The sequence below is a fragment of the Nyctereutes procyonoides genome, unplaced genomic scaffold, assembly GCF_905146905.1.
Source record: "Nyctereutes procyonoides isolate TBG_1078 unplaced genomic scaffold, NYPRO_anot_genome, whole genome shotgun sequence".
In the NCBI taxonomy this organism is placed as follows: domain Eukaryota; kingdom Metazoa; phylum Chordata; class Mammalia; order Carnivora; family Canidae; genus Nyctereutes; species Nyctereutes procyonoides.
This window is the reverse complement of record NW_026575044.1, coordinates 32,518,150-32,662,328: the sequence shown is the minus strand read 5'-3', so window position 1 is coordinate 32,662,328 and position 144,179 is coordinate 32,518,150. Positions and strand designations below refer to the sequence as shown.

General features: G+C 33.3%; 2 pseudogenes; one reads left to right on the top strand and one right to left on the bottom strand.

Moving 5' to 3' along the window:
• Nucleotides 1-37,537: 37,537 nt before the first annotated feature.
• LOC129508652 (DLA class I histocompatibility antigen, A9/A9 alpha chain-like) lies at nt 37,538-138,111 on the bottom strand (annotated as a pseudogene).
• LOC129509209 (U6atac minor spliceosomal RNA) lies at nt 112,468-112,585 on the top strand (annotated as a pseudogene).
• Nucleotides 138,112-144,179: the final 6,068 nt, after the last annotated feature.

The following is a 144,179-nucleotide window of genomic DNA, read 5'->3' as shown; positions in this document are numbered from 1 at the left end:
GGAGCCCTGCATCAGGCTCCTTGCTGAGAGGGGAGCCTGTTTCTCCCTCTCCTACCTGCTTGTGCTGTCTCTTGCTATCTCTCTCCCTCAAATAAATAAATAAAATCATATATATTTTTTAAAAAGTGCTGATCTACATGTTTAATTTGGGAGACATTAATTCAAGCTCATTTATTTGTGGGGAGTATCACTGTGTGATAAAGTCATCTCTTTCATTTTTGACTTTCTTCATTCATGTTTAGAGAAGAAGGTCCAGCATTTTGGATAAAATAGATTACCTTCTTATTTGCTGTCTTCACTCTTTTCTCATACAGAGTTGTTATGTCTCAGTTAAGAACTAGATGTCATTCTTCTTTGCTCTTTAGTCTTTCCTTTTACACTGATATAGATCGAATTCAACATGGGCCAACCTAAAATTGAGATTTTTTTTTTGCCCTTTCTTATTATTTGATTTTACCATTTACAACAATAAATGTTTGCTATGCATCATATTACATATCTACAATATGAGAACATTCTAGTTGCTTAGGAAGTGCTACCACCATTCCAGTGACACTGGGTCCTAAATTATGTGGAATGGTAGGATACATTACATTGTCATGAATCTACTTTTGGAAGGTTTGGAAAGCAAGTCTCATGAGAGATTAAAACTGACTTTATTTAATTGTTAAAATATGAAGGTGACCATAAATGCAGATGACAGATTAAGCAACATCTAACAATGAGAGACCCAGATCATTAAGATAATATGATTGAGATCCTCTCTGGAGATAAAAATATATGCATATTAATTTTTTAGAGCTATAAATTTTCCACGATTGAAAACTTTTGTTGTGTGTTTTTTTTTAACTGAGAATTCTTTGCACAAATTAATAATAGAAAGACATTCATATTAACATACAGGGATTTTTTTCATTGCATTAAACTATCATCCATACAAATTTTATAAAATTCTATAATGATGCATAAACTGTGGAATAGAATGTGATTTAATAAGAAGAATTAAATCAGACCTTTGGGCTTGAGACAAATTAATGTTCTGTTCACAGGACTCTTAGCCATCAGCTAAAGTGTCATGTACCATGGTTCCAAGTGTCTGAAAAGAAACAGTGGCATGTTCAAAATAAGCAGCCATATAATTACAACAATTTTCCCTTGATAGTTAATCAGTACTTTTTCCTAGAATGGTAAACTCTATCCATGATTGACCATAGGTTTAACTGTTAAGTATTGTAAGAAGAAAATTAAAATTGATAGAACAGGACTTATGGTGATCTCTCTCTTTTCAAGAAGAAAATATCAGTAAGGTCATATGGCAAACACTGAGCCATAATTATCAATGGTTGGATCATTCTATGCAAATGGTAGTGCTTTTGTGCATAATCTTTTCTAATTCTAAAGCAGACAGGAAACTGATTTAAGGCTGACTTTCTGGGGAAGATTATGACTTCCACCAAATTGATATTAAATGAACAGATTGGTAGGAGGTTCTACTTAGTCACTCAGCATAGATCATGTACTTTTTCTTTAGTTTTGTTGAGCATTGCTTTGGTGCTGGGAGAATTTAGCAGAGTTAAGCTAAACAGAGTGTGTTGTTTTTTATTGTCCCAAAATTTCTCTGTGTACATTTGTATATCTCTCTTGGATAGATAATGTGAAGAAATAGCCTACCAGTACCAAACAATCAAAATATCATCTATGTTCCTAAAAATAATACTTCTATTGCTTTTCAACTGAAATCTTTCTAAATTTATATTCATTTAACACTAAAATCAGCAAAATTAATTTTGGTATTGTGTTTTCGGTCTCATTAGCCAGAATGTGTAACAGATTTTTAGAATGAAATAATCATGCTGGAATTTGAAATCAATGAATACATGACAATTTTGTGAAAACTTATAAATATGAGATTATTCCTGGAGTAATGAAGAACTTAATAAAACTTATTTTTTAACCAGCAATTCTTTTGTATTTTTTTATGCCATATGTTATGTAATTAATGATGCTAACATTAGAATTAATATTTCCATCTGGCGCCAAATATGTTTAGAAAATTGGCTTCAACTCGGTGTCAGATAGGTATTGTGTTTACTGGCGTAAAATGGAAAAATCCAAAATAATAGTGGCTTGAACAAGATATCATTTATAAAACATGTAAATTTTATTAAATGTTTCCTATGCGTCATGCCAAATTATTCCATTAATAGTCATACTTTCCACTCTCTGTAGATTTCTTAGTGAACCATTCCTTTTCAATGTTTTGAAACAGTTCTGCACATCCCGTGATCCCCTAAACCTGGTCACTGCTGATTGTACCAGCAGTCATTTCCTGATCTCAGCTGGGCAATTTAGATTACTTCTCACAAGAATACTGAATCAAGACACGGAGACTGAGTCAATTTTATGATGCTGTGTATGACTGATTAGGACTGCTGAGTTTTGAGCCAGAATTACATGTAAGCCAAAGTCAGGAGCAGCAGTAAAAAGATCAAAACCGGTGAAGAGAATTAGTGATTCTGGAATAAGGTTGTGTCCTTGTGGGAAATAATAAACTTGTGGGTACTGAGGGGCAAGTTGCATGTATTGAGAGTATTTTCTGTATGTCTTTAGTTCCTTCCTGTTTATCTGTTCTATTTTCTACCACTTTCTACCAGTTCCTTGAGTCTACTCATACATTCTTCTACAAATGACTTAATTTGTTGGGATTTTCTTCCTTGCAATGAACAGGTACCCAAATAAAACCAGTGGTAACACACAAAAATTCTGAAAGAAGCATTTTCTTCATCTACATATAAGAAAATATATTACTCCATAACTTCCTAAGACTGTATCAGTAATACAACTTTCCTGATTTTTTTTTTACTTTCCTGATTACTAGCAAAATGAACAAACCCATTTTTTGTTTAATTGCTAACTTTAAGAATTACTTTCTAGAGTTTCCTTTAAAGGGGATGTATGACTCAACCCTTTCACAAATTATATTTTGCAAGATTTAAAGAAAAAAATTCATAAATTGAAAAATGCTCTGATAAAATGCCAAATCTAATCATTCCATCTGGATTTTTTATACTAAAGCCCTTAAAATGGAAATTTATGAAGAATTTAAAAAGAATGTCAGGTTAGACTGAAGACCAAATTGTTTTTAGTATAATGTTTGTGTTTATCACAGGAAGACATGTAAATAGTTTTAAAAGAAAAATGGTACTACAAAGCACAATGATAGAAGCAATAAAAATAGAAGTCCTCTGTTGAGCTTTTCCCATAAAATTCTTCTCTCCAGACAACACAGCTCATAACTTATTTTATCTGCTTTTTTGTATTTGAAAAATATCTAATTTAGATGCTTAAAATATTTATTAAAATTTTAACATAGATATATTATATAACTTTGTATTATAGATTAAGATTCAACGTTCTAATTCCAACTACCCAACAAGCATGTGCCCTGAAAAGTATTTCTGCTTATATACCTACCTTTTACCTCTGTATTCAAAACTACCTAGTGTTTATAATGACCAAAATGTATATCTACAAATGGTCTTGCTTTTAGTTAGTTTCTCTTTCTATGGGACTAGATTTAGATTTTTCTCTATGCTGTGAATTATCTCTGACTTGTCCATCTGCTAATATCTAATTTGTTTAATGTTCTCTCATCTTCTTTTCTATTTGTCTCACATACCCTCAATAGAATTAATTTGGACTTCAAAAATAAATGGAACTAAAACAAAAACAAATAAAGAAGTGTAATTTTCTTGAGAAAAAATGCTAAATATCAAGAAAATAGATTAAAGATTATATGATTTGAATTATACTTCTTTTTATCTTTCTTTGAGCATAGTTGACACACATTACATTAGTTTGAGATGTACAACATAGTGACTTAACATCTCTATATGTTATGCTATGCTCATGACAAGTGTAGCTACCATCTGTCATCATACACTATTATAATATCATTGACTATATTCTCTATGCTATGCCTTTTATTCCAGTGACTTATTCATTCCATAACTGGAAGCTTATATTTTCCACTCCTCTTCACCCATTTTGTCTATGCCTTTACCCTATCCCTTCCCTCTGGAAACTATCAGTATTTTCCTCTGTTTTTATAGGTCTGATTCTGCTTTTGGTTGTTTGTTTATTCATTAGTTTTATTTGGTTTGTTTTTTTAGATTCCACATATGAATGAAATAATGAATATATATCATATATATAATATACAGTAGGAAGCATTATAATTGATAAAGAATATTTCATAATGATAAAATTGTTGATCCATCAGGAATATATCACAATTATAAATTTATATCCACCACTGACAGTTGGAGACGTAGCGAATCTCTCTCAATAGTTGACTGAGTGAAGCAAGCACAAAAAAAAAAAAAAAAAAAAAATCAAGAAGTCCACAGCAGATTTCAGCAATGCATTACCAACTTGGCTTAAATGAATGTGTGTGTGTGTGTGTGTGTGTGTGTGTGTGTGTGCGTGCACATGTGTGCTATAAACTGCATTAAAAATGACAGAAGTGATGTTTTTAAAAGTATACTGAACATTTATGAAGATAAATTGCATGCTGGACCATGATGACAGTCTTGACAAATTTCAAATATTTGAAACTATGTAGAATATATTCTCTGACCATAAAAAAAAAAAAGTGGAATTAAATCAGAAAGGAAAATGGTGGTTCCATGGCCTACAGGAAAGAGAAATGGGGAGTTGTTCAATGAGTATTGTGTTTTAGTCATGCAAGATAAAAATTTTCTAGAAATCTACTTATAACCTTGTGCTCATAATTAATATAATTAATAATATAGTACTATACACTAGCACTTTGTTAAGAAGGTAGATCTTATGTTATTTTTTTATGACAATTTAGGAAGACAAAAACGAGAATAGCATTTGCTTGGAATTTAAACCAATGATTTTAGCTTCTAACTCAAGTAAACAAAGAAACAAATACATAAGCAAATAAACAAACAAAAGCAAAACAAAACACTGAGTCAACCTTAAAGAGAAATAATAAAGAGAATAGCAGAATAACGCGAAATAGAACAATAGAAATAATCAACAAGCTAAAAAGTTGCTTTTTTTTAAACTATTAGTGAAGTTGAAAATTCATGAGGAATTTAATCAAGAAAATAAGAGAGAAAAAAAGAAAATAAGAGAGAGACACAAATAACTGCTGTACAGAATGAAAAAAGACATCATTGTGAGTTTAGCAAAAAACGTAAATGCCATAAGTGAATTTACAGTTATAAATTCTATAGCCTGGGATCCCTGAGTAGCGCAGCGGTTTGGCGCCTGCCTTTGGCCCTGGGCGCGATCCTGGAGACTAGGGATCAAATCCCACGTCGGGCTCTCTGCATGGAGCCTGCTTCTCCCTCTGTCTGTGTCTCTGCCTCTCTGTCTCTCTCTCTGTGACTATCATGAATAAATAAATAAAATTTAAAAAAATTAAAAAAAAATAAATAAATTCTATAGCCTGGATGAAATTCAAAAAATAGTCTAAAAATACAATTCACTAAAGCCAAAATAAGAGGATAGATAGAAAATAGATATAATCCTATATGTATAAAATATGGAATCCATAATTTAAAACCTTTTCAATTAGAAAATTCCCAGGTAGTTTCACCAATGAATTCTTATAAATTCCTGAAATTCACTATAAATCTCTGGTGTGTGTGCAGGTCTACGTGAATTTTATACTTCAATAATAGTGATAAGGATAATAATAAATCCTTACTGTACCATCTATTCTTGTACCATTTTAAATCTAGTTTCTTCATCTGTTACATGAATGCAATAAAAATAGTACCTCTATTCTAACTTTGTGTGAGAATGGAGTGAGTTAATAATTTAAAAATTTAACATAATTAGGTATTATCAATTTTATAATTAAGATATTACTTTCTAAGACAATAATTTTCTATGCAGTAAGAGATTTAAAAAATAGATGAAAGAGGTTTAGGATAAGGTCAGAGTGAACAAAGTTCCATGTATTTAAGGAGACTTTATATCCTCCATAGTGGTCACTATGCAATGATATTAGCTCCAGGAAGAAGAGTTTTAACCAATATTGAATATGTTTATGCTGTGCTTATTATGACTAATGGAAGCAGAAGCATAAGAGTGCATAATTAAATATTCTTATGTATAAGATATACATAAACCTAATGCTCAGTATGGGAATACTTGCCTAGCCAAGTCCAATTTCGTGATTTAAAATCTCATTGAAGCAAAAATATATATCTCCTCTATCTCTCTATATACAGAGGATTTAATTTATTAAGACCTAGTTTCATAGTGAGGATTCAATTTATACTGAAGTGATAATATCTTATATGAAACTATGCATATCCAGAAATTACTTATAATATTTTGCTACCCCAAATTCAAATCACTAATGTTTTTATTATTTAGCTTATTCTCTGGGTTATACTTTCTCTTTTTATATTATATTTTATTACTAATTTTACAAATGTGCATAGTATAAACTAGAAAATTGATTATGCTTCATCTTCTGCATGTAATTATGTCATCATTATTTCATGTTTATATACTATTTGATACTTTAAAGTTTCACTATAATCATTAATTAGTTATATAGTAAAATTATTTTAAATGGGTTTTCAGAAGATCTAATATTAAAATATTCTCTGGAAATCTATATATGAAAATGAAAAAATACATTTAATTCTCAAAATTGGCATTTAAAAACTTTCATTTGATTAACAAAAACATTGTTATCAACTTTGAATAAGAATTTATTTGTACAATAGTAACATACAAAATAATTACGTTACTAGAGTGTATCTGGCACTATAATAATTGTTTGGTTGTCTTCACGTTTTTAAATTCTTTTTTTTTTTAACTATTTCTTTCCCTTTTAATTTTACTCCTTAATCTAGTTTTATTATCCTGTCATTTAGGACTTCCCATTTTCTTCAGTTCTCCCAAGATCAAACTTGTCCAATATCTCTGAATCTTTACAAAAATGTGAAGGCAATAGTCATACCTGGTCTCACTGATAAAATGAGTTTTTGCTCTACTTAGAAGGCTGAACACATACTTCTTTGAAATCTCTTTAACTTACATATACTGGAAGAGACAGTGGCCTTCTTTGGTTAAACTAAACTGTAAATTGCATCTAAAGAAAGTGCTTTACCCCACAGAAATAGTATTTTTTCTCACTCATCAAATAATTTTTGCACATAAATATTTATTTCTTTCCTCATGAGTTTTAATCTCTGTTTGTATTTTATTCATTAGGTGGAAGCGTTCTTCAAGTTTCAAAAAGGGATTATGAAATGGATACTTTACTGTGAAGGAATATGGTGTTATAAGGAAGGTCAGGATTCAACCAACTGTGAAAAATAAAGAAATAATAAAATCATATTTTGCAAAGCAGTGAGCAGTTGGACAAGTTCAATTCTAGTTTAAATAGATATATATTCTGAATAGTTGGCCTTTAACCTCATCTTATAACTAAAATTGGGTGGCATGCTTATAAAGATACAAACAAGAAAATATTCATTGAAACTGATCTTTGCACACTGTATGGTGGTTCGATCCTCTGAAAGAAAGATGATAGATCTCAGGTATCATTATAAATATTTGCATGTTTCTCTTATTTATGGATACTGGAAGAAAGTAGAGAGAGAGAAAAACAAAAATGTTCCCCAAATGACCTGCCTTAAATACAGTGAAACTCATTCAAGTGACTTCAACTTCACCATTGTTCTTTGAAGTGGGAAGTAAATGATCCTATTTAAGAAGAAAAGTCACAGAATGCAAGAGAAGGGATGAGCTGCAAGCTAAATATGTTTTTAGCTCAGTACTAATTGTAAATCACATCTATTATTTATACTTAAACTAGTGACATACATTCAATTGAATAAAAGTTACTGTCAAGTAATATTTGGTAACAAAGCAGATACACCTTAAGTTCCATATAAGGAAAATATATAAGTCAAAATATCTTATTTTGATACCTATATCTAGGTATCAGAGCATAAACTTGTACTGAGAATCCAGCTGGATGATCAACGTAGTAAATGAGAACTCATATTACTTAATTGCAAATGTGTTGCCTTAGTTCAACTCCAGAGAAGCTTAGGTTCTCCAGATTGGCGCATCATTTTATTTTATTACAATCAGAGTGCTATTAAATACCAGTACAGCAAGAACTGTGGAAATGGTTGGTAAGAATATGTCATTATGCTGGAATCCCCATGAAGGACCTATCCTCAGAATGAGATCATCCTACAAATTATTGGTTTGCTCTGTAAATTAGATAACTGCACAATTTTCTTCTTTTGTCTGTTCTCAAAATTATAAAATCATAATAATCAAGTTCCTGCCGTGATCTTCTGGAGTGTTCAATCTAAAAGAAGTATATATTATTTTTTGTTATTCTTTAATGTTAAACTACACGGTCAAAATGCAAATCATATGGAGTGGAAAATGTTTATGTGCATCTCAATAAGAGCAATTTTACCTATTTGTATGGCATTGTATGCATTCTCCTAATGATGAGATATAGTTTATATAAGGCAAGGTAAGATTTGAAATAAAGCGCCTAAAACATGAATTATGCGAAGAATGTATTGTGTTTTCTAGTAAGTACTTGACAGTGTCATCATAGAACTTATCATTTCTGTTAGAAAAATATATTATGTTCTGTCCATTAACCATGTACAGTGCCTATATTTTTCCATTTCATTATCAATTTCAATTTAAGTAGAATTTATCAGATTATTTTTAAGGAATTGCTTTTTTTTTCTACTAATAATATAAATGGAGAAAGTGGTATGTGAAAAAAAACTACTCTTAGTGTCTTTGGAAATGGATGATATACATGTAAATGTTTCACTTGATCTGATAATTGCTCATGACTAAACATCCATGCATGAATATGCTAATGCTTAATTATCTTTAGATAGAAAAATCAACAACCATAGAAGCTCCATCTCTAAGTACAGGTGAATTGAATTTTCTAATAATGCATCCAGTTGGCTGATAACACATTTTGATAATGTATTATTGGCAGGTCAGTATTTCTAGACCCTTAAAAAATACTTTTTGTTAAAGAAGCTGAACACTCATCTCTAAATTAAGCAAAGGAAAACCACTAAAATATGGTGAACAAACAAGAATTCCTTCTTGGCTGCACTGGAAATAGTTTAGAAACATTATTGGTTTGCAGAATGCAAAATGGAAACTGAAAATGTGAAGAAACAAAAAAAAAAGAAAGAAAGAAAAAGACTGGATCTCATTGGAGTTCAGTACAATGGCAGGAAATAACCACCTTGCTAAGTAAAAGAGGTGAGAGCTAGGGATATCAGACTATGAGAAGGCATTTCTTTCATATTATTTTCTTCTATTGAATACCATTCTTAGTTCTATTAATTACTTCTAAATCCATACACAAAAGACATTACAGTTCTATTGCAACCATTTCTTTAAAAAATCAGTTCTAATGTTTAAGCTATAGGTTTGCATTATAATACAAATTTTAATTTTGGCCTATGATAAAACACAAGAGAGAGTACCTTATTAAAATAAAAAGAAGGTGTTATTTCATTGGAGGATAGCGCAGCAAACAGATTTTTTCTCTTCATACTGATATCCAATGAAGATAGAGTAATTTCTTTTTTTTTTTTTTTTGGAGGTTTTATTTATTTATTCATGAGAAACAGAGAGAGAGGCAGAGACACAGGCAGAGGGAGAAGCAGACTCCATGCAGGGAGCCTGATGTGGAACTCAATCCTGGGACTCCATAATCATGCCCTGAGCCGAAGGCAGATGCTCAACCACTGAGCAACCCAGGTGTCCCAAGATAGACTAATTTCTAAACGGAGATATTTTCAACAATTATGCCAGATAGTCATATTTTGCTCATAAGTACTATTTTAAATTTACCATAAGGTTTATTTTACAGAAGATACTAGTTTGTCAGGGTTGAGGAAGTGAAACAGTAAAATGAGAATCTGGTGTTTCCAGCTTGCAGTACCTCTCTGATTTAAAGAATGTGGTGACAAATACTACTCGGAGACTCATCAACTGCTTTTGTCACTGTTGTATTTCCCATGATAGAACATTCATGTCCTTAAGTGCAAGGCCTAGTGAAAAGCTTGCTGCAAATACCCAGATAGCATAATGCTCAGTGTGATACATTCTGTTTCCTCATCACTAATCGTGTTGACTTTAGATGTGGCTTGATATCCACATTTATTGATCTTCTTGCTTTATTTAAATTTTCTCAACTCTCCCCCATACAAATCTATACATATTCACTGTGATTGCAGTCTGAATAAGAAGAAAAGAGCTAGTACTGTAGATGCTGCAAGTTTTCCAACTTTCTGGAATTAAAATCCCATCCAGTTACTCCAATCATTCCAATCTGCCAAGCTACTGACTATTGTTCTACCACCAGAACTATGGCCGAACACTCTGCTCCACCAGTGGTGTCTTCCTGCGTTGTCAGTTAAATCCTCACTCTGTAAAACCTCTCATCACCTTCCTTTCTCTTGTGCCAGGGCCTTACATATGTGTCTTAAGCTTTTGTGATACCATAAGCTGCCTGTGTGGTCCTATATCCATGCCCCCTTTTCTGCCGCACATGTCCACATTATTGGGCACTAACCCAGTAACAACCAGAAGGGATCATAGAAGCAGGTTTGGATGGCAGGAGGTCCCAAAAGGAAGAGACAGATTGGTCTTATACCTTCTGTTTTTCCACCAATACCTAAAAAATAAACATATTGTAACTAAGGAAGACTGAACTTTAAAAAGAACATTTTTAAGGGTAGAGGCCCATGGAATTTCCTTGATGAGCAGAGTCACCTGGTGAGGGATCAACAAACCAGGAATAATTCAGCTTTGACAGCTAACGCTCCCTAAATGCAGAAGCACAGATATAACCCAGGAGCAAAAGTTTCTGCACCTTCACTTAAAGGCAAATTGAGCCAAAGTAGCCTGTAGTCCTTAAAAAAGATGTCAAAAATAAGTAGACATATGAGGAACAAAGGCATTATAGGAAATAAAACATTAAAACACAGGAAGAATAAATAGACCCAAAAGAATGCATCTTAAAGTTGCATATTAAAAGCTTCAAAATGAAAGAAAAACATCATTAAAACTTAAAGCAAGAACAAGTGAACAGATTAGGTGTATATGATGTGTATTAAAAATATGTAAGCTTAGCTTTATTTTGTATATAAAAGATAAATCTTGGGGTGCCTGAGTGGCTCAGTGATTGAGGGTCTGCCTTTGGCTCAGGTCATGATCACAGAGTCCTGGGATGGAGTACTGTATAGGGCTCCCCACAGGGAGCCTACTTCTCCTCTGCCTATGTCTCTGTCTCTATCTCTTGTGTCTCTCATGAATAAATAAGTAAAATCTAAAAAAAAAAAAAAAAAAAGAAAAGTCTTAAAAAATCACACAAAAAGCATAAAAATAAAATTATAGACAAAATGTTATCAGAAAATTGCAAATGATAAGAAAGCTAGGGTTATGACACAATCATACAAGATAGAATCAAGCTCAAAAAGCAGTAGATAGAAAAAATATATTTATTTATTTATTTAATTAATTTATTTTATTTTTTGAAAAAATATATTTAAACGTTCAATACGGTGACACACAATTAAGTTAAATTGTGAATACCTATGCACCAAATAACAAAGTAGAAATAGAGACAAAACAAGAAGACAGATGAAACCTAATGATGACAAGAAATATCAAAATATTACCCTCTGTCCAAAACAGGTCAAGTTTTAGAAAAAAATGAATATGTGTTTGATGATGTAAACAATATCATCAAGAAAATTAGACAAAATAGATATATCAAACTGCTACCTAAATATGTAAAACATACCTTCTTTCGAACTCATGAGGAATATAAGTGCATATTGTTATTATTATACTATACTACTATTCATTTAGTAACAGAAAATTTAATAAACTTGATAAATGAGAAATAATGAAAACCCCATTTATTTTATCATGATATAATAAAAAATTAAAAAGCCCCCAAAACTCTCTTTCTCCCAAACATTTAAAAATGCATTACTGGGACGTCTGGGTGGCTCAGCAGTTGGCCATCTACCTTTGGCTCAGGGCGTGATCCTGGGGTCCAGGAATCGAGTCCCACATCAAGCTCCCTGCGAGGAGTCTGCTTCTCCCTCTGCCTATCTCTGCCTCTCTCTCTCTGTGAGAGAGAATAATGAATAAGAACAGATTACTAAATAGTTCTTTAATCAAAGTAGGATTGAAAATACAAAAAATAGGTAATGTAAAAATAATAAAAATAAAAGCATTATGTTTTGCAACTGAGACATACTTTTAAAGGAGTAACCAGAGCAACTTCACAGACTTTATTGCTTATAGTAAAAATCATTAAAGATTGAAAATCAATTTATTAGGCATCCAACTCAATGCCAGGGGAAAGAGTCACCAAATCACCTCAGAGAAAGCAAATGAAAATTATACTAAAGTTTAAACAATAAAGATGAAAAGCATATGTTTGGATTTAGGCATATAAGCAGGGAGCAACTTGAACAATTCTCATCTTCATGTGTAAAACTATGATAGAATTTCTGATATAGCTCTATCACCAGCCCCTACCAGAGGTACTATGATCCTATTTTCTCAACCAGTATGGTTCAGAAATACAAATATTTTGCCACTTTTGTATGAGAACAACAGTCTGGAAATAAGCTGGTCAATAATACAGGCATAGAAACCGAAGTCAACCTTTAAATCCACAAACCTCTGCTGTCATCCTTCCTGTTTTTTTCTCAATCACATGTTTCAATGCATTGCCCACATCTACTATTTGCAGCTTCCTACATGTCTCTTGGCCCCATCATTTACTGTGCTGTCGTTTATGTAGGCTGTCCTCATTAACATGCCAACCACCTTTACATCTCCAAAATCAGCTGAAGCTTTAGTATTTATCTGCACTAGCTCTCTTCTGTGTTGCACTCTGGAATTTTATGTCATTTAGACATCCCTAATAGATTTATGACAATTGTCAATTGATTTCTTCCTTCTACCCTGGATCATAGTCTGCTTTGCAGATGCTTTTAAAATGTTCTCTTTCTCGTCAGTTTTTCTTTCTACCATTACTCTGTGCTTAATTATCAGCTCTTCCTATCCTCCTTACCTTAGGTGGCCTCATCTAAATTGAAAACTTCCACATTTCTAGATCAGAAGTTTCTGCTGTGTGCACAAGCAGGGGGAGGGCCAGAGGGAGAAGCAGACTCCCCACTGAACAGAGAGTCTGACGCAGGGCTCTATCCCAGGACCCCAGGATTATGACCTGATCCAAAGGAGCCACTTAACTGACTGAGCCACCCAGGCAACGCTAAAACTATTTCTTATTGATGGACATTTGTTTTCTTTTCAAGTCTATTTTTTAAAATAATTTTTAATGAAAAAAACCCTGTGTATTAATATCCCCTTTAAAAAAGCAATAATAAAACATTGTGTATGTGTCAAAGGAAAATTTCAAAATCCTTAGGCTTCATACAAACAAGACCCTCAGTTGCTGACTTTATTTCTTTCAAATATTCCACATTTAGTAATTGATCTAACAAAACTTTTTTTGCAAGCAATTCTGTGAGTTAAGGACCTATATATATATTTTATATAAGTAAAATATGTCCTGACCCCCATTTTCTATCTCAGAATAAAACAGTTGACACATGTTAAATTTGGAATGGCTCTGACTTGAAGAGAGTTCAATCATGCTTGATAGAACAGGACATTGACTAAATTTTATAATATGTAACTCACATGAGAGGATGCATGCTTAAGAAAATTAAAGTAAGAAACTTTATTATTGTTGTTACTGTTACTATAATTTAGCTGGGGGAAAGAGTTTCATTTTTATTAACTATTTTGAAAAATTCTTCACCATTGGCTTATTTTCTAAAAGTTTGTATTATTTCACTGTAGTTGACAAATAATTTCCCTTTTACTTTTTAGTATTCAAAATGAATAAAATTACCCTTTCAAATATTTAAGCAACTGTTCTCAAATATTTTTGTCTTAAGATCCTTTTTAACTCTTACCAATTTTTAAGAATCCCAAGGGTTTTAGATTATGTGAATAGTATCTATCAATATTTATCATATTAGAAATTCAAACAGTTTTGAAAAAATTTTGTTTATAATTTGGTTAAATTAATAATAATAATTCAATTACATAGTAATATAAATTACAAATATTATTTAAGGGGTAACATCTTTTTTTTTCCAAAACAAATTAAAAAAATGTGTAGCAAAAATCTTTTATTGACTATTAGATGGATTTTCCTCTGCCTCAATAGTTGACAGATACAATTTTAAATTTAACTTCTGCATTCAGTATGTTGTGATATGCTGTCTTGATTGAAGTATGTGAGGAATTTTAGCCTCCGACAGTTCACTTGAAAAAGGAAAAGCATTTTACTAACCTTTTCAGATAATTGTGGATATTCATTGAAACACCAAAATTTGACAAGTAGTACTTTTTAAAAGGTTAGTTGCATTGTGGGATCTGAAATAATTTCAGAGAACTTTCATGTGCTCTCTCATCAGTTCATCCTGCATTTTGAACACATACTTTACCCAGGCATAGTATTGAATAATGGGGTCAAGTTTCTTAATATTGAAGAAAGAGTTAGCATAACCATTACAGTCTGACTGGGATTGTCATAGTATGAGGACTGAAAGTCCTGTGTCCTAGGGTGACCCTCAGTACCAAGCAAACAAGAACAGTTGGTCACCTTATGAATTACAAATCTCTGGGGAAGCCAGGGAGAACTGTGTGACACTGGATTACAGTTGGAAACACCAGTAGGAACTCATAATTAGCTAGACAGAGATCCAGATGCATAGATACTGGCAGGGGCTAGCCAGTACTCGCAAGGCCCATAGCAACGAGCATACCAGGAGCCCCCATACTCATTTCTAAAGGCACTTTCCAACAAAGGAAATCAGAGCCTTTTGAAGAAATATCTGATCCTACAGCTGGAGCAGGGAAAATGTAAAATGACAGTAGGTATCTAGTAGTATCAGAAAGCAACAGAGTACTAAAAAGCAAAAGGATTAAGGTATATCAAAGAGACACAGGAGCCAACCTGAAAGAGCTCTCAAAGGCCAAAGTTGGAATAATTAGAATGAGACAGCAAATAAAGTATCTTTTTGGAAAATAAGTCAGTATAAAATAAATATACATAAGCCTACACTGACATAATAAATTATTATGTAAATAAATAAATGGAGAAACGTTAAATAATTCTTCACTCCTCTCTCTATGAAATGAAGCAGCACTAAGTTTTCCAAATGATAATGTGGAAAGGAAGACAAAGGTATCTTAGGGTGGAGCTATCTTAACCAAATAATTAATTTAAACATCATCGGTGATAAATCATATTGATTGCACGTATCCTCTTTGAAATAAAATAAAATGATTAAGAAGGATACTTCACCTCTGTTATATCCTCCCAAATCCATCACCTCAGTCTATTCATAAAAAAAAAAAGATAACAGAAAAACAAAATTGAGGACATTAAAAAAATATCTTACCTGTAAGTTTCACAAGGTAAGGTCATCCAAAATAAGGAGACAAAATGCAACGTGGTAATTTAGATTGGACCCTGGCACAACTGGAATTATTCTAAAAAGTTTTAAGTTTATCAAAAACAAAGTATCTCATATACTCAAAATTATTTATTAGAAGCAACTTGAAGTATTTTGCATGCACATGAAACATTATAGATTAACATATGGTTGAATTTGAAGAATCACTGATAAAATGAAATCAATAATGACTAGTCATACAAATTCTGTGTCTGCTTTTATGTCAAAGTGGGTAAACATTATCAGTACTGGCCTTTGTTTTTTCATTTGTAAGAATTTGGCAATATAAGGACTAGTTATTTTCTAAAGCCCTTCCTAGCTTATTCATTTTATGAAACACAATAGTAATAGGGGTATTTTTATAATATGCACTAAATAATTATTAAAATTAATCATATAGATGTAGTTTGATATTCTCATAATGTACTTATTTCCAATTATTTAGAAAATAAAACACTTTGTTGTCTTGTAGCACATAAACAATTTGCAGCCATGGAAAAATACATTAATTAATTATGAGATAGGATGGTGGTTTATGTGTGTTAGAAAATTAAAATGAGTATCTGAGTTTATATCCCTAATTTCCTGTTTCTTAGAAAAAAAATATTGAGAACATGTTAATTATTTTCTAGAGAACCACTAAATAAACAAACAACTTGAAAGCTACATGACAGGAAAGCTCTCAAAAGTGTGAGGAATATTTTAAAAGTCAGGCTAATAAATTATTGACTATTTTGTTCCCTTGATATAGTTAATTTCTTCTTGATTGAATATGCATAGTATGTGAGTATGAGTGTACTGAACTGTGAGAGAGAAGAAGAGTGACTGAAACTAGAAGATTTGGAGTACCTTGGTGGCTCAGTTAATTGCCTGCCTTCAGCTCAGGTCATGATCCCGGGGTCCTGGGATCGAATCCCAAGTCAGGCTCCCTGCTCTGCAGGGATCCTGCTCCTCCCTCTCCCTCTGCTGCTCTCCCTGCTTGAACTCTCACTCTCTGTCAAATAAATAAATAAAATCTTAAAAAAATAAAACTAGAAGATCTAATACTATTGAAACAATTTATTTGAACATTTATTCCATGTAGACAACATGCTGTCTGATCCTATATGATTTTCACATATGGGGATACAAATCCACTTATATTTTATCAATGCAGTGCATACATTTGGAGAAAGACTTTGTGCCTCTTTAGGGTGTGAAAGGAAATTTGAGAAATGCATTTTTGGTACCTACATATTGGAATTCCTGTGAAATGCTGATAGTTTGTAGGGACAATGCATTTGGAATCAGCTTTCCTACCATTACTAAGAATTAATAAGCTTTCTTTGCAGAATTAATAGGTTATCCCTCACTGCCTGCAGAAATAACAGTTCAGTTAAAGGTCCTTTTTTTGGATACATAAAATCACACAGGGTGCCTGGGTGACTCAGTTGGGTAAGCATCTGCCTTTAGCTCAGGTCATAATCCCAGGGCCCTGGGTTAGAGCCCCATGTTGGGCTCTGTGCTCAGCAGAGATCCTGCTTCTTCCTCTCCCCACTGCTGGTTCACTCCCTCTCTCTCAAATAAATTAATAAAATCTTTAAAAAAATAATAAAATAAAAATTAAATTACCCATTTTCAGGTAGAAAAAAATGTCAAAAATGTCAAACTGCATCTTGTGTGTGTGTGTGCATGTGTGAACCCTACACAAAATCAATAATATGTTAGTAATGAAGAAAGCATTTATATTGAGATGGTATTTATTTAAAAATCAAACAAAATAGGGATCCCTGGGTGGCGCAGCGGTTTAGCGCCTGCCTTTGGCCCGGGACGCGATCCTGGAGACCCGGGATCGAATCCCACGTCGGGCTCCCGGTGCATGGAGCCTGCTTCTCCCTCTGCCCGTGTCTCTGCCTCTCTCTCTCTCTATCATAAATAAAAAAATAAAAAAAATCAAACAAAATATTTAACTTCAAAATCTGAGACGTTACCTTCTGAAGAAACAAATTCAGAATTTTGACCATGCCCACTACACTCTAGTACCTCCCTAGTCCTCAGGGATTTTGTTTGTTTGTTTGTTTGGTTGGTTGGTTGGTTGGTTTCTCCTCAAATTCCTGGTTTTGTAACATTGCAGTGTCTGATGGTTCAGCCATCCAATATAAGTTTTCATCTATTTTCCTTCCCTGGATGATTTCATCTGAATACACTAAAAATTTTACTCTAAAGATTTACGGTTACAAATATATATTTCCAGTTGAGCCATTTCCCATAGATTCCACATACATTTATCCCATCAGACTACTTGAAGACTCCATTTGGATATTTAACAGACATGTCGAATTTGACTTGTCCAAAACCAAACTCCTTATCTTCCCTCCCAAATGTATGTCACCTACAGTTTTCTATCATGGTGGATGCCAGCAATGCTTTCAAATTTCCCAGACCAGAAAACTTACCGTCATTTTGACCCACCCCTTTCTCCCATTCCTCACACCCCATATTGCTGACAATTCTTTTGGCTCTGCTTTCAAAATATACCTAGACTCTGATCATTATTCCTTATCTTCAGTTTTTCCTCCTCACTGAAGCCATTGTCATTTCTTGCTTGGGTTATTGCAATAGCACTTAATAAAGCAGCTGAGTTAGATAATTTCTCTCCTTTCTCAAACCCTAGGAATAATGTGAAGGTCTGTGAAAAGGGTTCTAAGACCCTAAGATACCCAGTTCTTTTTAACTCCTCTTGATTTCATTTTCCGCTCCCCCTGCTGGCCAGTTGACACCAGTCACATTGACCTATTGCTCAAACATGAAACTTCTTCCCAAACTTCCTGGCTCCTAAATTAATTCCGCAGACCCAATCAATAATTCTGCTTTCATCTAGCTTATTTTATTTCCCCTTTGTTAGGTATTTCCTAAAATTAAAATAGAATGTAAAAATACAGCATAAAAATCAGTTCCTCAAACACAAACAGCATTCTCCCACTTCCTGGCACCTGGCTGTTCTCCTGCCTAGAATGGTTTCCCCAAATAACCTCAAACCTTGCTCATGCTCCTCTTTCCTGTCCTTTGTGAAACACCACTTTCTCCAGGAGCTTTTTCTTGACTAGTTTACATAAAATTGCAATATCTTCCATACTCCCCAGTTATGATTTTTCCCCTTTAGCACTTATCAGAAAGCAAAATAGCAGATATTTTATTAATTTATTTTGTTAACTTGTGTTATCTCCATAGGATATTTTTTTCCTGCAGGAAAAGATTAATGTTTATGTTTATTCACTGTTTTATCATCAATATCTAACATAGTTTCTTCCACACATTAAAAATGCGCCAATTCATGATGAACAAATATGTTGACTGAGTCCAAACAAGATATTTTTGGAGTGATTAAGGGATTCAAATATGGGATGAGAGTATTCTATGAACTAGAACAGTGAAAATGTTGCCCAGTTGAATAGAGAGTTCAGTCTCTGTCAGTTGTATAGAGATCAGTAAAACACAAGGTTGGACAACTGGGTGGACTCAAGCCCTTTAATTTCTATTTCTAAGCCCTAAACACTGAGAGAGGCATTATTGGGGAATTTCTTAGTTCAACTTAATAAAAATTAAATGATTATCTTTGAGAAACCTAGAAATCTTGTTTCATGCTAGTTGTCTAATTTAGTATTCAGTTTGGAGTCACAAGGTTTCCTGAAAAATGGGTGAAAAAGGATAAATTAGTTTCATTAATAACAAGAATTCTTAGATAAATAGTGGTTTTGCTTTAGGCTTGTAATTAAATCTCCTAGATGTGATATTATGCTGCCTCTTTCTCCAGCCTTGTTCCTTTGCTAATTGCCCTTAATCTATTATTGATCACTGACAATTCCTCCCTAACCTTCCTATCTCCAAAATCAATTTCTCAAATTCAATCAATAATTCTGTTTTCAGCTAGCTTCCTTCATTTCTGCACTGCCAAAAATTTTCCCCAATTTAAAATGAAATTTCAAATTACCTTATAAAAATTCTTTAAATTAATATATTTCGTTGTATGTATCATTTCAGAGACAAAACATAAATTGGACAGATTATCTTCCTTTGGTTAACTTTCAAGGACATTATAATTAATTTATTCTTGTTTTAAACACTCTTCATTTTAACATCTTTATAATGTATTTTCATGTTGAATCTAGCAGGACAAGTAAGTAGTATGTTCCAACATTAGGGTTTGATGAAAAATTTATGTGAAAGAAGAGCAGTCAAGAGCACCCTGAAATATTTACAATGTATTCTTGTCCAATGATTCCAATCTTTTGATTGACATACATAGATATGAGTTATTTTTAGAAATATTTAGAAACCCATGTGCAAATATGCATTTCTCTACTGTTCAAGGAAATCACCATATCATGAATGAAACACAGTTAATGGTTAGTAAACCCTACATGAAAAACTGTTGTGATTCAATCATATGCCACAGTTATAAATACTATTTATACTATCACTGATGTCATATTATTTCATTCTTTCTTTTCTATTATTTTTTTCCACTTTGATCTTTAGCCATAGAAATATAAATTGAAAGCTGTTTAGTGGCATTCTAGTATAATGCTTGCACTTAAAGTTGGAACAAGGAAATTAAGGACAGTGACATTAACTTCTCTAGATGACAATTTTACCAACAGATACGTTTAGAACATGTGTTTTCTTTTCGTATCCAGTATCATCCGTACACTACACAAAGCCTCGTACTTTTCTTAAACACACAAATGCAGAATCCAGATTCATTCCTGTTTCTCCTTAATCAAGATATATATTCTGCTGCATGTAAAATATTTTGCTGATAGTTTATCACTGTATTATCTGTTGTATGTCTACAACATCGTATTTATCTAGCATATATGTTTAGTGTCAAGTGTAAGTATTATTTCTACTAAAGAAGTATTAAAATGTTATACAGAAAAATTTTAAATTTGCACAGTGCTTCATATTTTATTTCTTTACAAGGAACAGTGCTTCATATTTAAAATAATAAGTTAGAAGAAGAATCCTAATAGTACCACTTAAATATTAATAGAGATTGTATGCATATCCTAAAACTCACTTTGAGAAATTTAACACTTGATTTTAAAAGTAAGAAGAATCAAATTAAAACATAATTGTGATAAAACAAAGTACTTTAGTTAACAATTTAAAATGTTATTATTTAAGCAAGATGAGAACTATTTTAAATTGCCACACTTGTTCTACAAAATAAGAAATAGATCTTAGACCTAAGTAAAAAAAAAAAAAAATCTATATGTCATTCTAAATAAAATTTTTAGAGATTGGCAAATGGAATACTATGCAAATAAATATATTTAAACATAAACATTTGCTGAAACAAATATATCAGTTTTTAAAGGAAAGATGACTAGATCTTTAATTCTATATAAACATTGCTTTTAACTGTAATCTTTACATTGATTTCATGAGATAATTGCAATATAAGTATCATATAAATGAAAGCATTTTTACCCCTCAGGCATATTTACTGACATAACTAAATATCTTCCAAACTCAAATTTTAAGATGTCCCTAATTTATGACTACTCCATTTCTTTTTGTTGTTGTTTTTAAAGATTTTATTTATTCATTCATGAGAAACACAGAGAGGCAGAGACAGGCAGAGGGAGAAGCAGGCTCCATGCAGGGAGCCCGACGTGGGACTCGATCCTGGGTCCCCAGGATCAGACCCTGGGCTGAAGGTGTCGCTAAGCCGTGAGCCACCCGGGCTGCCCTGGTACTCCATTTCTGAGAAGAAAATACTCATAGATGATTATTCATTCTTTGAATTTTCCTCCTCAAAAAATAATTCACCCCTTATATTTTAAAGGAGAAGAACAACTTGTACTTCAAAATCACGGAAAAAGGGCAGCCCCGGTGGTTCAGCGGTTTAGTGCCGCCTGCAGCTCAGGGTGTGATCCTGGAGACCCTGGATCGAGTCCCACGTCGGGCTCCCTGCATGGAGCCTGCTTCTCCCTCTGCCTGTGTCTCTGCCTCTCTCTCTCTCCTCTCTGTGTATTCTCATGAGTAAACAAATAAAATCTTAAAAAAAAATCATGGAAAAAGAAATACGTGAAAAGACCTACCTTGTCAAGTGTTAGCATACAATATTTTTCACTATTATGGGCATCTGTATACAATAATATGTTCCAGTGCTTTATGAAGGATGGTTTATATGTTTCTCTGTTATCACTGTCTGCCAAGTGTTCACTTAGTACTAGAGTATTCCTACGCACAAATAACTGATTAACATAATTATTTACCTGGCAGCTTCGTATACTATATTATATGAGATAGTGATGAATAGGTAATGGATTTATGTATTTCATTTTTTAGGTAATGCATTTAAAAAATAAAATTCAAAACATATAAACAATATCACTAAAAATATCACTTTTTCCATTCTCTATCTGCCCTGTTCTTTCAGCAATATCACATTTCCCAGGTCATCCACTGTTACACCTTTCTTCCAAAATTTTTCCTGGTGAACACAAGGGCACGAGAGTACTCTTCTTTCCCCCTTAGTAGTATATTATATAGACTCTTCTCTTCCTTTGTGTTTCACTAACCAGTAATATTTCTTAGAGCCCATTATCATTTTTAATAGCTGCATAGAATTTCAGATTATAGATGTCCCATAATTATTCAGCTAGTTCCCAATGATGCAATTTTGCATTTTAATTCTCCCTTTCATTCTTGGCCAGCCTTTGTACTTCTGTCAAGACAGAATGCAGTGGGAGTGACTGTATGTGACTTCTGAGGTGAAGACTAGAAGAAGAAATACAGTTTCTTTCTTTTTTCTCTTTTCTCTTCCCTCTCCATCTCTCTTCTTGCTTTTGCTCCTCCATTTACCTCTGGATTCCCAGAATCATATTTAGAAAGAAAATTTACTAGAACACATTGAAGAAATAAATATTTCCAATATATAGAGGAAGAAGAATTGATTCCTGAGTGATTTGCTCCAAAATTTTCAGGGTGCTACTCTTGTCCTATTCTCTATATGTGAAATTTATCTTTTATGCAAAGTTTTATTGGACTATGCTAAATGGCTAACTATAGAATTACTGCCAAAATCATTCAGGAAAAAATATTTTGGGGAGCATGAGAAGATAAGTATTATTTCTGATTTATTTGCAAAGGCCCTGAGGTGAAGATTAAACAAATACTGGAAAAAAAAGAGGGAGTGGTCATAAACAGACATATTCCTGTAAAAAATACAGAGTTTGCTTGAGGATTGCAAAGGACTTCAGTAAATTAAGTCTACAAACCAATAAACTTGCAGAAAAGAGACAATAGAAAGGCTAAGTTATTGTAATTACATAACTTACAATGTTAGTTTTGAAACCAACTTCACTTGAAGCACACTCAGAATTTCTTTTTTTTAATATTTTTTTTAATTTTTATTTATTTTATGATAGTCACACACAGAGAGAGAGAGAGAGAGAGAGAGAGAGAGAGAGGCAGAGACACAGGGAGAGGGAGAAGCAGGCTCCATGCACCGGGAGCCCGACGTGGGATTCGATCCCAGGTCTCCAGGATCGCGTCCTGGGCCAAAGGCAGACGCTAAACTGCTGCGCCACCCAGGGATCCCCAGAATTTCTTAAATATGCTCTCATTATTCTGAAAATAATCCTTCAGTACTCTTCCAGTGAATATTCAATATAGTGTAGTTGTTTGGCAAAAAAAAAACTCATGCTAAAAAGAAACAAAAGTGTTTTTCTTAACAAATGTTATTAAACAAAAACAAAAACAAACAAAAACCCAAATGTTATTAAACACGTAAAAAGATCAAGACAGTGGAAAACAATAGTCAAAAAGTGTTGGCAAATTTATTTTTATAGATGACTGCTTGTCTTCTGAAAGGAGTTAAAATGCTTTTCAGTGGCAAGTTACAATTCTCCTGCCTCCCTTGGAATTGTCACTGTTCATTTAGACTACATGCTTGATGACTTTTCAACTTACCTGAAGGGTACTTCTTTTGCAAAGTGATACACTGAGGCAAAATCAATCTTCCTAATAGGTGACTGTGCCACCTCAGTTGGTGTTACAGGTTATTTAGCATAAACATATGTGTTCTCGTTAAGAGCCATCGTTCCTGAAAATATAATGACCCACCAGTGAAAGAAATTTTGTCTATAAATCTGAAACTAATTTCTCCAGTGCACTGTCTATATGCCTAGTTGTAAGAATACACAAATGTCACTGATAAAATAAAATTATATATGAAGAATATGCACAGTAATGTATATGATTTTTCTTCTTAACAACATATTACATAATCTATCATATAGGAAAGAAGGCAAAATTGGCTTTGTATGTTGTTCTGACTTATAAGAGAACTCAAACAACATATAAATATCTTTAACTGATATGGATATGACTTTCTTACATAAAATACTTCACATTTTTCTATTTTTAGTTTCCCCTGTTATTTAAAATTAGATATAAATAAAGCTGAAATTGTGCATTTAAGTCAATAATATTTACCCTACTTAATGGTCTTCATAAACTATGCAATTAATTCTATCCAGCTAGCGATCCCACAGATTCATTCTAATTATCAGAGATAGAACAGAAATCTGGAGACGTAAGGAGATATTGAAAATGTGCAAGTACTACTGGATAGTCATCCACATTCATATTCTTGTTAACTTGATCAATGTCATGTCTTCAATTTTGGAAAACAAAATGTAAATATAAGAATAAAAATAACATAATCATCATATTGTGTAGTATTACACATGTTACTTTAACCAGCTTAGCAATTTCCATTAACTATCTCTCTAAATTTGCAGTATTGTTATGTTTTAGCACACTCCAGTCTGGCCTTCTTCAAATGTGTCTCATCCCTACAAGCAAAATGTCTTCAGAGTCTGAGTTTTATTTGCAAGATATAGACTTAAACTGAGCTCATATACGCAGGCTGAAGTAATGGGCAAGGCTCTGTGTTGAGTGATCTTATTATGAATGGAAAGAGAAAGGGATCAATGGATGATTGGGAAAGGGCACAGCTTTCCCCATGGCACTGCATTTTGATAAGGAGCTCTGAGGATCCCAAAATTCTAATTTTTGTCTTGGTTCCAGATTATTATGAAACATAATTGTAAACATAAGATGATACAGTATATTATACTTAAGTTTTCCAAATATTGATACATCGAGGTATTCATTGACACAACAGGTAGGAAGATGATATGCTAAAATATTAAACTCATAAACTCTAATTTTAAGACAATCTTATATGCTCAGAGAATAGATTAACCCAGGAAAAGAAAGAGTAGACTTTCAATCTTTAAAATCTGGAAAACTTGAAATTCAGGATATGGATAGACAGAGGTTTGCTAAATTCTTCCAGATTCTAAGTAACACAGCAAGAACTAAATCTAGAAGACTCAGGTCATAGAATTCCTTTTTGTGCCAAGTAAGGTAAGGGTCAAGTCAGAAGACTAAGGTCCATCAAGGAGACAAGGTTCTGATACTTTAGGATGTGAAAAAGAAAGAAAAAGAGAGAGAGAAGCAGTCAACGTTGTAGTAAATGAGTAAGGACAATGTCCTAAGGGTAATTTAGGGTTTCTGCCCTCCCCCCCCCACCGTCTCTCTCAAATAAATAAAATCTTTAAAAAAGGAATATTAAAATGTATTCAAATTTCGGTAAATAAATGGAGTAGAAGGAGCAAAACTGTCTTTACAAAGCATTCCAAACAATGTGTATTGATAATCTACTCCCCATCTCCCATCAGGAAGAACTTATCTCTTCATTGGCACCATCCTTGAACTGGACTTAGGGACTGGTTTTGAAGAAAGACAGTAGGAAAAGAGTCACTTTACAGAGAGAAATCTGACAAAATCTACCTTAACCAATTATCAAGTTAAATGTCACCAATGATAAGTCATGAGAGTATCATATATCCCTGATATGATGTGATGAGAGGGAGCTTCATCTTTGTGGTGTTTTTTTTTTTTTCCAAACATGTAACTCCAGCTAATCATGAGATATGTATCAGACAAACTCAAATTTAGACTCATTCATCTGACCAGTACTGCTCAAAACTGTCAAGATCATTTAAAAAAAGAGGACAAAAAAGAAATAGGAAGATAAAAATTATGATAAACCAGAACAGAAAAAAGGGAAATTATGAGGGGACTATGGTAACTCTCTATTATCTTTGCAAACTTGGAATTATTTTTAAAGGTTTAAAATTTTTCAATAAAATTGTTTCTAAATTATTTATTTATAAATTTATTATTTGTAAATCAATTATTCAAAATGTGTGAATTGTCTTAGAATAAAGACAAGACATCCATTCACCATAGCATGAACAGTATAGAAAACAAGTCATACAATTTTAATGCTCCATAGCATGTGCCTTTTTGGATAACAATCTAGGTTTAATCACTAAATATTCATGTTTCATAGTCATTTGGCACCTGAGGCTTAGAGAATGCTTGGTGCCCTGACTGATACTAACTGACTCCTGTTGTTAGAATATTGTCACATTTGCCTCTGTGATCCTTTAATGTCTATTTTTTTTTCAGAGCAAAGTTCATTCACAGAGTATTTTGTTAAATCAGTGTCACATATTTACTTGAATTCTTTTTGTTTTACGGCCTCAAAATCACATGAAAATTATTGCTAAGAATCATTTTGGAAAAATAATTGACAATCAAATTTGACAATTTGATCAGATTTTGATTGAAAAATTTTTTTAGAGAACTTAAAACAACCAAGACACAAAACATATTTTATCAAGTCAATTAGAGTCATTTAGTTTTATTTTATTTTTTTTATTTTTTTATCTTTTAAAGATTTTATTTATTTATTCATGAGAGACACAGAAAGAGAGAGAGAGGCAGAGACACAGGCAGAGGGAGAAGCAGGCTCCATGCAGGGAGCCTGACGCGGGACTCCATCCCGAGGCTTCAGGATCACGCCCTGGGCTGAAGGCGGCGCTAAACCATTGAGCCCCCTGGGCTGCCCAGTCATTTTTAGTTTCTGAAAAAGAAAATTGCTTTATTCACCAAGGCTTGCCAAATAACTATTGAGTATGCCTGCTATTTGTTTGTTTGTTTGTTTGTTTTTTCCTGGACATAAAGGTACCACTTTTGACTGATACCTGAAGAAACAGTTAAAAAAATGGGACACCCTGTTAATTTCCATACACTTTCATCAATACAGTATTTTTGATAAAATTTCATAGACTAATATGTTAGTTAATAGCATGGAATTTCAGTTTTAGTTCATTCAATTTGTGAAAAGTGTTTGCTATACAAATTGATTAGCAAAGCCTATTTCAATCAGCAAAATTAAACATACTATTTCTCAGAAATAGTATAACTTCATTTTCTTTAGTTTAGGTAAATATACTATTAGTGGTATATTATGGAAAACATTTAGAAAGAAATGATTAAACCTTTTAGGGAAGATTAGCATCAAAATGAAGACGATATAAATAATAGATTCATTTGTATTAAGTTATAAAAAGGAGATAATTAGTAGTCCTTCTCGTTTAATGAGTAATGCTGTAATACTTCACTAAAATTATGTCACCTATAAAGTATAAAATAATGTGGCATTATTAGTTAGATATATACAAATATGTTATTTTGCTTCAGGGGAAAATAAGTGCTAATCACTTGTGAAAAATTAAAAATAACTCTACTAAAAAAAAAGAAATAACTCTACTAAATTTCTTTTATGTCACTATCAAACTTTCCCTATGCATTCAATGAAATTTAGAATATATCATACTACTAAAACTAATTGGCCAGTAGTTAGCATGTAATTCTATTTTTAGTTAACAGTAGGTAGAAAATGTATAACATTTATAAGATGAAAGAAGATGAAGATAAGCTTTATTAGAGTACATATTTTATGACGACTTGATCAAATGTATTTTACTTCATTAAATAATGCATAGACTCTATAAGAAAGTATGAAAAATGTTATTTGTAAGTTTATCCACTGTAAAATAGAAGAAAAAAAAGAAAGGCCCTTAAGAATATTCTAGTGAAAATTTTACATCTTAGTACCACAAAATATTTTTCCTAATTATGACCCTTGGAATGAAAATAACTGAAAAAATGTATATATTCAATATAGGCAAAGAGCCATAGTTTGATGGTCAGTATTTCTTACCAGCATTCTCCTTGCTTTGTTCTCAAAAGACCATCCTACATAAAAACTCATTTTTTGACAATCTGAGGACATTGAAGAGGTGCACTTAGATGAAATTGTCATGATTCTCATAGCCAACACTCCAAATATATACGATTCTAGAGGATTCTTATGATGGTGTTATTTTAGTATATGTGCTGCCGAAGCGAGCACCTTATGATGGTGTTAATCCCCCAGTCCTAAATCCATGCCTTACTTTCAATAGAAATGTGTGTAAAACAATAAAATACAAGAATCCTACAAAAACTTTAAAACCTGGATCAATTTTAAAAATAAAATGATTTTTCAAAATTTCCATTTGTTTTCTGCTATAGAGTTTTTTACTCTATATGTCTGAGGTACAATTCCATAAGTAATTCTATAGGGGAGGGCCCAAATACAATAGTAAGGAAACATTCCTTTTAAAATAACCTGTCTACTCATCACTCCACACTTGCCTTATGTAACCAGCTACTCCCAGTCATTCTCACTTAAAAGATTCTGCTTTAGCTTTCCACAGAAAAGTAATCAAAGTAGCCAAGAGTCAGAAAGCTATAATTTTCTAGCTTTATTTAAGATTATATAGTGGCCCAGATCAGCTCCTGTTTGCTGATTTATTGGTTTTTGGTTAAATGTCTAACCTCTCGACTATATTGTCTGAATCTTAAGTAGCATTTTGAAAAAAAAAAATCTTACTATTAGACTACATATTAGACTACATGTCTTATTTTCTGCTTGTTGTTCAGGTCCATTTACCAAATAAAAGTGATATATGACTTTTCTAACCTCTTTATCTAGCATATGCTATCTCACAAGGATGCTATAGTAAATGGCCACACAAATGATAAAAAATGCGACGTAAAGCCAAGTGCTACACAGTATTTCAGTCCTACATATATTTTCCCCAAATATCGCCTGCTATATTAGACCCTCTGAAATGAGTTTTTCATTTCACTGAAATTGCTCCTAAATTTTTATTTTTTGTCTAAAATTTCTGTCTCTATAAACCAGAAATTTAGCTATATATATTATATATAATGATACATATATTATTTTCTTTTTTAAAAATTTTATTTATTCATGAGAGACAGAGACAGAGAGACAGGCAGAGGGAGAAGCAGGCTCCATGCAGGGAGCCCGATGTGGGACTTGATCCCCGGTCTCCAGGATCACGCCCTGGGCTGAAGGTAGTGCTAAACCGCTGTGCCACCGGGGCTGCCCTATTTTCATACATATACATATTATTCTCTTAACAAAATCATGATACTAATAATTATCTTCTTCCATGAAATGTCTATTTATCTAACCTTCTGTTGTATGCTCTTAAGTGATTTGTCTATAAGGCCATTTCCTTAGAATTTCCACTTATGGGGATCCCTGGGTGGCTCAGCGGTTTAGCGCCTGCCGTTGGGCCCAGGGTGTGATCCTGGGGACCCGGGATCGAGTCCCACGCCGGGCTCCCTCCATGGAGCCTGCTTCTCCCTCCTCCTGTGTCTCTGCCTCTCTCTCTCTCTCTATGTCTATCATAAATAAATAAATAAATCTTAAAAAAAAAAGAATTTCCACTTATGAGAAATTTAACAAGATATTTTGAAAAAAAGGTCAATTATGCTCACCGAAATATCCCGTATAGAAATGTTTCTTCACCCTACACTGTTCTTCTAGGTTTTATATTCAAGCATTTTTTCTGTTATTATTAATTCTACTAAGATAGGCAATCAAGTTTTAGTGACTAGTGTATGTATGTTTGTATTCATTCATGATTCTCATTCTATAGAGCACTCATAGCAGGACTTGAATACACTTTGAGAAAATGTTAATTTTTAACAATGACCTAGAGTCAGTTTAGCATAATTTTATCTTTGATTGCTCATGAAATCCTCAGGTATTTGTCATCTGATTTAGGTATTTATTTATACTAGCCATTGAGTCCTATTATAAAACCTATTCTTTTGGAAAAATACAGGTATTTTATATGATAGAAGTTTTATAAGACATTATGATTTGACATGAATATGTACAATGAATTCTCTATGAGGAAATAGATTTATCTTTCTCAATACTTGAAAAATATTGCAAAATAATACATTAAAGATGCTTACTTAGAAGTATTAGAGTATTGAACACTATAATAAAATAACTTCCCAATTATTCTTTGTGGTTTCTCCAAATGTAGATTTTCAAAAGAAACAAGTGAAAAGATTTGTTACTTAAATTTCCCTTTGCATAAAGATCAAAGCATTACCTAAATTTAACTAAAATTTCATTACTTAAAATGATGGAATTGTACATCATGGAATATAATAAGCAGACTGAATGTGTATATATTTTTCTTTGAGGAAAATATAACTACAGAATTATTCAGCTAACGCTATTATTTTCATCTTCTAAAGATGCACAAAGAGGTGGTGCCTTAAAAAAATAAATTTCATGCTGTCATTCTATCATTTCATTTCTGTTTTAAGATTTGACATGACACTATATTAAATTTTACAGAGTTATCTTTAACTCCTCCCTGATTCTTATCTTCCTTTCATCAAAATGTACTTTTAGGGGGATGAAAAATATCTGAAACATTAAAATTACAATAGAAGCAAGTCAGTTATGTTATTGTTATAAGGAGGAACAACATTATATTATAAAATAGCCAAGAAGAAAATTCTATGTATGACATATTTGGGCTCAGTGTGTTGCTTTGGTTTGCCTTTGCTTCATTCTAATAGATTTAAGCAGAAATGGTACTTCAAATTTGCAGTTAAATTTGGATTAGTTTAGGAAAGAATGCTTAAGATAACACAGTTCATATTATTACTATTTGCAGGAAGCAAAATATTGTAATACCAGAGAAATATAGACACTGGAGTTGAGAGTTAACTGTATTATTTAATCTAGAACCTAAAAACAATAGACAGCTATTTCCAGTCATCATAGGGCTATATGGGTAGTCATGACTGCATGAAGTTTCACACCGAAGAAAATACTTGGACTATGTGAAAAACAAATTGAGGAAACAAATGAGGTGTGCTTAGTAGGTGAATGGATAGACAAACTGAAGTGAACTTATATACAGGAATACTATTCTTGATTTTTTAAAAAATGAGTTATCAATATGTGAAGATATGGATGAATTTATATGTATATTGATAAGTGAAAGAAGCCAGTGAAAGGCAACATATGCTAACATTCTGGAAAAAGCAAAAGTATATAGATGTTAGATTCATGGTTGCAGAGATTCAGAGATGGAATAGGTGAAGAACAGTAGATATTTTAGGCTGGTATAAATACTGTGTATGGTAGATACATAATGTATGCAGTCTTCAAACTCCTATAACTTTATAGGCCAAAGTGAACCTTAACATATGCAGGGGTTTTTTTTAAAGCCACTTAATAGGTCAAGAAATCCCAAGATGGAATGAAAACTATGGAAAAGCAATCTAACTATATTACAAATGTATAAAACTCCTTACTGGAGAAGTGAAGCGGTGGGGAAAAATATGCTTTCCCAAGCAACTTTAGAAGTGAGTAGAGTCTGTAAAACTAAAGGCAAAATCAACTATACACAAACAATGTACTCCAGTTGATAAAGTTTTTCCCACAGAGACAGAGGCTAAAGATTTTGATGCTGCTATACATACATCTTGAACGATTAAGTAAATAGGTCATAGATGATGGAAGTCAGGTTTTCTCACTGTCAGAGTGATAATCTATAGACAAGCAAGGAGAGGAAGCTAGAATTTTCAATGCAGTAATTGATTAGAGTTGGAGACATCTGTTAGAACTCTTGTTAAGCTTAATAAAGATGGTACATACAGAAATATTTTACAGACATGTACCTACACATGGGTTAATACATATATATACATATATATATACATATATTCCTTTGTTGTGTCCGTGGAGATGGCCCAGAAGTAATGACCCTTCAGTAGAGAAAAAAATATCCCTAGCACTCAAATCTTGATTTCTAATGCCATTCCACGATTAAAGGAACCAGGATAATTTGGATAGATAGCTAGTTCTAGGACTGGGGCTGGAAATATATAAGAGCCTGGAGCATCTTTTAATGACAGGAACAAAGTCCTTAAATAAAACGTAATAATGACACTGAAGCCAATACAAGAGCTAAATTGGCCCAAAGTGGGGCAATTTAAGTAACACAAATAACAAAATGGTTCTAGATTAGAAGCCAAAGCGTAAAATAAATATTCATAGGTCCATACTAATTTAAATACTTAAATAAACAAATAATTAGAAAAATAAAAGACACATTTCCTATCCACAAAAATTCCTAATAATTTATGTAAATATTTTGGCCTCAAGGAGTGGACAATTACTCCCCACTTGTAATGTGTTGGCTATATTTAGTGACTTCCTTACAATGAATAGAGTATGGAAGAAAGAAAAAAGAAGAGTAACTTTATAGTGAAGAAATCTGACAAACATAACTCATCCAAGTGGTCAAGGCCAACATAGACATTGAAAAGTTGTGTTCACAATATATATCTCTTGATGTGATATGATAAAAATGGCACTTTACCTCTGAGATCCTTCTTCCTCCTGAAATGTGTACACACACACATACTATAATCATAATTGTATAGACAGTAATCAGACACATTGTAGTGGAAAGATATTCCACAAAATATCTTATCAGAGCTCCTCAAAACTGTCAAAGTCATTAAAAATGAGAAATAACCGAGCAACTGTCAGAGTCAAGAATGACCTAAAGAAAATAAATATAGTATGGCATCTTGAAATAGGAAAAAGACATCTGAATTAAAAAAGGGGGAAATCTGAATAAAATATAGACTTTAGATAATTATAATATGTCAATACTAGTTCATTGATTGTGACAAATATATCACGCTAATCAAATACATTCATAATAGGGGAACCTGAGTGTAGGGTAACGGTGAATTTGCTCTTTTCAAGTTATTTAAATATTTCAGGTATTTTTTTAAACTAAGGAGAACTCAATAAATATAGAAAGAAGTGGATACGGATTTCAGAAATAGGAAGTAGGATTTTCACCAGATTTTGTAAGTATATATGAAATGGATATTAAAGGAAATATAACTTTGGTTTTCTTCTTTGAGCCAAAAATATGAATTGAATTATCTTGCCATATTTTTTCTATACATTACTGAGTACTCACCACAATAAACATAGTCACCATCTGTCACCATAAAATCTTATTACAATATTATTAATTACATTATCTATGCTGTACTTTTCAGCTCTGTGACTTATTTATAAAACTGGAAATTTGTATCTCTTAATCCACTTTACCTATTTTGTCTGTCCTCTCTCCTCCCCTCTGACACCCACTAGTTTGTTCTCTGTATTTAAGACTTCGCTTTGCATTTTAGATTCCAAATGTAAGTGAAATCATATGGTATTTGCCTTTCTTTGTCTGATTTATTTTATTTAGTATTAGTATTCTCTTGGTCATTCATATTGTAGCAAACAGCAATATCTTATTCTTTTTATGGCTGAGTAATATTCCTTTGAGTGGTGTGTTTGTGTGTGTGTGTGTGTGTGTATGTGTATGAAATATCTTTATCCATTCATCTATTGATGAATACTTGGGTTGCTCCATGTCTTGGCTATTATAAATAATGCTACAATAAACATAGGGGCGCAGATATGGTTTTGTCAAATTAGTGTTTTTGTTTCCTTTGGATAAATACCCACTAGTGGAATTAGTGGATCACCTGGTATTTCTAGTTTCAATTTCTTGAGGAACCTCAATACTGTTTTCCATAGTGCACATTCTAATTTACATTCCCACCAACAGTACACAAGTGTTCCTTTTTATCCACATCCTTAACGACATTTGCTATTTCTTGTGTTTTTTGATACTAGTCATTCTGACTGGTACTAAGTGATACCTTGTGATATCTCATTCTGTGTAGTTATATTTCATGTATATTTTCATGTATGACTGATCTATTCATATGGGAATATCTGAACTCCTATACAATAAGTTATATAGAGTTAGGAGTAAGCTTTAGTAAATTCTGCAATTTAATGCCTGGATTGATCCTTCCAAAAGAATAACAACAACAAAACAGAAGCAGAGGTAAGAGTGGATAGTGGAATATGAGGATGAGATGTTGTTCCAGAAGAGAAGAGAAAAGTGTTATAAGGAGGAACTAGTTAACAATAGCAACTGCTATTAAGAATTCAAGTAATTCCCTTTACTTTGCCATAACTATCTATCTATATACACTTCTTCATATCTACATACTGAAAAGAGGTCAATAAAACCTGAATTGAAATATGATGGGATCAGTAGAGGGACTTAAAGTTTACTGAGAACTCTGTGAAATAATCTGAAGAGATAGATTATTTCCTGGGGTTACATTTATATCCATGAATTCAATGATTTATGTTTTAATGACTCAAAGTGGTAAATTTCATAGTCCATCTACTCTCCTTAGCTTTAACTCAACCTATATGTCTAACTTAACAAATCTGAATAATGATAAAGTGAAAACTCTATTTGCTACACCTTATTGTTTGCTTATGATAGGGAAAGCACTGAGTGGACATTACATTTATATTAAAATTTCACGAGTACTGAGTAGTGATAGCATTTCCATTTTGCAAATGAGAAAAGTATAGCATGGGAACACAAATTAACCATCTAAGGTCCCAGAAGCTAATACATGTTTGAACCAGATATTGGGGATGCTTGGGTGGCTCAGCGGTTGAGTATCTGCCTTCAGCTCAGGGCATGATCCTGGTGCAGGGATCAAATCCCATATTGGGCTCCCTGCGAGGAGCCTACTTCGCCATCTGTCTCTCTCTGTGTGTCTCTTATGAATAAATAAAAAATAGGATCTTTGAACCAGATATTGTATTTGTGTGGTACCAAATTTTTGGTTCTTCCTCTATTCCATTGTTCAATTAATAGCATCTTCCCCAAGCCAGTCAGTAAAGTCTGAAAAATGGCCAAGATCACTCTTTCTTGTTTACTTTCAAAAGTGATTGCTCAAAAAATAATGTTACCTAGTCTCTCAAATAACTGCCTGCTCTTCATTCTTCTCCCTATCCTTTGACACTGCCAAATTTGGTTATATTTTCTTTTTTCCTTTTTTTAAAATTTTTTATTTATTTATGATAGTCACAGAGAGAGAGAGAGAGGTAGAGACACAGGCGGAGGGAAAAGCAGGCTCCATGCGCCGGGAGCCCGATGTGGGATTCGATCCCGGGTCTCCAGGATCGCGCCCTGGGCCAAAGGCAGGCGCCAAACCGCTCTGCCACCCAGGGATCCCTCTTTTTCCTGATTTATATCCATAGCTTCCCTTTTGGTTTTATTGCTTTTAATCTCTTCCACATAACCAATACATTCTTCATAGAAATAAATGAAATCTCTGTTTGTGGGTTTTTTGGTGTTTCCAAGTGAAATTTCTCCATGGTGTTCAGGAATAATTGAAATCTTATTGCCTGACACAGAGGCTCTTTATCATCTGGCCCCTATGTAATATCCCAGCATTATATTTTATCATATATGGCCAGACACATTTTCTTTAGTCATGGGGAACTATTTTCAACCCCATGAACATGCTGTGTTTTTCCATATGTCTAGAACTTTGTTAATTGTTTTGCCTTGGCTTAAAATACTCTTTCCCCCATCTTCCTATTTGTCTGCTGTGTAACTTTCATTCTTAAAAACTCAGCTTAAGAATAGTTTCTTCTTAGAATGTTTTTCCCTGCCAATCTTGTGCTGTATTGGCCATGACAGCTGCTCAGACTGTCCTTGTTTTTGATCACCTTGGCAGTTTTGAGGAGTGCTGCTCAGGTATTTTTTTAGAATATCTTTCACTTGGGGTTTGTCTGAAATTTTAATTAAGATTATATAAGGGCTCTATTTTTATTGGAGTGGGGGAAGAGGAAGACCACATAGACTATTTTCATCACATCCAATCTAAGATTATATTCCCCTCTTCTGCAGTGCACTTACAGCTTGTTCATATCATGATTTTAACCTTTGAACTGAATTATGTTTTGCACCATTTTCCTCTTGATTATGAATTCTGAGATATATTCTCTTGACATATAGTAGCTGTTCAATTAATGTTTGCTTTCTTCGTATGAAAATTATAGTGAGAACTTTAGAAGTTACCCCAGATACTATGAGAAGTGGGAAGCTAAATAATAAATACACTGTTAAATACCTGTAATCGGTAGTAAATGTGTTTTCCATGAAAGTACATATAATTTGAATCTGATTACACAAGACAGAGGAAATATAAAGACTTTTTTTTTAAATTTTATTTATTTATTTATGATAGTCACACACAGAGAGAGAGAGAGGCAGAGACACAGGCAGAGGGAGAAGCAGGCTCCATGCATCGGGAGCCCGATGTGGGATTCGATCCCGGGTCTCCAGGATCGCGCCCTGGGCCAAAGGCAGGCGCCAAACCGCTGCGCCACCCAGGGATCCCAAGACAGAGGAAATATAAAAGCAAGAATAATTATGGTAAAAAGATCATTATCAGTAAGAAAATCTTATAGATAATTCTGTGGTTATATCATCTAACACAAAGAGCTTGATGAGTTTTAATATAATGAATATTGAGGACAAAAGTTGCATTGGTGACATAAAAACTTATATTTGTATATTAATATGCACTTTGAAGTAATGATCTAAGATCTTTTGGTGATAAAAAGAAACTCCAATATATTTATTCTAATAATGCTTCTACTTGAGTCGAGTGACTAATAATCCAACGGTTTTATTTTCTAGTTTTAAACCTATAATTAGAATGTGAAGTTGAGGGGAAAAAGACAAAGGGATAAAAAACTAGAAATGGCAAGGTAGAAATGAGAGCCAAAGGATAATTGACTATGGTGAAGATGCAGAATAGAATCCACTTAAGTAAAGAGAGTATTGAAAACTGTAAGTAAAATAAGAATTTCTAAAATAAGTTACTTGTTCAATATGGAAAGGAAAGAAAGAGTATCATGAAGTTGCAAGACAGATTAATTTTAATTTTAATTTCAAGTTAGGAAAGTTTCAGAACTTATATACTACAGGGAAAGTTTCTGGTGCTCTCATTGATTGGGAACAAGGAAAATAGCCTGATAAGCTTAGGAGTGAAAGTTTAGATATATTAACGTCTGATATGATGCATGCAGCAACAATGAATGCCACATAGCGGTTTCTTTCTTTCTTTCTTTCTTTCTTTCTTTCTTCTTTCTTTCTTTCTTTCTTTCTTTCTTTCTTTCTTTCTCTTTCTTTCTTTCTTTCTTTCTTCTTTCTTTCTCTTTCTTTCTTTCTTTCTTTCTTTCTTTCTTTCTTTCTTCTTTCTTTCTTTCTTCTTTCTTTCAAAGGTTCTCAGGTCTTCCATTTATTTGTTCTCTCAACCTCACAAATCTCCTTTTATTACCTCATCAGCTCCACATCCCAAGACTTAGGAAACACAAACTCATATCTGGATTCTTATTTTCAATTGGGTAGTAAGTCATTAGTACTCAACATGAAAACATGAAACAAAGACAGGGATGGAGATGGTCCAGCCCTGCCTCTGCTGGACAGGAAAGCACATCAAGGAAGAGAGTGCACATCAGATTAGGACAGGTCATGGTGGGCAGGGTGGGCCAATCTCCCCACCTCCTCACATTATGTTCCTAGGGGCACAGGCACATCCTGACACTTTGCAAAGAGACGAGCCAGGGTTGTTGATGTCATCACATGAGATGTGAACACATCTTGCATGATTCAGTCCCCACAGGGCAGCTGCTTTCACACCTTAGGAGCCGTCAGAGACACATCAGAGCCCTGGGCATTGTCATCGCGTGCAGCACGAGAGTAGCCTGGTCCGTTTCCTCCCAAGCGCTGCTTCATCCAGGTCACAGCTCCAATCACCCCAGCGACCACAAGAATCAGAGCAGCAATGCTGATGATGAGAATGGTGGGACTTTGGAGGAGGAGGCTCCCATCTCCGGGTGATGGGCTCCACCAGCCCCTCATGCTGCACATGGCACCTGTACCTCTGCTCCTGTCCACAGGGCACCACCGCAGCCGCCCACTTCGGAGGTCCCATCTCCTGCAGGCCTGGTGTCCACAAGCTCTGTGTCCTGGGTCTGCCCCCCCCCCATCCCATGCCAGGTCAGAGCGTTCTCCGCAGGGTAGAAGCCCAGCGCCCTGCAGCTCAGGGTGACCTCACGGTCCGGTCCGAGAAGGGGCTGCGGGTCGCACGCGTGTTGGGAGGTTCTGCGCGCTGCAGCGTCTCCCTCCGCGTCTCCGGTCCTTCCGCAGCCGCTCGGCGCTCGTCGTCTCCGGGTCGTTGCTCTCGGCTCTGCAGCACCTGCCGCCTCCCCCTTGCGCGGGACACTGCGCCGCGGTGTCCGCCGGCCGGGAGCGCAGGTCCCGGTGCAGGCGACCGTCGTAGGCGTCCTGCCAGTGGCCGCGGAGGAGGCGCCCGTCGGCCCCAGGTCACAGGCGGACACGGTCTGGAGGGCGTGGGACCGCCTCGCTCTGCTTGTAGCAGCCGCGCAGGGCGTCCAGGTCCCCTCGGTTTATCGGTGCGGACTTCTTGACGCCCCGCGTCTCCCGGTCCCGATACCCCGGCCCTGCTGCTCCTCGCAGTGGCCCAGTCGCTGTCGAACCGCACCACCTGCGTGTGGGGCCGGGACACGGCGGTGTCCAAGGACCTGGGGGGTGGGAGCCCGCCCGGGGCAGGGTCGCGGCCAGGGTCACCGACAGCAGCACGAGGAGGGCTGGCGGCGTCCCCCGCTTCCTCTCCGGGGTCCCGGGACACTGTCCACGCAGCAGTTCCTTACTAAATCATTATAGTGTGAAATGGAATGGTAACTACCCGCAGGCTCATGCTCTAATTCCCCATTTTGTGGCAAAGTCCCCCCACGTTTTCATAAGCTATGCCACCGGTGAGACAGGAACCGCATGACCCAGCCTCCCTGGCAGCTTGGTTTGAGCCTGTGACTCTGCTCTTAAAGAGGATTCTGAGGTCCCTGCCCCAGACACTCAACTGTCAGCGTAGGACATGGGGAGCGCTTTAGTTTCTATGAATTAGGGAAATACGCCAGGGGATGTCAGAAACTAGATTAAAAGAACAGAAGTTCTTGGATTACTTCCTGGATCCGAGCAGCCTGACTGACCATCTGGACTTAAAAAAGAGAAAGTTGTGACTTCTCTAGGTTGTTGAGTTGTAGATCATTTTGTTGCTAATTAATACGCAATGAATATGTTTATTTTGGTGTAGATGTTTAATAATAGGATGACTTCATTATCAATGCCTGCCAGCAATTAATTAGAAATTAGAAAATAATCTTTGGGCTTATCCTCCAAGTGCATGTCATCATCTAGGCCCAGTGCCTCCCTTAAGTATTGATTTTTCCCATTAAGAAGACAAACCATGAGAGACTCCAATCTCTGGGAAACAAACAAACGGTTGCAGAAGGGGAGGTGGGTGGGGGATGGGGTGACTGGGTGACAGGCATTAAGGACGGCACATGATGAGAAGAGCACTGGGTGTTATACTATATATTGGCAAATTGAATTTAAATTTTTAAAAAAGTATTGCCCCCCCCCCCAATTACTGGTATCATGCTCCAGTTTTTGTAATGCTTTCCTCTTTTACCTTCTATTACATTTTTTATTTTAACAGTTGAAGTCAGTTGAAGTCAGTTGAAGTCAGGAACCTAAAATATCAAACATTGTGTTAAGATTTTTTTTTCCTAAAAAAAAAAAAAAAGATTTTTTTTTCCTGAGATAAATTCTATAAGCTTAAAAAGATTTACTGCTCAAACACATACAACACACACAGAGAGGAAACGGCCTTTTGAGTTAGAATAATGTTTTTTTAAAATATTTTATTTATTTATTCATGAGAGACACAGAGAGAGAGGCAGAGACATAGGCAAAGGAGAAGCAGGCTCCCTGTGGGAAGCCCGATGCGGGACTCAATCCCAGGACTCCAGGATCGTGCCCTGAGCCGAAGGCAGATGCTCAACCACTGAATCACCCAGGTGCCCTGAGCTATAATAATTTTGATGGTAAGACAATTACTTTTATGACACAACAACATAGATCAAAATATGTCTGGAAAAAATGTTAAGCAGAATAATCTTGCAAGAGCAAAATTCTAAAATATTGTCATCTATGCAACAATAATTTGATATAAATGATGCTGAATTTATGACTAATTATTTCTTTATACTCTGTCATTATTTGCCAATTTCCTTAAGTGAGATATTTTTCTAATGTTATACCTTCAATAGTTATTTGATTCTAATAAAGTACTTAATGGTAAAAAAAAAGCCCTTACGTAACTGTGAAGCAACTTTCATTTGAGTTTTAACTTGGGTTCTGAGTATTCTTTCCTATTAGGTGAGTTAGTAATAATATTATTGATCAAATAAGTAACAAATTTAATATATAGTAATGTTTGAATTATTATGCTGTAGAAAATTTAAAAAAAGCAAAAATGTTTAGGAATAAACAAGTTTCTTCACATGGATTCACAAAAAGAACTATAGGTATATTATCAATGTAAAGCATAGGTTATTTATTGAACACTAAAATAAAAATGAAGAGAGAGCTGAGGGAATATGTGTGAAGAAATAAAGCGATTGATGATAAGTCTAGTTTCTTAAACGTCAGGACTGAAAGGTTATGCGTGTTGTGCTGATTTATTATATATATTTAAAATATATTTTTATATACGTAAAATGTATGTATAATGTATATACACACATGTAATATATGTATAATATATATATACACACACATATAGTATATATATGTATATGAGAATATGTAAGTGCATTACATTAGAATTGTCTGGAAAGCTTTGGATCGCTATTGATTCCTGGAACCCACCTTCAGATAATCTGATTCTGTTGTGTTGGGATGGACTTCATACACTGATTTATTGTAAAAGTTCCATTTATTGATTCTAATGTGTAGCTGAGAAGTATGATTCTTGAATAATTTGAAATAATCTATAATAATTATGTGTGAGAGTGTGTGTGTGTGTATGTGTACATGTGTGAGTGTATTAGTTTGCAGCTGCTGTTTCTGCTTTCTGGTTTGGGCTAGTTAGCTATTTGAATAAATCCTAATGATGACAGCTGTCCAGCAATTAGGAATCTCCATCTTATAATCTTACTAGAAAATAACCTTGTTTTTTGTCTCCCTATAATCAGCTGTTAAAATTTACATAATTAATTCTATGCTATGCAGTTTTTAAATTGGCAGATGATTATGTGAAGGAACTACAAGAGAGAAGGCAGACCATACTTGAAAGCAGATTTTTTTCCCCAGAAAACCAGATTTCAATTAAATAAATAAAGGCTGCTACCACTTTTTAGAAAATTGTCTTTAATACAAGTTATATTTCTTGGACCAGTGCTGAGAATAAAATATGCATACAAAATACTTCACTCTGTAGTATTTTTTCCAAATAAATGTATTCTCTCTTTGCTTTTTGGAAAGTATAAATTGAGATAAACTAAAAAAATGTATTTTCTCCAAGCTAGAACACACATCTTATTTTGTTCCTATACAAAGTTGTTGAATCTTTTCAAGATCCACAGAGTGGATTTAAATACAAGAAACAAATATCCTGTGATAATAATGTTTATAAATTTAATTTATCTAAGTTAATTAATCATCATAACCAATAACAAGGATAGTTATAGAAAACTGATTTGCAGGAATAGCTCTATATGACATAAATGATGAGTATTTGAATAGTAATACATACTTGTTTTACTAGATATCCTGCAGTTATTTTATTCTGACTACCACTCAGAGGGATTGATGATTCTACACCACAAGTCTCAGGAAGGGTGGCTAAGTGAATAGTAAAGGCCTTAAGGAAGGCAATAGACTGTGCCAATCTTTAAACACAGAGTAGGCCAATACTAGTAACCCAAGAATTGCACCCTAAAGAAACACAGAGTACTCTGTAAATATTCATATGTTAGGCAGGTGACACAAGCACAGTGAGGATTAATATTTAATTATTTTTAAGATTTATTTATTTATTTTAGAGAGAAAGAGAGCATACATGAGCAGGGGGAGGAGCAGAGGAAGAGGGAGAGAGAATCTCAAGCAGAATCCTTGCTCAATGTGAAGCCGCCACAGGGCTCCAACCCGCAACCCTGAGATTGTGACCGGAGCCAAAATCAAGAGTTGGTCACCCAACCAAATAAGCCACCTAGGTGCCCCTATTTAATTCTTTTAAAATAGTCATTAAGACAGGAATTTCCAGATGCTAACTCTTACAGATAAAGTAACTTTTCTGCTACTTCTTTACTTTCTACCTATATGAACATTACATGATACTTTGGATTTTACCATACTGATTTTAGCCTTTTGCTTGTAGTTCAATAACACTTTGAAGATAACTAGATTACTCATTATTTATAAGGGGGCCCAGGTAGTTTTTCCCACAGCCATGGTTGCAGTTTCATAGAGAAAAATGTTCTCTTTCCTCTTCATAAATTCTTCCGTGGCCAGTGTGATTGGCAATGGTAATGTTAGTCATAATTCCATGACCTCTTGGAAGCGACATTAAACAGCAAAATGACACAATTTCTTATATCATTTTTTCAAGCATTCTATATCTTGTGTATTTTAGCATAACTGCTTTTTAAAAAAATAAATGTACACATATTTCAGGAGGCCTTACTTAAAAACAGTAACTACTACTTGATAACTGCAATTAACAATTACAATTTACCACTTACGTTTTTTTTTTGCAAGAGAAAAAAATCAGTGCTAAAGTGCTTTAGTTTTAAAATGATTGTTTTCCTACAATTATTCAAATAAATAAAAACTTTAAAACAAAAAATAAGTAACACAAATCTTTCCAAGCACAAAACCAAGCAAACAAAAAAATGTCTTTATCCATTAACAGAGCTCCACAAAACTATAGCTTGCCTCAAATTTTGTTTCATTAGATGTTGTGGATGATAAGAGACAAGTCTGGGCATCGATAGGATTGTATGCAGGTCTGTGAACTGCCTTAATATCATCTATTTCTCACCCACTCAAGGGAGTAAGTCCAAATGTGTATGTGAAATGGAATCCACCCTGTTTTTAAAAAGTAAATCACGCACTCATTTAAGTTTAAAATTCATTAGCTGGTTACTTGCAAACACCACAAAGCTAAATGTAGTACACATTTCACATTCCATGAAACTGTGAGACAAAGACTCATTTCCAAGATGTTATAAGGTATTCTGTTCTCATCTTCCCTCCTAACATGGTGCTCAGAAATAAACATTGAGTTAAGAGATGTTTAAAGACCTAGAATTATCTCACAGGAAGATCTAGAAGAGTCATCATTAATAACAACTAATATCTAAAACTGGGAGTTACTGTCAATGACTACCAGCATTATAAGCCTTGCCATGGGGAAATTTTGAAGATACTCTTGGAGTTGTTAATAGATTTTATATGCACCTCTCCTTTGGGGATGGCACTAAGGTCTTGCCATTAGGAGGAATAAAGAGAGCAGGCATGGCAAGAGAATTTCAGTCTATTTACTAGTTCTGATCCTTTGATAGTATTACCAGAAATGTATGTTGAGATGTATTCAGAAATTTTATATAAGCTTCCTGGAAATGAGTGTTATGGAATAGCAATATTTACATAAGCATGGACCAAAGGAAATATATGAAATTTTTGCCAATACTGGACAAGTATTCTTTTTTGGCTAAACATAATAAGTAAGACATCATATTTTTTTAATGGGTGAATTTCTGATGGACAACATGGTGAGGTTTATTGGTCAACATAATCTGTGAAGGCGTCAAAACTAATAGGATTCTGAGCTATGACGATTCTTTCAGATTTATGGTTATATAAATCTGGGGGGGGAGGGTGTAACTTTAGGAATTTAACACAATAATGCATCAATATGACTTAATCTTGCCAACTTTTTCAGTTATCACTCCAGTGGTCCAAATTGTCATTTACATGACATCATAGATGTGAAATAAAAATCTTCTTCATCTCTTGATATAGATCTAGTAGTGTTTATTAATTGGCCCTATTTATAATTTGATTTCAAATTTTTGGATTCAGTAGTAAATACAGAATTCAGAATGACAGTTACTGGCACCAGATTTTCGCGTGTCATTAAAGACCTCCAAGTTATATTCTCCTGCCTTAGCGTCCTCTTGTGTAAAATAGGGCTTTGACTAAAATTTATTTAACACAGCTGTTGTTAAGATTAAATGAGAAATATTGTGGGGGAAAAGATCACTTAACTGAGGATCAGACAATTTTCTTTTCTTATTCTATATCCAGGTAGCTGAATCCTTCTGATATATCTAGCTAGATCATCATCATCTTCATCATCATCATCATCATCATCATGTAGGACTTACTATACACTTAGTACATGCCAGACACGATTTAAGGTACTTTAAATGCATTAACTTATTTTATCTCCATAACAGATCTATAGGGTATATAAATTTAAAATGAAGTATTTTCAAACTATAAGTATTTATAGTTCTATGATCCTGACTTGATTATATCTAAATGGAATAGGCCTTCCCTCACAGAGAGAAATCAGGCAATCAAATTAAAATACAGAAAAGGAAAAACAAGATTTTAATTACATGCTACCAAAATCATCATTCAATTAAATATAAAATAATTTGGATTTTGTCATTCTCAGGTAAACATCAATGTCTACCTTGTTTACTTATTGTCTACTGTATACTGTCCACTTGTTTTAAACATCCCTATTTTTAAATAGAAATAATATTGAGACTCTGTTAGACTTTCAAGTGTATTTATTATCACTTTTAAATTTCCTATACATTATTTTGCATAGAATTGCCAATGTGCTAAACAATGCTGATATAAGCAGAAAACTATCCATATGAATTTACAAAAATTAAGTAGGTTACCAGAATGCTAGTAAAAGCATGTACATTTCAAGAAAGAAAAATGAACTCACTGGTGTCTAGTTAATCATTCTTTAAAATCTGATGTGAAAACAAACCCATTACAAGGGACATTAGAAGAACAAACAGATAAAACATATCCTAAAGGTAGATTTCTAATGATCAATAAATTAGACTGAGATAATTAATTCCTCTTCCTTCTAAAGGATTCTTTCAAGGTGATTGTTCCACAGTTTCATAGACTCTGAAATGAAAACTACTTTAGTATGCTTATCTGTTTATATACAATTTATTGGTATATGTGATAGGGTTAAAATAATGTTTTTAAATTAATGGAAGTTTTAGGTAGGATTGAAAGAAACTTACAAGAAAATATATTAAATAATGTAGAACTACTATAGTGATTAATTAAAATGGAAAAGAGTAAATTGGAGACAGTGGAATCAACTCTTAGGACATTTTTATTTCTTAGAGAAAGGAAAACATTTTTACCTGAAGCCCTTGTGAGAGAATAAGAATGGGAGTTTGTTTTATTCTCACATAACCACCTACAAAGTTCTCTTCAGTCTTGAGACTGGAGGAAAAGTAGTGGAAATAGTAGTAGGAGTGAGCTTGTGTATACCAGTAGACACTCACTATATTGATCATACAGTACACCCTGAGTACCTCATGTCTGCAATTTTCTAAAGGACCAATAAAAAATAGTTGATAGAGAAAAAATATGTCTTATCGAAAAAATAGTAATACATATTTATCTATAAAACAAAATCATCTGTCAATTTTTTTAAATTTAAATTTTAGTTAACATACAGTGCAATATTGACTTCTGGAGTGGAGTTCAGTGATTCATCACTTACATATAACACTCAGTGCTCATCACAGCAAGTGCTCTCCTTAATACTCATCACTTATGTAGCTCATGCCCCATCCACCACCTTCCATCAACCCTCAGTTTGTTCTCTATAGTTAAGAAGCCCTTACGGCTTGTTTCCTTCTATCCTTTTCCTCTCCTTCCCATATGTTTATCTGTTTTCCCTCTTTTTAAAAATAATTTATTTATCTTTAGATTTTATTTTTTTTTTTTTTATTTTGAGAGAGAGAGAGAGAGAGTGTGTGCAAGGGCATGGGGGGTGGGGCAGAGGTATATGGAGAGATGCATTCTTGAACAGACTCTCCCTGAGCATAAGCCGAACCTGGGACTTGATTTCACAACCCTGAGGTCATGACATGGGTTGAAATGAAGAGTTGAACACTCAACTGGCTGAACTACCAAGGTGCCCCTATTTTACTTTACTTTATTTTATTTTATTTATTTATTTATTTATTTATTTATTTATTTATTTATTTATTTATTTTGGAGAGATTACACAACTGCAAGAGTTGGGGGAGGGACAGAGGGAGAGAAAGAATCTTGAGCAGAATCCCTACTGAGCACAGAGCTGATGGGGGGCTTGATTTCATGAGCTGAAATCAAGAGTCAGAAGGTTAACCCTCATTTGCTTTCTTAATTCCACATATGAGTGAGATCATGTGGCATTTGTCTTCGACTTATTTTACTTAAAGTAATACACTCTAGCTCTATCCACATCATTGAAAATGGCAACTTTTCATTTTTTGGATGGCTGAACAATATTCCATTGTGTGTGTGTGTGGGGGGGTATATATATATATACATATGTATATATAGCGTATTTTCTTTATACATACATTATTCAGTGGACATCTGGACTCTCTCCATAGTTTGGCTATTATTGGTCATGGTGCTATAAACATCAAGGTTCACGTATCCCTTCAAATCTGTATTTTTGTATCCTTCAGATAAATGCCTAGTAGTGTAATTGCTGGATTATAGGGTAGTTTTATTTTTAACTTTTTGAAGAACCTCCAAACTATTCTCCAGAGTCGTGGTACCAGTTTGCATTCCTATCAACAGTGCAAGAAAGTTCCCCTTTCTCTGCACCCTTACCAACACCTATTGTTTCTTGTGTTGTTACTTTTAGCTATTCTGAGAGGTGTGAAGTGGTATCTCCTTGTGGTTTTGATTTGTATTTTCCTGATTATGAGTGATGTTGAGCATCTTTTCATGCATCTGTTAGTTATCTGGATGTCTTCTTTGGAAAATTGTCTATTCATGTCTTCTGCCTGTTTCTTAAGTAAGTTGTTTTCTGGGTGTTGAGTTTGATAAGTTCTTTATAGATTTTGGACACTACCTGTTTATTAGATATGTCATTTACAAATATCTTCTTCCATCCCATAGGCTATTTTTCAGTTTTATTGATTGTTTCTTTTGCAATACAGAAGATTTTTATCTTGATGAAGTCCCAAGAGTTCATTTTAGTTTTCCTTGCCTGTGGCAGTGTGTCTAGTAAGAAGTCGCTACAGCCAACGTCAAAGAAGTTTCTACCTGTGTTCTCCTCTAGATTTTCAGAAAAAGCATTTGACAAAATATAGCATCCTTCCTTGATAAAAAAAGAAAAACAACAACAACAAAGTAAGGATAGATGGGACATATCTCATTATAATAAAGGCCATATATGAAAGACCCACAGCTAACATCATCCTCAATTGAGAAAAACTGAGAGCTTTTCCCCTATAGTCAGGAAGAAGACAAGAATGTCCACTCTCAGCATTACTATTTAACATAATATTCAAAGTCTTAGCCTTAGCAATAAGACAACAAAAGGGAAATAAAAGGCATCCAAATTGTCAAGGAAGCAGTCAAACTTTCATTATTTGCAGATGACATGATACTCTATGTAGAAAACCTGAAAGACTCCACCAAAAAATTGGAAAAATATATAAATTCACATTTACTGAATACATAAATTCATTCAGTTCTAGGATATAAAATCGAAGTGCAGAAATCTGTTGCATTTCTCTGCACAATAATGAAGCAGCAGAAAAAGAAATCAAGGAATCAATCCCATTTGCAATTGCACCAAAAACACTAAGATAACTAGGAATAAACTTAGCTAAGTAGGTAAAAGATCTGTATTCTGGAAACTACAGAAGGCTTATGAAAGAAATTGAAGAGGGAGACACCTGGGTGGCTCTGGTTGAGCATCTGCCTTTGGCTTAGGGTGTGATCCTGGGTCCCAGGATGGAGTCCTGCATTGGGCTTCCCCACGAAGTCTGCTTCTTCCTCTGCTTATGTCTCTGCCTTTCTCTTTATGTCTATTATGAATAAATAAATAAAGTCTTTTAAAAAAGTAAATTGAAGAGGACACAAAGAAGTATTCCATGCTCATGGATTGGAAGAACAAACATTGTTAAAACATCTACAGTATGCAAAGTAACCTACACATTAAATGCAATCCCCATCAAAATACCACCAACATTTTTCACAGAGCTAGAACAAATGACCTTAAAATTTGTATGGAACCACAAAATACTCCAAATAGCCAAAGCAATTCTGAAAAAGAAAAACAAAACTGGAGGCATCGCTATCCCAGATTTCAAGTTATATTATAAAACTGTAGTCATCAAGACAATTTGGTACTGGAACAAAAACAGACTCACAGATCAATGGAATATAATAGAAAAGCCAGAAGTGGACCCACAACATATGGTCAACTAATCTTTGACAAAACTAATTTTTCCAATGGAAAAAAAACCACAGTCTCTTCAACAAATGGTGTTGGGAAAACTGGACACCATGCAGAAGAATGACACTGGGCCATTTTCTTTATTATATACAAAAATAAATTTAAAATGGATGTGGTCAAGAAATCACTTGTCAATTCTTATTCATTTCAACTCTACTCATATGAATTATAATTAATATGAGCTTAGTATATTTTAATAGATTTATAATCATATCAAATGGGAGCACTAAAATTAAGATTTTTCTAGGGTCTATAAAAGGCTTGCAATTGCTTCACTACATCTACCAATGACATAGAGTCCTGTGTGACTATGGAAACTCTTTTAGTTTTTTTCTTTTTTCTGCATCAGTTGGCAAATAAATGGATAGCAACGAGACTCCTTACAGAGCTTACTCGTAGAAATTATCTTTGGAGCTGTACCATCCTGAGATGGTTTGCTTAAAACTTTAATTCCCTTAATTGGATTTTGCTGTGAAGTGAGGCCAACCTACCTAGAGTGCTATCCACTCTTGGAATCGTGCCTTGACAGATGGTTCTTAGTAATTACTACAATCATGGCACCCCAACTTATACTCTTATTTCAAAGTCATTTCTCTGTGTTAAGGCTATACCTGAAAGAAGGGGTCAAAATGACTACTTTAAATAAATTATTTTTCCTATAAAACATAGATGCAAAATTTTAAAACTTGGGGAAATGCATTAAGTTATTATTGATGCATGGTATATACATTTACATATATAAAATATGTTGAAAATATTAGCACAGGCATAATACTATTTTTAAGGTGATGTAAAATTTATGTTTCAATATAAAGCAGGTGTTTATATGGAATCTCTCATAGTCCAAGGAGAACTATAAAAATGATAGCTTAACCAACAAAATGTAATATTTAAGAAAATGAATTAGTTAAAAAATCTATTAGTAATATTTCAAAAATTTGATACAAGTGAATATTTAAAGTTATATACATACACATACATTTATATATGTGTCTATATGAATGTGTATGCAAAAATCTTGCCTATTTTGTGAAATTCATGATATATATTTTAATTATAAATTATATTTATAAATGTAAATATATTTATCTTCATTATCAGAGCTGTATATTGCCTCTAACATAATTTTCTTCTTTTTTTCTAACATAATTTTCAAGAGTATGTCATCTTTACCTCATCTAAAGTCTTTGAGCTATTGTAATTTTATGTCTGTATATCATTGAAAATTGGACCCCAAACCACTATTATCCATTTACATAATATTCAGTTATATATATTTATTATAATTTATTATTATACTAAATGCCAACAAGAAGTTTCTTAAAAAGTAAAGCAGATCACTATTATTTACATATTAATAAACATACCAGATTCTCTTTAGTAGTAAAAAACAATAAGAAGGTATAAAGGTAAATATTATCACATTTCCACTAATATAATTTAAAAATATACCTTCAAATGAATAAAATAAATAAAATATATGATTGTTATATATAGTTATGTATACCATGTATTTTATTCATCATTATATATATGACTATATAATATATACCAGAAGAAATAGAAATATATGAATATTTATATGTATAAATATACACGTCATCTATCCATTGGTAGACTTAGAGGTTTTCTCTCTATATATATATAACATATATATCTAATAATAAAAAGACATAGGATGATCTTAATTGCACATGAATCTCTAGATGTAATACAAATCCAATCAAGTGAAATTCTAAGTATTTTACTTTAGTAATTGTTTCAAGAAAAAAATATTATGATTGTAGAAACCATAAAACAGGTTCAAGATGTCCTTTGAATGAAGTCCTATGCATTGTTTGGCAGGATCTCTGAGAATTAAATGCTTCTAAGATGCACCTTTGATTATTATTAATTATCTAGGTTATTTCATACAAATCTGGAGAAATAGAACTTAAGTTGTAGAAAACTGTTTCCTGTCAATAGCAATACAGATTTTTGTCCCAGAAAATATAATTGATGTTATTTCATGTGATTTTCCACTTTTAGAAAAGTTGACATCAAACACTATATTTTAATTTATATTATCCAGGTGTTCATGCCTCTGTTATCAAATTAATTTCAAGATTCCTGATTGTGTTTGTTTGTTTTGGTGTATTTTTTTTGTTTCTTTTTCTGATCTCATGTGCACCGATTTTAACACCTTACTGGTTCCCTCATTAAATGAGTTAAGTTAAAAATTCAATATGTGTGTAAATTATATTTGCATAGAGGCCATTACATTATTTATTTGAAAATTATATTAAGCAGTTTTGGATGTCCGGGATATTGACATCAGTACAGTCGAGATATAGAACATGTCCTATCACTGTAAGATGCCTCATGTGTCACTGATTAGTCACATGCATTTCTACTTTGCACACTTTATCTTGACCCCTGGAAATCAATAATCTGTGCTTCATTGCTACACTTTTATGAGCTCAAGAATGCTGTAGAAATGGAATCATAGGATATATATAACCCTTTGAGAATGGTCTTTTCCTCACAGTGTAATTTTCTGGAGATTCATCCAGATATCGCCTGTACTACTGTCATTCATTTTTATTATCATCAATGTGACACAGACACACCACCTGTACGAACATGCCATAGTCTGCTCCCTCATTCGCTGGTTCAAAGACAGCGAATGTTTCCAGCTTGGAGCTATTTAGCATAAAGTTCTTATAAATGTTTGTGTATTTTTTTTAAGATTTTATTTATCCATGAGACACACACACACACACACAGAGAGAGAGAGAGAGAGAGAGAGAGAGAGAGAGAGAGGCAGAGACACAGGCAGAGGGAGAAGCAAGCTTCATGCAGGGAGCCTGATGCAGAACTTCATGCCCTGGGCTGAAGGCAGGCGCTAAACCGCTGAGCCACCCAGGGATCCCCTGTGTATTGGTTTTTGTATGAATATGTCTTCATTATTCTGGAATGACTGCACAGGAGTGCAGTTGTTGCATTGTAGAGTGATTGCACATTTCATTTTTTTGAGAATCACCAAACTATTTTTCAGATAAGTTGTACCATTTATATTCCCACCAACAATGTATGAATAATCCAGTTTCCCCACATACTTTCCAGCCCTTTTTTTTTTAAGATTTAATTTATTTATTCATGACAGAGAGAGAGACAGACAGACAGACAGAGACAGAGAGAGAAGCAGGCTCCGTGCACGGAGCCTGACATGGGACTCTCCCGGGTCTCCAGGATCACACCCCGGGCTGAAGGCAGCACTAAACCACTGAGCCACCGGGGCTGCCTTTTGCCCATGCTCTTAAACTGGATTGCTGGGTTTTTAAGCTTTTTTTTTTTTTTTTTTTTTTTTTTCAGTTCTTTATATATTATAGTTGCTCGTATTTTGGTCAGATACATGGTTGCTTAAAAATGTTTTCTCCCAGTCTGTAGACTGTCTTTTCATCCACTTTACAGAGCCTTCAGGCAGAAAAAAAAATTTAATATTGATGAAGTTCAACTCATCACTTTTTCTTTTTATGCATCTTGTTTTTGGTGTTAAGTCTAGGATTACTTTGACTAGTCATAGTTCACAAAGATTTTCTTCTATATTTCCCCCAAAGTTTCAGTGTTACATTTTACATTTATTTTTTTTTAACTTTTAAAAAAATATTTTACATTTAAGTCCATGACCTATTCTGATTTATATTTTGTATAAAACATAAGGTTTGGATTGAGCTTTGCTTATTTTTTGTCAAGAGATTTCCAGTTGCTTCAGGGACATTTGTTAAAAGACTTTATTTCCTTTATTGAAATGCTTTTATTTCTTTATATAAAAAAAATCAGTTGGGAATACTTTGTGGATCCTTTCCTGAGTTTTCTATTCTATTCCACTGATCTATGTGTCTATCATTTCACCAGTACCAAATACTTTTGACTACTATGTATCTATCTAACCAATCTTGAAATCTTCTACATTATTCTTCTAAAACTTGCTTTGGTTATTCTAGTTCTTTTGCTTTTCTGTATCAGTTAAGAATATTTTTGTATATATCTATGAAAACTCTTGCTGGGTTTTGATAAATTTTATTAAAACTGCATCTCAATTTGGTGAAAATGGACGTTTCTGTTATGGCAAGTCTTCCAATCTTTAAATATATTATGTGTCTCCATTTATTTAAACATACATATATTTTATTTCCTTCAAAGTATTTGGTAGTTTTCAGCATACAAGCTCTATGCACTATTTGTTAAACTTATGCATAATTATTTTTGTTTTGAGTGATTGTAAATGGCGTTATATTTTGAATGTTTGAGTCTATGAGTTTGTTGCTGGTATACAGAAACAGAGTTTTATTTTCTTTTTGGAGGAGGTATATTGATCTAGAATCTTGTGATCATACTGAACTCACTTTATTAGCTCTAGGAATCTTTTGTTCATTTCTATTTTTGGTAAAATCTTTGTTATTTTCTACATTTGCAATGATATCCTTTGCACATAGGGGTAGTTACTCCTTGCTTTTCTATATGAATTTTCTTTCTTTCTTTTTTTTTAATTTCCTTTCCTTCCTGTTCTTTCTTTCTTTCTTTCTTTCTTTCTTTCTTTCTTTCTTTCTTCTTTTTTCTTTCTTTCTTTCTTTCTTTCTTTCTTTCTTTCTTTCTTCTTCTTTTCTTTCTTCTTTCTTTCTTTTTCTTTCCTTCTTTCTTTTTGGTTTACTGCATTGGCTAGAACTAGTGCCACAATATTAAATGTATAACTAGTAAGAGCAGACATCTTTGCCTAGGTTCCCAAACATAGGGCGAAGCATTCAGTCTTTCACTACTAAGTACAATGTTAGCTCCATTTTTTTTTTTTTTGTAAATGCTTTTTATCAAGTTGAGAGAGATTCCCTCTATTTTTGTTTTGCAGTCTTATCAAGAATGACTGTGGAGAGGAGACTGAGTAGCTCAGTCAGCTAAGTGTCTGCCTTTGGCTCTGGTAATGATCCCGGAGTCCTGGAACAGAGCCCTACATCAGGCTCCCTGCTCAGTGTTTCCTCCCTCTCCCTCTCCACTTGTTTGTACTCTCTCTCTCTGTCAAGTTAATAAATAAATTTTTATAAAAAAAAAGAATGTCAAATTTTGTGAAATATTTTTCTGCATCATTCTGTATAAGCATTCTGTATGTTCCTGTAATTTTTCTGTTGTTTTTTTTTTTTTGGCCTGTTGATGTAATAGATTGCATTGATTGACTTTCAAATATTGGACCAGCCTTGGATCCTTGGAATAAACTCCACTTGGTGTATAGTTCTTACTTTATATCGATGAATTCTATTCCTTTCTAATGTCTATATTCTTTCCTTTTCCCTTCCTCTCTCTTTTCTTCTTTCTTTCTTCTTTCTTTCTTTCTTTCTTCTTTCTTTCTTTCTTTCTTTCTTTCTTTCTTTCTTTCTTCTTTCTTTCCTTTTCCTTCTTCTTTCTTTCTTTTTCTTTCTTTCTTTCTTTTTTTGTTTATTTGTTCGTTCATTCTGTACTGTCTATCAAGTTTTGGTATGTGGGTAATATCAAGTTCAGAAAATGAAGTAAAAGTATTCCCCTCTCTTCTATTTTCTGAAAGGGTGTACAGAATTGATATTTATTCTTTTTAAGAAGATTTTGTGAAATTCTCTAGTGAAACTGTCTGGTCCTAGTGATTTTTTTTTGAGGAGTCTTAAAAAAAATCAAATTTCTACTAGTGAAAGGGATATTCAAAAGATCTATTTCTTATGGTGTGAGTTAAGGTAGTTTGTTTTTTGAAAGTGCCAACTTCACCAATGGTAATAAAATCACTTCCTGAGAGAGAAGAAACCTGACCAAATTATAAGGCCTTCAAAAGAGAGCAAATTCATACATATTTACAGGTGCCAGTTGTAAAATTTCATAGGAAGAGTTTGTTGGCTTCAATTTCCTTGGGTTGGAATAACAAAAAATATTAAAATTTCAGCCAGGATGGCTTAGGAAAGATTCTAGGTAGAAGTTGACTTTATGGCCTTGGTATTCAAAAACTGTGTAACTCTATGTTTGCAAAGCAAACTCAAGGAGGTCTGCATGGCTAATTAAAACAGTCAGATTTATCAAGGTCTCATCAGGACAAATTTAATTATGTTCTAAACCCTTAAAGAGACAGAGGATTATCTCATCTAGGGAAATAGTATGATTCCATAGCAAAGGAACATTCAGAACAAGAAAGAACAATTTAAAATCAATAGTGACTGAAGTTAAATTTTAAAAAATATGCCTCAATTTTTAATAATGACTACAAGAGAAATTAAATGTAAGATTGTATTTAAATGGTGTGTAGTCATTCCAGAAAATGAATAAATGTAAAAATCCAATAGATCCACCTCTTTATGACATTTCAGCATACCAGGTATAAAGGGTATTTTCAGAGGAAAAGAAAAGTTAAATATACATTAAAATGTATTCTCTAAAAATTAGAATCTCATCAGACTTCTTAAAATAAATTACTGGAATTTTTTTTTTAAGATTTTATTTATTCATGAGAGACACACAGAGAGAGGCAGAGACACAGGCAGAGAGAGAAGTAGGCTCCATGTGGGGAGATGTGGGACTCGATCCTGGGACTCTGGGGTCACACCCTGAGCCAACGGCAGATAGATGCTCAACCACTGAACCACTAGGGTGTCCCAAATTATTGGAAATTAAAAGTAATTATAGGAATATACTGAAGGAAAATGTTTTTTTTCTTAACATAATTTCTAAGAAAGAATTCCAGGTCTAATTCAGGTGTCAAAGTGTGCAAGTTGAATAAAAACATTTTCGCATACGTTTTGTCACAAAAATTTTACCTCCCTTGAATTATTTTCAGAGGCTATTAGAGGAAGTATTGCATTAAAATTAAAGGTACTTACAGAATAATATTAAATAAAAGATAGAAATATATGGAATGCAGAAAAGACAGCAACCACAAAAAAGAGACAACAAAAATTACAGCAAGATGGTATGTTTTTGTGGGGGGAACTGGTAGCATGAAGTAAGAAGGTGACAGTTTGATCTTTTCTAATAGGAAACCAACATATAAACATTATCATTACATACCAACATATTATACACAGAAGCTTTTGATTTAAATACGATGATTAAAAGGAATGCAAACCAGCCAATTTTCTGAAAACAGCTGCTTTGGGAGAATAAAGCAGCTACTTAGAAAAGTTGAGCAGAGAACTGGTAGCACCATATGACACTTAAGTTAATTTTTTAAAAAGATTTCATTTATTTGACAGCAAGAGAGAATGAGAGAGCGAGCATGCACAAGTGCAAAGTGGGGGGCAGAGCGAGAGGGAGAAGAAGGCTTCCCACAGAGCAGGGAGCCCAATGCAGGGCTCAATCCTAGGACCCTGGGATCATGACCTGAGCCAAAGGCAGACTGTTAACTGGCTGAGCCACTCAGGCAACCCTGACAATATATTTTTTTAAAGATTTTCTTTATTTATTCATGAGAGACACACAGAAAGAGAGGCAAAGACATAGGCAGAGGGAGAAGCAGGCTTCCTGCAGGGAGCCTGATGTAGGACTGGATCCCGGGACTCCAAGATCACGCCCTGGGCTGAAGGCAGGCACTCAATGGCTGAGCCACACCCAAGCATCCCATTTTTTTTTTTAAGATTTTATTTATTGACATTTTATTTTTTTTAAAGATCTATTTAGTGATTTGAGAGAGAGAAAGAAAGTGAGTGGAGAGGAGGGGTGGAAGGAGAGAAACTTCAAGCAGACTCCCCATTGAGGGTGAAACCTGACTGGGTGCTCCATCTCAGGACCAAAGAGATCAGAGCCCATGAGATCACAACCTGAGCTGAAATCAATAGTCTGACAACCGATTGCACCATGTGACATTTTAAACAATATACAAGTATTACTATGAAAGAGAAATAGTGAGGCCCACAAAATAAAAAGAACTCTTAGAGAAAATAATAAGAAAAAAGTAATGTGAAAATGATATAATCTGGAGAAAAAGAAGAAACTGCCCAGTGCTTAGTGCCCAGACCTGCTCTCCTGGCTGATGGAGCTGTGTGCCCAACTACAGCCCAAGGGTCCAGACAATCCGCATCCACTGAGTGAGGCAGGCTTCCCCCACTCTCCCACCCGCTGCCTCTCTCTGGGTTGGCTAACCTAGGGCCCCCTCCCCTGAACTCTGACCACGGGTCACATTTAGGGCAGGTTCTGTGCTAGAGTCTGGGGCTGCCCAAGTGGCCTGGTGCTGGCCAGGTCAGTGTATTACAAGGTCCTCGCTGGAGAGAATTGGGCCACCCACCTGCCTGTTCACCTGGAGGGACTGTTCTGTACCATTCTGTCTTTGTAATATAAATACAGATTTTTATACCTCAAAAAAAATGATGATACTAATCATACAGAAAAACAATTTCACCAGCAATAAATATAGATGAGTATTAGATTCTCTGAAGTGCTTATCATTTGGGTAGAAATATAAATCTGTAGAGCTATTGTGGAGATAGGAAATAACTTTATAGGAATCATAATTCCTATAAATGTGTTCACAGTTATAATCAAGAAAATGTTTTAAGCATATATAAAAGTATATTAATCTTTCCTTGACTTCAATGAAAAAGAAAGAAAACAAGATAAATATGCATCATTTAAATGAGTGAATACTGGAAAAGCCCTTAGAAAACAACATGGCATATAATAAGGAATAAGTAGATGCAGGCTATTGTCATTACTGTCATTATAATTTGAGAACTATTTAAATTATAACCTAATAGAATAAATTACATCCATCTGAAAGGATGATGCCCATTCATACTTATCAAAATAGAGGTTTTCCACAACCTGTTGTAAAACTGAAGGTTAAAAAGGTCTTCCATGGTTCCATGCTTTGTGGCATGTGTTTGTGTAATGTGTGTGTGTGTTATTAATATATTGGTGAAAATTATTCCTAAAGGAGATATTTGGTGAAACTTTATATTCTCTCTTAATTCTTTTTTCATGTCCTTCAAAGTTTTCCACTAGACACATTGTAACACTTTAAAAAAAGATAGTGCATGGGGAGATGGTCATACAAAAATTAAAAAGGGTTCCCTGCTCAGCAAAGGAGTCTGCTTCTCCTCTGGCCCTCCCCCTGAGTGTGCTTTCTCCTCACTCTCTGTCTTTTTTCTCTCTCAAATAAACAAATAAAATCTATTTTTTAAAATAGGTGACAAATAAATTCAAAATCCAAGAAAGATTTGTAAGGAAGTACAAAGTATAACTGGCTTAATAATTTTCCCCTTAACAAAAAAAGCTCAAATCAAATTCAAGAAGGTTATTTTTATGTTAGTGAGACTTACCTGCCTCAATTAAGACAAAAGGAAGAGTGACTCACATGTGAACAAAGTGTTTGACTTGACTACTTGAAAAACTATGCGTTTTTTAAAAACATGTTACTTTTAATTATTTGATTCATATTTGAATGATTTGTATAACCACCCTTAAATTTCCAAGATTTCAAATATTTTGATGTGATGCATGTTTTAACTTTCTTTCTAAAAGGATAAAGAAAAATGGACTTAGTAATTTATACTCATTGCTTCCTTCTTTACTTTTCTTGGGTTATAAATTCACATAAGGATGAAACAGATGCTATATAATTTCTGATATGTCCATTGAATAATTTCCAGGCATGGGGTTCAAATATATCACAGATGTCCAGCAAGACTGGAGAGCAATTTAGTCCAGATTATAGCAGAAGAACCTAGACTTTGGGAAAGAGAAACCAAAGAGAAGTCTGAAGAAAAAAAAATGTGATCAATAGTTTTGAATGTGAGAACATAGTGCATACATAACATGAAGAAAAACATTAATCTGAAATTTCAAGAAAAAAAAGAAAAAAGTTACCAAAAAAGTGTAATCCAAAATTGTTTTCACTTTACTCCTTACTATTAATTGTTTAAAAATAGAATTCACTTTACTGAACCCAGAATTATACATAAAATACATGGGTAGTGCTTAATGTGCCAAAAGCATTTTAATGGTGGTTGGTTATTCATCAGAAATCTAATATATTATTCCTTGTCATTATATAATATGTACTTTCACGAAGCATAGTCTCCCCTTTTCTAGTTACTTTTATAATTTGCTGGAAATAGCAAATTCAAATTTCTTAGAATAACTCTAAACAGAAACATTTATAGACTGCTGTAATATTATTTTTATCTGCCTCATATGGGAGCATTTAACTCCATTGTTGGTCTCTGCAGAATATTTAGCAAAGCAAAGATAAGAAATACTTTAATGACCAATGGTGGGTGATAGGCAAAATTAAAATGAAACATCTAAAAAGAGAACAACAAAGAATATTTTGCTTTCATGTGAAATATTGTGTGGAGATATGATTACAGATAGAATATTTTAGAATTATATTATCATATTAATATAGTCACAATATATAGAATAAAATAGCAAAGTTTAAAATACATTGTGTGATTTTAAATATCTGGTTATTTAACTCTATTACATATATATATATATGCACAAACACATATAATTAACAATGTCACACATTGAGAAAACTCTAAGTCTATGAATCAGTTAAAAACGTAATATCCAGGGCAGCCCTGGTGACTCAGCAGTTTAGCACCTGCCTTACGCCCAGGGCCTGATCCTGGAGTCCTGAGATTGAGTCCCATATCAGGCTCCCTGTATGGGGCCTGCTTCTCCCTCTGCCTGTGTCTCTGCCTTCATCTCTCTCTGTCTCTCATAAATAAATAAAATCTTTAAAAAAAAAAAAAAAACAAACCCTGGTAATATCCAGATTATAACATCACTAATAATTTGTATTGGCTATTTTTTGCTCAGTTCTTTTTTTTTTAAAGATTTTATTTATTTATTCATGAGAGACACACACACACACACAGAGAGAGGCTAGGTGCTAAACTGTTGAGCCACCGAGGGATCCCCGCAGTTCTAATTATATATAAAATAATAAACACAAATGTCATGTAAATTTTTTCAAAGAAGTTTTTTTCAATGTAACAGATTGATATCTGTGGAAAATCATACATAAATAAATAGTCCATTACAAAGGTAAGCAGCACCTGGTGATTGATAGTTTTAAATGCATCTACTGAGTCCCAATGTCTCTATACCTACTAATTTAATTATGTGATTTCAGGGTTTGTTTGTTTTTCTTAATGCAGTAATTATCACTTGGCAGTTTGATAATTCACAACCCTTCCATCCATCTCCCCTGAAACCTTCTGTTACACTAGATCCCAAATTCTCAGTGGCCAAGAGAAAAACAGTTGGAGGCAGGTAGCATGAGGAGTTTTTAGACATCATATGAAAGAATTTGTCATCACCAATGTCAATTTGCAATCCTCAGACATTTTGAAGAAATATTTTTCCACACACTGTATATTTCATTGAAAGCCCCAAAACTAAAGAATTTCTTAAGCTTCACTATATATAATAATCAAAAGGGTTTTTGCCATGGAGATTCTATCGGTAGAGCTCTGGCCATGGCTCTAAGGATCTGAATTTTAAACAATAATTCAAAGATACTCATGTGAGTTATTGGTTAACACTATAAAATATAGAGAGTGTCACCATTATTTTGCAAATAATAGGCACATGAAAGAATGGATAGAGGTGAGCTGGCTCCCTAAAATGTTTGATTAGAAACACTGCTTTGCACAATTTTACAAAATACTACTGATATATATCTATATCTATATATATATATATATATATATTTAAATTAGTTGGAAAACAACAACTAACAAGCTACTGAATTGGGGAAGTGTTATTTTTTGCAACATTTCTGTGAAGCTAGTGTTGATTATGCTCCCAACTTGTTTGCCAAGGTTGGTACTTGCGTGGTCATTTTTTCCTTTAAAATCATCTATTTATAAACAATTTTTTAAGTTTGAGAATGCAAGAAGCATATTAGTTTTATGCCAGGAAGATTACATAGGAGAAGTACATAAAACTTAATATTTTTTCATCAGCTTTGATTGTAAAAGTTAAGTTTAGCAAGACTCAGTATATGTTCTTCAGTGCCATTTAAATACCAGTACTTTAGACACACACACATACACACATACACAATGGTTATAATGTTGGCAATGAACATAGCAATTACTCAGAGGAGGGAGGAAGGGCACAAGTGTGGTTTGCCACAAAGTATTTCAAAATTCTAAGGGGGAAAAAAGCCCTGCAATTAAAGAGCTCTCTTTCAACAGAAAGGTATATTTATTTAGATTTAAAAAAAAATCATAACCTTTGAGTGATGATTTGTTACTGAATGAATGTCTTAGTGCAGGTGTTCAGGTGTTCTGTATAAATTATTTGTCAAGAGTAATTGGTGGGTTATGTTATCTTAAAAATAGGTAGTTATTTCATTGGTGAATAGAAGAGGAGGTATGTGTGGGAAGTTTCATATTCCTCTCAGTATGTTAGGTTAAAAAAAAAAAGTCACCCATAGATTACATAATTTCCCTGTATGTTCATAACTGTAATTTTAAATAAAATAGGTGATATTATTGGATTTTAAAGTTCCTTTATGAGAAAGTTTTCTTAGGTTTTTAAGCATATGAGGAAGCCCTAAAATTAAATCCCAAACTGATATAAAATAAATGAGGAGGTTTTTTTTTTTAGTGATTGTAATTCTCCTGAATGCCTTCTTTTCTGTAAACCTCACTTGCAACCAAGTAAATACCTAAAACCAAGGTACTTTTTGTGTTTATCAGATTGGATTGATCAAAGTCGTTTCTTGTGCATTGGGTCTGTAATTCAAATCGTCTTATCATTTGTTAAGGGTGGGCCTTCAGTGCTGGCCTCATACCATTTAGACTCAGAAGACTTCTAAGTCCTGTGATATCTTCTTTCCTAATGCAATTTCCTTTACTTCAGTGTACAGTGGCAGTGTGATATAATATAGCAAGGTATTTATTAGAGAAGAGCAAATTAAACTTATTTTATGTTTCATATAAGCCCAGAATCAACTTTAGCTTTCAAAATGGTATTTGAGTTCATATTAATTTTCATGATACAATAAGATAATTATTGTTAGTTTAGTTCTATGTGAAAAGTAAAAGGCTTTGACTCAACATGCAATAGATCTATAGGTTAAATAATATTGTACCATTATTTTATTTAGGAATATTATCATAAGACAGTTCCTTTTCAATATTCCTCAATACAATTTCTAAACTGTTTACAGGTAGTTCTTATTTTTTCTTATTTGTATTCTGCTTTCTTTAAATGGTCAAATCAACCACTAAATTATATCAACAATGACCTGACAGGATAATCCAGTTATAATCACTTAAATTGGAAACGTCAGTTCTTTCCTACATCCAGTTGTATTCACAAAATCTAGCCTTACAGATTCACATTCCATTGATATTAACTCTTCAGTGATCTGAACAATCAGAATAAATCTCTTCATTTATACATTTATCCAACAAAAATGATTTCTCTCTCTCTCTCTCTTCCTCTCTCCACACCGTCCCTTCTCCTTTCTTCCTGGGACCTCTCACTCAAATGTAAAATTCACTTAAAAAATGGAACTAAGCTGGTTAGAACATACTCAGAAGCAAATCCCTTTATTCTTCCCTTTTTAAACGCTTCCCAGGTCACAGAAAGAGATTTCTTGTGCATAATTCACTGATCTAAGGCTTATAGGGAAAAAAGTTAATGAGGAAAAGGAAAGAATTACGATGCTTGTTTCATATTTTATTTTCCTTTCAGAAATTTGCAGTCATCACTGATTTGGAACTACCATATTTTAAAAATATCCTTTTTATACTAAAAATAAGGAATCCTTACATAAGAAACCTGTATATGTTAAATGTATAAAGTTTTAAAATATGGTTAAGGACAAAAGTAAATTAAGCTCATTATACAAGTAATGTTTAAAAAAATACATAGATGGTCACATTTAGTGCTATTTTCCTTGCCAAAAGGAGGCAATATTTGACTATTTGGAATAGATCCTTAGTGTCATTCATACACACACACACACACACACACACACAGGAATACATCCCTGTATGCATTTATAAGTGCGTACTTAAATAATGTATACATAGCCAAACCTACACCCAATCTAAATTTTTCTATTTGTATTTATGTAAGTATAATCTAGTGAAATGCGACTTACATTTTAACAGCCAAAATTATGTCAAAAATGTTGCTTCTTTGTGAAGAGGAGGATATAAAGGAGACTTCAGGGTTAATCCCTTTGAAATTAATTGTTGAATGGAAGCACATGTTTATTTTAAATTCGAGTAAATACTGCCAAACTGAACTTTGATATTTTGTGTCAACTTATATTGCCATCAAAAGTATATGGAAGAAATTATACATAACGTTCCTCAATTTTCTTTTCTTTTTTTCTTTTCTTTTCTTTTCTTTTCTTTCTTTTTTCTTTTCTTTTCTTTTTCTTTTTTTCTTTTTTCTTTCTTTTCTTTTTTCTTTCTTTTCCTTTCTTTTTTTCTTTCTTTTCTTTTTTTAAAGGTTTTCTGTACTTCAGAGAAAGAGAGAGCTAGATGAGGAGCAGAGGGAGAGGAAGAAGCAGACACTCTGCTGACCAGGGAGCCCAAAGCAGGGCGGGATCCCAGGACCCTGGTATCATGACCTGAGCCAAAGGCAGATGCTTAGCCTGCTAAGCCACCCAGGTGCCCTTCCTCAATTTTCTATTAAGTTATTAAGTTATTGATCTTAGTGATTTATTGGATTTCTCCATATTTTCTATTAATCCAGGTATGATGCAAATATTTTCACTCAGTCTATCATTTATATTTTTCTTACGTATCTGGTATATTTCATCATGTATGTGATTTAAAAAATATAAATATAAATTTATTTATATATATATTTATATAAATATAAATATATTAAGGTTTTAACTTTTGATTTTGCATGTTTTCTTACTTTAAAAAAATCTTTACCTTCTAAATGTTATAAATATATTTATTGTATCTAAAATTTTCAATGAATAATCCTATATTTTTCTTATATTTTATAGTTTAGGTTTTATAATTTATTTGAAATACTTGATTTTTTTGTAATGATCTGAGTAGACATTACAAAAAAAGTAGACATCTTTTTTTCCAATATTTCCAATTTTCCTATCATATTAAATATTTCTTCACTTTTCCACAGAATTAAAATATTACTTTTTCATATATTATAACGAATCATAGACCCTATTAATAGGTTAATTTAAAGAGATGGAAAACAGACTGGTGGTTGACAGGGACCAGGGAGGAAGGGATGGGAATTAACTGTTCAATGGGTATGGAGTTTATTTTGGAGTGAGAATATGTTTTGGAACTAGATAGAGGTGGTGTTTGAATACATGTAAATGCAATAAATGCTGCTGAATTGTTCACTTTTGATGTATATTCAGCTTCTGTGGATTTCACCTAAATTAAAAAACAAAACAAACTTCCAGTACCAAAATATATATGTTTTTCAGATTTATTATTTTTTTCAGGTCTATTTTGCGTGTGCCCTGTAGATTTGCATTCAAAATTCTACTGAGATTTTATCATATTTTATTTACTTTGAAATTCACAAGTTAATGACAACACTGAATGTTTCTAAACAATGACACAGGCCAATTTTGATTAATTTCATGTATCTTCTTCAGAAAAGAATTTGTAAACACACGCACACCTTACACGATTATTAAATTTACTATAGACAATTTTTTTAAGATTTTGTTTATTTATTCATAAGAGACACAGAGAAAGAGGCAGAGACACAGGAAGAGGGAGAAGCAGGATCCATGCAGGGAGCCCGACATGGGACTGGATCCTGGGTCTCCAGGATCAGGCCCTGAGCTGAAGGCAGTGCTAAACCGCTGAGCCACCTGGGTTGCCCTACCATAGACAATTTTATATTAGTTTTGCTCTTGTGAATATTTTTTCCATCTTATTTTGTGTGCAGTTATAATTAGTGAGAAGAAAAATTGCTAATTTTAGTTATTTTATACTTGGCCACCTTGCTAATTTCTCCTATTATATCTCATAGTTTGTTCCATGATTCTAATGGGTTTTCTATGTATTTGATCTCTCTCTTTTAGACAAACACATACACACCTTTGAGACTAATGGTGATCATTCCCTTAATTTACATATACATGTTACTTTTGTTTTCAATCTGTCTTTTCTTCTTTATTGACTAAAACAGCTAGTAGCATGTTGAACATGATTATGATTAATAGACATCTTATTTATGTTTCTGACTTTGAAGGGATTACATCTAATGCAGTATTTGATGTGTAATGGTTACTCTAGTTTTCTTGTACACAAATGGTTATTTTCTGTGAAGCTAATGAAGCTTAAGCTTAAGAAACCTTTACTGAACAGTCTCTTTTCAAGGCTTTAATCTTAATTTTGTATTATAATTGTTTCTTTTTCTTAAAGACATCCTCCCCTAAACCCCTTGTGCCAAATCATATAAGCTTCTGGTCTCATTAACTCTGTGTTCACTACTGTTGTAAGGTATCTTTTATTAAACAAAGGAAATCTGTGTGCAATCTCACTCTTCGGTGAATTTGAAATGACCAGTATCTTTTCTTTGGTAATACATTTACGCTTTTTGTTTAATATTTTAAGACAATTTGTGAAAATATCTTGCGCATATTTTCTAGTTAGCTATGATTAGATCATTGGTATTCTGTAGAATTCTTAAATAATAGGCTTTGCTGATCATTATTATTTATTTGTTAGACTTACTGATTCAAAGAGATGTTACTATTCTAGAGCCAATTTCAGAACTTATATTTTCCCAAAAAATCACCAATGTTTTCTGCATTTTCACATTTACTGAAAGTTATATGCTTGTTTTCTCCTTTACCTAGATCAAAACTTTGCATTTTATTTTCCCCCATAGAAACAACTTCTGATTTTAGTAATGAAATCTATATAGTTGTTTTTTCTTGATTTTTAAATTCTTCATTTGTTCTTGATTCCCCTGTTCCTGAGGGGTTTTTTGTGAATTTTATATACATTCTTAGATGGAAGTTGATTTTTCATATAATTTTTTATTCTTTATTTTAGTGTCACTTTGTCCTACTTTACAAAATGTATATATCATTCTCAATATAGTTCACTTCTAAGTAGTTTGTTAACTACTAAATAACTAATTATTTTGATTTCCTCTTTGTCTCAATAGTTTTTTAGAATCATATTCTTCATTTCTAGTATGAAGATTATATTGGCTACATTTTCAAAAATATTTGGAAATATTTTTAAAAATGTATTTATTTATTTGACAGAGAAAGAGAGAGCACAAACAGGTGAACATCAGAGGGGAGGGAGGGTAGGCTCTCCAATGAGTAGTAGTGAGCCCAATGTGAGGCTCCATACCAGGACTCCAAAACCATGACCTGAGCTGAAGGTAGATGCTTAACCAACTGAGCCACCCAGGTGCCCTAAATTTGGAATTTTTTTTTTATTGATGCAGAGGAATTCTATATATCCTGGTTACTATGTTTTTATCATGTATACATATGTAAATATCTTTTTATAGTCACTGGCTTGTTTTTCTCTTTTAAAACATCTAAGGTAATGGCTCATATATAGAAGTTACAACTGTTATTATAGCTGAATCGATCTTTTCCTAAATGGTTTGTGTGTGCGTATATGTACATGTGTTATGTCTTGCTTAAGGAATTCTTGCTGAGATATATTTGCTTCTTAAAGCTTTGCAGTTAGTTCTTTAATTATAATTGGATTTTGTATACAGGATGCAGTTTTATTCTTCTTACTTTTTAGAATAGATTGCTCCAGTAATTTTTTGCATAGGTTCTAATATCACACTCTATTAAATGTTCTAAAATATCTAAGATTTTATATATATAGATATATATTTATATATATATAAATATAAAGTCTTAATTCATGGTAATTGCAAATTTTCCATCTTGACTTCTGTCTTTAAACAGAGACTCTTTCTCCATGTATTGTAGGCAAAATAGTGATGAGTTGAAGATGTCCATGCTCTAATGTATGGAACCTGTGAATATGTTATCTTATATGGCAATAGAGACTTTGCAAGTGTGAATAAGTTAAAGATCCTGAGATAGGAAGCTTATTCTGAATTACAAAGATGATCCTAAAGTAATCACAGGAGTATGTATGATTGAAAAAGGGAGAGGAGCATGAGAGAAGATGATGTGGTAACTAAAGCAGAGATCAAAGTGATGCAGCTGCTGGCAGTAGGCCCTGAGCCAAGGAATGTGGGCAGCCTTGAAAAGATGGGAGAGGTTGGGAAGAGATTCTCCCCCAGAGCCTCCAAAAGCAACATCACCCTGCTATACATTGATTTTAGTCTAATGAAATTTCTGATAATTAAAACCCAGGACTGTAAGAGAATAAATTTAATATTGTCTTAAACCACTAATTTTGTGGTGATTTGTTACAAAAGTATCATTTAATTACATATCCTTAGATTCTCTAAAAAATGCTTTTAATGATTTTCTTCATAAAGTTCAGATAAATATCTTATTAGATTCCTTTTCACACAATTATAATCTTTGTTATTAGTATAAATATATTTTAGGAAAGTCAACTTGTTTCTGATTACAGACTTGATATTGATTTTATTTAGATAATATTCTGAAAGCTTTTTACAATTTCTTAATAATGTTATTATTTTCTATATTCTGTCCAGTTTCTACGTAATCATTTTATCTTTCAATAATTAAAGTTTTATTTACTTCTAGTTATTCTTTTTAATCTTTTTTTAAAAGATTTTATTTATTTATTCATGAGAGACACAGAGAGAGAGAGAGGAAGAGACATAGAGAGAGGGAGAAGCAGGCTCCTCACAGGGAGCCCAATGTGGGACTCAATCCTGGGACTCGATTCTGGGACTGTGGGATCACACCTTGAGTTTAACTGCTGCACCACCCAGGCATCCCTCAACTTACCTTTTGCTGCATACTGTGCTGGCAAAACTTCTAATTACCATTGACAAAAAGTAATGATATTAGAAAGTTCTTGCCTCATTCCTGATTTTAAAAGTGCTGCATATTTTGTATTGTTTAATGTCTCAGAAGAAAAATATAACAAGTATTATTTTAGCTACTAGGAGTTTAAATGGAAAAGCGTTGGACTATTACAGGACTGGTTATAAGTGTGCTGTAAGTATTGGAAGAGCCAAAAGAAAAACATGATGCTGCTCAAACGTCTATGACACCTTAGGGTATGAGGAACAGACGGCAGAAAGTTGTATCATATAAAATGGAATAATACACTCATGTCTGAGGCTGCTGTGGTTTATGCTTTTGGAATTATCACTTCACACCTGTATAGAGATCCGAGACTGATAGCACTGTCCATTATAGGTCTAATACATTGTCAGTAGACTGCCCCTAAAAGTACAGAGAAGACAGTATAAGGGAGGATTCAAAGTGTGAGCCAAAAGGAAAATTAACACTAAATTTCACATTTTTGGTTACTGAGCAATCTTATGCATGCTACTACTCACATTTAAACTTCAATAAAATGATAATGATACCAATGATAATTTGCTTTTGTTTAGCAAGATGCAACTATTCTTCATGCAAGTGAAGATGTGCTAATCCTTCTGTCCTGATAGTGTAATTAAAAGTGTATCAGTCACTGTATCTATCTCTGGGGGGTGTGTGTGTGTGTGTGTTAATTTATCCATTTATTCAAATACCTGGATAGTCTGTGACCTGAAAATACAATGTAAAATTAACCATGACCAACATTATATACATAGAAGAAAAATGGTGAGTGGAAAATAATCTATGTTTGCAAATAATACCAAAACAGCAATAAAGCCAAAACGTATAGGTGTCATGGCCTTCATTTATGTTACTAGGAACAATAAAGTGTTGATATTTATAAGTTAAAAATCTACCATTATTTTCATGTCTTCTTTTGCCTTCCAGCATATCTTAAGCTGGTCATAGTTCTTAACCTGGTGAGGTAATCCATACCTTCATGTTGAAGGATCTGAGTCTTTGGTGATCCTGATCTTATCTGGTTGATGTTATCCCTTGTTAAGGTGGTATTGAACACAGAAGTAGCCAAATTATCTTCAGAAAAATCTTTAAGCTCCATGGCAGAGGCTTCAGTCCTCCGTGGAGAGGCTTTCTCCACCGTGTAGAAGCAACCTCATTTCACTTCAGCTGTAGGATTGAGTCTCTTAGCCGGTATAATGAACCCATCTCTCTGTCTGTTAATCCAGTCTTGAATGGAGTTTATATAATCAGTAGGCAATTTTATCTTCCATTCCAAGGGAACTGTTGCTATAGCCATAGAAGAACACTGTTTTAAACCAATATGCTTATTTTTCTCCAATCTTAACTCTCCATTATGGAGTGGCTTAGGGCTTATTTCACGCTGATCTCATTCTGGGACCTACACAGGCAGAGTAGCCAGCCTGTCATATTATATGCAGCAACACAGGAAAAAAATATAAAGGTATGGTAAATGGTAGTCTCATTCTTAAACTTTATGCCTGGAAGTGACCGAAGCAAATCACATGGTTCTGCATAAGTTCTAAGAGTTCAGGGAAGTGCAGTCCTACCATGTAAATAAAAGATAAACTGGAAATATGTAGTAGACACAGCTGGGGACTACCACAGTCTGCCCTCCTGACAACCAAATGTTTGGTCAATCTTCCCTTCCATGTTTAACAAAAGTTTCGTCCATTCATGATTTCTTGCCTGAAGTCTAACATTTCAGGGAAAGTTGGAGTAGTCTTTTCATCACAGGCTGAGACAGAAAAAATGTCTGCACTAGATTTCTATAGATCACCTTTTGGATTCAGAGAACTAAGAAAAAGATAAGTTACTTATCCACATGTTTCATGCACTCCTGTGATAAGCTCTATGTAGCGTTCTTTCCCATGTTTTCCCTGACCTTCTTTTAGACGTCTGCTGATACCTTATTCTGTTTCCTACTTGAAGAAGCTTGTCAGCCAATGCTTTGCATTAAGTTTCAAAAGCTGTTTCTATTAATCCAGGTTGATGGATTTTTTTGGTACTTGAAATTAAAAAAATGCAACTGGCTTCATATATCTCATTGCAGTAAATTCTGTGTACCAAAGATCATTTCCCAGTTCTTTTCTAAATAAATTTCTTAGTTTTGCCTTCCTTCCTTCCTTCCTTCCTTCCTTCCTTCCTTCCTTCCTTCCTTCCTTCCTTTCTGCCTTCCTTCCTTTCTGCCTTCCTTTATATTGTCTGTTTCATTTTTCTTGGCTTAACTGCAGATACATTTGTCCTTTCAGAATTCGGTGAGAGAACTGCATCTTTAATATCTTTCTTTAAATCACATTGTCCTGTATAATGGATATAATTAGCAGCATGTCCTTATTTGGACCTTTAATCTGGGACATGTTCATATATGCAGAAATTTTAACAGAGTGTGACATACTCTTGATTTGATCCTTTAGTTTCAATTTCCATTTTTTGTTCAAGACCTTCCTAGATTTATCTTTTAGCAACTGCAGTAGAAAAAAAAAAAACACGTTTTCTCTTCTAGAACTGCCAAATTTCTGACTTCTACTCCATTTTATTCTTGTGTACTAACTCTTTTCTGAACTTAACTCTTTCTTGAACTATCTCGTCAAATTTAGCTTACAGCAACCAATACATGGTACAAACATCCTGTTTTATGGCCTCCAGAGTTACAGTTTGTGATGTACATGACTCAATTGCAAAATTATCATAAGCGACATTTTCCAAATTATATATATATATATTTTTCTTTTTTTTTGGCAGTGCCCATTATTGTTACAGTGTATTTTAATCTCCCAGGAGGTGTAGTTAATAATGTGGTATGAACGCAAAAATCTCATGGCCTACAACAACAAAGTTTTATTTTTTACTTATTCTACACATCTATCCCAAGTTGGCTGAAGCTGTTCTGTCATTATCACTCTGGGAACCAGGCTGAGGGAGCAGCCATCATCTCGGTTATCGCTGATCATAATACAAAAGTGAAAAAGTGTTATGAAAACCTGACTTTTAAAACTTCTGCTTGGGAGTAGCACATTTCATTTCACCTTAAGTTCACTGTCACTGCAAGTAACACATTCAAAAGTGGCAGAATGTGCATCTGACCATAGGCACAAACATTTGATGAAGAGCAATGGTATCTTTCATATATATCCATGTCTTGATTCCTAGTCCTGTGCATTCTGGCAACAAAAGAAACAGAACCTAGAAATGGTCAATGTTTAAAAGTCTATATATCATCTTGCAGAACAGTATGCTACACTTACAGTGTTGTCTCCTGGCTGGCGGCTAAATTGAGTATTCAACAGACAACTCTCACATTTTATGAGGTCAGTTGCTTTTAGATGATGGAATCTGTCTTAAGAACAATAAATTTCACGGATGTGAGGCTATTTAAACAGTTACTTTAATGAAAACTGATTTTCTTCAATAGAAGCAAGACTTTTTATGATATCATAACAATGAATACATATTAGACATCCATAGAAATTGGCTGGCATAGCATTAGAGGAAGGAGGATATTCAGAATGATTTTTTTTTTCCATTGAGGATAAATCACTGTCTATGATTCAAAGGTCAAATGCAATCTGTCTCTAGGTGAGTTGGTGGTCTCTGGTCAACTGTATCATAACATAAACTTAGGTTGATCTCTATTCCTGGGAGATTAGACACACAACGAGGTGTTCACTGTATCAGTGTGAGGGAGGGACATCCTATATTGTTAAATACACTTGCAACCTCATTCCTGCTACTATTGCCTTTTTGTATGGTAACTAATACAGCACAAGCACTGTAATGTTAGGGAAAGAAGTTGAACGATAATCAAACAATAGGTCATTGTGTCCTCTTGATTATTTCTAGCCTCTCTTTCATGAGGCTAGAAAGCCTTGAAAGCCTACATGTTATGCATAAATATCTACATAATCTGTACTCATTCTAAAAAATCAGCTGACATTACTTATGTTCAGATCTCCTTATCCTCATTCTTTCAAGTTTGTTCCTGTTCTTTACAACCTGTACATAGTGTTTGCTATTACCTAGAAATGAGTGCAGGACCTTAAGCTCCCTCCAGTCAGAGAAAAAAACAATGTATGCTGTGAATGATTGCCTACTGGAAAAATTTTTCCTCCCCATTGTCTTCAGGGACATTCCTGAATGGGACTTTGATGCTACAGGAGTCAACTTCCAGGTGACGTCAGTGTAGCATGAAGAATGAAACATAAACTAGGTGTAAGCTTTTTCTTCTGCTTGTTTATTTCCTCAGACTAGTAACGAATAATTCATAAGCCTTATAGGTATGGGATATCTTTTGAACTAATCTTAAAGATGGTTTTGACACGACATGAGAGCCTAATGATTATCGTCCCAGAACCAGTGAAGATTTAGCACTTCAAGCTCTAGAAACTGTTAATGTTGTAATTATCAAAATGGAAGAATCTATAATGTATTGCATTTGGATGTTTTGAAAATATGAGTCAAAAGAATAAAGAATACAGAGAAGTAAACTGTGACATAAATAAGGGCTACAATTCCCAAAAATAAAACTCAACAACAAACTATAATGCAACAAATTGGAAAATAAATCCAATTTATCATTTAAATTTTGAAATCCTCAGTTAAATAACAGTATAGAAAATGTTTTATCAACACATTCCATAGTTTTACATTTAATTTTGTAAAATATATTTCTTAAATTCAGTTCTCTTTAATTGACTTTCAAAAGAAAAATAATCAAGAAAAAAGATCTGCTCCCTGCTAGGTTTTTTACTATATGCTTGCTAGTTTTTCTGAACTGTTAAATTGCAGCTTTATTAAAACTTCAGAATGTACTATATTATCTTTAGTCAAAATAGTAGTATGACAAATTAAAAGTTATTTTAAGAATGTTTATGATATTTCTAGTTGGAAAATTACATGTTTTAAATGGTCTCCAGTATTTTTCACAAAAGTACCTTAAAACTAGTATAGGCTTTCTACACACTCTAAAGTTAGTCTTCCTGGCCATTTTTGTCATTTACTGACTGTGTACCTTTGCCAGCTGAGGTGACTTTTCTATGCTTCAGTTTCTTCACTTGAAAATATAGACATAATAATATTACCTTCCTTTGTAAAAGGTAATTTTTATACTTGTGTTACTGGATCCATACATAGAGTATCACTGATGATTTTTCATGGGCAGTTACATGGATTTGTGGCATAAGATCTATCAGCAATGTTTACTGAATGCAATAGAAATTTCTCTTATTTTACAACATTGTACTTGCTGGAGAAAGAAACTATAAACTAGTATCTTATACTGTTCTAATCTCCTCCATGGATCAAACTATATCCTACATAAATTTGCATGGTCAAGAACTCTCCCTTTATCAGATAAGTATATTTTAATTTGTATTGGCTTTGAGAATGGGAACTCTCAATTTATAGCCATTTCTATTGTATTTGTTGATATCTAAAACAATATGGACCAGGAAAAATATCTGCAGTAGGATTATCTATAACATATTAAGGTTTTTAGTGTGTTTGATGGGGTGAATAACTGTAAAGTAACTGAATAGCTAACTCTTAAAACAATTTTAGGAAACTATATAATACTGGATCAAATTAAAGTCTTTCTCTAGGCAAACTGCATTTTTAATATCTCAGTTGTGAATTAAAATGGTTGTTTTATTTAGGTCTATCATTATTTAGGATAATGAAAAGCATGATCTAAGATTAACATGTATTTTCTGTTTCATTAATTATTTAAAAGAATACACTCATATTCAATGGTGCCCAAAGAAACCCAGGCAGTATTGCCTAAATGTCTGAAAGTAAATAAGTCCTTTGTCATCTGTTTTTAAAAATAATATTTGAAGGCAGCTATTTTACTGAATTTAAGAAACAATTTAGTTCTATAAAATGCATGCAAGTCTTTGTTATTGTTATCTTCAGCATTAACATTTCCTGTATCATGTTAACCAATAAAGAAAGGTCTGGCTAATGGGATAATAATCTGTGTTTATATAATAGGGACTTCAGATTTTATAACAAAATGAAAAATGATTTGTATCAGGTTTCCAATTTCAGGTACATAATTGCTTCTTCCATTCATCTTTGCCAGGCAATTTTTTAAAAGTATTTCTTTATGTGAGGGTATTTCAATTGCCATAATTATTTTGAGACAGCGCAGATTTCTTCAAATGTGATTATGGTGAACAGACTCTAGAGTAGCCCCTATTGGGGAAAAATTTATAACTCAAATTTATTTCTCTCCTAGAATATAATGATCTTTATCTCTATACCAAAACCAAGAACTATCAATTTAATTTAATATGAAGAGCCAATTTTTTCATACAATTTAGTTGTGGCATTATATTTTGCACCTGTGTTTTTTACAGCCATGGAATTTAATTGTTCCTTTATTTGGCTGATTATTTTTATATTTGGCTGTTTTTGCCATCACATTGAGATTCAATTGTGCATTTACTGATGCCCTTAGGAAATTCTGCTCCATACTGACAATTCATAGTTGTAATTTAATTGCAGAAATTGTGTATGCTTAAAAAAAAGCGTCTATTAAATCTACTGAATAGAGTGAGATACATTTGGACCTAGGAATAAATTTCCACAATAAGAAATATTATTGGCAAGTATTTTCAAACCATTTCACAATTAAATTCTTAGAGAGAAATGTCTGACTATTCTTTATTTTTATTTTGTATGAGCATTTACCCTCAGGGAGAAATATATTATATATACATAATGTTTTATACAATATTGTTATACATTAATGGGTAACTCTACTGCTCTTTCATAGACTGAATATTTTGTCCCAAACTCTCTGAATATTCATTTTTCCTTTATATTACAGAAATTCATATGAAAGACAAAAGTATGCTAGTACAACTGTATTATTTAAAATTGTTTTACCCTACGAGTTTTCCTGTGTTTTGTCTCTTGTCCCATTTTTAAAACAGATCAGAATGAGGGCATTTGAAGTGATTTATTATAGTAAAAAGTAACAAAAGCGTGGAGTGCAAGGATAAATGGTATTAAAGATAAAAAAGTTAACTTTAAGAAAAAAAACAACTACTAGTGTTTGTACCAGTATTTAAAATCCTCAAAACAAGTATCAAAAGCAACCCAACAAGTGCTTTTATGTTTCCATTCAAATTTTTCTTTTGAAATTTTTATGAATGAAATGTATACATGTAACAAAGTTTACGAAGTCATAATAAAAAGCAGCAACTATTCATTCTCACTTCTATCTCAGTCACATTTTTCAGACATATACATTTTAATTATTAAAATTTCACCTTTAATTACAAAACAAATCTTATTATATTATGACATTATATTATGGCAGTTGAGAAAGGTAAAGATTTAATTTGCAGTCCTCAACCTCTACTCCTATTCATCCCTGCTGAAAATCATCTCTTGAACAACTGATTTTAACTCTTCTGTTGTTTTTGCAGGTACTTTTAGATAATATGCTTGAATCAACATTTTCCATTGCGTTTGATTCTCACAACATAAAGTGAACATTTTAACAGCAAAAGCCTTTCTTTAGCATCTGCTCTTCCACATCCCAGTCCTTTCAGCTGTACTCTTACCTTTATGTTTCCAAGGCTGAATGCATTTGCATTCTGCTATTTTAAATTGTCCATGCTTTACTTGTCCTTTGATTCTAAAAGTTGAAAACCGATGAACATCATCTATATCATTATGAATATGAAAAGTACTCTTCAGAACAAAGGCACCTGGTTTCCTAGGATACTTCTTTCTTTACAGACACAATATTAAGACTTATATTTCATTTCAGGGTTCATTTGAAGCTCTTAGCCTTACATTCCAAAACTGCTTATATTTATGCCAATTTTAGTTGACTTCGTATTTTTATCATGGCTTTATTATAGAAGTTTGCTTTTTCCTGAAATTTCTCATAGAGTATCTTTTCCTCCCTCCCTTCTTCCTCTCTCCCTCCCTTTCCTCATTTTCTTTTTTTCTTTCAGTCTTTGAAAGATTGTATGTATGTCTTCTTTATGATAATCCTAATAATACCAAACTTTTAAACTCTTTTAAGATAGTTCAAGAAATCCATCCATTCTTCCTGAAGATGGATTTTTTAAGCTAAATGATTGTTCAAATTAGACCCAACTAATACCTCATTGATATTTCTTTTCACTGAGTTTCTTGTTTACCTCCCACCACTTTCTCTTACATCTTCTTCTTATTTTTTATATTTATTTATTAAAATAGATCCTCATATTATTTTCTCAGAAAGAGTCTGGGGATTCTCATTTACAGCAAGGATGAAATATTCTGATTTTCTCATAATTTAATCAGGTATAGAATTCCTGTTCAAAATAAGTTTTCTTTAAAATACAAAGGCATTGACCTACTTTTTTTCTCTTTGTTATTCATAAAAAGAGTGCCATGATTAATAAAAAGAGTGATTCTTTTTCCTTTATTTTGTTTGTTTATTTAGCTTCTGTTTTCTCTCTGATGCATGTTGAATTTGTTTTCTTGGTTTTCAAGAAATTATCATTTATTATCTTTTATAATTCATTTCCACTATTTTCTGTTTTTTTTTTTCTCTTTCTTTTTCAAAGCTCATTTTAGATTTTGATACTAGGTTTCCAAAATGTCCTCTTTTGATTTTTTTTTAATATTCTGCTTTTACATTTTACATTTAATATTCTATTTTTTACATTTTGTCATTTTTCTTATTAATTAAACACTCCCCCTTCATGAGTACCAATCCCTTATGTATCCTTCTTTGCACTATTTCACTTGATAAAATTGTTTGCTTTTCCTTTTGTGTAATGTATAATGTGCACACAGAACTGTTTAGTCATAGCATTGGCAATACTGGTGTTGGTTTATAGCAGTACCCACTCTAATTGGTGATTATTAATCTGATTAGTGTCCCCATGCCATGTTGGTTGCTAAATATTTGCAATATACTCCATACATGCATATAATACTTGATAAATACAGACTAGGAGAAAACATTAAACTATAGTTACAAAATAAAAAACACTCTTAAAATAGATTATTTTTCAATAACATACATATTTTCTTTCAATATTAGCATGTGTTTGCTTACAAAATAAAGATACAATTATTCACAAAAATTTATACCCTACAATATGTTATTATTGCTACAAATATGACCAACAGCTTTCTATAACTCTAAATATTCTTCAATGTGAATTTTGGTGGATGTACAGTAGTATCTTATCTGGAAGTCTAATCATTTATTTATTATTTATCTAAACTTACTTTTGAAACATCTAAGTTATGCATTTCTTTTGCCTTATAAATAGTACCATGCGCAGCCCGGGTGGCTCAGCCGTTTGGTGCTGCCTTCGGCCCCGGCATGATCCTGGAGACCTGGAATCGAGTCCCACATCGGGCTCCCTGCATGGAGCCTGCTTCTTCCTCTGCCTGTGTCTCTGCCTCTCTCTCTCTCTGTGTCTCTCACGAATGAATACATAATATCTTTAAAAAATAATAATAATAACATGATAACTCTCATACATCAATTTTTAAATATCTATAATATCCTTAGGAAAACTCTCTTCTTGTTTGTCTCAAGACAGATAAATTTGAGGATATTAGTATATATTATCAATTTGTATTCAAGAGTGGTATACCATCTTAATTTCTCATCATTTTTTTTTCTGATATTGATGTTTCTCTATCTTTTCCTAGTCCTGGAAATTCTAGTACTTCTGTATTTTTCCAAAATTCACATCTAAAGTTGGGACCTGGGATCCCTGGGTGACTCAGCCTGGCTTTGGCACAGGGCGAGATCCTGGAGTCCTGGGATCAGTCCAACATCCGGCTCCCTGCATGGGGCTTGCTTCTGCCTCTGCCTGTGTCTCTACCTCTCTCTCTTTCTCCCTCCATGTCTCTCATGAATAAATAAATAAAATCTTTAAAAAAAATAAAAACATAAAGTTGAGATCTAATTTTATTTTGTATTCTTTTGATTGCTGGTGAGCAAACACATTTCCTAACACAACCACTTGAGTAAAATATACTCATATATTTTTTTCATTTTAGGTAGAAACAATTTCACTTGAATTTGTTCTTTAAAAGGTCTTCTTCCATCTTGAAGCCTAAAAGTTATTACCGTATATTTTCTTCTTATTTAAAATGTAAATCCACTTAGAATTAATGTTGATATATCTCATATATGAATACAAATTTTTTAAACAAAAACTGTGCTCATAAAAATGATTCAACATTATCAAATAAATATATCTTTCTGACTCTTCCAAAACCTACCTTAATTATATGGATTTCTTATATTTGGAAGAATCTCCGAAGCATTCTTTTATTCCCTTGAGCAATGTGTCTATCCTGTAAGAGTACAAAGGTAACCCCTCTCAAGTGAAATAGAGACTAACTCACCACTATATATGGTTCACATATATATATTTATTCATATATATATATGAATAAAATCTTACTGAGAATTTGAAATTTTAATAAACCTATTAGGAGATTTGGTGACTATAGCAAAATCTTTAACAGCACAGCCTTTGTAATCAGAGACACCTGAGCCTGACGCAGAGTTCCTCCACTTACTAACTTGAAATCATCACCAGTAGATGCTATACCAATTTCCAGGTCTGGTGTTTCTTAACTGCAAAGGGAGGGCAATAATATAGACTTCTTAGGGATACTGTGAAATTTAAAAGAGATAATTATTTTAAGTGCTTACCTGAGAACCTGGCACTAAATAATCATTTAGTAAATGGTTGCAGTATTAATCTAATTTTGTCAGAGGACTGAACAGGAGTGACATAGAGTGATTTACTGTTCACCTTTAGCTTCTTTCTCATTGATAATATGGGCTGATTTCATCTTTGAAGTATTTCTGAAAATTAAAGCCATAAACTCAGCCTCTTTTGTCAGAATAAGAGGATTATTAAATCCAGAAAAATTGATATGATATAATATAAAAGTCATAATTTTGTGTTATGATGACTAAGCTTGTTAAGAAATTTTCTATTTTGCCTTATGATACAATGATGGCCTTTAATATCATGGCTCCTTAGGTCCATGCCTCTTTGCACAGTGACATTGCCATTGTTTCCATCAAAGGGTGAAGTTTACACTCCCATCTAGTCCATTCAGACTACTATAACAAAATATTACAGACTTGTTAGCCTATAAACAACAGAAATTTATTTCTCACAGTTCTGAAGGCTGATGTCCAACGTCACATGGTGCCAGCGTGGTTGAAAGAGGGACCTCTTCGTGGTTCATAGCCAGTATTTCTCCCTGTGTCCTTCCATGGTGGAAGGAGCTAGGGATGTCTCTGAAGCCTCCTTTACAGGGCAATAACACCATTCATAAGAGTTCCACTCTCATGACTTAAGCACCAAAGGCCCATATACTAATGCCATTAATGTTTGGAATTAGGATTCAACATACAAATTTGGCAGTTCACTCTTAACTTTACTTATAAATCACTTAGATCAATAGGACATAACAGAACTAGCACGTGAAGTCTAAAGCCTAAGCCCTGAAAGGCCATATAGTTTCCACTCTCACCTTCTGAGAATATCATGTTGTGAAAGTCCGATCTGGTCTATCAAAAGACGAGAAGCTACTGGGTTATTAAATATGAATCTACTGAGAACCAAGGTGCCCAGCTGATGGTTTGTACTAACTGTAAACCTTGTGTATTTGGCAAGATCGAACCCTCCAGTTTTAGAAGAGGAATTTAGCCAAATGATTGATCCCATTGAGATTAGCAGATTATATAGGTTGCTGAACACAGAATTTCAGAAAATAATAATTCCTTTTGTTAAACCACAGAGTTTTATAAGAGCTTGTTTCACAGTAATAGAAAATAAAACAAAATAAACCAAACATTCTGGGAATGTTAAATGTTCTGTCCCAGCACTTAGTCATCTTGAATATAAACTGCCTTATGTGGAGATGTGGTCTGAAAGAAAGGAGATAGAACTTTCTGGGTGGCACAGCGGTTTGGCGCCTGCCTTTGGCCCAGGGCGCGATCCTGGAGACCTGGGATCGAATCCCACATCGGTTTCTGGGTGCATGGAGCCTGCTTCTCCCTCTGCCTGTGTCTCTGCCTCTCTCTCTCTCTCTCTGTGTGTGTGACTATCATAAATAAATAAAAATTAAAATATATATATATATTTGAAATATAGAATTTGAAATATAGAATTTAGGTCTGCATCAGACATCACAGAAATTAAAATATCACATACCTGTCATGATCCAATCCAGGAAATAGGAACTGCATTTTAGCAGAATATTCCTGGGGAGACAGAAAAGGTTATATTCTCTGAATATAGATTATTTTGCAGATTTAATTGGAAACATAAAAATATTTTTACATAATATAAAACAAAACTGCACAATTTTAAAAGCAAAGTCTAAAAAATTAAAGCAAAATGAAATAAAATAATCTGAGTTTTAAGCATATACACATAAATAGTAATATATTTTTTATACACAGACACACATGCACACAGGTGAGATGACACAATGTCTGGTACTTATTTCAAAATTTCAAAGTAGTACAGTGGTGTTTTCAGGGAGGTAGGGTGGGAGTTACAGAAAAAAACAGATCTGTTGACTTGACCATTGCCATACTCTTGTTCTCATAAAAAGCATCTGCAACAAAACCACCAAAAAATGGTGTTCCTTTTTTATCCTCTAAAAAATGGTGCTATTAATATTGTCTTCCTATGTTCCTAATAGTTTCCTTTGCTATATTACATCATATTAACAGCAATTTTAATTTATTGTTTGCTGGATTAAATTCAATGGTCAATCTCTCTGCTTTTTTTTTCATTTTCTTTTCTCTATCTCTCAGAAATATTCTATACAGTTATGAAACTTTGTGCTATTTCCTTATGGATAATCTATTTTCTGGATCTCTGTTTCTGGGTGATAGTTTTGTTAGTAGCTACTGGGTGGAATGATTCCTTTGTTCTAGTTTATAATTGGTTCCCCAGCCACAAAGCTTTACTCCAGAGTATTTTCCAAAGTGTCACAGATTTTTTAGCTTCTTTCTCTGGCTTTACCAGAGACTCTTACTTTTTTACCCTTTTCTGTTTACTCTCTTATGAAATAAAGTTATGAAAGAAAAATATCCCTCCGGGCATCACAATGTTTTTATCCAGAGTAGAACACTTATGTAGGCTGTGTTTTTTTTGTTTGTTTGTTTTGTTGGTTTTTTTTTTTTTTAGAACATAGTCTGAAAGAAGTTCTGCAGTGATTGCTTTTCAATTGTTTCATGAAAGATCTAATTTAAACTTCACTTGTGCACATGTATTTATTGCTCAGGGTTTTAATGTGGATATTTTACACTGGAATCTATTATTTTCTTCTAAGATCTATATACTTAAGGAGCAATCACAGAAAGGTCATAGTTATTTTTCATAAGTATTTATTGTGTACACATATCATTTGTTTCATTCTGAAATTCAAAATCTTGCAGGCTGTAGAAAATACTTCACTTTTGAGGACATTGTTAAACATTTTTTTTTCATTTAACTAAATGTTTTCACTAGTCACAGAGCACCTGCTACCCACTTAAAAAAGGAAAATATCACAATTTGTAAACTGAGAAATGTGAAACACTTACTATATGAAGATGAACACAAATACCTTCAGGGTAACTACTGACAGTGCTTAGATCCAGACAGTGCTTACGTACACTCTGAACATGTGAGATTTCAACTCAATATTAAAATGTCACCTCGTACCTGACCATGCCCAATCTTAAGTCCAATGCAATTGAGGGAGCATCTGTAGAGGTCAGAGTACAGGAATTCACATGATAATAAGAACCCCTGGATAATTCTTTGCATATGCAAAAACCACCTGTGGAACCACGGTTAATTTCAATATCAAAGTAGCTGTCCCCAATATTTTCAAACCAAGGAATCTTGTGAATTCAATTTTCTTAAATGAGAAAAAATTTTCCACATATTATGTAGTTTTTCCCGTTAGGTTTCATAAAATACTGAAAATGCCATATTCTTCTAACTCCTCTGTTGAAGGAGTTTAAAACCCTTAAGTCTATAACTACCTTACATCCACAATATATATTATGCCCTAACTATCAAAGTTGATCCTTTAGAATATTTGGAAAATAGAGCAAAGTAAATATGAAACTAAAAGCAAGCAAATATAAATATTAAAGATATTTTTAAAATCTTCAATCGATATTTGTATATCTGCAATAATACAATATATATCATACATCCTATAAAATATACTTATAACATTATAAAATTTATTTAATTAATATTTGACTAGGAAATGCATTCACATAGTTTAAGAGTAAAATTATAAAATTGTAGAAAATAGTCTGTCTCTCACTGCTGCTTCCTATCTTCACTGATTCCCATAATATCCCCTGCAAGGAAGTTATCATTACTACCAGCTTCTTCTATATCTTTCCAAAAGTCTCATGTGGATAAAAGCAGATGAATATATATTAGCTCCCTTCTTATTTTACTTGTTTTCTTACTATATATACTATTCTTCACCAAGTATGTGCCTATGTGTGTTTTCTGTATACACTTATGGCCATATAGGGTATTTGGATTTTATATTTTTTTGCCAATTTAAGAAAAAAAATAGGGTCTTATACATTCTGTAAATGTTTTGTTTCCTACAATTTGATCTTTGTTTCTTCCCTTTGGCTTGCTTATTTCCTGTACCTGGATTTTTATTGCAGTGCTAATCTTATGAACTGTATTAGTTCTTTATCATAGAAAAATAAATTTTTGTATCTGTCATTTCTTTTATGTAATGTAATATACCAATACTCTATTAGTGTTTTCATTTTGGGTTTAATTTTCAGAAAATAGTTTTCAAATCACGTATCAACTCACTTCCAGTTTTTGTATTTAAGTTTCCTTATTTGTAGCACCCAACAGATTAGTTAGTATATGTTATTGTAAACAGTATGTATACACAGCAATATATAGTTAATGTTCAATAATAAGCTCTCTACAGAAAAAGTAGAAGAAGCCCTGAGTTGTGTATTTGCCATTTTTTATACGGTAAAGCACTATGAAACCTACCTATTGCCCATGTGAAAGTCATGTCAGGCTACCAATATAATATTCAGCACTCCCCACAATTCTGAATTTTTTTCATTCAGCTCTTATCCAGCATAAAATAAACCCTAAGAAATATCTTCCTCTTTTAAATGTTATTTTGCACTTTCTAATAATTTTGTGGCTAATTTTAAGTAACAAGGTTTTGTATCCATTTGAATATTATGTTGATGTTGAGTGGTGAGGCTTTAGTTTTATAATTTATGGAAATATAACTGACTGTCTCATTTCATTTTTGCAAATAATCTACTAATTCTCCATTGGTTTATGATCATGGACACTTCCTTTACTTATTTGCATTCATAACTTTCATTTTTTAAAGAATTTTATTTATTTATTCATGAAAGACACAGAGAGAGGGAGGCAGAGGCATAGGTAGAGGGAGAAGCAGGCTCCATGTAGGGAGCCTAATGTGAGACTCGATCCCAGGACTCCAGGATCATGCTCTGGGCCAAAGGCAGGTGCTAAACCACTGAGCCACCGAGGGATCCCCATAAACTTCCATTTTAAGTGGCAAGATCTATGAAAATTAATTTCATTTATGAAGATAGCAAATAGTTTATAGTTCAAAGATATTCTACATTTATGATTTAGGAGAAAAGAGTCTTAATGATTCTCTATTATATATAATCATTTACTAATGAAGAAACTGAGAAATACTTTAGCTATCTTGAGCAAGGACCAACAACTAATCATACCTTATTTAATGAGATTCTTGTTCCCAGTATAGTACTTTCCACCTAGACCATTGTTAACACTATATCAGGGTGAAATCACAATGATGTTTCTTATAAATTTTATATAAGTATGCAACTGATGACAATAAAGTTGTGTAAAATGTTTTTAAATGCCTATGTCTAGTGCATTCTAGTAGGTTTCAGTGGACATATTCTAAAATTCAATTTATCCTTATATCAACCTTCTGTTGAAGAAGACAGGACTTCCAACTACTGAAAATTCCGTAGACAAGAAACAGAAGAAACTGTATAGTGACAGAGTATAAGGCCAAGTCTTGAATTTCACTAGTCTTTTCTCAGAATTAATATCTCCTCTGTCTTCTTTTTTGTTATATTTATCATACAATATTAGGTCCAGATGGCACTACATAAAACTTCAGGTTGGTAGTTATTTAGAAATATGAACAATGTCATAAAATCACATAAAGATGCTAAGATTAAAAACTCACATTTATTTTCCAATGAGTAACTGAAATTCAGGTAAAATTAACTCTCTGATTGTTAGTGATTCACTCACTCTGGCAAAATTTAGTATGGTGCAATTTTAAAAATGATTCTGTTATGAATGAATAGATTCTTTGTACTAGAGACATGGTTCTGAAGTAATTCCTAGTTGTGCTTATCATGCAGCCATTATGTTGGCTTCTTGGAGAGACTGACTTGTAAATATTCTTAAGCTTATTCCAAGTAGTACCACTTAATTTTATAGATTTGTTGTGATAAATGAATTTAACAAAATACTGCATTTATTTATTTATTTATTTATTTATTTATTTATTTATTTAATACTGCCCTTTTGATTAAAGTAATTATCTTTGGGGAGATCAGTTATCGCAAAAGTATTAAGCCTTGGTTATTCGTTATTCAATACATAGTTCATATATTACTAAAAGATGATAAATTCTTCTTTTTAAGATGATAAATTCATAGATGAAATAAAGTTCTGGAAACTCTTACTTTGCCTGAATATATCTGTCGGATCAGTAGTCTATACAAAAATTTTACATCACTACTGAATACGTAATTTTTGCTTTGCAGACAAAGCCGATATGTTAAGTGAGGTCTGAGTATATTTCAAACTTATTTTGCTTCATGGTTTTATTTAAATATGGGCATATGTAATATGGTTGTATTCAAATATGGAATTATGCAGCTAGATAATATATAACCATATTTTACACATTTATATAAATATATAATTCCTTAGGCATAAATATCTTATAAAATGATTTCTCTTTCAATATATTATTTGTATTCAAAGTATATTAAAAGTATATAATTTTAAAATGACCACAGAAACAAAATTAAACGTTATAGTTATGTTCTACACATGACTTTATGAATATATACTAAAAATTTTATAACTGATACATCTTGGGAATATATACATGTCACAAATATATTCAAGAAAGGACAAGAACTTGGATACACAAAAATCAGGGAACTTGTCAGTAAATGAATTAAAGAACTATCCTCCCAAAATTTTCACATCACATGATAGCACTGTTGAGTTATTTTACGCATAGGAAAAATCTATTTTGGTATAAAATGCCCAAAGATAAAAAAGAAAGATATCTTTATACTTTATCATATGAAGTTCTTATGAACCAGAAACAAAATTATGACAAATGAATGGCCATATATATCTACTTATGAGTGCAAAAAGATTCATAAATCAAATATATTGAATATATAAAAGAAAGGATACCATGATAAAATGTTTTTAGAACATAAGATGATTTAGTGCAGTAAAATAAAACAATGTGCTTCATCACTCTATGAGGTCAAAGGAATTAACTATTTGAGAATTTCAAAATAAGTCAAAATGTTAATCCAGTTTAATCAACAATTCTTAATATACAAAAACCTTTTGCAAATGCCTTCTTTGCAATGATTAGCTTCATTAGTTTGAAGCTGTATACACACACTACATTTACGTACATAATTCATATATGTAATATATACATATAATACATGTATATTTATATACATTTTGATTAAAGTTAAAGTAAAGAATGTTCATATAATGGCAATAAATATTGGAGTAGAGATATGACACAAAATTTCAAAAAAGGAAATGTTTCCCTAAATCAATAATCAATTGAAGTACTATTAGAACTAATAAGAATGCAAGTAATGTGACTGAATATGGATAATTATGCAAAAATACATAGTATAATGACCAAATTTCTTTATACACTTCCAGACATTTCACATTTATGTAAATAGTATAGATTCCATATTAATTTTCCAGAATGTGAAAAATCTGAATTTTGAAACATATCAGCCTGAAGAATTTTGCAGAAGAGATTTTTAAGATGTCTTTCTTTTGCAAATCAGTTTACAAATTTAAATTCAGTGAAGGGTAGTGAGAATTATAGGCTTTCAGTTATGGAATGAATAAGTCATGGGAATAAAAAGGTACAGCATAAATAATATGGTCAATGATATTGTAACAGCATTGTATGGTGACAGAAGGTAGACATACTTGTTTGTGACCATAGTATAATGTATAGAATGTTGAATCACTCTTTCTCACCTGAAACTAATATAACACTGTGTATCAAGTATATTCAAATAAAAATAATATTAATTAATTTGCTAATTAATTCAGAGGGAACCATAGTCTTGAAGCAATTATTTTGGAGTATATGTCAAGATATAAAGATTCTATTTGCAAGAAACAATAGAAAAGAATAAAATTATTTTACAAAAGGATGATTATTAAGAGAGAAACTTACTGTAATAGATATTAAAACAAGAAATTATTTTTTAGTAGAAAGGATAAGGGTGCTCACAAAGGAGGAGAATCATACAATGAATCTACATTTCAAGTTGGTTTCTAAGTGTTTGTGAAAATAATTTTCTTCTGTCTCTGATAGGTAAAACGCTTATTTGTAGGGTCAAAGATAATAGATGTGAAATTTACTTTATATTGCTTTCCCTATCTTTAGAGTGTTTTAGCATTTTCTGGTAAAAAAACACTTTTTGGCAGGGTAAGAAAAATAATTTTGGGTGGAGAATAAGTTCAAAAGTTTTAAAGGTAGTGACAATATACAGAGGATAAGGTAGTGCAAGGGACACAAGCAATGAACTAAGAAAAAGTAGCAGGATAGACATTTGGTGAACAAGAAAATCATCTCTTGGAGATTCCCCAAAGCATAGCTCTGAGGAATTGTTCATGAGTGCCTCCAAGCAGAAATTTCCTTTCCACATCATCTATTTATCTAAGATATGACATTTTAAGCCAAGTCAGTCAAATTCTCAGGACAAAGAAATGGTGTCACCTCAAATCTGCCTAATGCTCCTGAATCTGGCTGGCATAGTGTGAAGGCCAGATTACTTGTGTATGTTAGGGCACACATGCGTATGTGAGGCAAAAATGCCAATGAGATAAATTTAAGTCCTATAATCCACAGACGGGGATTTCCTTGAATCAGACATGTTGCTGCTTAGATGAGCAATATCTGGTTAAAAGTGTCATATCGATCCGTGATGTAAACCTCACTTCTCTGCCAGGAAATGTTCATTTCAAGTAGGACCAGCAGATATTATTGCATTTAGCCAACTCTTTTGATGGTTCCCCTTACCTTACTCTGAAAGAATCCTAATGCTGCCACCAAGAGGAGGTATAGTTAGATAGGCTTACTTGCTCCAAATTTTGTGTATATCAGATAATTCTACTCTACTTGCCATCTGGAACAGTTCATGGTAAAACACTTCATGACAGCATTCTACTACTGCATGCGATGCCAAGGATTATCAAAGTCCTACCGTTGCTCTAGGTTTTGAAATTCTGTGAACTATATTGTCTAACCATACTAAATAATTAAAGGGCATTCCAACTATAATAGATATTAACTTTAGTGGAAGATACATGAACAAGATAGCCTATTGTGATAATTTCTGACTGTTGAGTGCTCGAAGCATGATCACTTTAATCCTTTCTTAAGTGGGAAACTACTGACCATGTGTATGAAAGTAAAACTGGAGGATATATTTTGCAGAGTTTACTGTATAGAGAAAGAAAGGACAAAACTACTTATTCTGAGTCAGCATTAAGTGATCTACTTGAGATTTCAAGGCAAATAACTATAAAGTTGTTTCTGATATTTTAGACAGAACAAGCGATTTACTTACTCTACTTTTTGGACTCTGCAATTGGACTCTGCTTACCTTTTGCTGCTTTATATTCCCAACATCTATGGTCTGGAGAACAGCTGGGACCTCATACATCTTGTTAAGGTAGTAACAGAAGAAAATATGTAATAATAAAGAAAATATGTAATAATATATATATATATATATATATATATATATATATATATAGAGAGAGAGAGAGAGAGAGAGAGAGAAGCTTAACCCATTAGAGCCCCCAAGGGTATTTTTTTAATCAACTTAATGTGACATTCTGAACAAGAGCAGGTCATCTTCAAAATGCTTACCAAAAAGTCCTTAAAGTATGTAGGTCTCAACTCTCTGATGAGCATAGGTAAGTCAGACTGGATTAGAGATCAAGGGACAGAAGACAGAATCATGACTTTCACCCACAGTCATCACTTGTTTATCACCAGCCCATCAATCCATCATCTTTGTTCCATGTTGCCCTCTCCATTTATCAGTCAGGCTAAGTTCTGCCATAGATCTTCCAGGTTGATCTAAATGCCCCACTTTTGAACTCTTTTCATTATTTGCTTTATAGCATGTGTTCCCCTGGGTGTGATATTTTTAGAGTGCCTTCTTAGTAATTGACCTTTTGGCCGACTCCTAGAAATATCCCTCCTACTATAGCTCCAGAGAGGCACTCTTCAAATGTCCAGCAGTGTAATGAGATATCCTTGATAGTGATATTAGAAAACATTTAAAACTACAAATGTTCCAGCCATTAGTGTTTTGTACATCATACCTCAAAAAAGTCAGGAAACTAGTATTGATTTGTACTTCATAAAAGCAACTCTGCTGGGGCTAGAGGGTTATAGACTAGGTGTACACTTTTACAGTAATCTCACCTAGTATATGTACCTGGAAGAATCTTGGGGAATACATGGGACTCACATTTCCTTCAAAATGTCCTTACTGAATATCAATCCCACAGGAAGGACTTCTGAAGAAGCAGTATATGATGACTCAAAGAGTGAATTTGATATTAAGTATCTGAAATTTACTTCATTTGGATTAAAAAAATCCATTTGGTTTTAGTACCAGAAATATGAATGGATATAAATGGCTTATTTTTTTTTAAGACAGGAATCAAGTTGAAGGAAGACAATATATGGGCATAGGCATTGGGGAGTTGTTGCAATTTAAATTTCCCCTCAATAGCACCCAAGAAACATCAACACAGCATAAAAAGTATATACATATGTATTATCTACTATACCCCACAATATTCATATATACTAGAAATTTCTCCTTTGAAATTATTTCTAGTTTCTTCATAGGCTATATTTCTAAATTACTATTTCTCAGGCTATGCTTGTATTTACACCATTCATTCATTTTCTCTGATTCATTTTCTCTGTTCTTGCCTGACTTGTTTAGTACTCCAGTGCTTCATATTAAACTTTTAAGATAGCATGAGACATCGATCGTAGTTTACTTTTTTCTTTTTTTTATCTGTTCTTTAGTTTTTCATCTTTTGATCATCTCAGGTTTCTCTATCTATAGTTTCTCTTTTTGTTCCTTACCACATTCTTAAATCCATATTTTTTGTTATTCTTCTTTATTTTTCTTAAGTCCCATTTTGCTGTTATTCTGTCATTCTGCCTCTGATGACTATCCTGAATTCACTTGAGTTTGTAGTCTCTAGTTTACTTCTTGAACAAGTAAATGGAGAAACAAAAATACTTTTATTAATAAGACACCTGTTAAACTTGAAATGATATGAAAAACTGAATAATAAATACTCCCTAATTTGGACTCTGAATTTATTTCTGCTTTGAATTTTCTTTTATATTTCTTATTGTCACATTTTCTTCATCTATTTACTATCTAGATTACTATTCCACATCTTCATCCAATCTCCTCCAGTCTCTAACAACTCTCCTTCTCTCCAGTCCTCAACCAATTGCAATATTTGTTGTTACACTAAAAAATAAAAGCAATTAAAAATTTATCTCATGAAACCTCTCAAATCAAGTGATTTTTGTCTCTGCTTTCCCTCCACTGGATGACATTTCTATAGTTCTATTCAAATCCAGTCCCTTCAAATGTTCAGCTAGATTCTACTCAAGAATCTTGCTCTAGAAAGCCTTCTATCTCCCCCTATACATGGATATTTTCCACTCCATATGAGATCAGTACTATTATGTTAAAGTTTTCATCTTTAAAAACTGGCTTTCCGGGATCCCTGGGTGGCACAGCGGTTTGGCGCCTGCCTTTGGCCCAGGGCGCGATCCTGGAGACCCGGGATCGAATCCCACATCGGGCTCTTGGTGCATGGAGCCTGCTTCTCCCTCTGCCTCTCTCTCTCTCTCTCTCTCTCTGTGACTATCATAAATAAATAAAAAATTTAAAAAATAAAAAAAAAATAAAAACTGGCTTTCCTTCACTTATTATCTCTCTCCATTCCTACTCTTTTCTGAACAATTAGAGGAAAATTTTCAAGATAAGTTTTCGCATTTTAAGGTATTGTTTCTGTTGTCTCACGCTTTCTGGGATCCACCAAGATAATGAAACAGCTCTTGTCGGGTTTCGGACCAACACTGACCTCCATGCTACTAAAGTCAGTGGTCAATTCTCATTCTTCATCTTACTTGATTTATTGGCAGAAATTGACAGAACTGATCTTGACACTTCTTGAAACACTTTTTCCCCCTTTGCTTCATAGGACACTATTCCCTCCATTTTCCTCCTCTTTGACCAGCAAATCCTCCTGTCTCTTTTGTTTCTTCTCTTCCTCTCCTTGGTTTAAAAATACGGGGATTTTCCAAGGGCTCATTTCTCTGAACTATTTTCCCTCATTACTTTAGTTGATCTCACCCAATTCACATTGGTCATAAAAAACAAGCAAGAAAACAATACCTGTCCTACATGCGAGTAATTTCAAAATATCTGTCTGCTGCCCCATTCTTTCCCCTGAATTCAAAACTTTTATATCCCAAACTGCCTGGAAATAAAAAAGCATTCCAGTCCATATGCTCAAAACTGAATTTTTCCTTTTTTTAACTGAAGTATAGTTGGCATGCAATATTATACAGTTGATTCTTGAACAATTTAGGGGCTGGGGGACCAACTGCCTATCTGTCAGTCTAAAATCCACTTATAACTTTTGACTCACCCAAAACTAGTAGCCTACTATTGACCAAAAGCTTTTCCCATAACAAAGTCTATTACTACACAGTTTTATGTTATATATATATATATTATATATTGTATTCTTATAATAAAGCAAGCTAGTGAAAAGAAAAGTTGTTATTTTTATTATTTATATTTCCTATGCTGTATACTGTATCTCCATGTGTTATTTATTTCACAAATGGAGGATTGCACCTTTTAATATAGTTCCTCTATTTTGCCCATTCCCCCATCTCTTTCTCCTCCTGGGACCACCAGAGTGTTCTCTGTATCTATGCATCTGTTCCAGGGAAAATTGAACTTTTCCTACACACACGCACACACACACACACACACACACACACACATCTTGTTCTCCATCTTAGTAATTATAACTCCATACTTCTTGTTTTTTAGGTTGAATATCTTGAGGTCAACTTTGTATATCTCTTTCTTTCCAATACTGCATCTATACATGAATAAATTATGTAAGTTATGACTTTAACATACAAAATCAGAATTAGGCCATTTCTTACCATTGATACCACTACATTCTAATCTGAAGTACCTACATCTCTTGCTGAGATAATTCAAATATCCTTTAACTGGTTTCTGTCTACAGAACTTACTCCTTTATATTTTATCCTTCACACAGCATTAAAATATTCTATCCTATCCTGTCCTATCCTATCCTAAATATCTCTATAGTTTTAATCCTTCAAAGAACTTTTCATCATCTGACATAAGAAATTCCTAATGCTTGCTCAGGAAGACTTAGGAGGACAGACTTGTTTTGTTAATCACTGAACTACTTACACACACACACGAAACAAATAAATATATGTGAGCATACATATTTTGATACATGTAAAAACATGTATATATGCCAATAAATGTGTTGTTTAAATGAATATATGTTAAGTGAATGAATTACCACCATGATATATGGACTTAGCAAGATTTGTACTTTACATGAGCCTTCCCACCTCTACCCTTCTCAAGAATCTCTGACAATACTTTCCATATTATATTAAATATTATATATGAATGAATAAACCTATGATTCTTAACTATTTTTTATATCAAAGTCACCTTGCAACACTTATTTAAAAGGATATCCATGCTTAGTACTCTCATCTTCTATGTACCAGATAAACGTCATGATATTACAGGGTTGCTGGGTTAAATTGGAGTGGAGAATATGAAGTGCTTAAATCCAATGCTTCTTAGGTGATCCTGATAAGCAATCACTAATTAAAAAGAATGAACAAGATATTAAATTCCTGGGAATCTCTAGGTGGCTCAGCGGTTTGGTGCCTGCCTTTGGCCCAGGGCCTGATCTTGGAGACCCAGGATCGGGTCCCACATCAGGCTTCCTGCATGGAGCCTGCTTCTTCTTCTGCCTGTGTCTCTGCCTCTCTCTCTGTGTGTCTCTCATGAATAAATGAATAAAATATAAAAAAAGATATTGAATTCCTAGAAAGATTTTTTTTGTGAACTCATCATCTAGCAATAATAAATGACTGTATGTTTTTGATAATTTTGTTATATTTTTAAAAATTCGGTACACTTATATTCTTTCCCATCCTCAAACTAATCATTAAATCTCATACTTCACTTTTAAATCGGCCTAATTTATCTAAACAAGAAGAGGTAATGGGGACTTCTTATGTTTTGGACACATGCATTTCTGGTGATCTGTCCTTCAATTCTATTCCTGCTCTGGGAGACATTATGTTTATATTCATAACTGACACAAACAAGAAACTTACTCTTTAAGAACTTCCTATAAAATTCTTTTAAAAAAGGGATGATGCTATCTCTCTTTGGAAGCTTCGTTAATATATAAATATTTTATTATATAGCAGCCATAACATTCCTGCAAAAAGACTATAGAATATCAGAAAAGTTTCCTTTTGGATTAATTGACTTCATCACAGAAGACTGAAGTAAATCCATCTGGACCTTCCTGTCTGTTTTCTGAATATACTTTAAGCTTCCCTTTTAATTATTTATGTAAAGGCAGCATTGTGTTCTTTATGTCCTCAAATGAAACATAGACAGTTTTGGGGAGGAATGGATAGGAAGCAGAACATTTCAAGTTAAGATGTACTCTAATTTAGAAAAGAATAACTGCTCAGTTGAAACCATAGTAGAGTTAACATATGGAATAATCTAAACATCAAATCTAGTTTGATTTCCAGGTAAAATGGGGAAAAAAAGAATATATAAAATATGGCAGGGGATCCCTGGGTGACTCAGCGGTTTAGCGCCTGCCTTTGGCCCAGGGCATGATCCTGGAGTCCTGGGATCCAGTCCCACATCGGGCTCCCTGCCTGGAGTCTGCTTCTCCCTCTGCCTATGTCTCTGCCTCTCTCTCTCTGTATGTCTCATGAATAAATAAATTTTAAAAATCTTTAAAAAAATAAGATTGTAGGTTTGAGCCCATGTTGGGTGTACAAACTACTTAAATTAAAAAAATAAAAAATAAAAAATAAAATGTGGCAGTAAAATAATGCCCACCATCTCCAAAGATGCTGATATCTTAATTTCTGGAATGTGTGACTATGGTATGTTACATAACAGAAGATAATTTAGATTGCAGTTGGAATTAAAATTGCTGACATTAAAAGAGATTTATATTGAACTATCTGGGTGGGCCTAGTGTAATCACAAATATCCTTAAAAGTGGAAGAGAGAGATAAGTTTGCAGAAAAGGGACCAAAAGCCGAGGAACTCAGGTGACCTCTTGTAACTAGAAAAGATACAGATATAGATTTCTCCCTATGCTCTTCAGAGAGGAAAGCAACCCTCCCAACAAATTGACTTTCTAATTTTTTTTTATTTTTTAAAGATTTATTTATTTAGAGAAAGAGAATGCACATCTTCAATAATGATCTAACAGAGAGTGTCTCAAGGCTTTATAATTATGCCTGTGTTGGTTTTTGATATATATAAGCTATATACATACATTTACATGTGACATTTCAAAATGAACTAAATATATTGAATTAAATCAGAGCAAAGAGTGAAGTGATGTTTTTCATTCAAAATTCCTTTTATATCTGAAATTTGAAATGCAGTGTAAGGTGCTTCCTTGGCTATGACATTCTATTCCCCAATATCCTCTTAACATTAATTTATAAAATGTAGGAGGCAATTATGTTAAGGAAATATTTAGATTTAGCATGACTATTCCATGTTCTCATAGATTTTTCTTATAGAGTTTCCAAATTTATGGATATGAAGAACTGAGTGAGCCATTTCAATAGCTCCTGTCTATCTTTGGAGCTGACTTTATTAGACACTTAAGAGAGAATTTAATTTGAAGTTCTACTGTATTCCCCAAAATGTCATTTTTTTGGTATGAGTCTGTCAACCTTCTCAAGAAGAAAAGACTTTAGAGGTGGGCCAGCAATTTTTGGAGAGAAGAAAATTTGGGCACTGAAATTTTCTTCAAGAAGTTGAGGAAGAAGATGCACTGCTTAGGTGCACAGCCCACCCATTGTATCCTTATGCGGATTTTTGCTAGTCATCATGTGAAATACAACAAAAATAACTGTATAAAACTAAATTTCTTATGTGGTAATATGTGTTGCTAAAGGCTAAACAGGTTTAATTTTTAGGATAAAAGAAGCTAAAGTCAAGAACAAAATATTAGATCAACATGTTGAGGTGATACTAAATAACTTCCAAAATATGAATTTTTTAATTGTTATGGTTTTATCCGTGTGGAACCAGAAAGTGACCTGAAAAAAACTACATAAAATCAGTCACCAAAAGACCAAACATAAATAACCTAGAATGAAGTTTTCTTAACCTTGAGAATTTTGACCATAAAATGGTAAATTTATTTCAGGAATACATGACAGTTTTTAAATTCTAGCAATCCCCAAAGAAAAGATGTTGTTGATATTAAGACTAATATATAGCAACATTCAGCCTTTTGTCTCACAGCATTACCACGCTCAGGGCTTTCAAAGCTTCTACTAGTAAACTCTGGTTAGTTATTACTGGAGTCTTATATTACTTGGACATCAGTTTGCTCTGTCTCTAATCCACTGGCTTCCTCAGACATCCACTGTCTTTGATTATTTCAAGTTTTTATTTAAATTCAAGTTAGTTAACATATAGGATAGTATTGGTTTCAGAAGTAGAATTTAGTGATTCAACACTTATATATCACCCAGCACTCATCCACTGTCTTTAATGCCGTTTCTGAAGTTTGGTTTTTTACTGAACACAACATATTCCTCAATTTAACCTCTTGGTTTCCTTATACCTTATCTACCACCATCATCAAAAATACACTATTTTTTGTTTTAACACTCAGTAGCTCTGGTTCAGTTCAACTCCTGTACATAATTATTTACTATGCTTCCTAATGTTCTAATCATTGAGTTATCGCTAATCAAGGTTGATTATTAACATCATCTCTCTTCAGTGATAAATCCAAATTTCAGATAAGTTTCAAGATGAGACATTTTTTCAAGATTTTTTTTTCTTTTTGGGGAAATCAGAGAATGTATTAGAGTAAGGCTGATATATGACATATGTCTTATAATTTTTAAAAATAGGTAGTATGGTAAAGAAAGTTAGAAATGTATTCTTAAAAGAATGAAAATGTCAAATAAAGCATAGAAGTTAGGAAAATGTTGCTAGACCTTGATTAAATTAGTTTATTTAAATGACTCTGAACATAATCAGTTTCCCTTTCCATATATCACTCAATGTGTATGTCTGTGTGTGCATGCTTGTGTCTGCTAGTGTTGGAAAGAAAGAAAGAGTACCCTGATGGAAAGGAAGAGGGAAAGCGTACCCTAACTATAACAAGGATGGTGTCATTGTAATGATACGGTTTGAGAAAAGCACTCCATTCAACCATCTACTCAACAAATATTTTTTTTAATTTTTTTTAATTTTTATTTATTTATGATAGTCACAGAGAGAGAGAGAGAGAGAGAGAGAGAGAGAGAGGCAGAGACACAGGCTGAGGGAGAAGCAGGCTCCATGCACCAGGAACCCGATGTGGGATTCGATCCTGGGTCTCCAGGATCGCGCCCTGGGCCAAAGGCAGGCGCTAAACCGCTGCGCCACCCAGGGATCCCTACTCAACAAATATTTAATGAGTACCCAAAATGTGGCCCACAGTAGTATAGGAGCTGATGAATCATTGGTGAAATGTAGATAGGCTAGATATAACTGATGAACTGGTGAGATTTCAGAGATTAAATAAATTTGACCAAGTCAATTTTTACCACAAAACTTCCATTAAGGTTTTTAGAAACAGAGTGAGAAGGGGATATATTTGGGATGATGAGATAAGAGAAAGGTTGTTTGTTATCTCTTTTAGACATTTGTCACTTGATCCAGCTCCTTAGAAACATGCCTGGGATTCATGGAGAGAGGAGTTGTAATTAGAAGTGAGAAAAACCGCGTTCACACTGAAACTTACACAGTACTCACTTAGGGCCAAATAACAAAGTATGACACATGAGTCAGGGAAGGTCCCATTTTATTTACTTCTGAGAAGCCAGGGCTTTTGTGCTTTGCATTCTTTATGTAATGCAATGGCACATTGGTAACTTGAAGTTTTGTAGCTTTTAGAGTGTTGGGAAATAAAAACCCTAACACAAACATCAACTCCATTAGGGCTGACACCACAAGGCTATCTTAAAATGATATAATAAGTAGCAGGCATCCAAAAGACTTGACGGAAAAGCTGGGTGAGATTTATGGGGAACAGATATCTGAAATTTATATTTCCTAAGAGACAGACTTTATTTTCAGAGAGAGATGGATTTTAGTTCAGCTCTTACTTACTAGCTCCAAGTTTTGAAATATTCAACAAAATCTTTTAAACTAAGTTTCACTTGGAGCACTTGTATGGCTCAGTGGGTTAAGCATTCAACTATTGATTTCAGCATGATCTCAGGGTGGTAAGATTGAGCCTCAGAATGGGCTCTGCGCTGGGTGTGGATCCTGCTTAAGATTGTTTCACTCTCTCTCTTCCTCTATCCCTCCCCACCCCACTCACTCTCACTCTATCAATAAATAAATAAAGTTTCACTGTTATCATATCTAACATAGAGATAACTAACAATAGCCATCTTAAGGGATTGTTGCAAGGACTACATTAGATAAAGTAGGTAAAGTAATTAACATGATGATGAGAATAGTGCAAATGCCTCCAAAATTAAAATAATAACTATAGAATATTATTAAAAACATGTATGCATTAAAATATTAGGAGGAGCCCTTGCTTTTATGGATTTATATTAAAGAAGATAATGAGAAACATAAGGTACTAGAAGATTATATTGGATATAACTCACTCCTTCACTTACTTATTGAAACAATGAATGTCTGGAGGATACAAAAATGAACCTTCTCTTCCTTTTGGAGAGTTTATTGAGAAAAATATATAAATTAAAGATCATTTAAAATACATTATGACTAATAGTGTAATACAGCTATATACTGAATGATAGACTTGTATCAGAGAAGAAACAGATTCCGATAAATGGCAGAGATTATGCTGAGTACTGAAGGACAAGTGAGTGTGAACTAGATGAAAGACTTTTATGAGAGTGGTTCAGGCAGAGAAAACACATGAAGAAGTATAAATATATTAGTACACTTAAGGCTCTGCTAGGGTAGAAGTGGAGCAAGAGTTATACGAGGGGACAATGACCCCATTCTGTTCAGAATACAGTGTGACCCACAATTACAAAGCACTCTGAGGAATAGAGTATCATCTTATAGTGAAACATCTTGCTATTCAGAATATCTTTATTGGGGCATATGATTATTATCCTTACAGTAGTATCTGGGGTCCTCCAATCTCTGCTTAGGACAAATAAATGACATTGATGATATGCTGGGAGTTCTTTGTGTGCTTACTACATTACACAATGAGAATTAAGAGTCAGTAAGTTAACAACAGTATGTGCTTTCAGCCCAGCAGTCAGCAGTTAAGCAAATATGTGAGTACTGAAATTTAGAATATTGTTAAATAAATATTAGTCTTCACTTTTACTGTGGCCTCTAGTCTGTCTGTCTTGTTCATTAGCACAGCAATTTCATGATTCAGTGACAGTAAGACCAGGGTTTTATTTCCTGGCCTGATTTATCATAGATTCTCTGGCTTTGTCAAACACATATAAATGAAGAATGGTCACTACTTGGTAAATTTGATCAATGCGGATTTCAAATATGAATAATTTATAAGCAAAAAAATGACATTTTCCAATAATACCAATAATTTTTGCTTTACAAATCTATGTATATCTTTTCAATTTCTTAATTTAGGGTGCTACTGATATTTTTATCCCATATTAGTTGTATTTCAAGAGCCCAAATTATGGATCACCATATTTAAACTTAGCTATTAGAAATTGATTAGTCACATATTTGGCAATTATCTTTCCAGTGACAGCGAGGTTGACACTATTTAAGTTTTTGAAAGCTAAAATATTGCTTGTGTATTATAAGGGCTAATTATAAAACTTTGAAAATGGCACATATGGCACTGGCTTATTATGAATAATGGCACTCATTTGATCTACTTTATTAAAAAAATCCACTTATTACTAAGTATCATGAGTTAACAAATATTGTCATTGGGAGTGAGATAAACATAACCCATTACAGGGAATTATCTATGGATGCACAACAGTACTTATTGTTTGTTTACCTTTCCTGTTAAAGGCAACTTTTTTGGAATGCTTCTCATATTTATAACAAAGGCAATTGGTTGCATGATACATCTCTCTATCTATCTATACACCCACACATACACATATACATGCAGGGAGATAGAGAAAGAGAGAGACAGGATAAGAGAGGGCACAGAAGGAAGAGAGTTAATAGTAATTCTCTCTGAGATATTCCCTATTTATTTATTTTGATAAAAGAGAAGATATCATAATAGACGTATACAACAGAACACTCATATAAGAAATTTCTTTGAATTACAATTTTAATTAATGGAGACAGATTCTGTGATGATATACCTCAGAGGAAAATGAGCATAATATTTTTAATTTCATGGCTATGGTTTATTTTTAAGTCTCCCTTAAAATTGAAATGGAAAGTTCCAACGTGTTTCCCAGAACATGACCTTGAGAAATGTCTTGGGAGGTTCCCTTGGGTAAACTCTCTAATTCTCTATCCATGACATGAATGGCTCAGAAAATGTTACCTTAATTGAAAAATATTTCACCATAGTTACTAAGTAACCAAAATTCTTTAAAAATTAATTTATTCTGAAAGCCTCATAGTAAGGTAATTCTAAATGTACCCTGAATCATATATAAAAAAAGTTTTATCATTTTCATGAAGGTGTAACATGGCTTATAGATCTTTGAATTGGTAATAGAAGCATTTATTCTTTGTCCCATCTATATTTGAATTAAAGACCAATTTACAGTATTTACTTTAAAATATCAGGAAGAGGGACCCCTGGGTGGCTCAGCAGTTAAGGGTCTGCCTTTCGCGCAGGGGTTTATCATAGAGTCCCCAGATAGAGTCCCACATCAGGGTCCCTACATGGGGCCTACTTCTCTCTCTGCCTATGTCTCTGCCTCTCTCTCTGTGTCTCAAATAAATAAAAAAATAATAAATAAATAAATAAATAAATAAATAAATAAATAAATAAATAAAATCTTTAAAAAATATAATCATGAAGAGTCTGGGTCTGTGTGAAGTAAACTGGTATAATATGGAGTATTTGTTTCCATTTGAAACAAGTTGTACTGACATGACCCCTAATTCCTTCATCACTTCCTAATGCTCATTTAAAGTAATTGCTGTTTGATAGGAAAATATTAATCTAAAATGCTAATACGTTAAAGGAAAATGAATAGGAATAAAAGCAGCAAGAAAAAACTATGAGTGGAAATAGCTAACAGATTCTATGTTAAGCCAAAATTTCTAAGTAGTTTTATAAATATTTTGGATATATAAATAAATATGTAATTATTTTCATAGCGTTATCTACATGAAGTTAATATTTAAAATATTTATGTAACATCAACTAAAAATGAATATTAATAAACAACACCAAAACAAGTTGTTAGATTGGATTAAATTGTAATGTCTAATATTCCCAAACACAAATAAGCTATGCCAGGGTTTAGTACAGTTTACTGGGTTTCTGAGGGTATAGTACTTTTTTCAAAATTGTATTTCTTATTCTGAAAAGGATACTGAACTCAAATATTTCTCATATTTACAGGGTTCATAGGTATCCCCAAGATTATGAAAAATGGTAATCTAAAACTTCTTCCTGCATGCTCTGTAGATATGCAAGGAAATTCTCAGGTAACATCAAATAACATTTTCCTGTTGCAGTTCTGATAAGGTATGTGGGTATAGAGGGTATGTGACACATAGAGGACGTGTAAATATCTCCAGGCAGTATAAGATAATATGCTCTACCTCAAGCTGTTCACTAGAGATTGAGGATGTTAAAGCTCTGCAGGTATGATTATAAGAGTCTGATAATTTTTACTCATTTTTTTTAATGTTTAGTGATTTTCTCTCCAAGAGAGAAGAGGGATAAAAAGAGTTACTGTATGCAATGGATTATTTCTATCATTACTCAATAATTTTTCACTTCTTGAAGTTGAAACCATTCTCTAAATTCAAGGCAAGGCTGTTACAGTACTATAGTCATCATGAGTCTTACCTGCAAATATGTTTTCTCTGTGTAACTGTGATACTTAAGCTGTAGTCTTAATGCAGGATTCAAATGGCATATGTTAATTAGATGGGAATTTTAGTCTTATCAATAATACAAAATGGAAAATATATGTATGTCATAATGATATACACAAGTTTTTTGAATCAATTAAAAACCAGATAAAATAAATGTATAAATTTCAATTAAAAAAGCAATATATTGCCTCAGTATAACTTTTAAGGTTTCCTAAGAGATTTGTTTTTCTTATCTTGCTGTAGGAAAGTTAAGATAGAGTTTCTAATAGCCCAGAGAAAAGGAAATGATATTTCCTGGCCTTTGGGTATATTAAAATGCTAATATATTGAAGAAAGTGGGATTCAGGTATTCATCCATGTAGTTGGACATCTACTACATGTACCTGGATGTTTCCATGACATTAGAAAGTTAAGTTGATCAATGCAGAGTTAAATAATTTTCTTGCAGTTATTCTGAAATAAATCCTTATCATCATCAAAGACTACTTGACTTTGCATATACCTTTGCTCGTAGTCAAATTTTTCCAAATTTATGTCTCTAGTTCTCTTGCAATGTTCTTCTCTTTTAAATTCTGGTCAGGCATTAATCCCTGGTTTCATCTCGATATAGATTAATGAACTAGCCTCCTGATCAGTTTCTTGTTTCCTCTCCCTCTATTCTAGCTGCCACAAATACATTTTCCTACTATAATCTTCCTCTTTTTATCTGTATGTCTCCGGTGAGCAAATGAAGCCAAGTTTCTTCCAAAAAATTTTTATTTCCCTCTTATATACTTTTTTTTCATTGTCATCCTTCCACTTAGAAAGTCTGTTCTCTCACAAACTGAGTGTTGCTGAAGGGGAGGTGGGTGAGAGGATGGGCTAAATGAGTAATGGGTATTAAAGAGGGCATTTGTTGGGATGAGCACTGGGTGTTACATGTAAGTGATGAACACTAAATTATGCTCCTAAAATGAATACTACACTATGTTAAATAACTTGCACTTAAATTTTAAAAAAAATTAAAAAAAAAAAAGAAAATCTGCTCTTTCACTTCTACGCATGGCAGTTCCTCTCATTCATCAAGGTAATCATAGATAACTTCCTTGAGTAACTTATTCTGTCCTCGTAGCCCAAAGTAATCTTATTGTCCTCTACATAGCCCTAGCACTCTATATCTCACTTTTGTCATGTTTTAACTATTATCATATATTTGTGCTATTTTACCTCTTTTTCGGGAGAGAAGTTCTTTCATCTCATTGTGTTAATATGTCATGACTTACTTCACACAGTACTTTGCATGAGGTGATTATTAGCCATTACTTGGCAATAAGCAAAGGAGAAATGGGAACATCTCACAGAGCTCTAAAAAAAATAAGACAGGGATGTCTGGGTGGCTAGGCGGTTGAGCACGGGCTTTCGGCCCAGGGTGTGATCCTGTAGTTCCAGGATCGAGTCCCACATCAGGCTCCCTGCATGGAGCCTGCTTCTGTCTCTGCCTATGTCTCTCCCTCTCTCTCTCTGTGTCTCTCGTGAATAAATAGATAAAATCTTTTAAAAAATAAAAAAGGCAATATCACTCATTCAAATATATCTAATATATTTGGGGAGGCCATATGCTTCAGGGAGACCTTAAACCTTGGACAATCACTTGATTGAAAAGGAATGGCTCAAAGCAAAAAGAATAATAGTTATTATTAAATGTTTATTAAGCACTATGTACCAGTAATTATAAAAACTTAATATATATTATGACTTAATGATCATAAGAAAGTGTTGACATCAATATCACCGTTAGATATGAATAATTTTAGAGAGGATTAGTAATGCTCAAGCTCACACAACTAGCAAATAGCAAAGACAAGGATTGCTTCGAAATGACTACGTCTTTAATGCTTCCAGCAATACAATTTTAAAATCTCACTTATTATTCAAACATGATGCCTCTCTCCTTATTTTTATTCTCTCAATCTTCTCAAGAATGAATGTCTTCCCTCACCCACCATTAACATCATGCTCATTTGTCCTAGGGAGAACTCATCACCATGACCAATGTCTCTGTTATTATAGGGACAACAGCTCACAACCATATCTAGATCCTTGGCAGGTGTATGCTCCCCTGTGGTCCTTGTATGGGTCTTGTTGCCCATTCATGTACTTTCTATTTCTGAATGTTTCTGTTTCTACAAGGCTCTTTATGCTTTATACGATTTGCTTAGAGATCATTGAAATCAGTAAGAAAAGTCGTAGTAGCGCAAAGTCTAATTTGCTCATTGTTAGCTAAAAAAAATTCCTGGGAACTTATAACATCTATATTTTCTTACCTCTGCTCAGCTGAATTCATACAGTTTGAAAGTAATATATATCTTCAGGACACAATGTGACCAGCAGCAGTTAAGAAAAATGAAGCAACCATTTAATTTTCATCAGTGTTACATTTTCTATACCGAATTCATATGTAAACTGAGTGACATTTTTAATATTGCTAATTTTATCATTTTTGTGCAAAGTGATCTTTATATTATAAAGACTATTCTTTAGCCATATCAGATATATAGAGTATAGAGAATGGAAATTATTTACTTTGGAGTAAATATTGCCTTACCTAGTACATTATAATTGCAACATTCATAAAAAGCTCAACAGGATTCAATTATTTGGCATTACAATAGATTTACAATATAAAATAGATTCATAATTCAGAACTGCTGAATTAATTTTTGTAGTTCGCTAACAGCACTGGGTTCAATCTCATTTGAAATATAAGATATAGCTCTGAAAGAGGCAGCATTATCAAAACCTCCAGGATGTGAGAAGAATATTAATTACAAAGCTGTTCTAGATCTTGCTTGACTCTTTACATTCAAGTTCTCAGATTGCTCTAAGCTGCTGCCAATGTGTTTTATATGAACGCAAAATAACTAACAGACGTTAAGATATCTCAGTGAGGAAGGCACCTTACATGCCTTTATTTTATTTATCTATTTATCATTTATTTATTATTTATTATTATTTATTTATTTATTTATTTATTTATTTATTTTCTTGCATGCCTTTAGAGAGGACATGGCTATTATTCAATCCTCTTTAGATGGGGGAATATATAGCAAGCGAAATCATTGTCTTTGAGGGTGACTCATATTGAAGCATTCCTGACTATCAAAATACTTTAAAACTAATGAGGATTCTTTTATAAGAGACTAGTTTAAATTGCCTCTACAATGAAAATGCAAATAATTTATTCTGTTCTATATGGGTTCATCCAATTGTTTATTCCACAAATATTTAGTGAATACTTAACTATTTGCAGCCACTATTCTAGGAACTGGGGATGTAGTGACAAATAAGGCAGGAAAGGTAACCAATCTCATAAAATTTATTTCCTATGCATTTTATAATTAAGAATTTATAAGCTGTCTCAGAACATTTAAGGACCAGAAAAAAGGTACATTGGCTTATTTCTAAATTCATAAAGGAAAAGCATATATCTGTAGGAGATCAAAACGAATCACAGAACAATTAAATATTATAAAGAATTGTGGACTGGGTGGCGGGCACTGAGGCGGGCACTTGACGGGATGAGCACTGGGTGTTATTCTGTATGTTGACAAATTGAACACTAATAAAAAATAAATTTATCTTAAAAATTGTGGTATTTTATTTGAGATTAAGTTTGAAATGACTTTTACCAGAGTAGAAAAGTTTCCAGATAAGACATTGAAAAATGTTATCTGGAATTCTTATTCAATTCCAGAAATAACTAGCATCATAAAAGAGGTTCTTAGGAAAGATGATTATCTGGTAACACAAATACTTTATTACTGGCAACAGCCAAGAGAAACAATGAAAAGATGAGAGTTGTATTAGCCATAATTTTGATTTTTCTTCCTAATTTGAAATCACCACTTACTTGACATTAGAGTTTGTTTTATCATGTTTTCATTAAGTTTCTCTTTGCAAAGAACAATGTGTACCTTACTTTGTATTTATATAAATACATATTTCTAATTTTGGCAGAGGTTTTTTTTTATATGAAATAACTTTTTTTCAGCTAATAATATATGCTGTGTGATTAAAGACATGGAGTAGATGTCCGCTAAAATGGAAGAATTCAGCATCAGGCCTTTTGATCCAGTGTCAAGAAAACATTGCAATTGTTTTCTGTATTAAAAAAAATCAGTATCAATATTACAGTATCAATATTTATTTCTTGGTTTTGGATCAACTACAGTTCCTTTCAAGTTGAAACTTTTGAATAGCAAGATATACAGCTTTAAGCAGAAATATGCTAAAAATACCAAATGCTGCCAAGAAAAAAATGTTATTCATTGTTCTTCTTACATTGAAAATTTACTGTTCTGCCCATAACTATTTTTTGACCCCTTCTTAACTGAAAAATGACTTTCCGAATTTTCATAGTTTCTATCATGGATAATGCACTTTTTATCATACTTCAGCTAATTTGGCTATCTTTGCCAAACTCAAGGCAATAGTTTAGGATTAAATTACTACCTTATACAGATTCTGAAATAATTTTTGTTCAAAAAACTACTGTATAGCTAGTTCCCTCCATCTAAATGTCTCTACGTGTACCTTATATTCACGTTATATATTTTCTTATGTATTTTGTGTCTAAAAATACTAAACCTCTTTCAACAAGAAGGAAGAGCACAAAGTCTAGCAAAGAGTACAAATAACTGAAATACTTTATAAAAATTACTACTAATACAGTAGGTATACATGAGTATGACTTTTTCTCCTGTGCTTCCCATTGGAGAATATGCATTGTCATTTGGACATTGATGACAAGTTTGAGTCTCTGATGAGAAAAAAGGAAAAGAAAAAAAAAAAGAAAAGAAAAGCAATCTTGGTGGCAAGATAGAGGCACTAAGGTAGAATACAGAATCTTAAGAGTTTTTTGAATAACCAAACTTGATTTTTGTATAGATTGTATGGAGGGATTAATCTTTCTAGATAAATAGACAAATGGTTAGACAGACTGTATTGTATGCCTGTGTTGAAGGGCTTTGTATGCCATACTAATTTATTTGGGATTTGGAAATAAAATACCAATCCGATAAAATTAGAGCATTTGGAGAAAAATGGAGGCATTTAATAGTAAAATGCAATGTAAATCTGTATTTGCAAAAGTAAACTTCTAAGTGATTTCTGATTCAATCTTTAGACTTTGAATTCAAATGTATTTATATACTTGAAAAATAAAACTAATCTACATAGCCAAAATAGTAAACTTGATTTTTAAAAGTGAAATTAAATAAACATATTTTTCATATGCTTTTTTTTTAAGATTTTATTTATTTATTCATGAGAGATACAGGGAGAGAGAGGCAGAGACAGAGGCAGAGAGAGAAGCAGGCTCCATGCAGGTAGCCCGATGTGGGACTCGATTCAGAGACTCCAAGATCATGCTCTGGGCCAAAAGGAGGCGCTCAACCACTGAATCACCCAGACGTCCCTCATATGTGTTTTCTAGTAGTGGTTTTTACATGAAATATTTGGTAGTTTATCAATTGAGAGAAGTTGACATTTTCTAGGGAAATACATATAAAGGGAAACAAAATTTACTTCTTCCAAAGAAGAAAAAAATTACAAAAATAAGGAAAAGCAACAAAGCATTTGCTAACCCTGCTCAAGATGTGAAACAGGATCCAATCCAATCCATTTTAAAACAATGTGTATAGATTGTTCACCCTCACTCCAATATATTACACAAAAATACTACACAGAAAAATATCCCAACTTACAATTAAAGAGTATATATTATTAAATTACTAAAATATGTAACTAAATCGTTCTATGGAAATGAGAGAGAAAGAATAAGTATTCAAGATAGAAAAAAAAAAGCTGATTTGTATGTGTGTGTGTTAGGTGATTTTTTTTGCTCCCTCATTCTCCCACCCCCTGCACAACAGCATTCAATGTCAAAAAAAAATGGAGTGATTTTTGCAAATATTAAGAAAATAGTCTTGAACATGTAATATATCAGAGAAATGCCACCTATATATTCTTCTAAAAATAATTAACTTTATTTCCAGCTAAACACTATTCCAGCTAAATAAGGGGAACCTCAAAATCAATTTAGTAATGAGAAGCCATATTATAGAAATGTAGCAATGATCATTGGATTTATTAAAAAAGGAAAGGCTAAAAGCTGAAAGGTAATATTAAATAACATAAATATTATAAAGTTTTAAATAGATTGTAAGTAATAAAATAGTGTTAAATATATAATATCTTATACAACTATTTCTAAAGCTTTATAATAAAGCTTTGGAAGTTTGATATAATAGGAGAAAGTATGTGAAATGTAATAAAACAGTATTTCTAAAAGTGGTAAATGACAAATATACATTTGGTTGTTATTTAAATTTGTAACAATAATACTAGAAAAAAATAAAAACAATGTATATATCCTTTAAGACTCCAAGGAAGAAAAATAAACCAAACAATAAAGCCTACAGAAAGATATTGAAAACAAGGAAAAACAATATATATGAAAATACCACTTTCTGTTAGAATCTCTATAAAGGATCTAGGTCTTACAAGAGAAAATCACTCAAACTATTAAAATACACTAGAGAAGTTTTTATTTATTTTTTTAACATGTTTGCAGATCTCATGGTCAAAGTAGTTTCATGATTTCAATAGGTTCCTTGCCCTATTGCAATAGTATTTTCCATCACCCTTATAATAATTCCTTTTAATAAGTTCTTTCCTTTCTAAAAGTAACACAGCACAACAAAAAAATACAAATGCTAGACAGTGGAAAATATAAAACTTAAAAACTAAATTTCAGAAAGTGACTAGCTCTTCATAGGACAGAGAGGAGAGACTCATGTGACTCTTATTCCAGGAAGAGCAGCTGGAAAGGGGGAATTTACTATAGATGTGGTAAGAAAAAAAAATGCCAATTTTTATCAATACTTTTCTTTTTATTTTGATAAAAAGATCAGTCTAAAGAATGGGCAAAATAATAGTGTTGTTGGACATTTTACTCCATACTAAGAAATTTTGTACAGGATGCAACACAGAACTAAAAAAAAAAAAAAAAGCCTAGGCCAAAATTCTTCTAGATGAAAACAGGATATATCTTTGCAATATTAGGATAGATACAGATGTGGTGGATAGGATATAAAAAACATTAACCATAAAAGGAAAACCATGAATTGGTCTCCAAAGTGAAAACTTATTGTTTATTAAAAAAAAAACATTAAAATGAATAGACAAGATATTGATTAGGAGAAACTATTCCTAATATATGTATCTGACAAATTACATAGATTTAAAAAAATTAATGAAGAACTTCCATAAATCAATAATATAAAATTATTCAAAATTAAATAGAACTATTCAAAAATAGATAAAATGGAGATAAAAAGCTAAATAAATGGAAATAAGCATATGAATAGTCATGATTAGTTTTCAAGAACAAATTAAAATTAAAGTAAACACCATTTCATATCCAGAAAATGGCTCAAATAAAAAGACTGACACCAAATATCAGCAGGAATACAGAACAACTGGAACTTTCGTGCATTATTGATGGGAGTGTAAAATTATACAATCATTTTGGGGAAAAGTCTGGCAATTTTTTTTTAATTAGACATAAATCCAATTCCACTCCAAGGTATTCACTCAAGAGAAAAGGAAACATATGTCCAAAAAAAAAAAAAAAAAAAGAGTGTCAAGATATTCACAGCAGCTTGTTCCATGTATTGGTTTGCTAGGACTGCCATAAAAAAAATACCACAGATTGAAATACTTAAACAAAATAAATTTATTTTCTCTTAGTTCTGGAGACCAGAAGTCCAAGATCAAGGTGTCAGCTGTTTTGGTTTCTTTTGATGCCTCTGATGTAGGAAAGAATGTTAGAGTTCGGAGTCAAAGGCTGAAAATTCTTGAGACGTCTTTGGTGTAAAAAGGTGGTTTTATTAAAGCATGAGGACAGAACCCGTGGGCAGAAAGGGCTGTACTGGGATCAGGAGTGACCTGTTATATACTTTCCAGTTGTTAGGGGCTTATGGATATCCTAAGCCTCTAAGGAATTTTGGAAGCAAGCTTTCCAGGACCTGAAAGAGAGCTAGCTATTGTTGGGAAAGGGTCATTTATTACCATCCAATAAAACCTTAGTCATGAGACCCTTCAGATGTAGATAGGTGGGCCATATGCTTGGGGGATGATAGCTAGCCCGTATCTTGGGAGGTTTAGAGATAAAGGAAATTTCTAAAGGAATTTTAATGTTAAAGTAGACTTACAGGATCCTGCAGTGGGGGGCAGGGGAATGGATTACCTTTTACCTTTAGCCAAGCGTCATCATTGAGGCAGTTGAGTCCCTAGAGGAATGTCATTCTGACCATTTCAAGGACTTCAATGGGCTGTAGATAGTAAGAAAATTTAATAATTTTTCTTCTGGGCTTGTTTCCCACATCAGCCTCTCCTGGGTTTTCATATGGATGTCTTTTCACTGTGTCCCCATACGATCTTTCCTCAGTGCACATGAACCCATGTATCAGGTATCTCTGATATGTTCAAACTTCTTACAAGATAGCAGTCAGATTGGAGTAAGGCCCACTCAGGTGACTTCATTTTCACATAATCATCTTTTCAAAGGCCTTGTCTCCAAGTACAGTCACATTCTGAAGTAGTAACAATTAAGGTTTTTCATTTGGAGAGATTAATTCAGCCCATAACAATTCATAATTATCCCCATACTGGAAAAAAAAAACAAAAACAAATGCCTATCAACAGGAGAAAGGACAAATTTAGGTATATTTATATAGAACAACACATTTCAGATCCTAAAGGAAGCAATCTATGCATATACATAACAATGTGGATGAATTTCAAATACATTACATAGACTAAAAGAATATAGCAAAAAAAAATGCATATTGTGTGGTTCCACTTTTATGACATAAGAACAAGACGATGTTACAAGTCAAAATGTGGTTGCTTCTGCAGGTTTGGAAATTTGTTTGGAAAAGGGTATGGAGTAATTTCTATCTCTGCTTTCGAGTCATGGGTATGCAGATACATACATTTTCAAAACTCATTGAAGCAAGAAATTAGGATATATTTTTTAAAGATTTTATTTATTTATTCATGAGAGACACAGAAAGAGAGAGAGAGAGAGAGAGAGAGAGAGACCTAGGCAGAAAGAGAAACAGGCTCCACACAAGGAGCTCGGGATCGGATCCCGGGATTATGCTCTGAGCCAAAGGCAGACGCTCAACAACTGAGCCACCCAGGTGTCCCGAGGATATTTTATTTTACTTTATTTTATTTTAAGTAGAATTATACTCAATCAATTTCACAAAATGAGGTGGCAGATTTTAGACCAAACATTCCTATGATAATAAACACCAATACCTTTAAAAGCCTTGAACTCAAGTATCTTAAAAACAAGTCACTCAGATTTAAGATTAGGTATTTGCATAACAGATACTTTTAAAAGCAACTGACTCAAAGTTCTCAAGTAAAAAGAACAATGTCAAACACTAGCTAATGCAAACAAGAGACAAAGGTGAAAGTTAGAAAGCTTTATTTATTATTTTGTTTCCCTTTATTATTTGTTTATGTGTTTTTGCTAAAAACAACTATAATTGAAGTTTTTTTCTTTCTTTTCTTTTTTTTTTTTTTAGATTTATTTATGAGACAGAGAGAGAGAGAAAAAAAGAGAAAGGCAGAGACACAGACTCCACGCAGGGAGCCCGACGCGGGACTTGATCCCAGGACTCCAGGATCGCGCCGTGGGCTAAAGGCAGGCGCCAAGCCGCTGAGTCACCCAGGGATCCCCTATAATTGAGGTTTTAAAAAGGTAATAATACATGTATTTTAAAAGCAGAAGCTAATGAATTGACAAGATAAAAGCAATACAATTAAGGAATAATGGTGATAGATTGATTAAAAAACATTAACAAAAGAAAGTGGAAATATTCAAAGATAAAGAGAAAATTAATTAGACTTTTGAGGTATAATGTCATAGAAAGCAATATGAATATACTTCAAAATGAATGCAATGGTATATATAAATTATTAAAATTGATTCAAGAAGAGATATTAAAACCTTAAATAGATGAATAATCATTAAAAACAAACAGAGAATGTTGACAAAAAAAATGTTCTCCTCGAAAATGTCACAGTCAACATGATTTCTCAAGTGAACTATTTCAAATTCATTGAACAAATAATCCTGGTACAATTTAATTCAGAAAGAAAAGGAAAGATCCCAAATTCCCTTCACAAAGTCAGCATAATTATAAGAAAACCGTGTAGAGACAAATTGTATATATCTCCTCAGATTCCAAACTGCACTAATTCTACGGTGTTTTGGATATCCTTAGTTGGCTTAGAATACAAATTAAAGCCTAGGTTTTCTGACCAGCAGGCTCTATACTCTAAGTCTTTTCCTGTGACTGCTCTCCTCTTGTCTTTTCTATGAAAGAGTACAATTTGGGAGTCTGGGTTCTTATGGGATAAATTTTTGTCATTGAAAACTGAGGGGGATTTAATTTTTTAAAAAATGCTTTCTCCATTTTTCCTTCTGTGAATTATCTAGATGTTTCTTTTGTATGGTATTGTGGACTGAACTGTGTTCCTACAAATTCCTATGTTGATGTCCTAACCCCCAGTATCTCCCTCAGAATGTGACTAAGGGAGGTGGGGCCTCTAAAGAGGTGATAACACCGAAATGAGAGTAATTTGGACACTCAAAAAGATACCAGGGATGCACTTATACAGAGAAATCATTTAAGGACACAGTAAAGAGGTGGCTATCTGCAAGCCAAATAGAGACCTTAGAAGAAGCCAAATCTTTCAATACCAGTTGGCAGTCATCTTGGATGATTGTCCTCCAGAACTGAGAGAAAATGTTTCTGTTCTTTAAACTACTTAGTCTGTGCTATTTTGTTATGGTAACCCTAGCAAACTAATACACATGACCAAGCACACTTTCTGAGCTACCTGCCATATCTCTGTCTGGCTTGTCCTAAGAAATGCCCAACAATAACCCAACACATCATGTTACATCTTTTTGCCTGTTTACTCCTCCTGGATATCTACTTCCCATTTATACTTTAGTCCTTGTTTCATATTGTGCTTTCTAAACTAAGCCAGCAAACTGGTAAAGGTCTGATTTAAAACAAACAAAAAATAAAGATCAAGATCAATTATAGCAATACAAAAATTTTTTGAAATAAATACCGATAAATAGAATCCCTGGACATTAAAATAATACAAGGAACAAAATACAATTTAATATTAAGGAATTTATATTAGTAATTAAATATTTAAATAAAATTAAATAATTCATCTTTGAGCCCAGATCAAACCTGAAATCTATCACGAACACATTTATTCATGTATTAAAAAAACACATACATGATCACATGTCAGTAAAAGGTTTTTTCTTTTTTTAATAGTAAAGTGCTTGACACTCCTATTGAAATTGATAAGGTAAAAGGGGCAGAGAGAAGAGGAGGAGGGGGAGGAGAAGAGAAATGAGATGTCATGCAATTGATATTTACATTGCTCTGGAGGAATTCATCAATTAATTAGACAAAAAAAGTTACATATACTAGGAAGTAACAGGCAAAGTCTTTACTATGTCCTAAGGATTTGATTTTGTTTTTTCATTTGAAAGACTCAAATGACTCAACTAAAAAGTATTAAATGTAAGATATTTTGGTAATCTTGCAGGTAGCAATAGTAATTCAGATATATATTTAGATATAAAATAATTATTAAAACATTTATATGTATGTATATAATAACAAGTTAGAAAATACAACAATAGAAAATAAGCACAGAATCAGAGGAATAGCAAAAAAGGCACAAAATACCAAGAAATAAATGTAAAAATAGGTATATTTCACTTACATGAGGAAAATATTAGAATTCTATAATGAAGTATATAAAAGGATTTAAATAATTAGAAAAATATTTCATATATTTAGATTCATTAAAGACATAATTTAAACAATTACAAAGCCATCGTAAAGAACACAATATCTAGAAAATGACTATCTTATTAATGATTTAGATCAAATATCAAAATGATATTTGCATATATTAAAGTAATAATTATAATCAATGGAGAAAGTGCAAAGTATTAAGTAAGCTACATTGAGAAAAAATAGATAGCTACTGAAATAAAATGGCTCTCCACCATTTTCCTTAGAATAAATTTCAAATGAATAAAATATTTACATATATAATTTTTGAGTGCTAAAAATGATGTAATTATAATTATGTAGAGATAAAAGACTTTCAAAGTATAATACGAAATTCAGAATTATCAAAATTATCATAAAAATATAAATGTTATTGTATAAAAATTTAAACTTAATGTTCAGTGTAATATGGCAAAAAAAAATAAATAAAGGATGTTGTATGAGAAAAGGTTAGCACTCCCCTTGACAAGGATAGAAGAGGCTATCAGTCCCGACAACACACATACAGTTAAGACATTGCCATGTTCATGACATCTAACCAACATTTTGCTCCATGTGGGGTTCTGGGCTCAGCTACCAGTTTGTTGTCCCTTTTCCTCCGTCTCTGCTTCTCCCCTGCTGACTCCCTTCCCCTGAGAATGCATTCTTTCGCTCTCTCTCAAATAAATACATACATACATATATACATACATATTTTTTTTAAAAAGGAATCTATAAATTATGGAAATATTTACTACGCATGTGACTTTTAAGGGCTGCTATTTCTCTTGTACATAGAACATTTGACAGCATAATATAAAGCAAATGAACAAATGATACCACAATTGTTTTGAACAACCTATTCAAATGTCAAATACACATGTGGAACGTTGTTCTTTCTCTCACACAGCACAGTTGTCCTGATCTGTCATTATGAAAAGCTTAGCAGGTGAGCAATGGATTGAAAGAAAGGGAGTAGCATGGAAATAGCCTCCCTTTCACTTTTTTGGCATGATGTTAGCAATGAGTATATCCAGGTCGATCTAGTGGACCTTGCAGAATATCCCTAGGCTTGAAATGTTTGCTGATATCTCACGTAAAAACCAAGCATATCTCAACAGTAGTGATTTTATAGAAGCAACTATATTGACAGGAACTAAAAGAAGTCAGGCTGAAGCTTGCTAACAGATAATAACATCTATTGGTGAATTGTGCAGTAAGCATAACAACAGTACCCTGCCCCATTGGAGAAAACAAAAACAAAGCAAAACAAAACAAAACTTCACCCATGAGCCCCAAAAGGCCTGCTACCTAGAAGTATCAGTGATAAGCCAGAGGGCAGTAGTGAACTGATAGCAAACTGCACTTGCTTCCACATCAAGAATAAAGAAATACTATGTGCCTTTGTGTATGTCCCAGCCACCTCCTAGCCTAGAAAAAAATATATATAGATAGATAGATGATATATATATATATATATATATATATATATATACACACACACACAGGAAGGAGGGAAGTAAGAGGAAAAAGGAGTGATCTGTAGAGTACCTCTCCTTCCCTAGCATAGATCCCCAGTCAAGGGTCAAGTCTGAAGCAGGTAAAGTAAAAGATGTGTTTAGAGTTGATTTGAAGCTTCATTAACAATGGAAAAGTGACTAGAAAGCTATTGGATTTGCCTAATCTATCACTGAGGGTTGGAAACTGAGGTCTTATATTTTCTTTCTGTGAAGGTACCGTTTTAGTAACTCTGCATTTATTTCATCTCCATATTCTTCATATAATTCAGGAGTTAGGCTTTGAATTATGGAACCCAGGTAGTTCAGTGGAATGTGATCTGATTGGGTAGGCCAATCACACTTGAGAATTCAGTAAGTATGTGCAAACAGAAACTAAGTACTCATTCATCTAATGGCAGTCAACTACAGACACAACTCCATGCCCCTATTGAGATTATATTTGATATTCAATTTTTGTTTGCTTTTAATTATGAAGAAGTCTAAGTGATTCAGGTATAATTTTATAATTATTTTGGTAGGAATATATTCTCTTAGTGATATGGGATATTAAAAAATGATTATTAGGCTAAGATACAGTGAAAGAGTGATTTACATCCACTTAATTAAGTAGAGCCATGTTTAGTGAGGAAACAACTAATCCAGATGCCGTATCACCTGGAACAGTGTGCCTACTGATGGAGAAACACAGATTTTGGGAGAAATTTTGTCTTATTCTTAATAACACATAAATTATGGATAAATAATAGAAAAGTTTTCTTCAAGACATTAAAATGTTAATCAGAGAAAAGCTAAATAAAGGTAATTATGTAATTATAATGGACACTATTATTGCATATTTTCTGCTTTTTATCTTACCTGATTTAAAAAACAATTATATAAAATAATATCATATACAGTATTATGATATATGTAATATATATTATGATATATGTAATATGTCAATAATAGCAGATTAATGGGAAAAATGATAGGAGAAATAGTAATCATATAATATTGTGGAGTTTAACAATAGATATAATATTTATAACAAAAATACCCCAAAAAGGGCACTAGTTTGGACAGAATCCAGAAAAAAAACCCTTAATAATCTCAGATACTTGGAAACCCTTAGGTCATTAAATTATTAAACACTCATGATGCCCACTGTATCGTTCTAGCCTGGAGAAGCTGTGACTCTTTTTATGGAATTCTGAATAAAACTGAAGAGAAGTTATATGTACAAGTTTTAATCCCGTCTTTGCCTTTGCCTATTTGGGAAACATGTCAAGTAGATTATTTTACTTTAAAATTCTTAATTTGTAAAATGTTGAGCTTAATACTTGTCTTGTTTCACTTTTTTTGTGATTATGTAATATGTAAAAGTGCTTTTTAAAAATATATATATATATTTTTTGAGAGCAAGAGAAACACAAGCAGGAGGGGTCGCAGAGGGAGAGGGAGAAGCACGCTCTCCACTTCCGAGTAAGGAGCCTAATGCTGGACTTGATCCCAGGACTCTGGGATTAAGACCTGAACTGAAGGCAGACACTTAACTGACTGAGTCACCCAGGTGCCCCCAAAGTGTTTTTTTTTTTTTTAATGAAATAATAATGGAGAACTACCTTTGGAATAAGAACTGCAGAGAAACAAAACAAAGCAAAACATAAAACTGTCTTTCCATAAATGCAAAGAGAACACTGATAAAATTTGTCCAAATCAACAAAGGACTCCAGAAATTGACCAAAAACTTGTAAAAATCAAAGAAGCATTAATTCAAGAAAAATAGCTGAATCCCAGTAAAAACAATGTTTTAGTGTGTTTTGAGATAAGCTATTCCAACTCTCATTTCTCTACTTCCATAATAACCTTAACCTCCAATCTAACAGCTGAGTCAATGTCTTAGAAGCCACCAGAGACATTAGAATGAGTTCGGATGCTCCCAAGTGCCATCCCCAGGGAATTATTACTATTGTATTCATCTGGGCTTATCTGGTAGCAGCCTGACAATTCCACTTCAGGGCCTGTCTTTATTTAACTTGACTTAGAGGTCTCACTGCATAAAAGTTCTACCCCTAAGGCCTTTGTCTAAAATAATCAGCAGAAATTGTTTCACATTAGTGACTGAAGGGGCAGTAAGAGGTGGAGCTAATAGGAAGCTAACCAAAATACTTAAAGGAAAAACTGACGATAAAAGTCTTTGAAATGTTCCAAATATATGTAGAAGTCTAGAAGGCTATGACATATGCACAGCTGTATGTAATTTACAGAAAAGATCAGAGAAGGTGTTAATCTTTCACCTCTGACTGACCTTGAGGCTTCTGCACAAGCAGCAAGTAGTGAAACTTAAGGCAGAGCTGTGGATTGTCCACTAGAGCATTGTGGACCTACTCTTAGAACAAACAGAATCCTCCAGCAAAGTCTGAGTGACTTATTAGTTTAAGCCAATGAAACATCTGTCCAATAATTAGCTGACTACTAGGCTAACTGAGCTGATTTCAGAGGCCATATATGACAAAGAACGTGGAATTTAGAGAATTAAACCAGGAAATTGACTAGTAAAAATTACAACAGAGTAGCCACATTATACTGTTTAAAATCAATTTTCAACAAAAGCATATGAAATGCAAAGAAATAGAAAATATGGCCTATACACAGTAAAAACAAACAAATAAATAATCATCAATAAGAACTGTTTCTATGAAGCCCAAATATAGGACTTATTAGTTAAAGGCTTCAAATTAACAATTCTAAGTATGTTCAAAGAATTAAAGAAAACCATATTTAAGAATTAAGGGGAATTAGAAAGTTTTCTTGCCAAACAGAAAATATAAATAAAAAGATGAAAATTATCTTAAAAAAACAACCAAATAGAAATTATGAAGTTAAAAATAAAATGACTGAAATTAAAAAAAATTACTGTGGTTCAATAGAAGATTTAAACTAGCAAAATAAAAAGAAAAGTCATTAATTTTAATGCCCAAAGCAATTACTAAGATGATAAGTTTTGAAATATAGTAAAAAAGAATAAGGGCAGCCCTGGTGGCTCAAGCGGTTTAGCGCTGCCTTCGGCCCAGGGCCTCATCCTGGAGACCCGGGATCGAGTCCCATGTCAGGCTCCTTGCATGGCACCTGCTTCTCCCTCTGCCTGTGTCTCTGCTTCTCTCTCTCCTCTCTGTGTATTCTCAGAAATAAATAAATAAATAAATAAATAAATAAATAAATAAATAAATAAATAAATAAATAAAATTTTCTAGTATATTTTTAAAAAATATCTAGCTTAAAGGCAGAAATCAAAGAATATATATAAAAAACTGACAGAACTGAAAGGGAGAAATATACAATTCAATAATAAAAGTTGAAGCCATAACACTGCTTTCCATAATGCAAAGAGCAAGTGGGCAGAAGATATTTCTTGACCAACAAGAAAATAGAAGACTTGAACAACAGTATAAAACAATTAGACTAACATTCATAGTACAATCCTTGAAAAGGAATATATACATTCTTCCCTAATTATACATGAATATTTTCCAAAATAGACCATACACTAGGTTACAAAATAAGCCTTGATAAAGATAAAAGCATTGAAGTCACATAAAGTATATTATCCTCAGACTAAAATGAAATAAAGTTAAAAATTAATAACAGACTGAGGTTCCTGGGTGGCTCAGTCCAGCTCTTGATTTTGGCTTGGGTCATGATGTCACAGTCATGAGATCAGCCCAAGTCAGGCTCTGTGCTCACTATGCAGTCTGCTTAAGATTCTCTCTCTCCTTCTCCCTCTGCCTCTCTCCTTGCTCATCCTCTCTCTTACCACTTTTATTCAGCATAGTACTAGAAGTTCTAGCCACAGCAATCAACCCCCCCCAAAAAAAAAAGAAAGAAAGAAAAGAAGAGGCATCTATATTGTTATGGAAGAAGTTAAACTGTCACTATTTGTATATGATATTATACTATACATAGAAAACCTTAAGACTCTACCAAAAAACTACTAGAAGAAAAAAATGAAGTCCGTGAATTTGCAGTATACAAAAATGAATACCCAGAAATCAGTAGCATTTCTATACACTAATAACAAGGTAGCAGAAAGAGAGATTAAGAAAACAGTTCCATTTATTATTGTACCAAAAAGAATAAAATATTTAGGAATAAACTTACCATGGAGAAGGAAGACCTGTACTCTGAAAACTCTAAAAAACTAAAAAAAGAAATTAAAGATGACACAAATATTCCATGCTCATGGATTAGAAGAATATTGTTAAAATGTCCATATTACTTGAAGCAATTTACAGATTCAATGCAATCCTTATCAAAAGACCAAAGGTATTTTTCACAGAACTAGAACAAATAATACTAAAGTTTATAGGGAACCACAAGAGACTCTGAATTAGCTGAAGAGGTTTGAGAAAGAAAAACAAAGTTGAGGGTATCACAATTCCAGGCTTACAAAGTTGTAGTAATTAAAACAACGTCGAGTACTGGAACACAAATAAACACATAGATCAATAGAACAGAACCGAAAACCTAGAAATAAATCCACAATTATATGTTCAATTAATCTATGACAAAAGAGGCAAGAATATACAATAGGGAAAAGACAGTCTCTTCAGTAAATAGTATTGAGAAAACTGGACCACTTCTAAAACCATATACGAAAATAAACTCAAAATGGATTAACATCCTAAATGTAAGACATAAAACCATAAACATCCTAGAAGAGAAAACAGGTAGTAATTTCCTTGATGTTGGCTAAAGCAACATCTTTCTCTATATATCTCCTAGGGGAAGGAAAACATAAGCAAAAATAAACTATTGGAACTACATCTAAATAAAAAGCTATTGCAAAGTGAAGGAAACCATCAATAAAATGAAAATGCAATCTACTGGATGGGAGAAAATATTTGCAAATGATATATCTGGTAAGGAGTTAATACCACACTAGATAAAGGACTTACACAACTCAAAAAAATAAATAAATAAAGAACTCACACAACTCAATACCAAAACAAACAATCGATTAAAAAATGGGCAGAAGACCTAAATAGACATTTTTCCAGAGAAGACATAGAGATGCCCAGTAGATATGTGAGAAAATGCTCAACATCACTATCATCAGAGAAATGCAAATCAAAACCACAGTGAGATATCAACACACACCAGTCAGGATGGCTAGTATCAAGGATACAGGAAATAACAAGTGTTGGCAAGGATGTGGAGAAAAGGGAACCCTCATGCACCATTAGTGGAAATGTAAGTTGGTATAGCCAATATGGAAAATACTATGAAGGTTTCACAAAAATTAAAAATAGAACTACCAAATGATCCAGTAATTCCACTACTGGGTATTTATCCAAAGAATATGAAAACACTAATTCGAAAAGATGTCTGTGCCCTTGTGTTTATTGAGGCATTATTTACCATATCTTTCTCTCTTTATTTTTTTCTTTCTCTCTTTAAATCTCAGAATATTTTGAAATTTATGTTTTGCATTGTATAGATTAGATACATTAATTAGGTTAAATATTTCATTCAAGATCTTATAGTTCATAAATGGTGTCACCAAGACAGGAGCTCAAATCAATTAATTGTAAAGCAAATACTCTTACCCACTAATTTATATTTTTTAGTTCAAGATTAAATAAATAAGAATAAAATAAATGAGAAACATTTACTCAACCAATGATATTTTTACAGCTGCCTTATAAGTGTTCCAGGAGATTTATCATTTGAAGTAATATCAAAGAAATGTTAAATAAATTTTCAGGATTTATTACCATGAGCCTTCTTCAACTCATTCTTCGCATGCTAACTGAGGTCACCTATCTGGAGGTGTTGTCTCATTTTAATACACGTCTGAATGTACTGGAAAGCATTTAGAGGACACAACAATAATTATTCAAATGACAAATAGAAAGGAAATCCTCAAGTACACATTCAGGGGAAAGTAGGCAATTAAATGCAAGTACGGATGGGAAGATGGCATTTTCACAGTAAGTCCAAATTAGGTAAAGAGTTTATCTGGAATCTAAATTGTTTACAAGTGCCTTTCCACAAGTTAGTGACAGGAATCAGGCTTTGATGTTCTGTTCAAAAGCCTTTTACCTGAATTTTGTACAATCTTAGTTTTGATGTGGTCTATTTGATTTGCTTCTTTGTTGCTCTTAGAATAATTTACTTGGTGTTCTTTTGTAAAGTCTCTCTTATTGATGATCCTAAAATCTCTAGAATTTTAGAACTAAATCTTATCATTACAAGAGAGGAATTTGCAATCAAGATAGGTTAGGACTGACCCAAATATTTTTCCTTCAAAATATGAGAGGCTTTCTTCTATGGGCTTCTTTAGGGAAAAAAACTAGCCAGTTTGATTATTAACCTATTTCAGATAATATGCTTGAATTGTTTAAAATAAATGTTAGTATTATGTTCCCTAAGATTGTACTTCTATTATTAAATTTAATATTATTTTCTTCTTTTTAATTTGAGCTATTTAAATAAATCACATTTTCTCTTTATTCTCAAATGACAAATATCTATACAAATCAGTTAACTGCCTAAACATAGGGTACAGGATTCCTTTTAGCCTCTCTCACTGGATCACTCAGTAATAAAAGTTCCAATCCTCTAATCTTTAGAAATCTTTGAAATCTCAACATTAAAGAGTTTTTCATAGTGTTGCTCTGCTGGATAATAGATATCCTATGCTGCCTTCTCCTTCTGGCTAGTTGTATACAAGGAGCATAATTTAACCTCAGCATTTTGAAGCGTCTGAGATTCTCTGAAGGTCAGAGAAAGTACATACAAGGCTACACCTACAACTTATAATGTATATTGTAAAAATTTCTCAATACCCTATAACTTTGCCATCAATATTTGCCTTAAATTTGATTCAGAGCAGTTTCTAAATAGGGCTGTCACTGTTCAATAGGAATTGCACATAAATGAGAGATCTGGCCTTCACCCATTTTGTGCATACATAAGCTAAAATTATGTCATAACCTACATATGAATGATTTTAAAAAGCTAAAAGAACAATTGTTTGTTTATTTTTTAACCAGGATTCAGCTCAAAAACTCAATAGCATCAGTGAAAGCCAAGAATGTATTATAAGGCATTCCATAAACATTTGTTTGAATTGCAGAATCTTTACTCAGTCTTGTTTTTTTTTTTTTCTTCCTTTTTGTTCCTTTTATCTAAACCAGTGAGATCTAGCCCAGTATAAGCTAATTCACAAGCATTCTACATTCTGAAGTTTCTAAAGTGCATAGATTTAGAGAAAAACAATTAATTGCATCTTCCAGGCTGCTAGAAATACATGCTTTCCAGGCTGATTTAGAAGCCATTAAAGCCAGAGTAGGAGGGTTCCCACAAACAGTGATTGGAATTTATTTTCAGGAAGAAATCCAGAGTCACAGCAAAAATGACATAAATTAAAAGCATACCCTTGAAGAGGAGGAGTTCCTCGGGGAGCCAAAGAAAAATAGTATGCTTTTCTTATTAGGAGTTTTGTTAGCAGTCTATTAAGAACAGGGTGGTAGTTAATTATAGATACACACAAAGAAACTAGATGCAGCTTAAATGTAGTGAATATGGGCATTTTAAAAATAATTTACTAATTATATTTTATATACTATAATGATTGTTATTAAACTTATATCAAGTGCTGGTCATTAAAGTGAGAACAAATTTCCCTGTCAATAAAAAAATCTCTGAATAAGAAACAAGCCACAAAGTGAATTATTGAATGATATTTTTATTTCATTTCTGTCACTTTCTTGGCTAAATGTTCTAGTTTCAAAGTCTTATTTCTTGCTTTACACTGTGCCCATAGTATTTCTACCTTCCTCCTCATGGTACTTAGCTCTGTGATGTCCTGTATCCTAGAGTGAACACTCTGTATGCCTACTATAGTAGATATTGATTTTTATCTAGGCCTTGCTGTGGCCTGCAAGCAAAATGGGTATAGTTATTTCCATGTGTGCTTAGTCCTTCTTAGCTCAGACATATTTTCTTAACGAAATGTCATATTAAGATAATCTACTGGAGTGCTGTTAGAGAGAGGGATTGTAAACTATAGCTTTGCCTTAATTTTCCTCAAACAGCAATGAATGAGCCAGATGAGCATGCTTTCAAAAAGTTTAGATCAGCTAGAGTCCTGGTTATGGCAAGGGATTTAGTAAATCTGCATATGCCATTATTTCAGCTGCTTGGAAAGAGAAAGATTGATTTGAATTTTATTTTCTATTGAAACACCCATCATCTAGTTATCTTGGAATCATATAAATATATTATTCTCAATGGATTATTATTTGCCTTAAATTTTAATTAATGTTTATTTACAAAGAGGGCTTTATTTTTCCCCTGTATTCAAAATTCAAATGGGACTATATCAATAGAGCAGAAAACAAAACTTCCCAGATCAAAAACAGCAGCTTATCTCCAAAATTCACTTTTTACTTCCCCATTTGGTCTGAATTTTTGTCCATTCTCATTCTTTATAGACGCTTAACTTCTTGACTTTTTGGGGCTCCCATGTCTAACACAAATCTGTCTTATTTTTTATTAACTGGTTGAACTTCTCTATGTTCCATGTAAACGTATTTCTGTGGCCCACTTTGGCTTTGCATTTCATAAATTTGTAGTCAGAATAACTGATATCAGTCACTGACTCATGACTTCAAACTAAAAGAACCAGCTTTGCAATCTGCTAGGTTCTAGGGAAGAAATAAATACATCCTCATATTATTTCCTTGACAACTTATAATTTTACTTTGGAGAGTCATATTATCAGAAGAGTTATTTTAATTCTTAATAAAGACGACTGTTTTATAACTATCAAGAATGGGTGCACATAGGGTAATATAATTAAAATTAAGTAAATATAATAAATATTAAAAAGAATGACCAGGAATATAGCAGTGTCTAGCAGATTATCCATATACTAAGAAGGATTCTGATATTAATAATTAGTATTTTTGTGTACTTAACCGGGCCAGGTACTGTTCCTCTGGCCTTACTTATATTAACTAAATGATTCTTACAATAACCTTATGAGATCAGAACTATCATCTGTTTTTTTAATATATTTTTTAAGATTTTATTTATTTATTAATTCATGAGAGACAGAGAGAGAGAGAGTGAGAGAGAGAGCAGAGACACAGGCAGAGAGAGAAGCAGGCTCAATGCAGGGAGCCCAATGTGGGACTCCATCCGGGGACTCCAGGATCAGGCCCTGGGCGGAAGGCAGGTGCTAAACTGCTGAGCCACCCAGGGATCCCCTATTATCTCAGTTTTAATCAGAGAACTGAAGCAGAGAAGTTAAGCAATTTGTCCAAAGTTTTACCCAAGCCCAGTTAGTGAGTGATTAAGATGGGGTTAAAACTCAGGCAATAGGACTCCAGATCTCAGAAGACTTAACCAAAATGCAGGTCTGAGGACTAAATTTGAAGAAATATTGCTATAGAAATAACTTATCATCTCTCTTCTTCATTAGGTTATATTCTCGAGTATGGAAAAATGTGCTAAGCATTTTACTAGACACTGGAACAAGAAAGGTAGCTATGCAAACCTGATGATTTTTTTTTAACTTAAAGTTTAGTGAAGAAAATAAGGCTAAAATTAATTTTACAAATATTGATAATGTTTGATATCTACTTCTAAGGAGATGCAGAGAGAGTTAAGAGAGTAATGAAAGGTAATTTAAGGTAATTTGAGAAGAGTGATCAGATAAGCAACCCTAAAGACTGGGCTCAAACATTATAAATAATAGAAGTGGTCTGGTAAGGTGGGAAAGCAGGAAGATGACAGTGAATGGGGATTTGAAAATTCTTCCAGGCAGAAACAATTGCATGCACAAAAGCCCCGAGACCAGCGAGAGTGCCATGGTTTTGGTGGAACTACAGAGGAAGTCTGGCCCCCATGGTGTGTAGACATGTAGACCTTGTTAAAGGTCTGTAGACATGTTAAAGACCTTGGGTTGTCTTCAAAGAGCAATTGGAAGCTACTAAAGGGTTTTCAGCAATAAGTACTTTATTTACTCTAGCTGCACAGTGGAGGATAGAATGAAAGGGTACACTCATAGAATCTAAGACAACTGTCAATACTAATTATACTGATTTAGATAAGTGTCTTTCTGGTGCATCTGCATTTATAGTAAAGGGAAATACAATTGTTTTCTAACTGTTTATAAAAACTTTTAACATTGTAGATAATCTCTAGGACCACATATGGAAAGTTTAATATTCCTTGACTTTTGAGACACAGTGTTTAAAAACATGGATTTGTAATCTAATGCCAAATCCTGAACTCTACCATTCGCAGGTTATATAACCTTGGGCAAGCTATTAACATGGGAAGAGAGAGTAGCGTGAACTACTAAAAAGGTCCTTATCACATAAAGGAGAAACATTTGCTCAAAAAAGCGTAGCAGTATGACATTAATATGTTGTTTGCTTTAAAGAAAAACAAATAGCTTCAGTAAAAACATTCAATTCTACTTAATTTATTATTCAGACAGGAGTTTGTTTGAGACATATCAAGTAAGGTTAAAATTGGCCTTCAAGGATACAAACATCAGTTCACAGGAAATTTCCTTTTGTGGAATAGCTCATTCCTCAAAAAAATGAAACATGACTTTACATCCATTCTGTGGAATGAAAACATTCAATGAGTTAGTACATATATATTATGTGTTATGTGTAATTCACTAGATTTGTCACTTCATAACCATGTGTATTCTTGGTGTATTCTTGGTTCTCTAAGTTCTATGTCTTAGAATCTCTAAGCTGATTTTAATTATATTTGAATTCATGGGTAAAGTATTTCTTAATGGGTTTATGATGGAGATAAGTTTATGCTTCTAAGCAAGATATTTATGGCTTTGCAAATAACCACGATAAAGATATCTTGCTAGAAATATATCCAGTGTAAAGGAAAGAAAACAATTCTATTCTTGCTTCAACTAAATCTGATCTAATTCTACTACTAAAAATGCTATCAGCCATGTATATTGATACATTTTTTAGCAGTAGAGAAAGTTCCTGTGGCTAATATTTGATTGAAAAGGATGTTGCAGCTGTTAGGGGGAAAAAAGGAAAGAGAAAGACGTGAGATGCTTGTTCCTCAGGCTAATTTGCTGCCTCTAACCTTGTATTTGTTGACCTCACCTTTTGTCCACATCTTCCCCTCACCACAAGTATGCACTCATAAATTTCAGTTCCCAACCTTATTACATTTGAGATTGTAAAATGCCGGAAGCTATGCTGCTAAAAGTGCTGCCTCTCAAACAATTTTCTGCAATGATATTAACCTTGAATGCAAGAGATGTAAGTGATGGAGAGTTTTAAACACAAATAAGTTATAGTCTATTTAGTCTAAACCCTTCATTTAAAGGAAAATGACTAGATTTGGAGGTCAGGGGAACTCTATAATCACATTGATATTCTTGGCCCTGTGGTGACTCTGGTTAGCTACCACAACAAAAACAACAAAACCACTGTGATTTTAGATGTCCTCATTTAAGAAGTGTCTGTTAATATATTTTTTTAAGTTGATCTAGTTTGATTGCTAATTTCAGATTACTCAATAGAGCAAAGTCCATGAACATGATGATTCACACTAGGTAAATATGAGAGATGTGTGTGTGTGTGTGTGTGTGTGTGTATTCATTGTTCATTGAATATATATATATATATTCATTGTTCTATATACATTGACTAATTCAAGTTTGGTTCAATTAAATCCCATTGTTTTAATAATTATGAATAATACCTAAAGCCATCGGAAATAAATATATTGTAGTTTTAATACCTTCGTGAAGGTGTGATTTTTTAAAAGTAATCTCTATGCCCAATATGGGGCACCAACTCACAACCCTGAGATCAAGAGTTTCGTGCTCTATAGTCTGAGCTAGCCAGGTGCCCCAAAAGCTGTGAATTTTAATATCGTGCTGTTATATCTCAAAAATATAGAAGTCAACCAGTTCTGTCCCTAAATATTTATAAAATCTAGTAATTTTCTAAATCCATAAAATTCATTTTGAAGATGAAATTTATAAAATGTGTTTAGTGTTAAACTTTTGGATATATTATATAATATAACATAATATTATATAAATACCTGTATCACTGAATATCACTTGCTTAGTTTCTTCCCATGAGGGTTGGTACCAAGACTCACTCTCTAGCTGTCAGATGTGTTGGCTGCTAATGGCTAACGACTGTACCCTCTACATGGGAATTGGCCTCCATCAAAGGGATTGACTGCCTTCCTCAAGGCTGTGCACCCTCACAAGAGAAGCTTGTATTTAGTGACTGGCTGGCTTGGGAGTACATATGATCAAGACTTTTATCACAATGCAGGACAACTAAATGTCATTTTAGCTTTAGAGCTTGTATGGAATTGACAGGGATCTTTGTTTACTACATTGCAATTCAATTTTTCTCTCTAATACTGTAAGACTCACTCAAGTGTTTTACTCTAGAGTACTCTTCAATAAACTTCATACTTACCACTCTCAAGCTCAGAGAGTTTTCCCAAAATCTATCCTAAGAAATATATTAAAAGTAGTCCAAGAAACAGGCTTTGAAATGTGATTTTGGACCAGGATCAACCCCTAGGCAGGTGGCAATTAGGACCTCATAGATAGTGTTAGGTCTTGCAATGCCATAACAGAACAATCATTACATAAAACTTTCACTGGTGACGGGACGGTATTGGATGTTATGGGAAGGATATGCACTATCCCTGGCTGCTGCAATAGTCCATTTTGGAAGTTCTCAAAAGTGGAGATTATAAGGACAGTAGGATTAAATATGGTGTTGAAGACATTAATTTGCAACAACAAAGGCAAATACAATGAAGGACATTGGAAAAAGAAAAAAAAATACCTAGAGGATGTTTAATGAAAATTTTAGGGCAAGGTTTGAAAGCCATAAGGCCTCCTCAGCAACATATAATCTCTTTTCTTTAGCCAGAAAGTAGAAGGCTACTTTTAGTAGAAAGATCAGTCCTGAAGCTTAGAGGATTGCAGCAGTCTAGAGTGTCATCTATAACATGAGGACCTTAATTGGATGGAAGAGGGATCCTGAGGAATAGAATTGGTGACATCTGGGTTGGATCTCTCTAAAGCTTAGAAATCTCAGATCTTCCTGAACTCTAAAAGCCTGCCGTGTCATGTTCCTCCTTCTCAACTAATGCTCCCACAGTGTTTGAAGGTGACATAGAAGAAGCCCCTTTCTTATGAAATAACAACAGCTCACCCCTCAGGATGTACTCTCATCCCCCCTCCTAATCACCAACTGATAAGTAAAGTCAAATTACAACCTAACCCAGCTACAAAACTACTGGACCTGCTAAGGAAGGAAATGGAGTATGTCCCAAGATAGCTGCAGAATCTAGGCACCATGTACAGATAGACAATGGGAGAGTACATATGGAACTGGGTTCTGAAGGGCAGGAATATGGAAATGGGCAGCATATGAAGTTGGATAGGAGTATTTATAGGCATCCACTTTCAACCTGACAAGAATCCCAGGAGATGGTACCAGCACACTATACTAGTAGCTTAGCTCAGTGGTTGCTGTATAGTTTCCATCAGGGGTGTTCTGAAATGTAATGAGTGAAAGATTTCACTTTATGCAGTGCATTGGGATGCATTTTGTGTGGAAAATAAATAGTACAAGTTTATAATATAAATTCATGCGGGATCCCTGGATGGCTCAGTGGTTTAGTGCCGCCTTTAGCCCAGGGCCTGATCCTGGAGACCTGGGATGAAGTCCCATGTCGGGCTCCCTGCATGGAGCCTGCTTCTCCCTCTGCCTGTGTCTCTGCCTCTCTCTCTCTCTCTCTCTCTCTCTCTGTGTGTGTGTGTGTGTCTCTCATTAATAAATAAATAAAATCTTAAAAAATTCATGGATAGTGGTAAGTAGCTGGTCCCTGATGGAGAAAAACTGGTGCAAGAAGATCTAGGGAAGAAGCATGTGGATACACTTATGATTGCAGACAAATTGAGAGCTTTGTACCACCTGTTAATGCCTTCCTGTGAACCTCTATAATGCTAAAAAAGCAAGTACTCATAACGGTTAGACATTTGTTATCAAACAGCCTCAGTCTTAAGCTCTCCCAGAACTGATACAATGAGAGCATGAACAGAGTAGCTTTTGGAGCAGTGGTGAAGAACACACATCACTAGCATGGAACACCAGCATGGGTTGCCACTCAATTCAATGATCAGTACATGGTCTGCATCTCCAAAATTTCAAATAGAATAGTCTAGGAGCTTAGGGGTGAAAGTTGGAGAATCCCTGTGTATTAGTTATTGTTATGACAAAATACCATAAACCTAGAGCCTTAAAGCAACACAAATATTTTATCCTATAGTTCTGAGGGTCAGAATTCTGGAATGGATCTTGCCAAGCTAAAATTAGATGTTGATAAACAGTGTTCCTTTCTGGATGATCTGGGGACACTCACTTCCCTTACTTATTTAGGGGAATAGCAGAAGACCATGGGGCACAAAATCATATCTATAACATATAGCTTACTGAATGACTCACTTTGTATTTTCTGTCCTTGCAATTCTGGTCTCTGTGGATTCAGATATCAGGGGGTGTGAGTGTGGGGATGGGGACAGTATCACCAGAGGACCCAGCAATATTACCATAATGTTCTAAATTAATATATTGTTTCAGACTCCCATGAAATGGACCAAAAAAAAAGGAACCACCATCCTGGCAGGAGTAATCGGCCTTAATTATCAAAACCCAGTAAAGATGTTGAGTCACAGTAAAGTTATGGGGAATGTTCAGCACCTAGGTACTTATTGGGGTACATTCTTCTACTTCCTTCCCAATATTTATAGTATATGTGGATAAGTAAAGCAGCCATAGGCTGAGAATGTCATTGGCTTGTACCCTTGAGGGATGAGGAAGTGGGTCACCCCACCCCCAGCGGATAGTGGAGAAGAGGCATGATGAGTATCAGTTGCAGTTGTGAAACTGGCTGTAGCAGTGGAGTCTACATATCATCTACTAGCATTCTTCTTATAGATTTCTACACACACACACACACACACACACACACACACATCAAACAATTCTAGAGGAGCTGTTTCTAATGAGCTGAACCTATCAAGTAGAAAAACAGAATCTAAACAGTGTAATTATGGTAGACTCTTAGTATGTGCTGTGGTACACTAACCAGATGCACTCACTTTTCTGCAAGGCTGATTATGGTATTATCTCATGAGACTTGCCCTCAGATAAAGGGACCTGACTTACCCAAAGTTATCCTCCATCCTTGGGAGGATATCATCCATATCCAGTGATGGTTCAACCGGAGGTACAAATGTTCAGTAACATTACCTCATTTGAGAACATCTCTCAGGAACTATCCACCTTCAGAGTTCCTCATAGGATTGATAAGGGCTTTTATAGTGATTGAATCATTCTTTAACTGTCCAATTCTAGTTCCTCTTACAGGTGTTTTGCTCATGGCTACTACCCCAAAAACTTCTTACATGTAAATATCCAATTCAGAGCATGATTTCTGAGAAACCTCTCCTAAGACATCTTGTTTGCTCGTTGAAATGCTTTCCTTGTAGATGTTCTTCAAATATGGACTTTGGAAAAAAATTGATTTATTTGCTTTGAGATGGTACTTTTGAAAATGATCTGAGTTATTTTAACATTAATAAACTTTGTAATCCAAGTCAAGGAAACACAACGGATATCAAAATATCATGCTTTAAAAAATTTCCATTGGCCATAGATTTTGGCAATGTATGTTTCATAGTGTTATTAAAAATGATTTTCATGTGACCTCTCCTTTGAAACAGGTGGGGTTATCTACAGCAGCAGAATCATCCTTAATAAACTCTCATTCTCATTCCATTTATTAATATAATTACTAAAGAAACAGAACAGTCATTTGAAAAATAAGTTTTGGAAATGTGCTATGTAAAAATAATAACAATTTAAAAATGGGAAAATAGAATATGACTGGAACCACACTAGAAAACTCACAAGAAGATTCCCACTTGTTCTAAGTGCAGCAATTAGTAAACAGGGTAGTCAGATAATTTAATCAGATACAGTGATGGTACTTGTCTATGAGGACCTTACTAAAAGTCATTTTTCTTAAGTTCCTAGAACATTCCTGATATGTCTGCATGTTCCTCAAGTAATATCACAGTTTCTTATACAGACAGTACTTTGACCATTTGAATCTGTGTGACCTAGGAAAAGTCATCTAGTATTAGTTCTGCAATGCATTTAAATAAATAAAAGGGATAGAATTCTTGAGAAGATAAAATATAACTTGTAAAATTTTTATTTTAGTTCATTACACAGGGTAACCAATGAATAATTTTTGCTGTAATTACTATTTTTTTAAGTTTAAACCATTTCTTCAATAAATTGGTCAGTATATAAAACTCATGATATTTGGCCAGTAAAAATGATATCTTGTTTTTGTTTGATTCTTACTATATGTCAGGCTTCTAATCATCTTTTCTTTATTATATCATTTAACTTTCACAACAATCATATGGGGGTAGGCTCTACTATTTATATCATTATTTCTATTCTTTTGTAGATAAGCAAATAACAACACAGAGGCCAAAAGTTATTTCCCAATATGCATACAATGAGTAAGTAGCCAAATTTAGGATTTGAATCTAAGCTGTAAAATGTTATGCTCTAGGTGTCTAGTCTATACTGCCTCCTATGATATTGAATTAGAGTTACAGGTAAAGATTAGAGTTAGGAAGAGCCATCTGCTTGGAGAGCTGATTTAATAACCAAGATACTCAAATCAGGTTTTCTGCCTATTCTGGCCATTTAAGGGTGCTGTCTTGGAAACAGATTCTCCGGCCCCCATCCAGTCATTAGATGAATGTAGACTCAGCTGAATGAAATCTCATGAAAGGCCCAAGACAGACTCATCCATGCAAGCTGCTCCCAAAATCTTGAGCCATAGAAACTGAGATAATAAATATTTATTACTTAAACTTGTAAATTTGGAAATATTGTGTTATATAGAAATAAATAACAAACATAGACAAGTTACTAATAATCTCTGAACTATGAAATAAAATTAGCCAGCTAAAATGTTGGAAGAGGGATGTTTTTCAAGAGCTATGTAAGCAACAGCAACAATAACACAAAAGACATGTCTTTTCAATTGCTGCATCTAAGTTACCTATATTCTTTTTATGTTAAAGTTGGAAATATGAAAATCTTCAGGTTCCTATTTCTCTTCTTGTCCTCTCATATTTGCCTCTCTCTATATATATTACTTATGATCTATTGATTAGGAAGTGCAGATAATTAGCCAGGGACACAGATATAATCACCATAAAGCCTTACATATCTTGAAGAGAGAAAACCATATTTTTAGAACCAAGTTTTTAGAAAACTACCTTGTCATAGACAATGATGTGTAGAATTTGCCACTAGTGTCTGCCGAAAACCAATAGAGAGTATGCATTACTCAAAACCAACTACTGCAACAATACTGGAAAAATAGTGGAAAAGTTCAGTTCTACTTTAGACGTTGTGAACATTATTACCTTCATATATAGATGAAAATGTGTGAAGTAAAATCATGTTTATGATGTAAACCCACTATGAAATTAGAAAATTCGTTATGAATGAGAAAAACTTCATTTACCTTTTCAAGTTTACCTTTTGTGAACAGGGCTCCAAAACACAGTTTAAATTATTAGGAAGAGTTGTAGGTATATTGATATAGTTTGTATTAAAATATAAGTAACTTGCTTTTATATGATTATTAATTCTAAATAATTGATAATATGCATTTTAGCATATTTTCAGTAAAATGAGATAAGCCATTTTCTCCAATATTTAATGTGCAAGAAATGACCACTGGGCCTTCTGTAAGATGAACCACAGTAGATATACATAGATCCATCTGGAGGTAGAGATGGCATTATACAAAACAAGGGTCAAAGAAATAAGTGGGAAGCAACCTGTGTTCTAGTCCTTCTAACAACAACCAGACTCACTGTGAACACTGATCCTTCAGTTACTATTGTGCCTGACTAATAATAAAGTGGTAATAAGAATCAAGGAAATGATATTCCTGTATTGACATAAAATTACAAAACTAAGCCCTTATTTACTTCTTTCATTTTTAAGTAGTTATATATAGGAACTCAATGAAGCTAAATATAGGAATTCAAGTGAAATAAAAAATAAATGGAATGAAACTACAATACCTAATGGTATAAAAAAGAAAGGGAAAGGAAATAAAGGGGAAAAAAGAAATCTATTTCACCTGTTCAGTGAGAAACTACTTTGACAAAAAGGCACTGAGTTGAATACTACTAAGTGCCAGGCATTGTATGTAATGTTGAATATCCAAAGATAAATAACATATGTTCCATGCAACTGCTTGTCTAATATGGAAGGACAGGTGTGTAAAAAATCATAAAACAATGTGATGAAATATAAAACAAAACTACGCTGTAGGTAAAATTGTAGGAATAAAAACCTTGATTTGAATAAGTCAGGAAAGATTTCACAAGGCAAGGATACTTAGGCAGTCCCTTCAAGAATCATTTTAAAAAATCACAGGTAAAGAAAATGAGACAGAATCAGGTAAAATGAGAACATGTGAAGCAACATGGATATGTAGAAAAGAATGAGATATTTGGAGGCTAAAATTTATGGAAAGTAGTGGACATTCCATGTTTAGTTCAATTACTAGCAATATTATTTGAAATAGCTCCATCTGTGAAAGCTTGGTAAAGGCCTTCAGCAAACAAGTTCATTTCTTTTGTTTTTCTTTTAAAAGTAAGTAATAATTTTATAGGCCTGAGAGAAGGTAATTAAAGTCAGTGAAGAAATTAAAAATGAGAAAACATTAGGGTAGTAAGAGTCTTTCCCCAAGAAGCCAGAGGCCTGGAAACAAAGAAAGAAAATGCATTAGCAACACTAATTACACTGTGGACTTTGTCCCTAATGGATTTCCTTCCCAATTTACACTGAATAAAACAACTGTTATATTTGGTTAGTACTGTGTGTGTGTGTGTGTGTGTGTGTGTGTGTGACAGAGACAGAGAGAGAGGGAGAGAACTCATACACAGATGAATCAGTACTGCTCTACAGAGCTTACATGCATCTGATAAATGAATGCTTGAATCTCCATTTTCTTAGTCAAATTTTTGAAGAACCATCCAATTTATATGGAAGAGGTATTTCTTTTTTTTAAAGATTTTATTTATTTATTCATGGAAGACACAGAGACAGAGAGGCAGAGAGACACAGACAGAGGGAGAAGCAGGCTCCCCGTGGGGAGCCTGATGCTGGACTCCATCCCAGGACCCCAGATCCGACCTGAGCCAAAGGCAGATGCTCAACCACTGAGCTACCCAGGTGCCCCTGGAAGAGGTATTTCATAAGAATGTTCCATGATAAAGAATCTTATTACTTTCTATTTCTTAATAGATTTAACATGAAAGCATGCTGACTGCTGGTGCTTTTAATCTATTATTAATTAGAATTCCTTCCTCCACTAAAATGTAAAAATCTTCAAATAGTCTAATGTTTACCTCATCTCCATCCAGTTGTGAATATATTTATGCCTAGTCATAGATGAGACTATTTGACCTTCTGCTAACCCATTTACTATCAGGATTGTTCAGTTCCCTCCTCATCATGCTTCTATATTCTTCCCTGGTCCCTTCAAGATCCTCCCTCAAGGTTCTCCCCATGTTCACAGAACCATTACTGGAAATTATGGTTTCTTTCTTCTGATTTATCAAGTGTATTTATATAAGAGTTCCTTGCTCACTTTCTATCTTCTAAATAACAATAGAGAAAATGAAATTCTCCACATTTTCAAAAATTTCCTGTGATTTATTTTCTCATTTTATAGTTTTGGGATTTTCACAGAACAGATATGAGTACTGCTCACTTTTCAGATGAAAAAGTACTGATACAGAGATGTTAAATGACATCACCTCCTTTACCCAGATAAAAAGTGCAATAGTTAAGATTCAATACCTACTCTAGGTGAAATGTACTTCAAGTCTTCCCTGCATCTGGAAGCAACTAGGAAATTCTAAAGTTGTTAAGCTTTATTTCTTACTTTGTATTCAATTCTAATCAACCTGCATCTCTATCCAGTAATGTTAGCCTGCCCTTCTTAAAATTGATTTTCCCTTTATCTACTTATTTCCCTATTATTTCTATACCTTATGTTTAATCTCTCATTTTTACTCTTGTTGAATAACAGTCATATTTATTATGAAAGTGTGGATCACAAGAAACACTTCTTCTAAAGATACAGAGAGGCATATCTTTTCAGAAAACAAAAACCAAAGGAAACAGCAGCAGCAATACTAAATAGGCATATTCATCTCCTAAGAAATAATTTGAGCCCATTCCATTATTACACTAATCAAAGAGATGGGAAACTGTTCTGCAGAAACTTCTGGAAAGATAGTTTTCACGGAATGATAGATGACTCCACTAAAGAAAAAAGAAGTCTAGAAGCATGTCCATTGGTAGTCATTCTAACAGGTGTGAGGTGATACCTCATTATAGTTTTGATTTGCATTTCCCTATTTGAGTAATGTTGAGCTCCTTTTCACGTATCCATTGGCCAGGCCTGTGTCTTCTTTGGAGAAATATCTATCCAGATCCTTTGCCATTATTTATGGGGTTATTTTTATTGTTTGCTATTGAGTTATATGAGTTCTTTATATATTTTGAACATTAACTAGATATGGAGTAGATGGCTTGCAAATATTTTTGCAACTCAAAAACAAACCTTTGTATATACAGTCAATTAATATTTGTCAAGGGAGGCAAGAACACTCAATAGATAAAGGGAAGTCTCTTCAATAAATGGTATGAATGAAAAGAATGAAATTGGGCCCAGATTTTCAGCACTCACAAAAGTAGTCAAAATGAATTAAAGATTTAAATGTAAGACCTGAAACTGTAAAACTCCCAGAAAAAAACTTTGGGGAAAGTGGCTTGACATTAGTCTCAGCAACATTTTTTTTTTTTGAGATGACATCAATATCACAAGCAACAAAAGCAGAAATAAACAAGGGACTACATCAAATGAAAAGCTTCTGCACAGCAGAAAAAAAAACAATCAAAATGAGAAGGCAACTAAGGAATGGGAGAAAATATTTGGAATTTTTTTAAAGATTTTATTTATTCATTTGAGAGAGAGATCCAAAGAGACAAAGCATAAGAGGGGAGGAAGGGAAGAGGTAGAAAGAGAAGCAGGCTCTCTGATGAGCAGGGAACCCAGCACAGGGGCTCAATCCCAGGACCTAGCGATCATGACCTGAGCCAAAGGCAGATGCTTAACTAACTGAGCTAGTCAGGCACCCCTAAGATTATTATTTTGGGAATTTAGAATCAAATATCTACAAATATGATGAATTCTTTCTGAGATGAGTATTTTTCAATAATATTTTTTTACAAATGTTAACAGAAAATTATTGGGTTATTCTATATTTATATTGTTATCCCAAACTCTTATTTCTAGATACTTTGGTTGAATATAAGGTGTACAAACACAAGATTCTATTTGGAATTTGATTCAATTTAAATCTTAGTACTTCAGTTATCTATTTAACTTCTCCAGGACTCAGTTTCTGCATCTTTTGTAAAATAGAGATACTAATGTTGCCCACTTTATAAGGTGAGAATTAAGTAATATTAATTAATGTAAATTGCTCAAAACTGCCTGATACACACATGTAAGTAACAGATGTTAAGGATTAATTTCTATTACTAAAATTATTTTTAGCCAAAACAAACCTATATTTATATTTGTTTACATCAGTGTTCGCAATTTTTTTCTTAAAGTACCAGCATAAATATTTTAGACTTTGGGTGTAATATGGTCATTCTCTAGCAACTACATAACTCTACTTTTTGGCAGGAAAACATTCATACATGTATTTACATGTTCCAATAAAATTTTATTGGCACAAACAGGCAGCAATCAGATTTGGGGTGCACACTGTAGATTACCAGCCCTGGTTTCTATGCTGGAGAACAAATACAATGATTCATGACTTAACAGAAATCACTTACTGCATCCTGGAAAGTGTTCATTCTTCAGTGAACATTTAAAAGTCTCAAGAAGGTATTTCTTCCCCACAATTCTCCATGTAGTTTATCTTTGTCTTAAATTCCAAGTCAATGTTTATAGTTTTCTCAGCAAAGGATAAAGGTCAGCACAAGGAGAAAATTAATTTTTGTTAAAAAATTAAACAATGTCACAAAGCAGTTTGTCCACCGTATATTCAGTGCATATTAAAAACATTTATAACATTCCTTAGGATTACTAAACACATGAGAAATTAGCACAGAACAACAATAAAAAAAGTAAATTATCCTACTTCAGTGACTTATATTATCCTCCCTTTGTGTGCAAATGGAACTTTTTTACTCAGACAGGTCAGAGGAAAGTAAAATTATGAAATGAAAAAGAAAGGAAGCAGGAAATTTACACCCTCTCACATAGGTAGAGATCATAATATTATACTGAAAAACTTGTTTAGGTACACTAAATATAAGCCTTTAGCCTGGCAGATGCCTCAAAATTTACTAAAATAAAAAACCATAACAAAATACTAAGTGGTGATTTGTCAAGACACTTGAAGATTTTTTTTATACTTGAGGATTTGTAATAGAAGGTCTGGAGGATCAACTTAACAGAGGATTTTGCTGACATGAAAACTGATGATTGTTAATATAAAAATATGAATGTTTCAAATAAGAATAGCAAGATTGCACCAGCTGCTTGCAGATATGAATAAATCTGTTATGAGTTTATTCGATAAATATTATGTATCCTCTGTGTTTGAACCAGTGGACTTTAATTTTACTTTCATTTCTATTGTACAATTTTAACTTATCTCTAGTCTATATTATGCAACTTAGTAGTAACATCTCCATACATACCAAATAAATCTTGACTACTTGACATTCATCCCAGCTATGTGCACATACAACCTATCTCTCCTTCTTTCCCTCTCCATCTCTCTCTCTCTCTCTCTCTCTCTCTCTCTCTCTCACTCAGACACATGCACACATACACACAGGCAATGGAATAAAATGGCTTTATATCGCACAGAAATTGTGTCTCTAGGAATTAGAGTATTCCTGTACTCTAAGCAGACTAATCTGTTTAATAGAATTTCAATAGAGTTGCAAATGCTCCTTTTCCATAAGAAGTAATATTTATTTTCTTTTTTTAAAGAAAAAGTTGTCTTTTATGAACAAGGCCTTTTAGTGTTAGAATTCATGAACCAACCAGGTACAATAAGCACAGAGCACTATACGAGGCCCAAACGACATATCAGAGTTTCTGAACAAGATTCTTCTTCCAATTATTTTGAACATTAAACATTTACAAAAGAGTTGGAGATGTGATCAAACTATTATTATTCATTCATGAAATATGTAATTGATTTTAAGGTGAGAAATTTCCGTTCAAATAGCTTTTGGAATATTCACTCTTCGACGAAGTGATATTATGTCTTCTACAATGCCTTGAATATTATCCAGATAATTAACATATTAAACATGCCTTATGAGCATTATATGAAATTGAAGTGAAACTTTTGAATGTACTCCCTAATTCACTTGAAATTTAATGATATAATGCATTGGGAAGTACTTTGCAAAAAGTTATCTTTATGTCTCATCTCTCTAGCATAGCTATTACACATGGCAAAGACAACACATTTGTAGAACATTTTTATTTTTTAAATGTTGAGTACAATTCCATCATAAATGCATGCATTCAGAAATTGTAAATCCTCTTACATTAGTGAAATTCCCCTTCTCTCTCCACACCTACTCATGCTTCAGTTTTAGTGTGCACCAACTATGACCCTTCTACCTACTATTCTAGCCTCTCTGTCTCGTGTGTGTGTGTTTGTGTGTGTGTGTGTGTGTGTGTGTGTGTGAATATATAACACTCAAAGCACAACTTATGAAGTCTGGTACAACCAGATTTTAATAACAGATATGTACTTTAATGGTTGTATGTCCCTGAACAAGTCACTTTTCTGAATTTGAGTTTCTACATCTGGTACAAAGCAGATAATGATAATTATCAATATGATCTTTGTGAGGTTTAAGTTAGCTTTGCTAAGCGCACGCTACATAATATAAGTAAATATTCAATAAATGTTTGGGATTACTTTTTTTATTGGCATCATCATGGTTTACCATAAAAGCCCAATTCAGAATGGAGAATGAAGAATGGAGAAGCCTGTAGGGAAGATATTATTTAGAAGAGTTTAACCTGAAGGGATACACAGCCACTATTACTAGCAGGTGCTTGAGGGTGGCTGCAGACTATGAAAGGAAACCTAGTGAGAGGGATAACATATATTACTCTTATACTTAGTAGCAGTACATAGTGGCTGTCTTGATCACATGAAAGTATCACCAAAGTACCGCCCATGAGTCTAGTATCCCAGAATTTAAATCCTAGAGTACCAATCTAGAATATTGGTTTGCCTACACGGGCCACAACAGTCTTCCGCCTTTTTCTTGTTGTAGCGTTCTGGCTCAAGGTGGGTTACTGTGGCCATGATGATAGAAATTTTTTAAAGATAGGTTGCAGGTAGAATTTTTAAAAGAAAATCAATTCTATTTACTTTTTTTTAAAAGATTTTATTTATTCATTAGAGACACACAGAGAGGGGTAGAGACATAGACAGAGGGAGAAGCAGGCTCCCTGTGGGGAGCCCGATGTAGGACTTGATCCCAGGACCCCAGGATCACATCCTGAGTGAAAGGCAGACTCTCAACCACTGAGCCACCCAGGTGCCTCAACCAATTCTATTTTAAAGGGTTTAGATTTCCACTAACTTAATGGAAATTCAGTACAGTATTTTCAAATTGATAAAGGACCAGAAAGGATACAACTTTAGAATGATTTGTCTGGCAGTAGTGTGGAAAAAGACCAGAGGACAGACGGAAGCGATGAATGAACTATATCAGCAATCTGAGTGAAAATTTTAGTTTGGATGGAATAAAAATATTTAAGGATAACAATTATGTATTTAAGGATAACAAGAAGCTAGATTTACCAGGAGGTAGTCTGTTAAGGACTAGGGCTTCAAGCAGCAGGTTAGGATGGAGTGGGGAGGTGGCTTCAGATGTTAGGTGGATTAGGATAGGGCAAAACATCTGAATGTAATAGAATGGGCAACAGCAAATATGGAGCTCCAGCTAAAGACTAACTTGAATTTGTGCAGTAAATCAAGAGAGGACTTAGGCACAGTGCAACAAGATAAGGATGAAGTTAGGGTCCATTGTGGAATCTTAAGCACTAAGATAAGGCCATAAGACCCAAGGCATAAATCACATTTATGGTTGCAGCAAGTGGTTTAATTACTACATTCTATGGTAATTAACAAAATTGATTGGGTGTCTATGTGCTTGGTCAAGTTACACACAGGTGTATAAATAAGAAATGATACAGAGGCACCTGGGTGGTTCAGTTGGTTAAGCATCCAACTCATGATTTCAGCTCAGGTCATTATCTCACAGTCATGGGATTGATTCTCATGATGTTGGGCTCAGTGCTCAGTGGGGGGACTGCTTGAGATTCTCTCTCTCCTCTTTCTCCCCCTTGTTCCTCCTCCTTGTTCCCCACTTGCATGCATAGGTGTAGCAACTTTGGAAATAGCCTGGTAGTTCTTCAAAAGGTTAAACTTAAATAGGCCTTATGATTCAGTGAACATTTTTCTTTTGTATATATCTAAGAGTAATTAAAACATTTTTCCACATAAAATCTTGAGCACAAATATTCAGAGCATCATTAGCCCTAATAGCCAAAAAGTAAAAAGAGCCTCAATGTCCATGAACCGATGAATAGATACATAACATGCAGTATTATCCAAACCATGGACTATTGTTAAGCAATAAAACGTAATAAAGTACTTATATTTGCTACAATCTGGATAAACCCTGAAAAAATCCCACAAAATAAGTCAGTTAGTAAATAACATACACTTCATAATTCCATTTATATGAATTGTCCAGAACTGACAAATATATAGAGACAGAAGATATATTCATGATTTTCTAGAAGTGGGTTAGGGAGGATTGGGAAGAAATGGAGAGTGACTGCTAGTGGTCACAGAGTTTTTCTCTGGTATGTTGAAATTGTTCTAAAATTGATTGTTGTGATGGTCATACAAGTCTGTGAATATAGTAAAATATCCACTGAATTGTATACTTTGTGTGAGCTGTATAGTGAATTATATATCAATAAAATTGGTAAAAATAATCAACAGTAACCTATGTACTATACTATTGTATTGCTCTTAGCATGGACACTAAATCTGAACAAACTGGATTTTAAAGATATAGAAAATTCTCCATTTTTCTTTAGAAAGTATTACTTATTATAGTGATATTGGTCTGTTGAAGTACTCTTTATACCAAATTATCCTAATAAAATATTTCCCCTGAGACCCATATATATATTGGTAAGCTGCAAAAGGGGATTATGACTAAAAATTCATGTAGGAAAAAAAAAGAGGAAACACGGCTTGAATAGCTCTCCTTATCCCTGACTTTCTTATGTTCAAAGGTACAAAAACACTGTCTCTCAGGACAGAAACTGGCCCTGGAGCTCCAGAGAGGGGAAGGGAATACATTATGAAACATGCCTGACTAAAACAGAACAAAGCTGGCTGTGTTATGCCTAGCTGGATTTCAGTGATAACAATAGTGATAATTAATTACATGTGCAGTGTTCAGTGCTTTCCTTCCTGACAAGAGAACAGCAACATTATTATACCTTACAGAGAGAAATAAAGGTCAAGAAAGCTCACCCTTGAATCACCTCTGTAACACATCATGTGTAGTCTGTGCTCTCTGTAATAAGGCCAACCAGAATAGGGCAGGGTTTCAACATAGAACAAATGTACACATAAACAAACTATAGAATACATTCAAATATATTTTAAAAAATAGACATAATCTTATATCCCTGATAATTATCTCTTTCCTAGGGAGGCTGTGTTGTGTTATTTAGATATGTATTTTCTCCTTGAATTCTGGGAGATTTTGTAAACTAGAAATGGCATTGTTGCATATCCTCAGGCCATTGAAAGATTAAAATATTTAATAGATGAAATAAAACTGAAATAATTTTATGCTAGAATACTTGGAATTAAATTCCTTAGACCTGTAACATTCTGATTAGCAAAATAATTATATATTACTTAAAACATAGTGAGAAATAAAATTTGCAAATTGTAGCTTTGAAGTTTTTAATAATCATTATTATTATCAAAGGCTTTCTTCTTTCTATGATGAACATAATGTAGTTCTAAATGTAAGTGCAATAGGTTAAAGCCAATAATTCTGATTTTGTATCCTTGTTCTGTCATTTACCTTTTTCACCAAGTTATGGCACCTCTGAGTTTTGGTTATTAATTTGGATATCATGTTGTAGTATCTAATTATAGGTTACTGAGGATCAAAAACATATTTCAAGTTTGAAATACTGCGATTTTGCATAAACTAGGAGGTATTATTTTCACTGGCATGAAAAAGCAAAGTTGGAAAGTAAGATATTAATGACAAATTGACTGAATTAAATGTAAGTATTCTTTAAAAGATTATATTGATAAGAACATTACTGTAGCCCTGTTAGATGCTAATGATGACATCACTCTAGGATTTGGCAAGGGCCAGTATGCTAATAAGTAAATATCAAGTTGTTTATTTTTGGCACCTGTGTTTCTCTCTTATTACTTTCTATTCCTGAGACAGTGCAACTGAAGGAAATCATTCAAGGATGTCAGCTGTACTCTTACTGCTCACCTAAGCCAGATGTTATTCTGGCCCATCTGTTCATGCTTTCTCTGCCACAATATGAAAAACAACTGGGGACTGTGCGGTAACACAGTAATTAACCTTGCAAATGACACTAGTATCACAAGTGAAACCAACACTTGGCTTTGTGACTTTTGTCAATTAGCAGCAATTAATCTTGGTTGTTTTGCATAATCTCCCTGTAATATTTTATAATTTGTTTAATGGTGGATGCTATAAAATCATTGTGCTTTCCCCCCTTTTGTTGATATTTAGATTTTTCTTTGTATTATAATGAACTTTGCAAATACTACTCCTCAAATTTGGAAGAATTCTTTATATTCCTTTATGAATTGTTGATTTGCTTAAAAAGACATGATGGCTACTGCAATAAATAATACTTTAAGATAGTTCATTTTTGATAGCAATATATTAATTTGAGTCCTTTAGAAAAACCTATTTTAAAAAACTCTTTAGAAAGAGCCTGGAATACTTAAGGGAAAAGATTTAAGTTAAAGAAGTGAAAAAAAATTATAACTAAACGAAGACCCAAAGTGATTTAAGAACATATTAAACACAGAAGAAGAGAAAATTAATGAATAAGAATTAGTAAATTTGAATATGAATAAGAGAAATTATATATGTTTGAAAATTCATAAAATAAAAATATAAATAAAAGATGAAAAGTATTTCAGTTAAACCTCAAAAATATGAAAAAAAAGGAAAAACAAAAATATGTTTAAAATACTAGGGAATTTTCTGATCAGGAAATCCATATCAAGAGAAACATTAAAAGTTGTTCTTCAGACTGAATAAGATATCTCAGATACAGAAAACAGGATTTTCTTTTAAAAATTAAGAAATACGTGTAAAAATGTGTAGGAATCAAGGTAAATATAAGGCAATACTGATGGTCTTAAGGATAAAAATATTAATTGTTCTAAGTAAAAGCAAAGGCAATAATATAGTATATAGTAAAATGTAGGATAACAACAGAATATGTGAGGAGGAAATGTAAAATACTATTGTAAGATAATTACATGTTTATAACAGTATTTTATTTCCATGCAGAATTATATAACCTAAAGATGAACATTTTAATTCCTAGAGCAACCAATGAAAATGAACAAAATGAGGCATAACCAAAAAGGGAAGGGCGGGGGATAAAATGAATTCCTAACATTACAAAATTAACAAAAATGAAATTAGGAAAAATGTGTAGAGGAACAAAATACTTAATACGAAATGGAACTTTAAACTGAAACATATCAATAAATATACTAAAAATAAATTAAATAAAAACTCCATTTAAAAGCTAGATAATCGTAGTTGTACAGAAAAGCAAGCCACTATTTACACTATTTTGATAAATAAATTTTACATAACAGTGTAAAAATAAGTGTGTAAAAAAGGATATAGCTGCAAAAACTAAATATAAAATAGAGTGGCTACATTAATGTCAGAAACAGTAGACTTCACCATAAAGAATTTTGAAAAGAGAAAAGGAAATATTATAGAATTGTAAATATTAAAAAATTTATAATGATACTAATATGTATGAGCACCTAAAATTGTTTTTAAATATATGAATTAAAAATTGACTGAGCTAAAGAGAATAGGCAAACCCAGAATGAAAATAGGAGATTTTAATATTTCTCTTCCAGCAACTGATAAATAAGAGAACAAAAACATCAAGAAAAAATGTCGAGTATTTGAGTATAATTATCAAACAATTTTCTACTGATAATTGTACTTTTTAGAACATTTTACAAAAATTATTTTCAAGTACACATGGAACCTTTCCCAAAACAGACCAGATGCTGGACCATAAAACTAATGGCACTAAAAACCAAATAATTAAATTCTTACAAAGCGCAAAGTTCTGACCACAATGGTATTAAACTAGAGAACAATAAAAGTAAGAATCTAGAAAAGTATAAGTATTTTGAAATTAAACAAGACAAATTTAAATAAACCACAGCTGGAAGGTAAAAATTAATAGGGGTTATAAAATATTTTGAGTTACATTATAATTAAAATATGAAAATGTATGATGCAACAAAAATTGTTCTTAGATTTAATTTTAAAGTTTTTTTTTTAAGCTTTTACTTATTTACATATGAGAGACACAGGGAGAAGGCAGAGACATAGGCAGAGGGAAAGGCAGGTTCCATGCAGAGAGCCTGATGTGGGACTCAGTCCTGGAACTCCAGTATCATGCCCTGAGCCAAAAGCAGATGCTCAACCGCTGAGCCACCCAGGCATCCCTAATTTTAAAGTTTTTAATGTATATATTAGAAAACTAGATCTGAGATAAAAAATCCAAACTTTCACCTTAGGGATCTAAAAAATAAAGAGCAAACTAAACACGAGGTAAGAAGAAAGGATATAATAATGATTAGATTGAAAATCAATGAGTAGAAAACAGAAAAAATCAATTAAATCAAAATCTGATTCTTTGAAAATTTATAATCCCTTATCTAGACTGACTTAAGGAAAGAAGATAAAAAAAAACAGATCAAAGGTTGGGCAACCTATTGATGTACACAAGGATGGCAAAATTCTTTTAAAAAATATTGATTGAAAGAAGTTAGATATAAAGGAATATATATTATGATTCCAACTATAGTTTTAAAAATTAAAATTATTATTTCAAGAATGCATACTTAGGTGATAAATTTATAAAGAAATCCAAGTGAGAATAGTTGTTATCTTTGTGGAAAGGAATAAAGAGTGACTAAAGTATGGAATGAGGGTCACATCAAGGGATTCAATAATGCTCTATTGTTGTTTTGGGTTATGATCACATGGATATTCACTTTTG